We start from the raw sequence: 144179 nt of genomic DNA on the forward strand, positions 1-144179 counted from the left end.
TTGGTATTGAAGTAGTTAACGGGTAAGTTCGCCAAATAAAAAAAATAAAAAGAGTTCTTTGTGTTTAAGGTATAAGTAGCTTGAGAAGCCCTGGATAAACGGCGACGTCCGAGCTAAACTTAAAGCACGGGCCAGCGCGTACAGCGGCGGTGATTTGGATGAGTAAAGGAATTCCAGGTATGCACTCCGGAGAGCTATTAGCAGTGCGAAAAGACAATACAGGGACAAGGTGGAGTCTAACTACAAGGGCTCCAACGCCAGAAGCATGTGGTCTGGACTAAAAACAATAACAGACTACAAAAGGACAACGAGTGGTGCTGAGGAAGTGTCTGCATCTCTCCCAGATGAACTGAATACATTTTATGCACGCTTTGAGTGGCCCCCGGCTCTGGAGGCCCAGAAGGCCCAGGATCCATGCTCACTGGTTTTAACCAGAGCAGATGTGTGTAGATCTCTGAAAAGGATCAACACACACAGGGCTCCTGGACCTGATGGCATCCCTGGCCGCGCTCTCAAGGTGTGTGCAGTTCAGCTGGCAGATGTGTTCACAGACATTTTCAATAGGTCACTGCTCCAGTCTGTAGTCCCCACATGTTTTAAAGAGTCCATCATTGTCCCTGTCCCCAAAAAGACAAAACCCATCTGCCTCAATGACTACCGCCCAGTTGCACTCACTTCCATCATCATGAGGTGCTTAGAGCGGTTAGTCAAAACTTTTATCACCTCCTCCCTCCCTGACTCACTGGACCCCCTGCAGTTTGCCTACAGGGCAAACAGGTCCACGGATGATGCCATCTCCCTCACCCTCCACACTACCCTCTCCCACCTGGACCAGAGGAACACTTATGTGAGAATGCTGTTCATTGACTACAGTTCAGCATTCAACACCATTGTGCCCTCCAAGCTCATCATTAAGCTCAGGGACCTCGGGCTCAACAGCGCCCTCTGTGACTGGATCCTGAGCTTCCTGACGGGCAGATCCCAGGCAGTGAGGATGGGGAACATCACATCCTCCACCTTGATCCTCAACACCGGAGCCCCTCAGGGTTGTGTGCTCAGCCCTCTCCTCTACTCCCTGTTGCCACACACAGCTCCAACCATCATTAAGTTTGCTGACGACACGACCGTCGTCGGCCTGATCACAGACGGCGAAGAGACGGCGTACAGAGAGGAGGTCAGAGCCCTGACATCTTGGTGCCATGACAACAACCTCCATCTCAACGTCAGCAAAACAAAGGAGCTGATTGTGGACTACAGGAAGAGGCAGAGAGAGGCACACACACCCATCACCATCGACGGGACTCCTGTGGAGAGAGTCAGCAGCTTCAGGTTCCTCGGGGTAAACATCAGTGAGGACCTGACATGGACACATCACACCAGGGTCATATCCAAGACGGCTCGACAGCGGCTCTTCTTCCTCCGCAGGCTGCGGAAGTTCAACATGGACTCCAGGATACTCTGCAACTTCTACAGGTGCACCATCGAGAGTATCCTGACTGGCTGCATCACCGCCTGGTATGGCATCCTGCCATCCATGGAGGACCTCTACACCCAGCGGTGTAGGAAGAAGGCAGGTAGGATATTAAAGGACCCCCATCACCCCAGCAACAATCTGTTCTGTCTGCTGCCGTCTGGCAGACGGTACTGCAGCATCCGTACCAAGACAACCAGACTCAGGGACAGTTTTATACCACAGGCTATAAGACTGCTGAACTCCTGAGCTCTGTGAATGTCTACTCACATCTGTTTATAGTACATACATACATATATATATATATATATATATATATATATATATTATACACATCTGCCATACATATCTGTTTATAGTACACATATCTATATATTATACATATCTGCCATATACATCTGCTATACGTAATATATGCATCTGTCCATACCTCCTCATTCAACACTGTAAAGTATTTAAATACTTTCAATGTATTCCACATATGTATATATTTCACATCTTTACATTTTTATTGTTGTTATTGTAAATATTCTTCTCTCTTTTTGCACTATTTTATTTATCTTATTCGCACCATGTATGTTGAGTTGTTGGAGGAGCATGGGATATAAGATTTTCCTTGCCAACATATACGTTGTATATGCTGTGCATATGACCAATAAAACCTTGGAACCTTTGGATAGTTTTTAAAGTGAAAAAACACAGATCGTTTGTAGAAATATAATTGTTTTTGCAACCTTTATCTCCAAAGATAATGTCACATTTGATCTATATCATCTGCGGTCTACACTACAGTCAGCTTTTGTTTGAATCATTATTTATAGAAAAAAAGTTCAGTCACATGACTTAAACTGGGCCCTAGTCATGCATCTAATGACTAAATTATATGTACTATTTTAAGTATTTATGTATTTAATACATTTGAAAATGATTTGCTTTTCTCGAAATATACTGAAAAACGCTTACCCTGTAAAAAATAAAAAGGTTGTCATCAAATACAATATAATTATTGTGCAAGGAAACAAAATGATTTGTTAGCCCAACACCAAACACTATGTTGAGGGAAAACACTTGTCATGGGACTAGTTTGACTTGACTTGGACCCGATGTGCAACCTGTTGGACTTCACTATGAACACGTACGGTTGTGAGAAACTTGTTTGACGTGTATTGCACCCTACTGGAAGGACAAAATACCTGTTTCGTGACCACAACAGTGCAGAGTGTGTTGAGGGCCTTGCAAGAAAGCCAGTGGAGCAGGTTTCTACTCACTTCTTGTTTAAGTGTCCTCACTGATGTTAGAGTGCTGGTGACACTGTGTACTTAGTGGTGTCACTGAGAAACAGAGGAGCGGTTTGGGGTGGGTTTCTGGAGAAGCATATTCTCAGTTCAACAAACGTTTCTCCATTGGCAGTTATCCTGTATCACAGCCTAAATAACCATTAAAGGTCCTGTATTATGCAAAATGCACTTTTTGCTGTATTTTATACATAAATATGTGTGCCGTGTGTAAGGAGACTCACAAAGTGTCAGAAAATACAACCCTCTCTCTTTTCCTCTTACCCACATCTCTAAAAACGGGGGTACAAATGAGCCGATCCAGATTTGCTGTCCTTATGAAGCAATAAAAGGAATGTGGGCTGGCTTTACATTGAACTCCTGGTAACATCCCGCCCACACACGTGACACGCGAGCTGAATCCCCTCGGTTCTGGAAGTAATATGGTCTGTGTTTACATTAGCAAGAACCGCTAACAATCAGAGCTAACGCTGTTCTGGAGAGACTGTGTGTAATATAAAGGTCCTGTCCTTGTGGTAAACCGAGAGAGAAACGTTTGAGCTCCATACTGTTTCAGAAATAATGCTGGATGTGGTTTGGAACATAACATGCGGTTTAATCACGGCAGTGTTTAGCTGAGTTTCTCCCGGTAGAAAACTCTCTTCAGAGGAGAGATCATGACGCTCCAAAGGGGCGTGGCCAGCCGCAGCTGCAAAGGGGCGTGGCCAGCAGCAGCTAGTTCATTTAAAGCTACAGTCACAGAATCAGCACTTCAGGAACAGGGCTGAAATAGAGGGGGATGAGGCATGCTACAATGGGGGATCTGTTTGGTATTTTGAGCAAAACACTTCAGACATGTTTCATATAGATATGAGACCTACAATATATTGTTGAAATATAGTATAATAGGAGACCTTCAAAGAACCACTATGAGTATGGGATAAAACTAAACAGTCCAATATCATCAGCATACCCATTGTCCAATGTGTTGTATTTTGAGTGGACATATGTAGAAGGAAGAGGTATGGGGAGAACACGCCTCCTTTGGGGACCCCAGATGTAGCCTTTGCCATTACGCTTTCTGCGTCCTTCAACTCTTCTAGTTTTGTACGCAGGCTATTAAAGGCCTAGGGAACAGTTGGCCAGATGTTGCAGCAGCTGGACATGATCCTCTCTATCAAAGGTGTTGGACATGTCAGTCAGGGGCAGAGCCCTCCACCAGTTTGATGTTGTGCGTGTACATCTGTAACTATTAAACAGGAATTTGAGACTTTAACAACAGCAGTTATGGTGCTGGACCCAGGGAGTTAGGCATGCTGGTTCTCACATCCAGACATCAATGAACCCGCAGTTTAAATCAGTAAGGGACTTATGTTGGATTAAAAACTCACCATTGCTCATTTTGGAAGCATATTCCGTCTGTGTCCTGTGTGTTGCTATATCAAACATCTCATGATCCAGCACATAACTACGCCATATCAATGTCCTTTTAAACTATCCTGCACAGTAGATATTGTAATTAGTCAGGCCCTGTGGCAAGCTCGCCATCTGGCTATAGTGGGAGTTTTCCCAGAGGGCCGGTGGACCTGTGGGCGAGCAATGAGTCCAACAACACCAACGAGTTAAAAACAGTTCCACGACGTCAGCAGGGGGCTGGCCAGCTGGCTTTGTAGAGGCATGCCTGTGTGAGGGTCAGAATTGTTTGACATATCATGAGTCCATCTTTACTTTATATGCTGAGCCATCAACAGGCAGATCTTGCTGCGTTAATGCCAGCTGAACTGACATATCAAATGAATATGGAAATGGAGATGAACAAAAAACAGTGGCTAATTGACGACAAGCTACAGGGCAGAACAAAACCAAAGACACAGATTGATCAATTTATTCTGTCAGATCTCAACTGATGCTGCGCCACATGTTGGTTCTGATCTGCAGTGCGCTGCTGCGTCAGTTCGTCTGTTCATACAGTGGGATTTCATTTGATGCTGGAGTTACAGAGAGGGGACATTTGGCAGATCCCATGGAAACATTGAGTTCACTTGGAGTTCACTTGTGTATTTGAAATACTTGTGTCTCTTATGGGTGGACGTTGAGTTTTAAATGTTCTTTAATTCTTCCTTTTTTAAATGTATCATCTGGTAACTACATTTTTTAGTCACCTTCAGAAAATCATTGCTTCCCGATGTTGGGCCGTTCTATTTGATGTGCTTTTGAGGACATAATTGGGAGATAAGCAGACGTGTTTCTCTTTTCGTTATCCTATCTCTGTGCAGACAGTTGGATAATCTTTGGTGTTGTTTTTGCATCGACAGCAGACATCTAGAGAGATAGCTAGAAAAACAGACTGGACATTTAGAGCCCAACATCCTGGATTTTTGCAGTGCAGTTCTGCAGGAGCAGGCTGAGTGATATGAATAAATAATGGTCCTGCTGGTGCCAACAGCAGGCATTTCTTAATTTGAAGGGGTTTCTAAACTCCCTGTTTAATGTGGTTTGGTCGATTTTTTAAGATAACAGCATAAAAATATGAAAGTGACACACGAGAACATGCATTTTCCTGTGTTGAATTATACTGTATGTTGCACAGAAGCAGAAAGCAATGGATTCTATCGGTGTGCTCCTATCCCATCTCTTCCCTTTTTTTCTCCCCTTGCTCCGTATCTGAATTACAATTTTTCCCTTGGAACATTCCTCTGGTACAGAAATGAAGACATCTTGAGCTGAACTTCAAACACGCTGCTCAGTAAACAGCCACTGTGGAGAAAGTGTTTCATCTGTGCCTCTGGGATATTATTAAGCCTCTCTGGTAGAGCAGACTGCAGAGGAGTGCAGGATAAGAGCCGGCTCCTGTCTTTACCTCCCGCTCCAATGACAACCCCGCACCCGGCTTTTGGATGACCACATCATCTAAGTGGTTGTCGTAGCGAATGAAGTTAAATTAAACTTTACAAAATGTAAAAACAGGGAAACTTTTAGATTTTAGTCCGTGTACCTTCATTTAAATTATTTTTCTTTCTTGAAAAAGTAAACAGAAAAGCGAAATTAAAATGTTTGATAAAACGCTTCTCTGTTTTATCGTTCAAGAAATAAAAACAATTGAAACGTAGGTACATAGACTCATTTTTTGCTCCATCTTACAATCATTAAAGTGTCTCTAGTGCACAGATGTTGGGCTCAACAGGGAAAGGGAATGCGTCTGACCTCTCCATGACCCCTGCTCTCAGAATGAGCTGCAGCATGGCGGCCATGAAATCCTCAGAATCACTCTATTCATGACTCACGCAGTTTAAGCCGTGGTTTCAGATTCCTGATGAAGTAATGTCCGAGGGATGTTAAATGGAAATGATGTGGACAACCTTAATAAGATAAAGTACATTTTCATCTGCATGTCGTTTTTTAGTACAGTGTATATAAGGACAGGAGAGGGACGTGTTTTTAAAAGATTCAGCATTTATCAACCTCTGCTGTTAGGAGAGCTGTAATCAAATACATTTTCTCTTAGAGTGTGTGTCACATTAATTGTCCGTTTTCTTATGAATTTGGGTAACACTTTTTTTTTTAGCTCTTTACAACCCATACAATAATAATACATTTTATCTCTATAGCACGCTTTAAAAACAACGTCATCTCAAGGTGTTTCACAATGCTGAGGAAAGAAATGAAATGAAACGTTATCTAAGAAACATATTTAATACAATAATCTTTGTTTAAATCTAAGGAGCTGAGCTTTAAAACAATAAAAAAAAAGGTTCAGAGCATAAAAACTTTAAATATAAATGACTTCATACACAAAATGAAATGCTTGTTAAACTGGGCTTTTCATTTATTTGTTATACATGTGTGTTTTATCAGCTTAAGCACATTGTGTTCTTCTATAATCATGCCTTACTGTACATGAAAATCAGATCGTATTTTAGGACCAATTGATATTATATTATTATGCTATATATATATATATATATATATATATATATACAGTGGGGCAAAAAAGTATTTAGTCAGCCACCAATTGTGAAAGTTCTCCCATTTAAAAAGATGAGAGAGGCCTGTAATTTTCATCATAGGTATACCTCAACTATGAGAGACAGAATGAGAAAAGAAAATCCAGGAAATCACATTGTAGGATTTTTAAAGAATTAATTGGTAAATTCCTCGGTAAAATAAGTATTTGGTCACCTACAAACAAGCAAGATTTCTGGCTCTCACAGACCTGTAACTTCTTCTTTAAGAGGCTCCTCTGTCCTCCACTCGTTACCTGTATTAATGGCACCTTTTTGAACTCGTTATCAGTATAAAAGACACCTGTCCACAACCTCAAACAGTCATACTCCAAACTCCACTATGGCCAAGACCAAAGAGCTGTCAAAGGAGACCAGAGACAAAATTGTAGACCTGCACCAGGCTGGGAAAACTGAATCTGCAATAGGTAAGCAGCTTGGTGTGAAGAAATCAACTGTGGGAGCAATTATTAGAAAATGGAAGACATACAAGACCACTGCTAATCTCCCTCGATCTGGGGCTCCACGCAAGATCTCACCCCGTGGGGTCAAAATGATCACAAGAACGGTGAGCAAAAATGCCAGAACCACACGGGGGGACCTAATGAATGACCTGCAGAGAGCTGGGACCAAAGTAACAGAGGCTACCATCAGTAACACACTACGCCGCCAGGGACTTAAATCCTGCAGTTCCAGACGTGTCCCCCTGCTTAAGCCAGTACATGTCCAGGCCCGTCTGAAGTTTGCTAGAGGGCATTTGGATGATCCAGAAGAGGATTGGGAGAATGTCATATGGTCAGATGAAACCAAAATAGAACTTTTTGGTAAAAACTCAACTCGTCGTGTTTGGAGGAGAAAGAATGCAGAGTTGCATCCAAAGAACACCGTACCTACTGTGAAGCATGGGGGTGGAAACATCATGCTTTGGGGCTGTTTTTCTGCAAAGGGACCAGGACGACTGATCCGTGTAAAGGAAAGAATGAATGGGGCCATGTATCGTGAGATTTTGAGTGAAAACCTCCTTCCATCAGCAAGGGCACTGAAGATGAAGCGTGGCTGGGTCTTTCAGCATGACAATGATCCCAAACACACCGCCAGGGCAACGAAGGAGTGGCTTCGTAAGAAGCATTTCAAGGTCCTGGAGTGGCCTAGCCAGTCTCCAGATCTCAACCCCATAGAAAATCTTTGGAGGGAGTTGAAAGTCCGTGTTGCCCAGCGACAGCCCCAAAACATCACTGCTTTAGAGGAGATCTGCATGGAGGAATGGGCCAAAATACCAGCAACAGTGTGTCAAAACCTTGTGAAGACTTACAGAAAACGTTTGACCTCTGTCATTGCCAACAAAGGGTATATAACAAAGTATTGAGATGAACTTTTGTTATTGACCAAATACTTATTTTCCACAATCATTTGAAAATAAATTCATTAAAAATCCTACAATGTGATTTCCTGGATTTTTTTTCTCATTCTGTCTCTCATAGTTGAAGTGTACCTATGATAAAAATTACAGGCCTCTCTCATCTTTTTAAATGGGAGAACTTGCACAATTGGTGGCTGACTAAATACTTTTTTGCCCCACTGTAGATCTGTGGAAAAAAATAAGAGACCATTCCAATTTGTTCTTAAATCTTTTTCTCTACATGTATGGCAGCCCTTCCCGTGTCTGTTGAATTACAACACGGAGAAATGTTGTCAGTAGTTTATAGAATACAATAACAAAAGAAAGAAAATCATTTAACTCAAACACATACAGTACCTATAAATAATAAAACAAGATGATAATGCTGAAGTGGTCTCTTAATATACAGTATATACAGGATAGGAAAGGTACGTGGATAAAGAACTAATGATTTGAGTGTTTTTCTACGACTTACAAAGCGTAGGTCAAATTTTTCTGATTTGATTTGTCAAATCATAAGTGATATTTTTGACCGCCGCCAGAGAAAAGGTCTTTTTCACTCTCCTTTTTTACTTTGAGGTGTTAAGATATTCCAACAGTGTAAAAGGGCCATTTTTTTCTTTTGCAGATATTTTTCTTTTTCTCCGCAGTTTCCTAGAATACTGTATCAGTATATTCCGTGTGCTGAGACAAACAGCTCATCTATAAATGATTCAAAGCGTGATGTGGCCTCCTAAGTAGGTTGATCTACCTTTCAGTACCTTGGTGTATTGTACTGAAACCACTATGGCAGCATCTCGCTGAGAGAAGGGGAAGAAAAACGAGAATGCTTAATATATTTATCGCTGCAGATATTTATTTTCACACTGTCTGCCTGTAAATCAGGACTAGAAAATTCAATTCAGAGGAACAGTTAATAATAGATGGTGAAAATGGAAAATGCACAGATCGTGACCAATGTGATTTTTAGACTCACCAACTCGTACAGTATGGGCATACATGACAAATTATTGATCAAGAAACAGAGATCATAAATCCTGCAGTTGTTTCAACATTAGTAACTCTGCGTGCAGAGACCGCTGCACTACATTTCACACACTCTACCTGCTGTGGACATCTTTATTAGGAGCTCATCATCATTATATGCCTGTGCTGCTGTCAATCAGGTCTAAGGGTTGAAAAAACTGAAACGTCGACTTCAATTAAATGTTTTTGTCAACAAATTTCGCATGACTGTATTAGGTTAGTTGAACCTATTTAAACAGTTATGTGAAATTTGTTGACCTAAAACATTTAATTAAAGTCAACGTATTTGCAGTGTCTCAGTGTGTCTCTTCTTTTCCCAAACAAACCACACCATCGATTGAAGTTGCTTTTCTATTCATTAGATTAATGAGTGGGAACAGGAGACAGAGACTGGTGATTTTCATGAGCTCCTAACCGACACACACGTTGCATAATGTATATCTTTTAACACCTCTGTGACTGTGGTCATGTTTGCCGTGCAGCAGATGTCACTCCTTCACTCCTCCTGTCAGTGGAAGATCTTCATTAAGAGCTTCAAAGGCGGGCCCTCTGGCAGAGCACAAACAGCCAGCAGCAGTAACAGAGGCACTTCAACAGTGTGGATAAAACAAGATAACCCCTCGTTTTCTAGCATCATATTACCATATCGTCTATTATTCATGCAGTCCTGGTTCAGAATTTGCACCTTTAAAATTGTTTTAGAGACTGGATGTATCCTGTGCAGCTACGTGAACTCGCTGAATAAAATATTTTTCTGGTTCCTAGGGAAACTTTGGATTGTTTGCTGTACAGACGTTTTATTTTATGGGGGAAATGCATTGGTAGAAAATAAGGAATATGCTTAAACAACCAAACCTGTTTATGATATGTAAAGTACCCATCTTCAAAAGCGCAACACTAAAATAATTCCTACCTTTACAGAGTTAATGTACTTTAGGATGTTGCATCTTGCTGTTCATGAGTCGATTAAGAAAAGGAGGGCAAGACTATTTTTAAGTGAGGGACAGTATTTGCAGAAGAATAACAAGACTAAATGGTTACAGCGGCACTACCAGCCCCTGGAGGCTGAAATGTTTATTTCTTACTGCCTATGATACATCAGTTAGATTGAACACCATATGAACCATATCACTTTTTTCCCCAACAGTACCACAATGAGCTGGCATTGGGAGAAAGCCAATGTTATCATTGTTCAAAAATAAATTCTTCGAAGTAAGGATGTGACCAAATATCTTGATGGCAAACTGAAAACATATCAGTGCAAAGGCAAAGATGTTCACAGGCAAGTGTCGAAAAGCTAAACGATTAAACAAGAAACACCAAATCGGTAGAAACACAAAGCAAGGTTATAAACTCTTTGCCATTACTAACAGACAAACTGCCACAGACAAAGGAGGCTGCACACTAAATATACAAGAGAGAAAGGGTGATTACTGATTTAGGAAACTGGTCAGGAGAAATAATAGTGAACTTATAAGACACAGTACCAGGATTTGACATTAGTCTATATTACAAAAGATATCATTAGACATTTAGCCTGTTGATATTGCAAACGGTAAGGTAATAGTGTTGAAATCCATATGGTACATCTTCTGGTGATCATGAATATACCTAATCATCACATTAGTCGTTGATGATGCAGTGAGCACTTTCTTTGCTTGTTTGATTTAAAGTTATAGGGCCAACAAAAAGATTCTGTTTAACAGTTCATCAACAACTGCCATCCCCTGTCCCAAGGCGTCCCCCAGGGTTCTGTGCTTGGTCCTGTTCTGTTGATGTAATACTCACTCCATCTAGGTAACACAATGCACTGCGGGGGCCTCCACCTAAATGCTATGCTTATGACATCCAAATCTACATTTCCCCAAAATTCATCACCAATACACCTCACTCTCCTTAGATAAACAATCCCAATGAAATTCAATCATGGACGCGAGACAACTTCTTTGAACTTAGCTTGGATGAATATGACCTCTCTTTTGCAACGTTGTCAATAAGATCACCAAAGATGATTTTTCCACCTCCAATATATACCTTGTCTCCATTTATCACTATCCTCCTCTGATCGCTTGCAGAATCAAATCCCCTACTGCAACAGCATCCTTTATGGCCCATCATTCAAAGTCCTACTGTACATACAGAACTGCTGCTTGTGAATCATTATTGTTACTAGCAATAGACATGTATAATTATTATAACTAGCAATATAAGCATAAGAGCTCATGATCTCTTCTTGAAAAATCCATTAACCCCACTGTGAGTATTTTAAGAAAATATATGTGTTGTAATAAATAGTGACTGTGACTGCAGGTTAATGGTCTGAAATGATAGAACGCTGCATGTAATCCACAGTTGACCGCCCACGAATTGTTAAACTGCCCCCCACACTCTTTTCCTCCCAAATAGACAGCACTGTTTCTTGACAATGCTGTCAGCTGAGTCCATAACTGTGTGCTTTATAAACCCATGACTGCACTCAAACCCAATCCACTAAAACCACCTTTAAGTTCATGGTTGACACAACTATGGTCAGCCTTGAGGTGAGTCCTAGAAAATGCCAGTGTGGTGTTGAGCAAACAACCTGACATTGAACACCACACAACTTCTGATGACATATAAAACTGCAAGGTCTGTTATAGAACTCTGAGTCGGTAGTACATTTGACTGTTGAGGTGTTGATGGGTGAGTAGAAATTGTGGAACATTTACAACCTGTGGAAACACACTGACTTGATTAGACATACTGCAAACAGACTGCCCTCTTTTAGAAAAGATTATTGCAAAATTTGACTATAATTTTTAATGCCTACTCATCCAGCATTGCTCTCCTCTTCACAGCTCACACCTGAAGCTGCTTGTAAAACCACGATCTGATCTGATTGGCACTTATGATTAGGTGTCTTGCTTGAGGCAGGTGCTGTTCTTTCACTTTTCCCACCTCAGCATTGAACTGGCACCTTTCTAGTCACCATTCTGATTCTCTAACCAGCGAGCCACTTTTGTCTCATTAAGACATCATATTTCCTTAGAAATGTGTCTTGCACATTGCAAATCATCCAGGCTGTTCTTGGGGCAAAATTAGGCTTAATAAGTTCTATAGAGTCTGCCAGCTGGGTTTCCCTGTACCACCTCTTTTCTTCTTTTGTAAAATGTTTTCGACAAGGTCTCTCTTACACAAGGTGCACCTTTTCTTTGTCTGACATTATTCAACAGTATAGTTCCAAATGTTCGAGATTTCATATTCATTCTAGCTTTTATCTGTCGCAAGCAGTGTGAAGGACAATTGTTGACTGCAGCCATTTTGGGTTTCTTTGAATATTTGGCTGGGAGGCATTCAACACTAAATGTATTATTTCAAAGCGTTCAGTCACTTATGGATAGCCGGAGTCTGTCATCATTGTCACGTTATTGGCCCTTTTACTGTATCTAAGGCTAATTGTTTAGTCATATAACAACATCAGATGGTTTATTGCTGATGAATGCCCCTGCTACCGTGTTTTAGATATACTGGAACATTTCCACTGCTAGCTTCTCTAAAATGTCAGACCTAAACCCAGGTGTAATCTACAGTCAAGTGCCAGTTTCTCTGAAGCTTCCAAGTTTAAGCTTTTCCGCTATGTTGAAAGTGAGGAATTGGAATTTCAGATGACCAAGCAAGTCCTTTCAGCTCTATGTTTAATGAAATGCTGTTACCAAACACTGATTAGGATAATGAGGACACACTGGAAGTTGTAGGGCTGCTTACTGGTGCTCCAGATGACCATGGTGTGCTGGGAACTTCCTGCATTGAAGAAGGCATAAACTTGATTCTACTGGCATGTTTGTGAAATCTTTGATGAAGTCATGGACCATGCACTTCTTTTCCAAATGCTGGGGAAATGTGGATCTTTGTCAAAGTTTGTTGGATACTTGAATCTAGATCATTTCTTCTATAGTTATCATTGTCCACAGTGACTCTGAACTTCCACTGCTTCGCCATTATTCCCTCTAATTGTTAATGCATACAACAAAAAACATGATTTAATCAATATTTACTGTACTGTCCTTAATGCCAGTACTTTCGGTTCAATCACTTTCTTTTCTTCAACCAGTAAACAGAAAAGCAACTGATGTTTAATTAACATAGCATCTTCCATAGCAAGTTACAAAGTGCTTTTAGTTAAAAACAGAAAAGATTTCATACACCGACAATATGATGAACTATAAAACAGCAAATTAACACTTTAAAAAACACAGGGAGTAACAAGACATAAACTCCTAAGATAGATCTTGATATCATCTGCCTACAAATATAAATTGATACTATGTATACAAGTGAGGTGGCCAAGAGGTAGCATGAATTTGGAGAAGCAAACTGAACCAAGCACCGATCATTGAAGCACTCCACAGTGAACACCTGATGCGGCTGATCTTGCATTGGCCATCCTAAAACAGAAATACTGTTTCCTAGATAGGACCGAAGTTGGTCTAAAGCTGTGCTAACAATATCCACCGAGTCCTCCAGGTATAATGATGTGCTTAAATCAAGTAAAACAAGAACGAGTAGCATCTGCTGGTAACAATAAGTCATTAAATACCCTAAAAAGAGCCATTTCTATGCTATGTCAAAAACAGAGCCTGACGATTTGCAGAAAAGAGTGATTCACTGTGTTTAAAACGTCCTTTAATCATTTTACAGGAATCAAATATTACAGACAAGTCTGGGGTTTCATTCACATTACCATATCATAAAGTATAGATGGAGTTATAGGATTAAATAGGCAGAGGGAAACTGTACAGTGCTTTTCAAACTCAATGGGCTAATCTGGGCGAGGTATGAGACTTCATTTATTAGACATCTTCTGTGTGAAGAAGGAATGGAGTTCTTCACATTTTTCACGGGTGGCTTTAATACCTGACTCGAGGAAGGATCAATGACAATGACATCTGAATTTATCCAGGGCATTCGGGAGGCGACCACATTTTCATGAACAGAGCAATGTTCAGCTAGAATAACTCTATTATTAAAATTATTTAACAGCCTACTTGCAGAAGTAGACAACCCCCAAAAACCTAGTCCTTGTGGTAAAGGCTTTAATTTTTTGAGATACAGGCACACTCCACTTCTACTATTTATACCATGTGTTGAAATGAGACCCAGAGTATGACCTTTTGAGAGGGTAGATACAGTCACAAAACATGTTAGCTTAAAAGACTCAATAAGATTCAAAAATTGGCATGAGATGTTAAAGTCTCCAAGGATCAGCAACTTATCAGATCCCAGCTGTTCTGCAACTTAATCTTTGACAGAGCGGTGGCGGAACCTGCCTGGAGAGAGTGGTACGTGTTGCCTGGCCTTCGACATGGTCTTGCTTGCATTGCAGGACAATCCATCCTTGAGGATGGACACATTTGCACAAGAGCCATGGCTAAGAAAGCTGTTCTACACATCTCTGCTGTTACATCTGATCCCCCCTCTGTCAGACAGGGTGTGGAAAGAGCACTCTTCTGTCATTCTCATAGCTGGGTTGGCTGAGGCCCCCTCCTTCGCCTTGGTTTTTAAGAAGTACGTTTTGAGTCAGACAGGTCAGTGTGGGTTGCATGCGTATAAGTGGAGAAGAGTACCAAAAGAGGCTGGCAGAGGGCTCCGCCTGTGCTTGTGCTTATGGAACAAGGGTAACAACATGTAATGTTATCTTTTCTTAGTTGAATGGGTGTTTTTTTTAACTTTTGCAGTTAGGACAGGCAAATATTTATATATGTTAGTCCAGGAAACCAAGGCCTAACCCAAGTTAACTGTTTATTTGTGTTTGTGAAGGAAGCACCATCTCATGATAAAATCTAGCAATCAACACAATGGGCGGGTCTACAGTGGAATCTAGCCACGCCCTCTCAGGAAACAGTGGGAGGGGTGTAGATCACCAGCCCCTCTGATTAGTTAGGTTTCTGGTTTGAATTTGGTAGGGGGTGAAACATTTAGTAGGCTACATACAGTATGTACATGCCAGTTGGTACATCTCTCTTTTCTTCTCTTTGCTACACTTGTAATCAGTCTGAAATGGCATGAACCGCACAGAATTACTTGTGATCTTACTAATCGGTAAGTGGAAGAAGTTTGTGTGAAGAGCTTCCTTACACCCACAACGTTTCAAATAAGTAACCTGTAAAAGGAAACAAGTAAGATATTACACTGGAAAATATCTCCTGGAACATGACACATTAATACTTGATGATGTATTATGTACAGTAATATGTGAAAATTGAGTTTTCCTTCAAAGATCTGTGCCAGGCAGCTGTCCTCCAACCAGTATTACTTCCTTCCTCTTGTAGTACTCTTAGGCCGTGTCAGACCACCGCTAATCTGTCTGCTCAATTAGTCAGCACCATCCTTCGCTTTGATGGCTGGGGCGCTGCCAAGCCTAATTATGTAAGCTTCATTTTTGAGGATTATGTCAAAGAGCTTGTTATTTTTTTTGCACTTTGCTCCGGGAACAATTTCATCATGTTTTCAGGGCCGACATCCTCTGAATATATAACTATTGGTGGACTTATATAAAGTTGAAATACTAAAACTAACCAATACATTGGTTTCCTTGTAGGGGACTGCGGCCATGTGACATGTAGTGTTGGTTTACTGGGTGCACTTTATTCGTGGTACAATGAATTAGACCTAATGGCAAATGCACACACTTTAAATTGAAATGAGCTCACCCTCCTACATACAGCTTACAGTATGTGTCACCATGCCTAAGGGGTCTATTCATTTACTTGTTGTACATTTAGAATCACACTTGTGAATTTGGCTCCAACACTTAATGCCATAGCTATTTATAATGCCTTTAAAATACAAATGTGCTGGCTTGGTTTGACTCAGCACCTCGGTCCAGCATATGAATATTTGCATCTCAATTAAAACAGGGCTGCCCACGTGCAGATGTCTTTAACTGATGACATTTTGTCTTGACTAGATGATGTTTAACATCTGAATTCATGGACGTGACTCACTAGTCAAAGGTCCTGCTCTAAGATAGTGGATAAACACATTTAATTTACCAATAGAATTGAAGTCCCCAATTATTCCAGTGTTTGAAGCTTTTAAATTGCAGCTGCAAAGACAAGAGATCTTGGGTTTACTCAACACCACTCCACTTTTTGATTGGCCAAAACAACACCGTGAACCCTGCTTTTCAAAAGGTATCCCTAACACTTCACACATTGTTAGGGTAGACAATATTTGTCAATCAACTGCTTTTGATTGGACTTAAACTTTTCAGCAACTTTTAGATAGAATGCCTTGCATATTTGCACAGACATGCATGGTCCCATGAGGGAGCATTTTAATGACTTTGGTTATCCCCAATCTTCCTGGAGGGACATGGGTTTGCATGAAATCTCTCTGTCAAGATGACAGGATGGTTTGCAATAATTGTAATTGTGTTATGACAATCAAGCAATGCTTTGCCAATGGACATGTCAGAGGACTTTCTGGAGTTTAATCGGGCACCAGAACAATGTTTTGACTGTACAGTAAAAATGTAGCCGTAGGTAGCAGCAGGTTGGTTTAGCTTTGCATAATGACTGAACAAGTGGAGGAAATCGTAGCTCTATTTAAAGGTAACATTATTTGCCTAGCAGCAGATCTAAAGTTAGTACATTTTAAGAAAATAATCCAGCAAACACCCACAGCTAAACAGTAAATGCTCATGCTTACTGTTTGGGCTCTTTTATATGCATTAAACAAACATAAGTGTTAATCTGTAAAGTTTTAGGGTTCATGTGATAGATTATGTTTATTATGGACAAAGCAAGCCCAGCTATTTCCCCGTTTATAGTCTGCATGCTATACTAACTAAATGGCTGCTAACTAAATGACTTGTATTCCCATACAGATGTCAGTAAAATGACTTTAAGGATATAATATATTGGACTAGCTAGACATTTTTTTTATGTTTTGGGTGCCTTTAGAGTGTGAATGCATGTGTGTGTGTGTGTGTGTGTGTGTGTGTGTGTGTTTGTGAGTGTGTGTGCGCGTGCATGCTTGTGAGTTAGGTGCATTTTTATTGATGGGAGTGCACACTCAGCGTATGACTGCTTACTTCTCTGTCAAAGTAACGCTGCATTTGTTTTGTTTTTTTCTCCCAGCTTGAAGCATTTGAAATCACTTTTGAGCAGAGTATTGGCCACACATTGCATCAGCACACAGCCTGCAGGTTAAACTGTAGAAACATATGGGGCTCTGGGTGTGCTTGTGATCACAATTAACAATTCAAGATATTAAAAGTGAGGGAAAGCTACATTTTGTATTGACATGTCTTTAACTAAACTTCTCTCTACAATAAATGCAGTAAAGTCAAGGGTACTCATGTTTCAGTGGGATATTTTGGTATTTTTTTCTACCAAAAAAAACGGTACAGCATGTTTCAAGGTTGTGCTAAGAAGTGATATTGATTTGACTTGGAGGGAAAAAGGGAGGTGGTAGTCTGAAAAAAGTGAACAAACGTAGGTGGAAAGGTGCTCAGCTGGTGATGTACCATTAGGAAGGGCATATGACCGACATCCCTTCAACACTTTGAAGTGCACCGCATCAAAGTTGTTAAAGTAAGTTGATCAAAATAACGTGGAAATATCTTATTTTGAACTTTGATGATGAATGTGTAGGGAATGGCAGAAACATATGCAGTAATCCATCTTCATACTTGAGATTTGAACATTCCTTTTGGTTCCTTTATCAGTTACCACAACTTTGATTTCCTGTAGAGAACTGCTGTTTTTTTAATAAAAAAATGTCCTATTTAGTTTGTAAGTCAGCCATGTTAATAAGCAAGTTATGCAGTGCACCTTTCTGTCAGTTTGACTATATTTCATTGGTTGACGTTTGTAGTGCATTGTGCCATTAAATGTAGCACAGTGTCAGGGTAGAAAGAGTCAAAGACTGCTAGCTCTTTCAGAATGATCAACAATTCAAACAATTTTTTCAGAGGGATAGTGTACAGCACACCGTACAAGGAGAAACTCCAAAATCAACCCATGATTGAAGGGGGAAAAATTGGAAGAAATCTCAGGGAGAGCATCAGGGTTATGTGAATGTATACACAGAAAAGGTGCATCCATGTGGAGGTCAACTCCCAGGTGCTGCAAAGGAATGATAACATGGGGGTTAGGCGGGACCACAGCAACAGGCGCAGCGACAAATAATGATCCAGCTCAACCTTTAATACCGTGTTTCTGAAATGACATCAAACAACTGGCTGCAGGATTTCAGTACCTTCTTTGGCTGGTGGGATTTCAACAAATGGTCTTGAGCATTGCATCGTGTAATAATTGACGTAATATTTGTGGAGAATTGCTCGACTGTTATAAAAAGCCTTCTTCGATATAGATAAATGTGTTTTGGCTGTTAAGGGCTCCTGATCTCCCTATGGCTGCTGCAGCAGTTTGGCCCAGTTCTCCTTCCATCCCGCCCATAGGCGTCATTTATACTGCGGCCATTGGGGACATGTTCCCAACACTTTTGGAAACGGACAATTTTGTCCCCACCACTTTGAATTAGGATAATTTGTTTAATATGTTCTGGAAATAGTGTGCAACAAAAACTATACACAGAACATGAACAATCTGGAGGACTGGTCACACTGTCTGGGTGTATTTCTGGTAACCTCAGTGGTGCAGTTTGGACCTGCAACACATTTAATATTAGTAATAATTGAATAGAGAATAGTAAAGCAATTGTTGTTCCTGCTCTGCAGTGGCGTAGCATACTGTAGTCTCCACCGCTTTTTCCAACAAAATGACGCTGATACCCGCCAATTTACAGAAGTGAATATGAATGTCAGGCAAGTTAAAAACTTCAGATGTATCGATATACAGAACAATAAGAACAAAACTAACAAATGGGAAATATTACTTACTCAAAAGTGGTACTTACATTTCATCTGATGATCTAAATGATATTGAGTAACCATTTTTAAATAATGAAAGTTTAGAACAAGTGTTATATTATACATATATACATCCAAATTTAAACTCGACAAATGAAATGCCTTGACAAACTGAAGGAATACAATCCTGTGTCTCTGGCTCTTAGGAATAGTAATTATTTGACCTGGCCACTCCAGAGTCCTTCAAAAGCCTTATCATTTAATTAGCAATAAGTTAGACTTAAAATAACTATTTAGAATTCAGTTTGTGTGGTTTATTAATTTTACAATTACTTCATTTTAACTCGAACACATGGTCAAATTCGTTTCTGCAACAAAATGATTGGTCCTGCTCCTGTTGCAAGAAGCCTGGGTCTGTTCTTCGAAATGTCAGCTCTTTTTCAGATACCTCAGGATTCCTCATCCTCCGAAAATCACGGGACATTGGTCTCTACTCTCCCGCACTCTCGCATTGTCAGAGCTTTCTGGTGATTAATGGTTTGGTTTGGATTTAATGGTTTTGCAGAAATTAATAATAAAACATAACAGATACCAAATGACAAACAAAAATCCCATAGGCCTAATTAAAAGCCTGTACCTAAAATTTCATATAAAAAAACAAGATCAATTTCCCCAAAACTGCTTGAAATAAATGAAAATGGCTAACTTTAAGAATGACATATACTATCCTTAAATTTAAAAAAAAATAATAACACTGAAAACCAAGCATCAGTCAAATGATTTGGGTGAATTGGGTATTTTTTAAAGCAATGGAATGATGTACAGTTGTTGTTATGGTTCGATATTCATCTTATTTCTACTCCAGTTTATATTTTCCAAATAAAAATCCAAATTACTTTATCAAGTCTAGATAGATCTTGCTCCTGATATGGTATCCTGCTTTTTAAACGATCCAGAAAACCTTGATCTGAGATCATTTTGACAAAGACTGTAGAGAAATCCTTTTCCATTGTAGGTGACCTTTAAAGCTGAGATGTTGCATGTATCTTTTTTCTGTGTAAATGTGCGTGGATGGAGTCCAATGCTCTTTAAACTCTCTGGGGCTTAGTTAAGCAATATATGTTCATGTTCACAAACTCCCAAATGCTCTGTACTGTTTGGAGTGCTGCTTTAACTGCGATGTCAGATAATAAGAAGATTAATCATCTGCTAGAAAGAGCAAGAGCCCAGTGCGACTGTCTCTGGAGGAAGTGGAGCTGCAGCAGTCTATAAAGAGAACGCCGGAGTCTACAGGGGCTCTGCGCTCTCTGTTCCTGCTGCTCATGTGGCTAGAGACTGGGAAGGAGATACTTCTCCATCCAGGCCAAGCAACAAAAGAGTCGTGAGACCCGGCCACCACTCAAAAGGCGCGTTGAGAGAAACCAATATCATTACTGGCGATGCAGGAGCATGTGTGCTGAAAAGGCCAGCAAGTGAATAGAGCCCGATGGGTTTCCACCGAGGTCAAGAGGCGAAACTCTTTAACTGGGCTGTCAGACTGCAGATGGTGGCGTCTCTTTGTTTCAGCCAGACTCTCATAACATTATGGGAATGAGGCTTCTGTTTTCTACAAAGCTGTTCACCTTCATGAATACCTGGCTGGGAAGAGCCTTAGTTGAAAGCAATCTATTTAAAGTGCTTTATTATTTCCACATAAAGTACATCACGACTCTCGATGCTTATTCACAATGTCAGGGAATTAATGTTGTATTATAAAATATGTCTGTCTCCAAAAGTATATACATCATAGTTTGATGACAAGCTGGTTTGATAAAGGTTGGGTTTATTGAGGCACAAACTTAAAGAAATATTCAGAAAATCATAACAGCATAAAGAAAATATAAATATTTTTAAATATATAATTGGATACATATTGAAGCCAACATCCCACATTGAACGACATAGCAACAACATTAACCCACCAAGCTATAGTTTGCAACTCGAGAAAACACTCAGCAAAATCAGCATGTATTAGAAAGAGTTTGCCTTAAGAAGATCTTTTTATACGTTTTTAATATTTAATCTGTTTGTTTGGCCTCTCTGGGCAGAACCTTACACTAGGGTTTATAAAATGGACATGACTAACTTTCTGATTTTAAGTTAAATATTTTCTTACCTTTTAGCTCTGTATTGGTCTCCACCACTTCCTGAGAACAATATGAGTCTTTAGCTGCTCAGTGTTCCATTATGTACATTTTATCTCAATTTCCAGAATCCAACTGTATGTTTCTTATATTAAAAGGACAGTTATTATACCTGAGTAGAATCCTAATTTTAAAAATGACCCCTTTAGAGCTCAAACCCTTTTTTTCCAAGTAACCCACCAGTCATATTCATTGGATCATAATAGCCAAGTAAGTCCTGACTCCTTATTCTGATTGAAGCAGGGGCCCTCACGCCTCATACTGTCAACTCCGCCGCTCGCAGAGTCACGGTTCTATTACCGCACTCAAACAAACAGGTTACAGCAGCGGATGCCCTGTAAGTCACAAAGTCTCTGGCAGTGGCACACACAACTTTCTTTTGAAATGAAGATCAAAGCTTCGTCTGCAGCATCGAGGCCTGGCGGTGCACAGAATATTCATGAATACGAGACATCTGTCAGCTACTAGACAGCGTTGAAGGCGGGGAGGGCGGGAGGTGACATTTGTCTCCCAACAATGAGGGATGGGCATCAAATAGGGAGGAAGGTAAACACCCCAAGAGCAAGTTGGCTCACAGTGTGTTTGGTCTTATCAGGAGTTAAAAACAAAAGAGTGAGTTCTAATTTGTCTATTAGTCTGGTTGCCAGCATAGTGAACTTGGAAATGTTGAGTACCCCAAAGTTTTAAGTTAGAAATGTATAGTACGGGTTCCCAGCACAGAGAAACTGCCAAATGCATATGTTGGGCAATTTGCACAATTAGCTTGAGTTGCGTTAATTCAAATGAATGGCATTATGGCCTACATAATAGTACATTTTGGAGTGGTTTTGGGGGTTGTCTAAATCTATTTCAACATAAAAAGAAATGGCCGTTTCACACCAAAAATGCCTCTAGGTGGGCTGATTTTGACTGCAATAGTGTTGCAACCATTGGATATAGAGAGCACAAGATGAAAATGATTATCTCTACTGTGGACAATTTATCTCAAATAAATAGGCAATTTGTCCAATCCAATCCAAATGAGTCGCCTAAATCTTCCAAATCCATCCAAAATGTATCCAAATCACCCCACAGAGAGTACAAGTGTCCACTTTCAGGTTAAAAAAGCTACTACTAAAGATACTTACAAATATTCCGAAATTGACATATGTGGGGCCCTCAAGAATGTTGGCCATATTGATGGACACTGGAATGTTGATGGACATGGAAACTGTATTATTTTGCTATGGGCACTGTAGTATTTTGTGTATTTGATCATTTGTAATGTTCTGATATATGTGTCAATCTGCAATAGCAAGCATAATATTTTAGTAGGTCAAGTTACAGTTACAATGAGTAAGGCTCATACAGGCACTTAGGGCATCTTAAGTGTCCTTTTAGGTGAAGACGTAGGAGGGGCACAGTCGTCATTCATTAGACCTAGCTGACAGTATGCAGCTGCGTTGCAGTGATGTGCTTGTATTTCTGTATTTCCACAGAACGAAAAGAAGTAAAGAACTATTTTAAACTCATGCACGCCTGGAAGTCCCTTTTTTTGTCCAAGTGTGCAACACTTAGCATCCTCAATAACCCCCAGAGCTACCCCAAGCCATTTTTTAACTATTGTCTGCATAGGCTATAATGGAAATGAAGGCTAATTAACACAGCATATGCTAATTGCGCAAATTGCCAAACATATGCAAGTTGGCATCGGCAGTTTCTATGTGTTGAGGACCCGTACTATACATTTCTATCAAAAAGCTTTGGGGTACTCAACATTGCAGGGTTCACAATAGGACTTTCCGAGCTGAAGACTAGACTATATGTTCTATGAATCATCACAGTTTAGCATATTATCTATTTCTCTGTGTGGCTCTATCATTATTTATATGACCTCTTTTTTGGAAAAGGCTCTTCTCCCTGAGTCTGCAGAATAATGTCCTTCCTCTGGGCTATGTGAGCTGGATTTAAAGTCACAAGCAATGTCATGACAGATTTAATTATCATATTAATAAAGAGCTATTGCAACACGTCCTCAGCTGAGCCTCACTTTGTAGCCTGGAATGGGGGTGAACATCGTGGGGGGGAAGGGGAAATAATAAGAAGGATCACACGCTCATGGTTACCATGGCACCTTGGTCTGAGGTTCCCAGGCTGTAATTTGTGGTAGAGGGTGGTCAGAGGCGGGGATGATGCTACAAAGTGAAACACACACCTGCTGGGAGGATGGGGGTCTGAGGACCAGAGGTGGGAGGTCAAATCTGTATGACACCCAGCAGTGACCCTCTTATTCCTAACACCTGTGATATCATAGAAAAAGAGATGCCAGCAAACCATAACTGTATTACCTACATTTTAGTCAAAATATAATTTAAAAAAATGGAAGCCAGAGCTATTTATTTACCTTCAGTTATAATCAATATGAGCCATTTGCACTCTCTCCCAGGGCTGAACTGTTAAATTCAGGAGAAATCATGGAGTTTACCAAATGAATTGGGAAAAAAAAAAAACATGAAGCTGATATAATCCAAACGTTATGTCGCCTTTAGTGGAGAACCCACAAAGATTTATCCCACAACCAGTCCCCTCAAGCTTCCCTGAGCTGTGAGCATGTTTTAGCTCATCTGAGTTTCTGTTTTGATTCTGCCTGAAGCATACGGATTTTTTGTGTGCTCTGATGAACACTACCTGCCCAGCACCAATCAGCAAAGTTAGCAAGCTGATGCGATGAATACAGCTAAAAGAGAACACAGATATACACTATCTTATATATGGCATATATAGTGCCCAGGGAGCAGTAGGGGTGTCCTGTGCCTTGCTGAAGGGGACCACAGCATTGGCCTGCAGATGAACTGGGACCTCTCCAGTCCATAGCCTTTCCTTTTGGTCTTTTCGGGGACTTAAACCAACAAACGTACAGTTTCCAAGCCAAGTCCCAGACTGAGCTTCAGACTGAGACAAAGTTACAATTATTAAGACTGAAGTAATGTGCTTTGTTCACACCTGTGTTAACTGATGATCCCAGCAAGTAAAATGTAATATAAATGTTTCATGGTGCTTTACAGAGAGAAGGGTGCACTGACATTGTGATTGCTGTTACAATGCCGGCCAATGGGTAAAATAAAAAAACCTGGTTTAATATGATGCATTAATTTAAAGGTCTCCTATTATACTATATTTGAACAATATATTGTAGGACAATATCTGTACAAAACATGTCTCTGAAGTGTTTTGCTCAAAATACCAAACAGACACCGATTGTAGCATGCTTCATACTATTAATTGGAAATGAGCTGCTGGAAGCGGTGAGCACTGTGAAGAAAAGGCTATCAGAATGTCTACCGGGAGAAACTCAGCTAAACGCTGCCGTGATTAAACGCCATATTATGTCCAAACCACATCCAGCATTATTTCTGAAACAGTATGGAGCTCAAACGTTTCTCTCTCTCAGTTTAGCACAAGGACAGGACCTTTATATTACACACAGTCTCTCCAGAACAGTGTTAGCAATGCTTGCTAATGTAAACACAGACCATAATACTTACAGAACACGTGGCGCATTGTTTCTGATACAGCACATAGCTTGTTCTTTCTCCAGTGTTTACCACTACAGTGACATTATGTATTATATATATATAACAACTTTACTCTATGTCCCTCCTGCAGAGCATCTGGTCCGAGTGTAAGCGGTGCATGCTAACTGAAACAAAAGCCACACATTGTTCCAAATCATATCCAGCGTTGATTCTAAAATAACATATAGCATGAACATCATATTTTTTCTTGTGGATGCCACAACATTAAATAACTGAACTGGAGCTGCCCCCAATGTATCTTGTGAAGGCAATCTGCTGGCTCTGTAACTGCTCACACAAAGCTGACTGTTACATTTCATTTTTGACTCACTACCCTGACTAATCATTACCAATCTTTGAGTGGTTCTCCTTGTCTGATTGTCTTCAGGTGTGCTGGAGTCAGAGCAGCCACCTGCCAGCTGAAACCCTATTTGCAATCAACACTCCTGTAAGAGTCAGCCCTGCCACATCCATGCTGACCGATTCTAGAACCTGCTCGTCAGTGTATACATCAAGCCAGTAGATATTAGTGATACCATTGCTCGTCTTTTCCCTTGCCTGATCCTGTCCTGTTTTTGTCTTCCCCTTGCAGTCCTGTCTGCTCTGCTCCAGCCCCTGCAGACCGCTCAGACCCGCACCCATGACCTCCGCCTCGGATTCCCTCCCATTCGCCTTCCCTTCACACCCCGGACTCCTGATCTCTGTTCTGATCCACCCAGTCTTTTGCCTAAAAGAAAGAAACCTTTTTGCAAGCAACTCCTTTTACTGCCTGTGTCTGCACCTGGGTCCACACCGACATGCAACAGAACATAACGTTTTATAAGAAGCTAAACGAAAACAACGTTATACATATCCAGCACACACATGGGATTTTTGCAGCCTAAAACAGCACAGTGTCTGGTCTTCTGAGACATCCTGCTGAATACAAGGACACATAGCTGGGGTTCAGGTAGGAGGGTTGGTGGGGGCTTACCGTGTTTAGTTTTTGCTAATGCCTTACAACCCACAAATGAGGTCAAAGATTAGGTTTACATTACGTATGAACCGAAACCTAACCCATCCATTTTTTGAGCGGCTTTCACATACTTGGATCAGGCATGTATGTATGCTGACACTTTCTGTCATCACAGAGGGGAGACATATATATGTAATCAAGATGTTAAAAATGCATTTTGCATAAAAATGGCATTTTAAGGGATTTATTAGCTACCTGTAATAAGCAAGTGATTATTTCTTATTTTTTTATTTGGTTAGCAAATGGCAGCTAGCTGCCAATGTTTCACCAATAATCCTTGACAAAGATCAATGATAAAGAAATGTATTGTTTTCATTTGTATAAATTATTGAATATTACATGTTTTATTTTTTAATATTTAGGACCCTTTTTTCCGTAATTGATTCAAAAACCCCATATTTTGCCACATGGCAGTATATTTCTGACGTTGTTTCCTGTCAGTAGTTGATGGTCACAGTGTTAAGAGACATGAGACCAATCAAAATCATATCACAGTGGCTCCCCTGTCATGCTATGAATATTTCATACACATATACAAACAGCATGACATGAGGGTATCCAATACTCCTGTTACTTCTTATAAGTTAATTAGTCTCACTAAGCAATTACAATTTCTGATTAGGTAAACAGTAAGCATGAAATGAGTTTTCCAAAGCCTTTGCCTCCAAACATAAGTGTCCCTGTTGAGAACTGTTTTTTTTTTTATTGTTTATGCTTTGCATCCATATAAATGTCTCAAGTGGGTCATGTTTAGATTCTTCTTCCAGTATAAGCAAACATTAATTCATACTAATGTAGTAAAAGAGGTGCAGTGGTGATGAGGAGATGAGATGCAATCAGTTCTCTGCTCCTAGCAGGATGGCTTCATTTAAAAACCATCTATCAAACACACAGAGGCTAATTACACCGCTGAGTCATCCTTCCATCTCCTTCACATCTCTGCTGCTAAGTCCTCATTATTATAGTGTTTCTGCATTGCACTGAGACTGTGACATTTACTTTTTTCTATTTTTAATAAGTTGGTATAGAGTGCACCGAAAAAACTGAAACGTTGACTTTAATTAAATGTATTATGTCAACAGATTTCACATAACTCTGTTAGTTTAGATGAAAGCAATACTATTAAGTTTTAATAGAAAATATTAGGTTCAACTTAATATTATTGTTTTCAACTAACCTTATGTGACATTTGTAGACAAACTTTCCCGTTTTTTCAGTGAGGAACAACTTGGGAAACAAACTGGTAAGTTGTTGTCGCAAACTACTGTGGGCGGGAGTTAATATTGTTTTTCATTGTTTCTTCTTTCTTCTATCTCCAAGACACAGAGACATTTTTGCTTTGTTAGATATTTGCTCTCCTTGTAGCTCTATTTGGGTCTTCACCACCTCGAGAGAAAAAAACTGGGTCTTTAGCTGCTAAAGGTTCCACTATGTGAATTTTTGATTCTACAACCATACTATGGACCAGCTACTTTGCAGGGATTCTTTTCATTTGAAATATTGATTTAAAAATATTATTATAAAAAGGCCTTGATCGTCTGTCTCCAGAAATAGAAGATTGTTTATTATGGTACGGGAGGAGGAAGGGATATCTGTTACCCCTTTTCCACTGAAAATAGTTCAGTTCTAGTGCTCTGCTTGTGCAGGTTCTCTTCAATCAGCAAACCCCTGAAGTTGGTTAAGTGTTCTCTTTTGTCTGAAATTCAAAATGCAACAATCTCACCCTCTTTTCCAGATACAATGCTTCTCCAGTATTACTCCAGATGTTCTCAATAGGTTTTGTAATGCTTGACCCCAAGATGTAAGATAATAGAACATTGGGGAAATGTCATATTCATATATATAGAAAGAGAAATAGTAGCAAGATATTTTTTCCATACCCAGTCAGAGTCAAATCTTAATTAACAGTGACCTACAGAGACTGTGTCACCGTACATTCACCTTCTCTCAGCAGTCCTCCAACCTCCTAAACTCCTATTCAGACACTGGATATGGCTGTGTGAATTCTAACAAGAAGAATAAAAGCCCTTTACTCTGGTGTTCCCGCTCCTTATTTCCTTATTGAACCGATGTATATGCATGAGGAAACACTGCATCAACCTCTGTGGCAAATTTACCCATGGAGGACTAAAGCCTGAAATGACAGGTCAGTCATCACATTTGTATTCATGAGCAGTTAAATGAATGAATTGATGAATAAATGCATAACAATAATCCGCTAAATTGTTGCGTAAATGTCAAAAGATGTGTGATCCGCTGAAGCTTTGTGATTTCAATTCGCAAGAGAGGGAGCCGGCTGATTGGCTGGTGTAAATAGGACACAAGTATCTTCAATAGGAAAAAAAGCTCTGAGCTTCTAAGCTACTACTGTGATGAAGATATTATGTGTTGGTTTAGAACGCGCATGTTGAATGTGAAGAGCAGAATGGGGAGGGATGCTAGCTGCAGCCGCCTGTCTGCAGAGCAGCGTGATTGTACACAGACTGCGGTTATTCAGTGTGTTATCTCACTATTTAGTCTTTTGTGTCTGCTCCGATGGAAACACAAGGGCTGTGGGGAACATCCAAAAGCAATCTGCTGTAACAAGATGTCTCAGTTTGTATACATGCTTATCACCGAGCCAGGCAGCAGGACCAGGTTTGACTGTTATTATTCATGATACAAGATGCCTTTGATCCAGGCTCTGGCGCGCTGCAGAACACAGCATCATCTGCTTGCAACATTTTCTCTCAGAAACACATCACTTGCACCATGTTGCTAAGAACATTTCTGCTCTGAAACAATGAAACAATGACTTCAATTAAATGTACTATGTCAACAGATTTCCCATAACTGTATTAGGATAGTAATACTAATAAGTTTAAATAGGTTCATCTTAATATTATTGCTTTCATCTAACCTAATAGGGGAGAGTGGGGTAAGATGAGCCAATATTTTTGTTGTTCTTTAGGCAAGGAAAAATTAGATAGAATTCAAATGGCATCAAGAACTTTTACTTCAGGATGCCTTCTGTCAATCAAAATGATACTATTGCATCTATCACAAAGGGCCATGAGAATACGACTTCTAAAAAAATAAGTGGTCTTGTGGCTTAAATTGCCTCATCTAAGGGGAAGTTGAATTGAGTCAAGGGGTAAATTCAGCCATTCTGTTGGAAATTGAGGAATTGGTTTTTTCAAGTTTAAACCTGAGCAAATGTTTAGAAAAAAATAGTACTGATTTGCTGATTATTCATGTTATCAGATGTGGTTATTCTCAGTCTCAGCTTTATCACAGTACTTCTATTGAAGGCTGTAGCCCTTCTTAAGATGTTGCTTTGGGTATACGGCAGGAAAGATGGTGGCGTGCCTTAAAATGGTTGAATCAATCTAAACCTGGAAGAATATAATTATCAAGATACTGTATTTAGCTACACAAGACCAGTTGTTGTCAGTAGCTGATCAACTGGATCATGTGATCTCTTGCTAAACCCTTCTCTTTCCAGTTTGGTACAGGAATTTTGTTGTTTCTACAATGTTGTGTAAAACTACACTGAAATACCATTTTATACTACAGAAACTTAGCTCACCTTCAGTGCCTCATGGGGGGTTAGGTTGAACCACTGGCTGAATTTACCCCAAAGCATGTGGCTCACTTACACAAAATACTCTATCTTAGTCCTTAATGCTAATCTTTAGCTGAATGATTCCCATGGTTTTACATCTATCTGAATAAGAAACATTAATGATACATATTTCAGAGCTGGATACATTTGCTTTGACAGAACAGTAATTATACCTGATGTGGAAAATGTACTTTGACGTGCAAAACATGGTTTACTGTGGAAAAAAACATTCACCACTTTACCATGCTTCTCTCCATCACAGACAGGTATAAATGATGGGTGCTTCCTGAATGTATGGTCACATGACAACACGTGTAGATAAAGGGAGTGGGTCAACTTAACCACTGGCTCATCTTGCCCCACTTTCCCCTAACGTGACATTTGTTGACTTAATACAGTTTACATTGTTTCTGTTTTTTGTGTGCTGTTACCAAATATTGTTTATATCTGTTTGTTGACCGTTTTTTCGTATTAGTATTTTGTAGTCGGTGGGTCGGGTTCATGTTTGATTGACAGCTGAGCTGACAAAGGCACAGAGAAACAAGCTCATTAAGGTCAGGCAGCGCTCTGCTGACAGTGGTGTTGAATAATATGCTGCATTCACTGTTGGATAGAACAATAACGTTATTCAGACTGCTGCTCCTCTCGATTCCTATGTTACGTGGTTGTAAAACAGGACAAATTGAAATGGAACTATGTTCTGCTATTTATGCGTCACATATTTGTAACTGTACAGAAATTCTGTGTATTTTCTTTTTTATAATTTTTTGTAATTAGCATTACATCGTGTTCATACCCTGTGCATCAGAAGGTATTTATGAGCTTTTGATATCTAAGAGTTTTCTGATAGGTACAATTACCTAATCAATATAACGGCATACACTTTGCAGATCATTTCAAATAACTATGAGCTTTCAATTCTCCTAAAAAAAAGGTTGCATAATAAGTACTGTAAAACAATAAAAGCAGGTAATTGAAGTTATTCAAATGATATGATCGGGTCCAACAAACAACATTGTTTGAAGGCAGCATATTTATTGGATATATCCGGTTTGATGACTTTGCGGACGGAGTTGACACTTCTGTATTTTTGTGTCGAGTGGAAGATATTCTAGCTGTCAGAAACGTCTCACTACTTGGATTCTGTGTTTCAACATGAATGATTCCTTGCTTGTGACTTTTTGTTTTGTTTTCTTGAAAGTTCAATGTCATTGAGAGTATTTTTTGAGTCAGTTATTATAGTTAGAATTGAGAAATTAGACACAATTAGATAGCTACGTTTAAGTAAAACAAATGTTCTAAAGCATTATTAAGTGGTGCATGGAAAGTAACAGTATTAAAGTTGTTATGACACATCACACCCCACCTGTTAAAATTAAAGTGTGCAAATATATCTTGTCTTGACTTGCTTTGATTGTCTAAGGACAAAATTAGAACCAGATAACTTTTAATGAAATTCTTAGGAAAGCACAGACCCTTATAACGAGGCACTCCTAGATTAGTTTTCTGTCTAAGTAGAACAGCATTTAACTATTAATCACCATGAAAACTATTAGAAAAATGATCAAATAAACATTTCTCCCTTGCTCATTAATCTTTCTTCTTTATTAGTCTTGCAAAGATTTGCTTATAATTTCAGTTTGACTGCAAGTATCAAGCAGTTTCTTTGGACGTGACATTCAACAAGCTGCCCCTCTAATCTTAAATTCACTTCCTTGGTTCAGTTTTTTAGTTGTTTGGATTTTGCCTGGAGGAAAATAAGTTTTGAGATGATTAATGCAGTTTAGTCACCAGTATAAGTCTTACACTGTTGAATTAAAAGGCAAACCTGCAAGTTTTCATCATATTTTCATTTTTTAAGTTGACCTCTGGATAATGGGCTGCACAACTAGTTAAAATTTAAATAGCAATCAAAATGTTGTCTTTCCTCATTTGCATGATTGCCTCAATATTGGCATATGAAGGCATGCTGCGCTCTTACAAACTCTGCAATAAATCAAATAGCAAATATAATCCAGCGATCAAGATGTTTTGCCATTTTTGAGTCACGCACCATACAACAGCAGCCTGAGAATGACTTTCCTGAATGTTGCAACTGCAGTCCTGAGTGGAAGACGTTCCAGTTAAAGCTGGATCTTTGCTCTGTCGTGAGCTTAATAGTACATTACATTACATGCTTAACAGCACAGTAAATGTAAAAGTCTCCCAGATTTAACTTTAAAATAATGCCTCAAAAATGTAGGGTATAAATTGCTTTTTTTTTTTGTTTAATGCTCCATCAAGTCGAACACAAAGAAGCTTGTAGTGCAAAATCAGCAGGTTTGATGGACAGGTGAGGACGGGCTGCTTTATAGAGATCTGTTAGCAGAGAACCTCCTATATCTGTGACAGACTGTAGAGTTGAGTAATGTGTTTATAGATTTGGATTAGAGGAATAATTCTAGACTTCATTGAAAAATCACCACCCTCAATTTCATGTCTGTGTGTAAATCACAGCACTGGAAGTAGGAGGTCAGCCTAGCTTAGCAACGTTTGAAAGCCGGCGAAACAACTAGCAGAAACACCCTGGATTCAGATAATGTAAAGAAATACGAAAAAAGGCATAACATTAAATACATCACATTGACATGAATTCCTCATCACAAGACATTCAGGTCATGTATTCCATCCATTACTTCATTGAGGTGGGCAGATACAAATATATTTTCTTATCTGCAGTATTTATCTATTATGGTGAGATCTATGGTTGAGCAATATTTATATTTTATTTACACTTATCAATCAGTTTAGCTGAAAAAGTACAATTGCAATGTCAGTTATTTTGTAATATGGTGCAGACCTAATTTGCACATTGACAGGATTGTTGCTTAACATCGAAGTGAAAGCAGTGCAAACACATAATTAAATAAATAAAGTATTTTGTCCCCAAAAACAAAACGAATAGCAGTGTTTTCAATATTAATTTAAAAGTTGTCATGAAATCCATAACCGTTCAGCCCTACTCTGGAGAAATGGATATAACAGCAAATGTAGAAGGCATTTCTAAACAGTAGCTGATATGAGAATAGTCCCATTAGAGGAGGAGCTGGAGACTGGAATGTTCACTGATAAAAGTGACTGCTGTACTAGCATCCTCCCATGCCTTGTAATTGGTCATGGCAGACAGGCCAGGCTATGTGTGTGTGTCTGTATAAATGTGGGTGTACACAGCTCTTCAATCAATAGCAATTACGAAGACACATGGCTGATTGCTGACCTCAGAGTGTGTGTCGATGTGTGTCATGTTCCTCCTGGAATCAACACACCAGCACAGTTGGTTCAGTGCAGGCTTGACTGGCGCTGGGATCAGTGATAAAGGTAAAGCTTGTCTCAGCACTTCAACAGAGCTGTACAGATAAGCATCGGATGGCCATGAAAAATTCATTTAAACAGCTCCTCAGCACGGTGTGTTTAATAAACAGTGCCTCGGTGGTGAGGCAGCGTGCAGATGATCATTTGATGAAATAAAGCACATTAGTCCATTACTGAGAGTGATAACATGCACACACACTGCCACGCTGGCAAATCAGCAGAGAATCTGAACTGCTGGATCAATCAGATGAAATACAGCAACCATCTGCAGAATCTTGACATTAACACTCATCCAGCGATAAACAATAGTTAACCAATAGTCACTTAATCTGCATGAGTTAGTTTCACTTGATTAGGGCGGGGCTACCTAGTGATGGGCAAATCTCTACCACGATGTTGTCCATAATTTTAATTAACAGCTTTAACCCTGTCAGAATGAGAATCAAGTTTATTGCCAGGTACATTTACACATACAGGGAATTAGCTTTGGTGTAAAAATAACCAACATAGATTAAATTGTAAGAGAAGGCCAAACATGATACTGTTATGAAAAGAAAATATATAAAAAAATACGATCATTTTTGAGTCAATAAATAATTTCAATTAATATTGGGAGTCGAGTCGTTAGTTTGTTTAGTATCTGGCCGTATATTAAGCAGGATAATGTGCAGCGAGGCGTCGTTATGGGGAAAAGAACACCCGACAGGCTGATAAGGGAGCCCGACGCGAAGCCCTTACATGACACCTGTATGGTGTTCTGGTTTCTGATGCATTTAAACACACAATAAACGATCACAGCAGGTTTCACTTGCTAAGCCTAGCGGTTTAAAAGCACACTTTCCTAGATAGTAAACTCAAAGGCAGTAATGTCCTTGTTAGGAACATGTACTTTTAGTTTCAACTGATAAATGCATAAACATGTGTGAAAATACAATTTTCCTGGCAGCTTTTAATGGTGATGTTATGTATCTGCGGACAGAAAGGAACCTCCCTCACTTTGGTGTCTGAATGACATTTACTGATCGATATCTTATCTGAATAAAAGTCCTGTATTGACAAACCTATTCATCAGCCTGGATCATATAATCTGCAGCATCTCACAGTTTCAGGAAGACCCCATGTAAACCCTGCACACGCATGGTAAATAATGCAGTGCAGACCTCACACAGCTGCCTCAGATGTGGTCAGTCAGTTTATGTGTGTGTGTGTGTGTGTGTGTGTGTGTGTGTGTGTGTGTGTGTGTGTGTGTGTGTGTGTGTGTGTATGTGTGTGTGTATGTGTGTGTGTGTGTGTGTGTGTGTGTGTGTGTGTGTGTGTGTGTGTGTGTGTGTGTGTGCGTGTGCGTGTGCGCGTGTGTGGGTGACCAGGGTTTTTCTTCAGTGTTGCAGTAGCACACTTTTAAGCCCTGGAGAGATTCACAACCTGCCTTGCATCAGTCCCCCAGCCCCCCTCCTCAGCTGTCTCTCCTCAGCCTTAGTGGACATGGCAGCCTGCTCACAAGCATTTTCCTCCACAGGGACATTTACCCCCTGCACACACACATTCCCCAACATCACTCTCCCTGCCCGGGCTCGATCAAAGCTATCCACAGAGTAAATAAACATATCAAAATGGTCAACAAAAGACTGTGGAAGAAAAGAAAAAAGACTTGAGGAAACAACAAAGTGAGGGCTCTTTGCTGTGCGATCAGAGGCGGGAGGAGTGGGATGGCGGCGCTGTGACCATGTGAAGGTAAACATGCGTGGAGAGGCTCCTGCACTGAAGGCCTCCAACAAAGATTTCCTGCAGATGAGTCGGCACACAACGGAGAATTAAATATATGGTGCGTATTATTGATGTATGGGAGCTGGCTTTGAAATGCTCCCTCAAGTCAACTACAAAGAAGCTTGTAGTGCAAAATCAGCAGGTTTGATGGACAGGTGAGGACGGGCTGCTTTATAGAGATCTGTCAGCATCCCATATATCTGTGACAGACTTCAGTGTTGAGTAATGTGTTCATAGATTTGGATTAGAGGAATAATTCAAGATTTCAATGAAAAAACACCAGCCTCAATTTCATGTATGTGTGTAAATCACAGCGCTGCAGGCAGGAAGTCAGACTAGCTTAGCAACGGATTAGTTACTGTAAAGAAATATCAAACAGGCCTAACATTAAATATATCACATTGACAAAGTTCTAATCACAAGACATTTAGGTCATGTATTCCATCCGGTATTCCAGTGAGGTAGGCAGATATAAATATATTTCTGAAGAGCAGTATTCATGTGTAATTTGTGATATACTATGGGGAGATCTTTGTTTTAGCATTACCTATAGAAAATCAATCTAAAACTGAAAGCAAGAAAACTGGATCCAACATCATATTACTTTCGAGTTATGGATATTTAATGCTTAAAAAAAAGGTTTCATATGGTGGAACTGTATGTTATTAATGTTAATATTAATCAACAAGTAGTCATATACAGCCTATAAACTGAACAATATTAAACGTTGACTTTAATTAAATGTATTGTGTTAACAAATGTCCAGAACTGTATCAGGTTAGTTGAAAGCAATAACATTAAGTTGAGCCTATTTAAACTTAATATTACTGCTTTCAACTAACCTAATGCAGTTATGTAAAACCTGTTGACATAATACATTTAATTAAAGTCAACGTTTCAGTTTTTCAGTGTAACATACATTAACTGAATCCCTAAAAATGGTCAATTAGGGTAAAGAACATTTATTTAATGGGAATCAACTCTCACACGAAATACACCTGAACTCTACATGTGTTCAGACGTTGTGAAAACCACTGAAGTACTATTAGAAACTGCTGGCCTCTAACCTCTGTATGGCACTAGAGCTGGGATTCCAGAAGTATTTACCTCATTTTTATATCTCATTTTAGTTTTCTTAGTTTTAATGAGCTGGTTCAAGAACAGGATCACAGCAACAACATCCTGAATTATCCCATAATACCAAAGTAAAAAGTATACAATTAAATCATTAAAGTGCTTAATCCATTTTCTTTCTAGCCTGTACATTAAAGCTTCATACTTTATTAATGTATTTACTCTACTCTATTGATTACAGTTCTACATGTTGCTTTTCAATTACTTGCACCTGTAATGCCAATAACCCTTTCATCATAACATGAATAAATGATTTTTTCAGGGAGGATTAATGACTTTCAAAAGAGGATCCAGAATTTCTGTGCTCAGCACTATGTTCCACTGTGACAGGAAATCAATTCATGACTAGAATGTATTAATTGGGAGTAATTGTACATGGTGTGTATGCCTGGTTCTCAGAGTAACTTGCAGATTTTCAAATACTGAAACAAATAGGTTCAACTAAGCAAGATGAAATACTTGTAGATGAATAATATTTATCAGGACGGGCGGATTCAGTGATGTTAAAGCCCAAAGCCCTGCATGTGGTTGTCCAAGCCTTCACTCTTCCATCAGTCTAATCCATTGTTCCCAGTATCCTGTTGGCTTTCTTTTTAATAGGCCAATGAAAAAATGATTGATTTTATTCAGACGCGGCGTCATGCCGAGCCCGTGGCAAAGACCAGGAGCCGCTTTAATCGTTTCTGACAGGGAAATCAAAGATCAAGATGGAGTGCTGTACTAAATGGTAGGTCTTTATAATTACAGGGCAGGTGGGCTTCAGCTGGGCAGAAATAGTGGCTTGACTCATAGCTGCGCAGAATTTGGCTTAATAATTAATGAAGCAGAACCCGCTCCCTGCAGAGGAGGGAGGCTAGCTGTTAGAAAATGCACTTCACTCATGATGAAATACCACCCTGCTTTAAAGACATATTTCCATCACTGAGGAATGATCAGGCCTTTTCCAAACCACTGAAAGGCTTCGTTAGTGTGAAATACACACAAAGGTCTCTTACCTGCAGTGATCCATTAAAGCTCACCTATGGTGCCATTAATAACCTGAGCTACAGCTCTCTTTTATTGCTCCTGCTAGGACACTTGCAACACAGGAAAGGAAAGTTCACAGGTTTAACTCGTCGTATATCACCATTAAGTTCCCGCACTGTGACAAATTAGAACAACTGCGACAGAAATATTGCTGATAAGATTTGCTTCATTTTGTTCTAAAATAGAGGAAAATCATTGGATTTGAGTAAATAACTGTGTCATTAAGAGCAGGAAATAACCAACTAATGTCAGAGCCGTTTCCTCTTGTGAGCTCTCTGTCGTGACGCAAGTCCAAATACCACAGCTGTCCTTTGTGGGAAGCAGGAATGGACCAATAAACTTGTGACAAATCATGCTTTTGCTACCCTGTGTTACGCTTAAGGAGAAAAGCAGGCTGTGTGTTTTCAATTTAAATGATGCAGATGAAGCTTGATATGTGCTGCGCATGTGTATCCGCTTCAGGTCAACTTTCCCAAACGGCTTTGCTTTCAATTGCATTATGGAATGAATCCATCAAGTGCACTTGGACAAATTATTGAGAGCAAAACTGTGCAGGACTTTTGAATTGTTTGTGAATTCAAAGTAAAAGTGGCCTGCGGTGGCTCATGTAAGGCCTTCTGTACGGCTAAGACAGGTACACAGAAAACTGGATTCTGGAGAAAGAGTTCTGTTCTTTAGTAATCCTTCACACATCGCTCACTGTGAACAGATTCATGTACAGAAGCACCAATAATAACATCAATAGAAATTGTTGTCCAGCTAAAATATGGAAAACCTAGATCTTATTTATGAAATCACATCAAAGATTAAGAAATATATGAACATATGCTAAGGGTCCAGAAACACATTTCAGTTTTTAACTTACTGGCTGTGAAAGCCTACATATTTTATGCTAATCATATGTAAGAAAGAAAACGTATTAGAGGAACGATGTTCTAATAATGTGTGAATATGAAATGTTGGTTGTATGTAATTTATTTATGAAATGATATACAAAGAGCATTTGTTTATCTTGTTATCTAGTCTTATATAATTAATAAATACAACATACCAGAACATATGAATGCAAATGTGCACAAAAAACAAATGTATGAATGCTGTCAATGCATATGCATGTACCAGTAAAAAGTGAAAAGAGGAATGCGTTTTGTAGTTTATGACTTAATGTCTCCATTCTTTATTATTAGAAACAGCTAGCTGTTGTTAGCATGTATAGCATTGTTATCTATTAATGAATATATTAGTAATTAATGGGAGACAGAAGGACTTAGGTGATTGCTGATCTATCAGCATCCTAACGCAGGCGAGAGCAAATAAAATGAGGAACAGGAGGAGAAAGAAAATTCTAGGAAAATATAAAAAATATAAAACAAAGAATCCAAAAAAATACACCCTTATATGTTTATTTGTATTGTATGTATTTTTCTCTATCTGTCTTTGGTTTGTTCTCGCTCTCCAGTTCTTATTTCTCTGTCATTTGTTGGAGTTCAGTCCTCTCGCTTGCCTTGTGCTCTCTCTTTTGTTTGTATTTGTTTGTCACTCTGAAAAAACTGAAACTTTAATTAAATATATTACGTCGACAAATTGCATGTAACTGTTTTAGGTTATTTAAAAACAATTTTAATACATTTTAAATAAAAAATATTAGGTTCAACTTAATATTATTGCTTTCAACTAACCTAATACAGTTACGTGCACTTTGTGGACATAATACTTTTAATTAAAGTCAAAGCTTCAGTTTTTTCAGTGCAGATGCTACTCAAAAAAAGCTAAGACAGAAAAAGAGAGAAACTAAATAGATTACTATACTGGTGATCTCTTGGTGATTTATAAAGTGTTAGTGTTATGTCCCCCCCTCGGCTGTGGAGCTCCATGTTCCGTCAGTGGAGTCTGACAAGGAGCAGGTTTTGTGTGTTTGAGTCAAAGGGGTTAATGTCTCGCCAGACAGCAGTTAGGGGGCCACACACAGGTTAGTTTGACCTCTGACCCCTGAGCATTATGTCCAGAGTGAGGGCAGTGAGTCAGCTTTTTTTGCTGATTTGCGGGAAGCGGAGAAAACATTGACCCAGCAGCTTTAGGATGGATTTTCTTCTTGGTGCTGAGCTGCAGTTCCGGACTGATTACTGTGACCTGAAGTAAAGCAGACCAACCTTTCTCTCAACGTAAACACACATGGTGTGGATTTGTATCATATAAAGGCTGGCATTCTTTGTTGCTTAACTGTTTTGGAGACAGCATTATCTCAAATTCTCCACCGATACAGTATTTATGTCTGGTGTGTCCCGGAGCCTCTGAGGAGCCAATGAAATGACAGGATACTTCAAACAGCTTCTGTCCTACAGGAACAGGCCGTCTGCAGCAGTGCTTGTTGCGTGCCATTTTAAGAAAGAGGTCATTGACTCTTCACCTGTGGGAGAGGGGAGGGTGACGCTCTGCCAGCAGACAGCTTCCTGTTTGTCTCACGCTCACCATCTACTGAGAACAGGTCCTTATTTACTTTCGCTCCGAGGCCAAGCTGTCCATTCATCTTAAGGAAAGATGTCAAAAAGCTAAGAAGATGCTGGAGCGTTTCCTGCAGCTGGTGCCATGATGTTGTGTTCACAGTATAGTTTATCTTTTTGCTGTGAGCTTCTGTATCCAAGTTTGTCAAATTTAGTTTTTGATCTCATACATTTTCGTTACTGCATAATTAAATGTCCACCAACTGGTTAAAAAATACAGCTTTTATTCAAACATATATCTAAATTAAGATAAATAAAAAGCAGTGGTGAACATAGTGAAACCTTCAGCAGCTGAAGAGTCAGATTGGTTGCTGTTGAGTTGGTGGAAATAAAACAAATATCAAAGGAGAGTTTTTTATTTCTACAGTTAACCTTACATTTATTGTGGAAAAAAATAAAAATGGTTTCTTAGGTATTTCATTGACTCGTCGGGTCAGTGCTGTTCTAAAGTAGGACTGTCCCTACAATCCCTACATTTATTTGGTCAACAAAATTGCACAATACATAACATAACATTACATTACATTGAACTGATGCTTTATCTCAAGAGACTTACAATAATTGTATAAAAAACGTATAACAGCAAGAAACATGCAGGTATATTTTCTTAAAATAATCCAACCCATTGCAAGTGCTGGTGCATTAGATTCAATTGACCTACAAGATGATAACAGTTGGGAGCTTGTTCCACTATTTTGAAATGACGATAACGTTAGCGTTTGTAAGTTATTGGGTACCTGGGTCTAACTCTTAGCATGTTGGTTGACCGCGGTGGAGCGAAGTGGAGGTTCTGGAGTGTATGGTTTAAACATGTCCTGCATGTAGGAAGGTATTGATCCACTCACAGCATGGTAGGCCAGTACCAGTGTCTTGAAGTGGATTGTACTTCCACTTGTAATCAGTGAATGGAGCGAAGTGGGGTGTGAGAATCTAGGTAGGTTGAAGAACAGTCGGGCTGCTGCATTCTGGGTGAGCTGCAGAGGTCTGATGGCATTTGCAGGTAGACCAGCCAGGAGGGAGTCTCAGTAGCTAACATGTGAAATGACAAGAGCCTGGACCAGGACCTGCGTCTCCTCCTGAGTCAGTGCAGGAGCGGTTTTCAGCAGCGATACATAACTTGTTGTGCATTATTAATAACTATTTATTTGCAGATGTGTTTCGTGATCAATGCACTGGCCCAAAGTTACAAAACACATACTGATGCTTTAATTAAATTTATTATGGAAACACATGTTACATAACTGTATCAGGTAAGTTGAAAGCAATAATATTAAGTTGAACCTATTTGAACTTAATGTTATTGTTTTCAACTAAGTGTAGAACTGTGGTGAAAGCATGCTTGTGCTCTTGGCGCCGTGCTAGGTGGCAGCCTGTTGCAGCAGCTCCCATTGTATTGTTTACTTTTTAAGGTTTTTTATACTACCTTTTTTCACTTTACTGTATTTTTTCTTTGGATATTTATTCTGTCTTGTTAGAACAATGGATACGTTTTGTTTTGGACGCTTTCTGGTCGTTCTTTTGTTATTTTTCTCACTTTTTACGACTGAGGGCCATTCTCAGAGGATCGATGGCAAGAAGACAACTTCTCCCGTGATCAGCTGATGGCGCTGTGCAGACCCGTGCTGCTGCCCGGAGCCAGGCATGACATCCCGGAGGAGCTCCGGAGGCGAAAAGCGGGGCTGCAGGGCTGGAAACAAGCGGAAGACTAAGAAGAAGAGGAGATACAAGCCTTCCGTACCGGCCTTTATAATGGGGAACATGAGGTCGTTGGGGAATAAGATGGATGAGCTCAGCGTGTTGGCTAAGACCCAGTGGGAATACCGTGAGTGCAGCATCATGTGTTTTACGGAGACGTGGCTGCACCCGCTCGTTCCCGACACCCACACGGCTCTCCCCGGCTTCACGAGTGTTCGGGTGGACAGGGACACTATTCTGAGCGGTAAGAAGAAAGGAGGAGGGATTGCACTGTATGTGAATGAACGATGGTGTAATCCTGGACATGTTACCGTGAAGGAGCGTTTCTGTAGCCCGGACATTGAACTGTTAATTGTGGGATTACGTCCATTGTACCTACCCCGTGAACTTCATTACGCCATTGTAGTGGCTGTCTACATCCCTCTATCAGCTGACGCGGAGGTTGCTGCTGAAGTCATCCACTCCTCTGTGGCCAAACTGCAAACTTCACACCCAAATGCCCTCATTACCATCACAGGGGACTTCAATCATGCATCTCTGGCCAAATCTCTTCCAACATTCAAACAGTATGTTAAATGCCCTACTCGAGGGAACAACACTCTGGACCTTTTCTATGCAAACACTAAGGATGCATACTGTGCCTCTGCCCTCCCCCCCTGGGCAGATCTGATCACAACCTCGTCCTTCTGGCACCAACATATGTCCCCCTTGTTCAGAGGCAGCCTGTATCCACAAGAACTGTCAGGAAGTGGACTCCAGAGGCCAATGAGGCTCTACAGGACTGTTTTGAGACCACTGACTGGGACGTGCTTTGTGTGCCACATGGAAAGGACATCAACACCATGACTGACTGCATCACAGAATACATCAACTTCTGTTATCCCAACAATAAACCGTGGATTACAAGTGACCTTAAAACACTTTTAAATAAGAAGAAGGAAGCTTTCAAGTCCGGGGACAAACATCTGCTGAGGAGTATCCAGCACGAGCTGAGGGACCAGCTTAGGCGGTGCAGGGATGCTTACAGGAAGAAGCTGGAGAACAAGCTCCAGCAAAACAATAGCAGGGATGTATGGGCTGGGATGAAGGCTATCACAGGCATGAAAGTGAGTGACGACGGGCAATCAGGAGAGAGCTAATGAGCTTAACACCTTTTTCAATAGGTTTAGCTCTCTGTTCAACCTCAGCCTGCACCTGGAGACCATCCCGGTGCTGTGGAAGATGTCCTGCATTAACCCCATCCCTAAAAAGACGGCTCCTTCTGGGCTCAATGACTTTCGCCCAGTGGCTCTCACATCACATGTGATGAAGGTGCTGGAGAGACTGGTCTTGGCCCATCTCAGACCGCAGGTGAGATCATTTCTTGACCCTTTGCAATTTGCCTACCAGCCTCACCTGGGGGTGGAAGATGCTATTATTTACCTGCTGCAGCGTGCTCACTCATACCTGGATGGATCGGGTTGCACTGTGAGAATCACCTTTTTTGATTTCTCCAGTGCTCTCAACACGATCCAGCCTCGGCTTCTGAGTGACAAGCTGCAGGCTATGAGGGTGAACTCGTCCACCATCTCCTGGATTACCAACTACCTCACAGACAGACCACAGTTCGTCCGGCTGGGCAGTGTGCTGTCTGATGTGGTGGTGGGTAGTACTGGAGCCCCTCAGGGGACTGTGCTGTCTCCTTTCCTGTTCACCTTATACACCTCTGACTTTAAATACAACTCAGAGTCATGCCATCTGCAGAAACTTTCTGATGACTCTTTAGTTGTAGGGTGTATAAGGGATGGACGGGAGGAGGAGTACAGAGGGACGGTTAGTGATTTTGTAGAGTGGACGGGAAGAAATCATCTGCTTCTGAATGTGGCCAAGACCAGAGAGATGGTCATTGACTTCAGGAGGAAGAGGACGTCTCCGCAGCCCCTTTGCATTCTGGGAGAGGATGTGGCTGCTGTGGAGGACTACAAGTACCTTGGAGTGCACCTTGACAACGGACTGAACTGGAGGATCCACACTGACGCTGTGTACAAAAAGGGGATGAGCAGACTCTATTTCCTGAGGAAGCTGAGATCCTTCAACGTGTGCAGCAAGATGCTGGAGATCTTCTACCAGTCTGTTGTGGCCAGTGCACTCTTCTTCGCTGCGGTCTGCTGGGGGAGCAGCATCAGAGCCGGTGACACCAGCAGGATCAATAAACTGATCAGGAAAGCTGGGTCTGTCATCGGCATCAAACTGGACAATTTTGAAGCTGTGGTGGAGAGGAGGACACTCAACAGGCTGCTGTCCATCCTGGATAACACCACCCATCCTCTCCACCTGCAGCTGGTCAGTCAACGGAGCTCCTTCTCTAACAGGCTAATACAGCTCCGCTGCAACAAGGACAGACACAGGAAAACATTCCTGCCCACGGCAATAACTCTTTTTAATAATCTCCTCTGGCTGGCAGAGAACTCTCTGCTTCATAGCTTCACTGGACTTACACCTCACTGGACATTCACATCCACATTCATTTAAAGTATTATTAATCCTGTTTAATCATTCTATGTATATATCATTCTTAATTCCTGTTCTTTTTCTTTAGATTTGTAAATAATTTTTTGTTTTTGTTTATTCTTATATTTGACTATTTCTTATTGTGTATATTTTGTATTGTCTCTATGTTTCTAATGCTGCTGGAACAAAATAATTTCCCAAATCAATAAAAACCTATCTATCTATGTTTGCGTCCTGAACAATGCAGAGTTAGAACTATATAATATGAATGAGACTTGAAGTTATAAAACCTCTCTGAGCCATGGTTCCTTCTGTCCAGCACATATCATAGTGATTGATTTGTTACCTGATGGATGAAGCAGACATTGTGGTTTCTGGCTCAGCTGTTGCCAAATTATTTTCAAATGTATCAGGATTTTGAGGTTCAAAGAGCAGCAAATGTGCTTGTTATTTTCAGTTTACTCTTCTCTAGTGCCAAAACAATTAAAGGGGCCATATTATGCTTTTTGTGGTTTTCTCTTTCCTGTAGTGTGTTATTTATGTTTGTGTGCATGTAATAGGTCTGCAAAAGCTAAAATCCCAAAGTTCAGGCCAGAGGGAGATTCTCTCCCATATCCCTCCCCCCTGCCTGAAACGCCTCGATGTGATTCCTTTCTTTACCTCCTGGTTCAGTTCCGTATCACACTGACCTCACCGTGATATGGAACTGAAATCAGCCAATAGCAGCACGAGCCGCTTCAACACCACTAAGGTAAAACTGACCCAAGCGGAGGAACCATGGCGAGAAGACGCTGTCACTTTCACTGCGCCAAACAGCAAGCTGATTCCCGGCCCGCTAGCTCCAGGCATGCTAGCCCTCTGGCCCTTCCCAACGAAGCCCCTCTTGTGGACCTCTTTTTGGGATCCCGCCTGGCCTTTGGAGGCCTGCGGAGCATTCAACAGGCTCAAAAGGGACACAACGCCAGGCTTGCAGCCAAGGCTTCAGCAGTCAAGCCCCCTGCAGCCAAGCCCCCTGCAACCAAGCACCCTGCAGCCAAGCCTCCTGCAGCCACGCTTCCGGCTCAAGTTTTGGTCCTAGCAGCCACCTTCCCGGCTGCAGTTTCGGCCCTAGCAGCCATATTTCCAGGCCAAGCCCTGGCCGCCATGCTCCCAGCTGCAGTCCGGCCCACTCCTGTCCTGTCGGCGGCCCGGCCGACTCCAGCCTCGCCTTTCCTGTCGACTCCGGCCCTGCCTGTCCTGTCATCTCCGGCCTCCCCTGTCCTGTCGACTCCAGCCTGGCCTGTCCTGTCGTCTCCGGCCTCCCCCGCCGTCACCTGTTCTGCCCGTCAAGTCGGTGGTCCCTCTGACACCTGTTCCTTTGGTGGTCCCACCAATACATGTCCCTTTCCAGTCGGGGGCCCCGCCGACTCAAGCTCATGTCCTGCTAACGCCAATACCACCCGGGTTCCCGCAGAAGCCATCTCCTGCCTCTTCAGGGGTTCCGCAGATGCCAGTACCAACTGGGGTCCCGCAGACAAGAGCTCATGTCCCGTTGGGAGTCCCGCCGACTGGTGTTCTTGTCTCCTCGGTGGCCCTGCCGTCACCTGTTCCGATGGGGGGTCCGCCAACACCTGATCCTGTTACGTTGGGGGTCCCGCCATCACCTGTTCCGATGGGGTTCCTGCCAACGTCTGCTCCTGTTCCATTGGGGGACCTGCCGTCACCTGTTCCGATGGGGGTCCCGCCAACACCTGTTCCTGCTCCAGGTCCTCCGGAGCGGTCCCGCAGCTGTCCAGAGGGGTCCCACCGCTGCCTATGCCGTCCTCGAGCATGGTCCTGTCGTCCTCCAGCCCATCGGCCTCCAGCCCATAGTCCAGAGGCGTCTCGCCGTCCCACAGCCCGTCGTCCAGAGGCATCTCGCCATCCTCCAGCCCATCGTCCAGAGGCGTCTCGTCGTCCTCCAGGCAGTCCTACAGCCTGTCCTCCGGAGCTGTCTCGCTGCCTTCCAGGCCGTCCTCCGGAATTGTCTTGCCGCCCTCCGGAGCTATTCCACTGTTCTCCAGGTCGTCCTCCAGAGTTCCCTCGCCGTGGTCTCCACCCCTGTCCGCACCCCTGTCTCCGTCCCTGTCTCAGGCCCTCAGAGTTCCCTCGCCGTGGTCTACGCCCATGTCTCCACCCCCCTCGGTTCCCCAGCTAAAAGTCCTGTCCATGCTCTGTCTCATCCTCTGCCTTGCCCACGGGGCGTCCGCCCGAGACACCCTTTTCGTCCTCTGCCTTGCCCCCGGGCCACCTGCTGATTTGATTTACACAAGATCCCATGTACTTGAGTGTAGAAAAAAGTGAAGTATAAGATTGTATGGGTCATTTTAGCACTGGATGATTCAGCAAAATATACAACCAGAACAGCTCACTTCTAAAAGCCAAGCCGTGAGAACCAAGGCTGTAATCTGTGGTCTCAGACAGAACTAATGCACAGCTTGGACCGGCTCCACTGACCTGAGCAGAACAATCCCTTCTTTAAACATGCACAGTGTGTTCGCTATCCTTGTATGTATTTACAATTCTATGACATACTGCAAAACAATAAGACAAATCCTTCCTCTGTTTTTAGCAACAGAGAACAAAGACGAGAGCTACAACTGTCTCCTAGAAGGGTTAGAAAAGGAAAATCAAAAGTGAAATAACAGAAATTCTGATTTTTGGCGCCCTATACTGTATATGTGTATATATATATATGTGTATATATACAACAGCGCAGCAGCGGAAGCTACGGATGAAACGTTTTTCAATGGCTGCTTTGAGCAGAATCTGTACAATTTGAATTGTCCTAATTCCTAATGACTGCAGTTTTACCTTAAAACAAAATGTCACCTATCGATCGTGTTCTATGCATTTTTCAGTAGATTAGCTAAATGCAGGTGCAGATCAATATGAACTGAATTAAACAATAAAGATGCAGATGCAAAGGTTCATGTTTTCAGCTGCTAAAAGCTTTCAGCTCAGAGTGTCAGTTTTCCTGAACAGTGTACAACAGGTAAATATGAGCAGGGGGTTTGCTGAATGTTAGTAAAACAAAGTGAACAACACACAGTGCACTCGCTCCAGGGACTTGTGTATTCAGGAACCCTGCATCTGGCAGAGGTTGTTTTTTTCTCATTTGAAGCTGCTGATCAATACTGGTGACTCAGCATCTGCTCTGGTGCCAGAACTGTCAGGCGCTGAGGTTTCACTGTCCAGCTGGACTTCTGTTGCACTAAAAACTCACATTTCAAGCTTCTACCCTCTCCTCGCCCATCCGTACCAAACTGCCTGGTGAAGGATGACACATACGAGGTGTTGCTCTTCCTCAAACAACTGTCTGCAGAGGATTCCCTGCAGCCTCACAGCGTGTTGGATGGGTTTTGGAGCACTGATGCCAGCAGAGCCCTCCAAACTCAGGAAAAACACACATCCCTTAGCCACCTATAAGATGCCTCCTTAACTAGGATTTGGACCACGAACACAGCCTGCTGGATACCAGACTGAACCTGTACCCCCTCCCCTAGAGAAGGTCCTGCCTCACAGAGATCAGAACTGATGATGTGTTCAGGTACAGCAACTATCATCAGGAAGAGTATCTTCACACTGGGAACAACTGAGAAGTACAGGGAAGGCTGAAACTCGGCTCGAAGCGGGTTTGGTCATAAAATGTTTCCCCTGAACTTTTATGAACTTTTATTTTCATCAACAATGTTTGCTAGAGGGCGGACCAGAAACGATTTTTAAGCTCCTTCCTGCCCCTTTTGAACATGAATGAAACTACTTTAGTATTTATTTATATACCTTGTAGAGTATTTTCTAATTTGGCTTCTTATTATTATTATTTTTCAGTTTTTTTTAGTTTTTTAACATGTTCAATAAATGGAATAATAAAGAACAAAACATGTATAATTTATTTAATCCCAATAAAGAGTCCTTGACACTGGACAATGAACCCTAAAATACTCTCATAGGTTGAATACGCCAAATATAAATATATTTAAGCGAACAGCACTAATAACAAGGATGCTAACAAGAAAAGTATGTTCGATGAAAAGGCCTCTTTATTGACAACTTGTAGTGACTTCATGTCATTAATATACTTCCTGTGATACAGTATATTCAGAAAAAAAATAATGAAACGTTGACTTTAATTAAATGTTTTATGTCAAAATATTTTTACATACCTGTATTAGGTAGGCTAAAAGGAATAACATTAAGTTTAAATACCTATAACTTATTATTATTGCTTTCAACCTAATACAGTTATGTGAAATTTGTTAACATAATACCTTTAATTAAAGTCAATGTTTCAGTTTGTCCAGTGTATTAACCAGTGACGGATCATAAGCTGAAACAAATGCCTTTTCTGTACATGAATAATTAGAAAAACATGGTGAATATATTTTGGCTTAAGGAGTTGACAACATGAACAATAGATCATATAACTTTTTTTACGTAATTCATTCAGTCTGCATGTTCATGTCATACGATACATTTGCTAATCTAGATTATATTAAATACATATAAATGTCAGAAGTTAAGAACAGTCAAGAACAGCTCTAGTCACACCATATTTCTTCAGATATGCAACAGTAAATCTGTGTTTCCAATGGAATTCTGTTCTTGACTGAGTGCATCATTAGCCTACTCTTAGCCAATACAAAAGAAACCAAAACATATCAAGTTTATTGTGTTGGCCTGGCAAAGTCGGCTAATAACGTCATTCATTATCAAATCACTTGAGGGGGGTCTGTGTCGAGTCGCAGCTCTCCTGTATGTTGAACACCATTAATGTACCTGCTGCAACACACACTGATCATTTCATTATATCCACATTAAACAATATACTGCAATTATAGCAGGTGCTATGTAAACATCTTAACAAGGTTATGTGAGTAATAAAGGCTGAAATTGAGTGCACATATGCTGATTAACAAACTGAGATTACCTGTCAATATTTCAAATGACTGTGGTATGTACAGATGGTGGGTATAATGTGACCAATTCATTTTAATGCAAAAATATACAAAACTGTAAAACAAATCAGTGCTTAGGTCACTGCATGAAACATGACCTAAGACATGTGACACATGGGAGTTTTCTGGCTTTCATTTTTTGCAACATTCAATCTATAATATGGAGGAAAAAAAAACACCTTCAACAAACATAGACCTACAACTTTATCAGTATTTAAACTCACGCATGCAGGAAATTATCTGGTCAAGTTCCTTCCAAATCTTGGTGTTTGTACTTTTCATTTAAATAACCGTCTATGCAGAACACACACAATCATGGAAAATCTGTAGGGACCTTATCAGTGACACTATGCAGATTTAAAGCCTTTTATGTTGATGCGCAAACAAGGTAAACGTATTGAATTGAAGCTATACATTTCTCAGTACTTGTTATGTTAACAGAGAAGCTGAGTTTACAGCTACAGAATCTGTTCTCCTGTACATAACAGAGACCTAGTTCACAGATGTCAACAGCATTCCCACATAGGAATGCAGCAGGCAGATGCAGAGACTGAGGCGTTAACCATTCATTTAGCGGCCTGGGACAGTCTAAAGCGTGCACACAACGCAACCTGGTACATGTAGGCACTGATGGAACACTTCAACCCTTGAGAGAACTCCTCTTTCTCAGTCAATATAGCAAACACTGAGGAATTTAATGATTCAGTTGAGTAGCTTTCACAACTGATTGGACATCCACATAAAATTGAATGACAATATCAGATCTCATCCATACCTCAATCTACTGTGGCAACACAATTATTAGCTATGTCCCAATTCAGCAGTCGCAGCCTTCTGAGTTCCAGCTTTCAAGGTCGACAAAGGACCCGGCCTATAGCATTTTTCTGCAGAGACTCGGAAACGCCATTTTCTTTACAAATCCCGGAAAAGAAGGCCACATTCGCAGCTGCCGCATTTGGAGGAGTCTTTGAATTGACGTTAATGCTCTACGAATTCAGCTGCTGCTGAATTGGGACACAGCTATTGACAGGGTCAGAGAGATGTAAATCAAGCACAATGTGAACACACCCACACACTGCTCAGAAGGGATCTAATTAGGCAGCGTAAGTGAAAACACCTGGTAGTTATCCTATGAGACAGGACTTTTTACCTCTAGAGTTATCTCACTACTAATGTTGTTCCTGCTATGTCTTCAATACATTCAGAGTGAACTCCGGCAGAAATTGCTCAACTAAATGTGGTTAAATCTGTGCTGAAGCTCCCTATGGGAAGATGCAATGGTGCACTTTTCTTTTTTGACACAGAATAACTCTTTGTGGTCAAACAATCCCTTCACTCAATAATATCAGCACCTAGCAATGACTGCTTATCACCAAAAGGAGTCTAATAGAAAATCTAAAATCAAATATTCTCCCCTTTCAACAAAAAACACCAACCAAATCATGTTGAAAGGTTAACCAATGTTCCCTGCTCAACTATGCTTTTATAAACTGGAGACTGGATAAAATAATCTAAGTTGTGTTTCTTTGAATTTGGTTCTCAGCAGGAAACCGATGGACTGTCCACTGCAAGTAGGGAATGAGTCCTTACCCCAAGTGAAGGAGTTCAAGCATCTTGGGGTCTTGTTCTCGAGTGAGGGAACAATGGAGCGTGAGATGGGCCAGAGAATCGGAGCAGCAGTCGCTTTACCACACCGTTGTGACGAAAAGAGAGCTGAGCCAGAAGGCAAAGCTCTCTGTCTACCGGGCCATCTTCGTTCCTACCCTCACCTATGGTCATGAAGGATGGGTCATGACCAAAAGAACGACCTGCGGATACAAGCGGCCAAAATGGGATTTCTCCGCAGCGTGGCTGGCATCTCCCTTAGAGATAAGGTGAGAAGTTCAGTCATCCGGGAGGGACTCGGAGTAGAACCGCTGCTCCTTCGCGTTGAAAGGAGCCAGTTGAGGTGGTTCGGGCACCTAGTGAGGATGCCACCTGGGCGCCTGCCTAGGGAGGTGTTCCAGGCACGTCCAGCTGGGAAGAGACCGAGGGGTAGACCTAGGACCAGGTGGAGGGATTATATCTCTTCGCTGGCCTGGGAGCGTCTTGGAATCCCCCAGTCAGAGCTGGTTGATGTGGCCAGGGAAAGAGAAGTTTGGGGCTCTCTGCTGGAGCTGTTACCTCGGGGACCGTGACGGAAAAGCGGGAGATGATGGATGAATGGATGGTGTTTCTTTGAGTTTGTCTTGTACTTGACTTTTCTTATTTGTGTGCTGTTTTTTCAAAAGCTTTTAATGACACCCTGCATATAAATTGCTCTGTAAAGAAATGTTGATTTGATAGAACCCTAACTTGACTTTTCTTTTAAAGAACACACATTAGGCTAATTTTCAGGTTCATATTTGTATTTTATTCCTCTGATGTGACATGTCTCCATGCTTTAAGAGAGCCCAGTCTGCTCTGATTGGTTAGCTGGCCATTTCTGTTAGGATTTGTCAACTGCTTAGAGATGTGTGGGAAATGTCGCGCCCCTAAGCCTACCACATACAATGTCTTGGAACGCTAGCCAATAGAAAAGTGTTAGATAGTGATGTCAATATGTAATGGAAGTAACCAAAGGAGACCAATGGAAGCGTTTCAGGCGGATTTTAACCTTTGCAGACCAATTACATGCATTAAATAACACACGACAGGTAAGAGAAAACCCCAAATGGGCCTTTTTAAACCCTTGCTTTACAGTTGGATGCTTACATACTGAAGAATGCTTGTGTTCTCTCTCACTGAAAGAAATGGCTTTAAAAGTTTGTTTGCAAGTACACCTTGTACATGATTAACTATCTCAGCTGTATTAAAACACACTCCCGTAACCATCTGCCAAGTACGATTGTGTTCAACCACCAAAACCATTTCATGAGAAAACTCATTTTCAGCCTCTTAATTATTTTTCATTACAGTGGCGCTGAAGAGTAGATTGGAATAGGACAGTAATTGCCTGGCCTGAGCGGCGAAACAATCCTGATGCATCAGGCTAGATGAAGTGTGACAGCGAGACATCTCACCACTGTCCAGAACCTATTAGCCTGTTTCCTCATTTTCTGATCGCCTTAAACCCCCCTCAGATTGTGGTCAGTGCAAGGTCAGCGCAGCAACCTTTCAGTGAGGCTAAGTGCCGGCAGCGAGATGTTGATAACCTTGTCTCCAGCATTGCAACTGTCCCTACGTGTGTGTGATAGTGAGTGGCTGTCAGATTGTGGCGTTCTTCAGCCATCTCCCGGAGCTGCAACTGGAACTAAAGGGGGGGGGGCTCCTGCAGGTTTAAGAAGGATGTGTTCAGCACAGCTTGTGAGGGTGCTCTTAGGATTATCTTCTTTTTTTTTCTAACCCCCCATCTGCAGTGAGATAGAAAAGCTTCTCCAAATGTACCATCGTGAGCAGTCCTGCCAATCAATAATGCTCTTTCTGCCAGAGGTAGAAAAGGCTACAGTCCCCCCCTGCCCTTCCCAAATCTGGATTTATTCTCTCTGCGTCGGCCGATCAGGGGAAAGACATACAGAAGGCATTGTGTGTGCAGGATCTCAGAACATATGCAGTTTAATTTGGTTTGTCTAACTTTGCTGAACACTAACCTGTTTATGCAGAGGTGAAATTGACTAGATAATGGCCCATTGAAGGTTCTATTGAGTCAGCTGCTCCAAAGGCATCATCATGAGGGGACACCAGTAGGGGCGATGGGAAAGAAGCTACAATGAGGAATGACAGCGTCTGGTGAGGTATTCTGGTTTGATTTTTTGAGTTTTTTAAAAACACATCCACAAATGTACATGTTTAAACACAATGTAAGTAGAATATACCCTTACTGGTCCCATAAAGGGGTAATTTATATTTACATTTGCCATTTGGCTGCCATTATGTACGGCGACCGTAGAGCATTGTAGGGAACGCCTTGGTAGCACTTGGTCCTTATGGACTTCACCACCACCGGCCGAGAGCAGACATAAAGCCTGTTAACTAACTAAGTAAGGTCAGTTATCTGTATAACAACACCGTACCAAGAGGCCATAGCAACAAAATCCCAGGAATGTGCAATACTTTCATTACTGAGGAATACAGCTCTTTGTATGTAATAATATTTAACAAATGATGTCGATATTAATACATAGCTTAACTGTATTAAAGGCTTATCAACGCTGTGTAATAACAGTCTGCAGGGCAATGTAATCATGGTGGTTTTCAATGTGTTTACATTTATTTTACTGTAATTTTCAAACTAAAACATGGGGTTACGACAACCCTATAGCCAGAGAAAAACACTGATGACTCCGCAATATTCTCCTGCATAACAAACAAATGCAATCAACAATGGCTGTTAGTCGGGACGATGGCGGGTTGGAAATTAAAAACAAATGTAAATATAGAACAAATACCTTCTTCCATTTAACAAGTGTTTCTTCATAGCTCCCTCTACAATGAACAGCAAACAGGCTAGCCTATTGTTTTAATGAAAGTGACTGGAAAGCGCGCCAGACTTTGTCACAGTGTACAGTCAGTGATTGTTGTTTGGACCATTCTGCAGCTCCCTCCGGGTTTAACACGTGGAGACACTGACCATGAGAGTTAAACAAGTTGTTCTTCCACACATGAGAGCCCGGACTGTGAGGGATACCCTGCACGTCGCCTGTCTTCACCTTAACCCAGTTGAATGAAGGTGAGCTTTTTGAAACAAGGACACAGTTTTTCTCCTTGGGGCGATGCAGCAGCAGCAGCTCCACCACTTTCTCGCACCAGACAATTCAATAAAAGCTCAATAAAGACCGGGTGTCCTCTGATGCGCAGTCAGGGTCTTTTTTTATGAGAATGATGTGAGCGGAACAAGCACTGACCTGTGTTCAGCGGAGCAGTTTACATGAGGCCGACACAAACACAGCAAACTACTGAAAGTGATCCAGAGGCCCTCCAAGCGGGATCACAGGCCCTTTGCTGTGAGGACAGATTAAAGGTTTTTAATGGTGGTGAATGTAATATATCATGAAGCATCATTCTCTTTCATTTGATGAACTTACTGCCAAATGCATGAGCAAATATCTAAATAATAAAAATCTGAATTTGTTGCAACACGCTTATGTTTTCCAATCCAAAATATTTATTCAAAAAGACTGTTATTCAATATTTTGCTTTTCTAATTTGTATTGATTTAACAAACACATTAGATTCATTCCTGATATAAAATGTTGTATATTTTATAGAACAGTGACAGCCCTTTTTTAATGTATCCCTATAAAATTATTTTTAAGATCATTTTTTCATTGTGAAGATAAACTTCTTGTACAAATTGGTTCTATTACAATAAACATGACATTGTTGGTAGTGAATTCAGACAGATAAATGCATGTACAATGTAACATTCCTCAGGCGGCCACCACAGTGAAATGTGTTGCTTTATATTTTCAGCTGTGCAGTATTCAGGAAATTGAATGTATGATTTAAAGTATAAAGCAAAAAAAAGTCACGCATATCCACTCAGATACTCAGAAAAATACAGAAAGAAAATGAATTATTCTCCTGTTGTTTGAGAAGAACTCTCCTGTTAGAATGAACGGAGCTATTTTTAACAGCTTCTATCTAAAAAGGATAGTGCAACAAAAAAATCTTTTCAGCTCAAGAGCTGGGAGTATTGTCTAAGGGACACCTGATCTGTATGCTTTTGCTCCAGGAGAAGCCACTTACTCCATCACCGCAGAAATCCCTGCAGTACAGCCTTCCCTTGTACTCACGGGCCTGAGTTCAGTCCTGTATCCCACCTGTCAGCACAGAGAGCTAAACATGTCCATCTTACTCCATTTGGCAGAAAAAACACGAAGGGAAAAGCTAGAGAGGTGTGCCTCTCTATCACTTCTCCTTTTTTCTTTATTGTATTCAGAGGGGCGAGTGGGTTGCATATTTATAAAACATTCATAGGGAGCTAATGCATTGCACTTGGTCCTCCGAGTGTCCACTTTGGGTATAATTACTCTTGCAGGGGACAGTGTGTGCTTTCACATGGGAAGTCCCTCTCTGTCTTTTTGCTTGACTGTACTCTAGGATAAATACTGCTGTTTTAATAAATAGTAAAGAAGTGGATTTTTCTGTCAGGTTAAGTGCTGCAGATATCAAACTGGAATTTCAAATTCAATTTTTTGATTATATTTTTGCACTATAAAAACAGGTTACTCTCAGTTGTTACTTTCCTGATTTAGGGTTCTTTACCAGCTTGCAGATACACATTAAATGTTAGGGTGGGATCAACTATTTTGTCAGTCAAGAAGTTAAAAATACTTAGTTGTTAGCTCCATGAAACAGCTGTCTTTAGCTCTTCTTGCAATTCAATCCAAGGCCTATACTGTAAATTAATGTAAAAAGGCTTGGTCACTATATGCAGGGCTGGTTGGTTAACCACATTATGTATAGTAGCTAGCTAACTGCTAACAAATTAGCAAGCTGGAAAAATGCTTGGGCTTGTCAGTCACAACTAACTTGTCATTGTCTGTAGGCCTACTGGACTGTTCAGTCCTCCCTGCAATTTTGTTCTCTCATTATTGTTATTCAAAATAGTTGTACCTAGTCACTGAACTTTACACTTTTGTTTGCCATCTGCTGTGTCCCAAACTGTTAACTTCTTAGCATCATTGAATTGATGGTGCATTTTCCATTGGGTTGTCTTTAAAAAAAAAACGATACCATACGAAATTGAAATTGTCGCACAAGGCAATGTTAAAACTGGTGTACAGTTAGGGTGTAGAGGGGGCAGCCTATGTATAAAGGTTTGAGTCCCCACCCCTATCCGACAGTCTTTTTGACATGGCCAAGGATGTCAACGTCTATACCCAATCAGAAATCCCTGGAATGCATTTGTATATTGCATTTAAGGGCTTAACTTTTTCAAAGCAGCGTTACATTCCTAGGAGAAACCTGATTGTCATGATGCACAAACATGTATAAACAAATACATATAAGTTAAGAGCCCCGTCACTGATGGTAGATTACTTCTCTCTTCCCCTGGCTTCAGGGAGTTCCTGCAGGTTTTCACAGATGAGCTGTAACAGCAGTATGATGATTTGTGATGTTTTCTTGATAGAAACACTCCAACAGCCCAGTGACGCGCTGCTGTAAGGTTCACCAAGATGAGACGTATCAACACATCCTGATCATTGCCGTCACGATGACAGCTTCCCAGTGTGCAGTGCGAGGCCCAAAATCCTTAAACTACTCCAGTGGTTTTTATCTTCGGCTCTCCTCTGAATCATATCACCCAGCCAGTTCCTTCCTCCTCCACTCAATCCAATTCACTGTTATCTATATAAAAAAACATCCTTCCCTCACTACTCAAACTTCCTGTATCTCTTCCTCTAGCACTTCTTCTTCCTGAGTAACAGAAAAGTTGTTTAGGTCTTACAGCTCTGACCCTTATGTCAAACATGAACGACACAAATTTGATAAAAACTAGGAGGAAAAGATGTATTACTTGTATATTATGGAATTAACTATTTAATTTCAGAATGTCTACTTTAGTTACCCATCAGGGGGAGAAATCTTGATTCTTATTACCTAGAAACATCTCTCATGCTAGATTTCGCACAGGAATAGACTTTACTCTTTTTTCGGTGGGAACCAAAATAGCAGGACAGAGAGAATTGGAAATCCCCTTTTTCCATGCTGTCATTCCTAATTTAATCATTTTCCAAACACATGAAATGCTGTTACAGTAAACATTAGCTAGCATGAGACGCTATTAGCCACCTAATTGTACATGCTTGTAGTGCACTTTTGTGTTTATTTCATCTAACAAAATGATCCTACAAAAACTTTAAACTTTATTTTATTTACAGCACTACTGGTGTCTTCTTCTACACCGGCCATGTCGTTTATGTTTGTGACCAATCGTTGTATTATTGTCTTGTGCTCACAAAGGGTCTTATATACACTGATACAAATTATAAAGACAATTTAAAAAAAAGAAGAAAAAACCAAGAAAAAAGATAGGGAGTCCCTATCCCACACCGCCCCGTCCCTCCCCCTTTCCACCCCTCTTGCCATTTCACAAAAATTATACCTGATGTTTGTTTGCAATCTTTGGAGTTCATCCATCTATTACACTATTTATATTATAGCATAACCATTTATACATATCACATATATTCAAATATTTTGTACATAACATTTCATCTGTTTAAGCTGAATAGAGATTGACCCCCCCCCCTTGACTAATCATTTATAAATGCCCAAAGGTGTGCATATATGTACAGTCTTCACTTACAGTAATGATGGTAACTAGGGATGCACCAATACATCGGTGAGACGTCGGCATCGGCCGATGTTAACCCTATTTACCACCATCGGCACATCGGTAAAATAAGTTGACATCACAGATGGCAGTCCCCGATGTTTATGTTCTGCTACGTGACCGGGAGAAGTCGCGTTAGCGTCGTTGTTTTTAAATCTGACGGACCAAATCTGAAGTCAGGGCATCATTTTAAAGGATTAGAACAGTGACTGTAGGTCTGCCGTAACTCCAAAGACATTCGGGGGGGGCGTCTCCTCTCCTCTCCGCCCCGTGTACCGGGTGTCTGGAGGATCGGTAAATGAAATCCATCATTCAGTGTTCTTGGGAGGCCGTAGTTTATATTTGTGACTTTGTTATACTTGCTGCTACTGTTAACTTCCAGAAACTTACTATGGCTCACTCAAACTGTCTCTCGCTCTTACACATGCACACACGTATCCCCCAGAGCTATATAGATACAAAGAATTGCAATACTCCCATAGACCTCCGTTGTAAATAATGGCGGCGCCTACTTCCGGGGTATGGACCACGAGTCAGTTCCAAACATTGGCATTGCATTGGACCCCGTTCACTTACATTGCGGTGTGTCGATTAGTTCCAGAGGTAAGTTGCTGACATATTGACCTCTTTTGAATTAACAACTGTTTATATTGTATCACAGGCCCTTTATGATGCTTATACTGGTCTTCATTTGTATATGCACAGCGTTATTATCTATATTTTATCTTGGTTGTTACAACCAATTTGCAAGCATTGCATGCTAGTTAGCTAGCGACTTCGCCTGCTGTGAAGGTGAGAGTTCGGTAATGAATCGCTAGTGACTTTTATATTATTAAGTTGGGTAACTAACAAGCAGGATTTGGATTGATTATCGGGGGCGGGGTAATTTATTTTGGGTTTTGGCTTTTATCTGCTGAACCTGGCCGTGTCAGCCATCGTTAGTTATCTTTGTGTATGATATAAGATTATCTGCTAGCACTAGTAGGAATAAGGTGGCGTTTGTGATGAATATTTCATTGAATTTTGATAATATGTGTATAGCTTAATGTTAAAATTATATTCTTAGTCTTAACATGATCATGTTCGTGTTGTGGTCCTGGGGCGGGTCACTCTCATCAGAAGAACTGAGCTCGGCGGATGCTGAACGGACCATGGCAAACCTCTTAGCGCTACCACGATGGTAGGCTAATGGTTGAATCGGAATTTATAAGCAACATCACGAATCAATAAAACAGCCCAGTTACGTTAAAATGAAAATCATGAGACGTCTATCATCAGATGAATGATATGGAAAGGAAAAGTTAAGTTAGAACTACTAAAGCCTGTAGTGCGACCCATGCTTAACATGAACACTAAGATTTTCCCCCCAAAATGTAAAACTAATCTAATACACAGCTTTCCGTTGTCACCCTGCCTCTCTAAATGCAAAACTGACATTAACAAATATGCAATAATGCAATAACAGCTGAAAAACTGCTTAGGTGTGTGTGTTCTTTAATATGTACCATTATAATGCAATCGCTGCTGTCTGTCCCATAGAATAACATGACAGCGCAGCGTTTGTTTGGAACTATTGGGGCTTACATGAACCACGTGACTGCCCTGGCGGCACATCAGAGAGTGTCACAACTCTTAGTATCTATATAGCTCTGGTATCCCCACTCTCTCTCTCTTAAAGGGATAGGCTGACTTAGTGTGCATTATGCTAGTTTACATAGTAAAACATCGGCCATCGGCATCAGTATTGGCAAAAAAGAAAGAAAGTTATTCATAACATTGGTATCAGCATCGGCTGACATTTTTGCAATCGGTGCATCCGTTATATTAACAGATCAGCAGCTTTTTTTAATAGCCTCTAATGTTTCTTTATTATTTCATCCCCCAAAATGATGATGAAGAACCGTATATGTATTTACAGCACTGCTGGTTTCTTCTTCTACACTGGCCTGCTCTTACACTTCCCCTGGTGTTCCCCTGTGTTCCCCCTACGGTGGTGAAGTGTTACATTAACTCCAGCACGGTTGAGGATTTGCATCGTGTAAGCATGTCCCCAAAAATGATGCAGACAATGTGCACACCTGGCAGTCGGGTTCCCAAAGGCAGCGTGCTAAGTTCTTAATGGCTGGTGCTTCATTCACACCTGAAGCCTCTTTTTAGGCTTCAGCTCTTCAGACTAACACGTGTAACTACATTGATTGTGTAATGTTCTCTGCCACCGCTGTGTTGACAGAAGAGCTGTCAAGATGAATCGTAGCCTGGCTGCAGTATTTAACCACATAGCAGTAAGGTGAGTTGGCCTTTTGGAAACTCTGTCATGCCCCCGGTTGTTATTTTACATCATCACTTTAAGTTATCTTAAAAAAGTTAGTAAATTTACATTACATTTACATAGTCAAAGGGTCCTTTTGTTCAACCTCACCATGCTATTGGCTAGTAAATGTGTTTATAGGTCCCGCCCTCTGGCCATGAACTCAGACAACTTCCAAATCTCAAAACCAAGTAACATCTCTTTGTTTTATTGGATTGGATTTGTCAGATTGAAGTAAATAAAATGCCTCAAATATTTGTTTTTGTGATTATTACAATGTCTAGAACATATACTTATTTGGAACATATTTGGAATACATTCATGAAATTGTATTTAGATTTATTTTATTTTACATTGCAATATTACAACATTACCCTAAAAACATAAAAAAAATTAAACATAAAAAATGTGAAAACTCTTTCATTTCTGCACCAGAAGCTTCCTACAACAACATCTGAAAGGTAAAACAAATGTTGCTAATGTTTTTTCTATATTTGGGCTTTACGGGGATGTCTTAAATATATAAACAGAACAAGGTGTTGTGTGCTTGAATGCCTGTTACTGGATTGTAAAAAGAAAAGTTTTTTGGGGAGGTGAAACATTTAAAACAGCACCAATTTCAGTACTGATGCGATGAAGGGCAGTACGTGAGTAATGTGGATTCACCATTCTGCATGACAGGGAACAGAGAGCTGAATAATCCCACACAGAGCATTTCATGGATGACCTTTCCAGTCTTCAGTGTGAGCGGCAGTAAAATGGAATGCAGATGGAAAAGGAGAGTGATAGGAGTTTAGGCAGGCGTGAGCAGTGCCCTGTGGCCTGCTTCTGTTCGGCTGCTACGGAACTCCAGTGGATTCTGAATACATCACAAGAGGTGTACTTAATTTGAAAATGATCGCATCAATATGTGAAAGGGAGTCCCTGTCACTGAAATCCAGAGTGGCACAGAATCCTTCCGCTGAGCTTTGAAAAGCTCTATCGACTACAGCCGGCCCGGCTAGATGGAAATCAGAACTCAGGAGAAGTTAAGCTTCCCCACATGGATCTGCACAGAGCGGGAGTTAATCTGATAAATGCTGGATGTCAATATGAAAATGCCAAAAGTGTACTCAAGATAACAGACCACGCAACCTGCATTGTAGGCCTTTGTGGTGCAGATTATACATATATATATATATATATATATATATATATATATATATATATATATATATATATAAAATGTCTTGCTTGGCTTCTTTTTTCTGCTTGGAATGAAGTTTCTTCTTTCTGTCTTTTTCTCCACCTTAGACCTTGAAAATATTCCCCTTGAGTGAGTATGAAAAAACAACGAGATGTCCATACAGTGAAATAAGGTTGTCTGGCTTCAGAGACTTTGACAAGGTGACTCATAAAGGGGTGTTACAGAAGGAGAGCAAGACACGCTGAGAGAGTCTGGAAACTCAATCCCCCTTTGCTCCGGCGCTGATGGATGTGCCGTGGTGGACCATCCGTCTGTGATGCAACCACATAAAGATGTCATTTACCCAAATCAAAGACAAAAAGGACTCTGTTTTACTTACCGGTAGTCCAAAGGTGCTGGCGAGTGCACGTCTGTCACGATCACACGAACGGAGCCACAGATAGAGTGATCACAAGCGAGGTAAAAATCGCTCTCTCACCAGGAGTTGTTTTTGAACAGTCGTTAAGTGATGCCTTCCTGGGAGTTTTTTTCCCCCAACCCCGGACTCTCTCATTATGTCCTGTAGAGTCTTTTATGATCTCAGGCATGTTTCCCATGATGCCCCATCTGTCTGTCCTGCTGTGACAGAGGGCCCGGCCTCCTCTCATTCCTGTCGGACAGCTCCATCACTCACCTCTGCCTGCCGCTATCGCTACATCAAAACAATGCTGTGCCAGAGTGAATTAGTATGTCCTTCACCTTGGGAGGAACCCTGTCATTACTTTACCCAGACTCAAGACGAGAAGATGTGATTTAGCACATGTTACAGGAAGCGCAACATTGGTATGTCCTCAGAGCTGCAGCCACTGGGAGGTGTTGGGTTTATGGGCGTCTGGCTTTTTTCTTTGGTGGAGTATGTGTTACTTTGAGGAAAATTTAAATTGTATTTTTTGCACCAGATGATCATTTTAAGTGCGCTAAATCACCATGTCTCTGTACAATACTACACATTCTACCAAAAAAGCATCATGAGGTGAACCAGAGTGTATGGAATTTTCACCTGGATCAAAGTCATAGTTTTTTTTGTAAAACACAGCAGTCTTTTTGAATAAGTTCACACTCGGATTATGTCTAGAGCACACAATGTGAATTGCTCCACTTTGAGAGGATTAGAGGACAATACAAAATCTTTGACTACAGTTTATACAGAAGTGTATGCTATGTTAACTTGAAGCGGAAAGTTCTAAGCATGACTTTGGAATTAAACAGACCTGTCCACTGGGGTTTTCCTTTTGAAACATTGGATAATAAGACAGTGGCAGTAAAACAGACAGTATGTATCCTTCCTTTGCATTTAAGTCAAGAAATAGCCAATAGTGTATGTCATGTGGTTGACCTCCAGAGGGGTTGTGTTGTAGCTTCTTTAACCATCTATGTATTTGGTTATCCTGGATACCACATTTCTAGATTGTGCCCCGTTTATTGAAAAGATGGTCACCGGACACACACAAACATAAACTGGCTTCAGAGTGTTGAAGACCTTCTTCTTGTTAAGCTGGCTGATGTTATGCTACCTCCCTGCACACAGGAATGGCAGGACATATTCTAATGATACAGCTCTTCTATATCGGGGTGCACTCAGCACTTGGCCTTTACAGACTTATGACAGTAAACAGACTCATGTAGTAATGTATAATGTATAACCAAGGCTTCAGAGCTTTGGTTGGTTCAATGATCGTACAGTTCCAAATGCTATGACACTTTGCATTTGGAACTGTGGTACTTCAAATTGCAACAGAATTCAAGTATAACTTATTTCTATGATGTAGTCAGGATTGTGAGGGTTGGTTTGCAAATGTATTTTGTTAATCTTTAATGAAAAGTGTGACCTCTGCGTAGAGATTTTATTCATAAGAAAAAACCTCATATAAATGTCATGAAGCATATTCAGGCAGAATAGAATAAAACATAATCATCCCAAAGAGAGGAAATTTACATTCTGCATTTGACCCATCGTACAGTAGTGTTAGGAGAAGTGGGCTGCCATATGTACGGTTCCCTGGGAGCACGATGAGGAAAGCTGCCTTGCTCAGGGATACCTCGGTAGCACTTGGTTTTTCTGGGACTTGAACAGGTGACCTTCTGGTTCCCAAGCCACCCCTGCCCCCACCCCCGATGCTGTAGCCTATACACCCACAACGGAACAACACAAGCTTAAAAAAACAGATACAAAATCTGAGCTGTGTATTATAGTATGAGATAAATATAACATAATTATAAACCAAGCAAGCGGTGTACTAGCACAAATAGGTTAAAGCTGTATGCTTTGATTTGTGCTTTTATTTATCTCTTACTGTTTCGCCCACTTGAAGGCACATTATTTCAAAAGTATGGCTCTTAAATTCGGCTCCAATGTTCACAGTGGTTGACACTTGTTGGATCAAAATATATTTATTTTCTTTGGCTACTAAAACATGCACACACTTACTTAGCTGCATATAATAATTGAATACTCCATTACCTCCTTTACAGTTCTGCTTTGATGACCTTGCTGCCAAACACAAACCGTTTTTAAAAGCTTCTGCTGCTGAGCAAAGCGAGCGGCGTGTCCTGTGTGATACGGATCGATAGCAGACCCTGGTGAAGTGCGCATCTTTTATAGCCGCTGAACCTGAGCCAAAAGGGTTAAAGGAATGAAGGAGGGCAAGGGCAGGCGTGGATGCAGACAGAATGCTAGATTAGGAGGAGAAGTGGGGTATGGAACCAGGATAAAGGAAGCCCAAGGTTGGGCCTTAGAAGGCCGCAGAGAGTCTGGGAGGAGACAGAAACACAATGCATCGCAGTCCATGAGAAAGACAGAGACATTCAAGGATGGTTTAAAAAAGAGAGGAAAGTGCAGGCTGACAGAAGGTAAACAAAAAGAGAAATTGAACAGGAGCTGAATTACCATTTTTGCTGTTTTTTTGGAAAACAGGCAAGGCTTTTAATGCAGCGAGACTTCCTGGCTGCTGATTATACACACATCTGAACTAAACAAAACAAACAGAAGGAAAAATGAAAGTTAACTGGATGAAAAAGGTAGAATACATTTCTTTTATGAGACTGTGCAAAAAACAACTGTGAAACCACTGAATAAAGAGCAGCAGTGATCCATGGATAAAAATACCGCACCCAATGTAGCTTCCATGTGTTCTAAGAGCCCCGCTGAGGTCAGTTTACAAGTCTTAACTGTGTTTTCATATGGTCAACCATGATTGAAAGCCAAGCCGGTGACATTTCGGGTCACTTGTGGGTGTTTCGCCAGGAAGAGCCAAGAACCGTGTGGATGTGAACGGTGGATGGAAAGGCTGAATCAGTGCCTAGTGAAGCGAGTGGGGGTAATTGCCCTGCAGCTGATGTTCAAGTTATGCTGTTTGCGTGCTTCTCCAGAAAAGGACAATGGATATTACCAAAGGCAACGCATGCCTATAAATAAGGCAGGAAGCACGGAAGGTAATATTGACAAGGGAAGAGGCAGCGTAGTCCATTAGTCTTATAAAAAATGAAGGCAGGCATTAGTGGTCAGGCTCTGAAGACAAACCAGAAGTGGAACAATCAGAGAGGGTTATTCTGAAGACAATGCATGCAAAGTCAGTGACCTGGACTGCCCAAAAACTTCTGCTCTTCTTAGGAGTTGGTAATGGAAAGAAGCAGCGGATGCACCAAACGATGTTGCCGTACCTCACACTCTATCCATCCTCTTTATTTGAAAGGCTCCTGAGTTGGATACACAGCTCTCAAAGTGTTTTATTTTCCTATGCCGAACCTATATTTGGCACAAAGGTTACACGGTTACTCACTCATTGCACAAGGAGATTGCAAGGGAAAGGGGGCCAACTTTAGCTTTGCAATTTAGCTATCGTTATTATCAATCATCCGGAGGCTTCAAATTGCCAAATGAGACCTTTCGAGATGTGATCAGTGCTATTTGTCAAAGGACATGAAGGGTATGAATGCGGTGGTTGATGAGCATTTGGTCACATCTCGCTCAAAGGAAGGCTGAGTAGCGCTCTGAATGCTCAAAAGGCAATTTAACTCCACCAGCCACTTTAACCAAATAAACAGAACTCTACAAAATGTTGTTTTTTCGTTGCTTTTCTGGTAGCTGCAGATTCAAGGAGCAGCCTCTAAGCTCCAACGAGAAATGTGGTTCTTTAAATGAAATGTGTGGAAGTAGAAAGCACTATTAAAAAATAGGTCCTATGCGGGATGAAAAGAAGGCTGTCTACACTGTACGAACACACTGAAGCATTTAAAGGGTAGGTTGAGTGTGTATCTAGGTATTCCCACAATAATATTTTGGTTTCCCTTATATTTGCTCCCCTGTTGAGCTGTAGAGGAAGGATAATTATTACATTATTACACAAGACTAGCTGTAAACCAACATGTGATAGCCACGATACTTTCTTTTGTGAACTTCTTACATACTGTAGTGTGTAATCAACACATAATAATAATAATAATAATACATTTTATTTGTAAGCGCTTTTCAATCACTCAAAGACACTTTACAGATGAAAAATAAGTAATTAAAATACATTTAAAAACACAGAAACACAAGAAAACGCAGAGAAGTAGATACATTGTAAATAGAACAGCACAATACAACAGTCAGACAGAACAAAAACAGAATTTAGGAAAAGTGGTGGTTAAGAATTATAGGCAGAGTGGAACAGGTGTGTTTTGAGTAGTGATTTGAAAAGTGTGAGGTCATTGCAGTCACGGATGTGGTTGGGGAGGGAATTCCAGAGGGTAGGGGCAGCAACGGAGAAGGCTCTGTCTCCCCAGGTTCTGTGCTTGGTTTTAGGGACAGTGAGGAGGTTGGCATCAGAGGAGCGGAGGTGACGGGGAGGGGTGTAGTGGTGGAGCAGGTCAGTGAGGTAGGAGGGGGCCTGGTTGTGGAGGGCTTTGTGGGTGAGAAGGAGGAGTTTGAATTGAATACGCTGAGGGACGGGGAGCCAGTGGAGGTTCTGGAGGACAGGGGTGATATGATCGCGTGAACGGGTGTGGGTGAGAAGACGGGCGGCGGAGTTTTGAATGTATTGGAGTTTATGGAGGAGTTTGGAGGTTGTACCATAGAAAATGCTGTTGCAGTAGTCGAGGCGGGATGTAATGAAGGCGTGGATCAGGGTTTCGGCGGCAGTGAAAGATAGTGACGGGCGGAGGCGGGAGATGTTTTTGAGGTGAAAGAAGGCTGTTTTGGTGACTTGTTTGATGTGATGGTTGAAGCTGAGGTTATTGTCGAAGATGATACCAAGGTTGCGGCAGAGGGGGGAGGGGGACAGTGTGGAGTTGTTGACAGTGAGGTGGAAATCTTGAGCTGTTTGGGTGAGGGAATTTGGACCAATGAGGATCATATCAGATTTGTCGTAGTTTAGTTGTAAAAAGTTTTCTTGCATCCAGGTTTTAATTTCCGAAAGGCAGTTTGACAGGATGGAGTGGGTTACAGGGGTGATGGATTTTGTTGAAATGTATAGTTGGATGTCGTCAGCGTCGTCACATAGGATAAACAACTGAATTATATTGGCAACAATTAAAGATTCAAAAGTATTAACATGTACCAATGCTAACCTAGGATACATTGTCTTCCCCAGTCTTGAACGAGATTGATACCCCTGTAATATCTAGCTGTTAATGATGAGGCTACATTTAGCTGTCCTCTAGCTTCGCTTTGCCTAAAGATAGGATAACTAGGGGAACAGCTAGCCTGGCCCTGTCCAACAAAAAATATGTTTTTTTCCCAGTGCCCAGCATATTTAAAAAATATATACATATCAAATACCATAATATGTCATCATAACTTAAGGTAGCATGCTAAACTCTTACTTTAACAACAATGCTGCAGCCAGCTCTCCTTTGTGTTTTCCATTGTAGTGCGGAACATCTGCTTTGTCTCTTGGCCCATATAATACATTGTGTTGCCAGATATGAAAATAAATTGGCAAGCCAACTCAGTGTGCTGATGCCATAGAAGCCAGCAAATGAACTGGATCAACAGAGATATCGTCGGATTATACCCTTCCTCAAAAGCCTTGGCATCTTTTAGAAAGCTTAGTGACCAGAGGTGTCGGAAAAGTGTAGGCTAAATATTGGAGATGCTAAAGAGGTGGCTAATTTCAACCCTAAACACATCAAAATTGAGCTTCGACTGAGGTTTGCTACTAGCATAGATGTGCCTGTCGATCAATTTCAACATTTAATTAATCAATTATTAAAGAACTCATGTGTTTGACACGTGTACACAGACGCTTCATTGATCCCGGCTAAGTATGGCTTACACAATCATGCTACACAAGTAGATATCAATCAAACCAGGGTGGAAGGGGGACCATGCCACTTTTACTGCTTTAGCAACAAACAGCCTCACAGAAATATTTGACCAAACCTGCTGGTCAGTTTGTGATACACATTTCAATAAATCAATTCCTCGATTAGGTCAAATTATATGAACTTAAAAATCAATTACTCAGACACTTTACCCATGCCTGTCCTGGCTAGGATTTTATCGTATCTAATAGAAATCATACATCCATACAACTCGTATTCCTGGAATTGCTAGGAACTTGCGACACACACTGCAATGATACAGTTATGGTTTAATATTGGCAAATAATCCCATCGATGGAGCCTGAAAAGTAATAACAAACTCTAACTACAGTGTGTATTTTTGGAGAAAATGTCATAGTGAGATTGAAGCAACGGTGGACCCAAAAACAGGAAACAGGCAGGAAATAACGACAAACAGGGAACCGGTAATCCCAATGATGGGACACAGTTGGAGAGGGAATAGGTGGGAAAAGACAAAAAGTAAAAATAGACAATGGAAGAATATTTTCAAAATAAAACATTGATCTCTTGGTGTATAGATGACACATTAAGTTTTCAATTGTAATGTATGAAATGATAAAATGTTTGGATTCTCTCTTCCTAAGCAGCCATGTGTGTTAGAGGAGGGGTTAGTAGCTAACTAGTACACACGCTTAAATCAAAATAAAGACCAAAACAATACAAACAAACAGTAACAGTACTTATACATTTTCCCAAATGATTTGCTGATTAAAAGCAAAATGTAAAGGTAAGTTTTGTTTTGCAATGCAATAATTACTTGAAATTAATTGCACCCTCATTTGCAATGTACATAATCATATGTGCCAACAACACTTTCATGCCCACTGTTATAAATTGAAGAGTTGTAGTGGTGATGTCATATGATAGACATTTCTTCCAAACTTTGTAATTTTATGGACAATTCTAAAGCAGTTTGCTGAACTCCTACGATTCACATAGAAATAGCAGATAGATTGCCAGTTTTTCACATTTCCATTTTATGGATATTCAGTTAAAATACTGACTTTCTCCTGTAACAACAAGACAGCAAACCTTTTACAAATAATGTGCTCACTTTTAGCCCTAACATATTCTAAATCTGCTGCCCTGTGTTCCTTTTATTGCGCTGACCCCCACCCATTACCCACAGTGTTTGCTCTTATTCTCTGTGCCCAATGTGCAAAATATCATTATGTTAAACACATATCTGCCATAATTATATTACACAGCTGTAGAAACGTGAGGTTGTGGTTTGAGAGAAACCTGCTAGACCACAGGCAGAGAGCTGTGCTAAATATAACCCCCGCTGTATGCTCACATACCTGCTGCACATGCGCTGAAGATACTGGACAACAGCTGACGGCTTGTATTCAAATGTTGTTATAATCAGTACAGAGCTTGATTCATAATCATAGTATCAGGGTTGGGAGGGTTACTTTAAAAATGTAATCCGCTACAATAACTAGTTATATGTCCAAAAATGTAACCTAATGTGAGTATCAAAATATAAAAGTAGTGTACCTGGATTACTTTATGTTACTTTTGAATTACCTCAATATCAAATGCAATGCAAATAAAAACAAGAGAAAATAAATAACATTTTATTTATGTGAGTGCCTTCAAAGGCTCTCAAGGTCGCCAAAGTGTACTGTATGAAAGTAACCTTAGAAACGAAGGAACCGGGGTATGTCATATCAACAATGTAGTAAAAGTAATAGCTTACAAATGCTGTTTAAGCTTAATACATACATTAAAAGCAAACTGTATTTTGGTTAAAATACACCCTTAAGCATTAAAACATAAATGTATTTGAAATAAAGAACAATTAAAGTAGCCTAAATATAAACCATAAAGAACATCGGTGTACCTGTTATATGTCAAATTGTATTTACAAGTGTATACAGTATATAGTGTTACACAAACACTGTAATTCTGCTAGTATACACCATTCTTTTTAAATGTAAAAGTAATTTCATTAATTATATTTTTTATGAAATCGAATAAAGTTACCTTTCTTTTGTATCCTAATTACTCCTTAAATGTAATCCATTACTCCTCAAGCCTGCATAGTATATGATCACATGTATTATGAATGTATTCTGTGCAGGTAAGAACACCCAGCAGGGGGTCCATTCTTCAGCCGCCTCTTTATTTAGATTTATGACAGTGATGGAAAACCACAGGACTCAGTTGTAGAGGCAGATCCAAGCAGCCTGGCAGTGTTTGCTAATGGAGACAAGAGATTTAGAAAGAAATGTGGACTTGTACTACAAATGATTACATGTCCAGTTATCACGGGACAAATTGAATGCAGGCTTCCCAGGCTCAATCTGCTTACTTAGTGTTTGCTTTTGTGTTCCTTGGCAGAATTGGAGACGGCTGCGTAATTGTGTGGCTGGACTGAAAGCGAGCAGGCTGCTTGTCCATACAGGCACCAAATGGACTAACTGGATTCAGGCAGCCCTGCCATCATGTGAACAATCATTTCTGTACAACTCCTTAAAATTCTATTTTTCTTTATTTCTATATTGAGCCTGCATATGTACTTCCAGATGCAAACATGAGTAATGATTGTTTATTTGTGCAGCTGAAGGAAGTGGTTAATTATGCTGTCGGCTTCTTCCTACAGGAAATTGATGAACTGTGTCAGTGTCTTGATGCAGTGCTGAGAAATAAAACCCCACTTCATCATACACCAAGTGGTGTGTTCACAAGCTGTCTGCCCACAGACGCACATTTTTTTGCTGATGAAGACTAATAAACACATTTAGTGACTGTGTTACATTTAACACCCTTACCAACAAATGTAGCTTTTAATTGCAAGTTTTTTTCTGAAATTTGAATTCATGACTAAATAACAATCAAAGTTAAAAAGAAACATCTTCCAGAACACTGCCAAACTCAGCCAAGGTGCTTCATCAGGATTTTCATCAACAACTGAAGACAACAAACCGGGTTTCCAGGGAGAAATCTTGATAAGGATTTTGTAACAGAGTGTTGAAATAAAAAACACAAGAGAACATTCATTTAAAGTTAGATCATTATAAATAATGAGTAAATATCTGCCAACATTTTCATACATTCTGGAACATTTCCAACAAATTTAAACACTGAAGGTTATGCAATAAAGCCAATCACAGTTAGTTTTTATTTGAATCCTTTTTCTTGATTTTCTCTTCTCAAAGGTTTGAGAAGAAACTGATGTGCAAAGAGACTTTTTTGAGCAGATTCGGAAAACCTTTCGATGAAAATGATTGATAATACTGCATACATATTGCAAAATCCTATATATATATATATATATATATATATATATATATACATTTTTAGGATTTTTCCGGACAAGCAATGTCTTTTAGGGGGGCAGTCCCGAAATTGGGGGTCAGAGGGTAAGTCCTCCACTGGGGGCTATGCTGCAGCTGATCCAAGATACATTTTGAGAAATTATAGGACCCTAAATACATTATCTTGACAAAGAAAATATAGAAGTTACATGAGCGTGAATGGATCATAGTCAATCCTGTGAGACAGTGATTTGTACGTAGTTTACTTCCTTGAGATAAATGGATTAATGTGAATGAACGTGTACACCTTTTAACCTGGTAAAAATGTACCACATAATTTAACCTCCTCATCAAAGTGATTTAGCTTGTTATACTTCTAATACATGTTTCAAACTTGGCTCACAGATTAATGTCACATGGTTATTAAAGTTATTCAATATAACAATGGAAAACAGCAACAGAAGGTCTGAGAATCTTTAATGTAACTACACAAAATGTAACGTCAGGGGAGCGCTGGTTCGTGTCCCACTGCAGTCAGCATGTCCTTGTGTCCCTTGGTATGACACCTCATATTGGGGATTGCCAACAGTGTTGAATGTATGTTGCTGTGAGGATAAAAAGCGTAATAAGTGACATGTAATGTAAATATTATCCCCTAAAGGTGAGTGAATGAATGAAGCTCTGCTACAGTACTATACTTTTGAGACTGTCCAGGTCTACATAAGGGCTAATTTGATGTTCTGCTGTTCATATTGTCGGGTACATATGATGCAATGTGTGTTATATCCGAGACTGTATCAATATACAGCAGTAACATTTGAGAAGGCAATACAATTCATAATCAATTCAATCATAAGAATGCTAACATTGGCATGAGCCAGACTTTCTCTCAGCAGATAAACAATTGGAGATGCATTACATTAGTTTTACAGACATTTTTATGTGACTGTTCTCAAGGCCCCCATGTTACATCAGAGGAGGAAAACACAACTGGTGGAAATGAGATATTTAATCATACACAGGTCCAATAAATCTGATTCTGATCCTGTTATCACTTCATCTCTTCAGCATTCTCCATCGTTTTCCTTTCAGTAAATGAATGTAATGCTCCTGAACCGTGCAGCGCCTTCCCTCATACAGAAAGACCAATGAAGCGACATCAAAAGCACACATCACTCATCGGCACATAAATCCACACATGCAGTTTCAGCTAAACAGTTTCTTATCTCCAAAGTAACACCTGATTCTTCTTTTGTTTAGATTATTCCATTTCTCTCACCTAGTGGTTTGTACTAAACTATAATATTTTAGCTGATGGAATACATACCATGGTGACCTTTTGTGGACCTTGAAATTTGGGCCCAATATCAAGTCCTGCTGTGTGTGGGCACAACAATGCCAGAGCACGGAAAAAACTGAAACGGTGACTTTAATAAATGTATTATGTCAGCAGATTTCACATAATTGTATCAGGTTAGTTGAAAGCAATGGTATTTAGTTGAACCTAATATTATTGTAATTTGTTCACATAATATATTTAAGTCAACATTTCAAAAATGTTTCAGCGCATGTCAACAGATTGCACATAACTGTATTAGTGTAAATGAAACATATTAGGTTCAACTTAATACTATTGCTTTCAGCTAACCTTATACAGTTATGTGAAATCTGCTGACACGATACATTTATTAAAGTCACCTTTTCAGTTTTTTCAGTGAATACTGTGACCAACAGCTAATATCTGCCTGTATTTAATATCAGAGCATTTGAAGATGAGCTTTTACACTGTTTTCTCTTTCCCTCTCAGCAGTGAGCCTTTCCTATGCAGTGCTCCATGCAGCTTCATCTTTCTCATCTCGTCTGACAGTGTTTGTGATGTGCATTATAAGGCTTTGGCGTGGGTTGCTGTTTAGTATACAGGAGCTGGTGAGGACCTGATACTCCTTAATACCTCTGCTATTAAGAACCAAATCACATTGCAAACACTTCATTAAACAGCCTGAGGTGCTGTCATTGTTTAATGACATATCGATGAGTGTGTTCAGTGGACAACAGCCGCAACAGCACTCTCTCTTTTTCCCCGCGCTCCCCCGGGGTGTCATCTGTCACTCCATATCCTGCTAATCGATGTCTCTAGAGAATGCTGCAGTAGCCCCACTAGTGACAAGGTCCATTAAAAATGTAGCGTTGTTATCTCTGCTGGGCTATTCATTAATTTTGCATGGTTTAGAAAACGAGAGCGTGTGATCCGCAGCACTTATTTTCCTCTTTAAACAGGAATTGTGGGCCGGTCATCAGATATTTTAAGACAAACAACTTAAAGTTCCATAATTTATACAAACGATGAAATAAATAACTACAAGGAAAGTGAAAGGTGTGGGCAAATCAACAATACAACTCAGTTTCCCTCACCTCTGTGAAGATTTGTAGCTAATTATTCTGTTTTGTCCTTCACCCTTGTTTTCAGCAGCAGCAGTAAACTCTGACAATCCAGACAATCAAATTAAAAAACAAGTTAGTTAAAACTGGGGAACAGTAAAATACATTCCTTCATCCAAACTGGGGCTTGAAAGAAAGTAAATATTCAACTATATAGATATTATATTTGTCAGAAGGACTCAAACACAACTCAACAAATCCAAATGTTCCTTTATTATTGGCGGAATGCTGCTAGTGTTTGCTACATGTAAGCCTAAAATCTATAAAGTGGGAAAATGAGCTTAAAAAATGTCTCTGCCGATTTGGTCTATTTTGAAGGTGATTAGGATGTTGAATCTAATCCTGACATTTTAAAATTCACAAATGGCAATTTTGAGTCCTCAACCCAAAATTCATATTCATAGTAAAACTTCCATATTTTTCTCTGACAAATGGATTCAGTGTCCTCAATAACCTCCAGAAACCACCTGCTATTTTCTGCATATGCTAATTAATACAACTTACACTCAGTGTGCAAATTGCACAAGATATGCAAGTTAGCACCTGGCAGTTTCTATTTGCTGGGGACTAGGACCCTATGAGCTGGCAACAAGACTGATAGTAGATAATGTGTTTATGTGTACTTTATATTTGTTAACACGTTTGTTCTGTGACGCGAAATAGCTTCATTGTGTTCAACTTGGGCTGTCCCTGGACAAAAGTGTGGTGTTGCTCAGCTACTCTAAGGAAGTCTAGCGTGTAGCTTCATTAGCTAGTAGCCTCCCAAGCCTGGATATCATACTCCTAAATCCTAAACCTAACATCCTTATATCAGTCATATAGAGTATGTGAAAGAAGGATTACTGTGGGGTAAATGGTCACAAAATGGGAAGCTTTGGGGAATTTCACAGATTCACAAACCAGTATCAGCCCCAGGCAGACAGGCTTAGGTGTTCCAGTTCATCACTAACTGTGTTGTTCCTTTCACCCTCTGTCAAGACTGTGCCAGCACAGACATGCAGGACAGCCCATCCGGGGGAAAGGATGTCCTGTCACTACCTTCACTGTAGCTGCCTGTCTCTCTAAAAGCCTGCATCATTTAACATGTTTGGGCTAAGAGTTCAAAACAACACTAATGGCCTCTCTGAGGTCTGGAGAATCTTCCAAGGGGGGTATCTGTTTCACCCATCAGCAGCACTGCCCAGCCTCAGCCCTCAGAGACATCACCTTATTTTGATGCTGCATAAATCACCATGGCTGGCTCAGGTGATCTCATGGGGGTCAAGAGGGTCACCCACTGGCTTTCCAAGACAAGCCTGAGCAAGATGGCATATTCTGATTCTCCTCCTTTCACTCTGGAAGAAATTCCTCTAAGGGGTCATGTTTTTGCTTTTTTTCTCCTTAGGTATAAATAATTGCAATAAATACCCGAAAATCAACAAATTACATTAAAAAAACTCAAGGTTGACTTTAATAAATGTACTATGTCAACAAATGTCCCATCACTTTATTGGATTAGTTGAAAGCAAAAATATTAGGTAGAACCTGTATGTTGTATTTAAATAGGATATTATTGCTTCAAACTAACTTAATATAGTTATGTAAAATCAATTCTATATGGAGGTACTGGTTTGAATGATGACTTGTCCACCTGTCTTTCAATGGTAAGGTGTGTGAAAGGGCTGGTAACTTGGACTGTCTGTTGTGTTTGCAGGCGGGACCCATCACGTGTGCTTGGCGAGACCACAGAACAAAACAGCCTCAGAACCCCTTTCAGCCTCCCACCTGTGCCCCACTCAAACACAACGTGGGGAACATAATTAAAACCCACAACATCCATCAGCCCTCCGTCTGAATGGCTGTTCCAGTCCCCCATGCTGTCTCCAGTGAAGACAGAAAGCAACAACGCTGTCCTCACTGAATGTAACACAGGTCTCACTGTGAATAGAAGCTAAATGTAAAGAATGGGGGGTTAATATATTAACAAGGCCCCATATCTTGACAAGTTGAAAATGATAGTCATTGCTAGGGTTGGGTATCATTTGGACTTATTCTGCTTATCATATCCGGTTCTAATTCATTCTTAAACCTCCCTGAATGCAGGCTTCAACATAATGGTCAGTAAATATAAAATGTGCCAATCGCACAAAATGGCCTGCGCTCTCAAGAAGTAAGAAAAAAATTTGGCTTGATTTCAAATTGCTTTAATTACTTTTAATATAATTTTCTATGTGTGAGGGTTTGTTATTTTTACAGATGAATGCATTAATTGTAGGCTTATTAACAAATATGAAACAAAGATTAAAAAACAGTTTTAATGTCTTTCATGCTATTTTTTAATTAATCACATACAATCCATTAATATACTGTATTATTACATTAGGGGGGCTGGGGATGAAATATAGATAGTTATCCGTGTATCTTTGCAGATTTCTAAGTAATAATTTCACAATAATTGCAACCAGTTTTCTCAGTGGTTTCACTGTGGCCCAACACAAAGAAAGACATGTAATGAAATTCTCAAGAGCAATGCCAAGAAGAAGAGCACACAATCTCCCTCACTGCGAGGGGTTGCTGGATGGAAAGCACATTGCTGACCCGGCCCTCCCAGCTTCGGGAGATAGTGTCACAGGCTCTTTGGTCACTTGCTGACTCTGATGTATTTTGGCCAAAACAGTGATATGATTCCCACTTCAGCCTTGGAAGGTCCTTCAGTCAGATTACCTTCATGTCCTGTAGGGCTCACCTCTTCTATCTGCACCTGACCTGGGATCAGTACCTTGTGTTGTCTCTGTTAGCGAGGCTTCACCAATAAATACATTCCTCCTTTGATTCTATTCACTCTGCTCCCTTCATCATACTTGTACTTTACTTGAGTATTTCCATTTATGTACCGTGTAATTCGGAGGAAAACCATATACTTTTTCTCCCAAAAATGTATGTAATCCCTTCAGTTACTTTACAGATCTGGATTAATGATGGTAAATATAATCAGCCCTTAAATCAGACTTTAGTTCACCTGCAGTAAATTCAGCAGCTACCCTGCAGTATACAAAGCCATTCAAACTAGCTGCACCTTTACCAGCTCTGAGAACACTTTAATGATCAATAATTATAAAACATATCAGAGATATTATTCTGAAATGGACCAATCAGACAATGACTACTTTTACTGTCGCTACTTTAAGTACATTTAGATGAGAGTACTTTCTACTTTCACTGGAGGAACATTTTGAATGCAGGACTTTTACTGTAACAGGAAAAACAGAACAGAGTAAGACCTGAGTACTTCTACTTTTACTCAAGTACAAGACCTGAGTACTTCTACTCAAGTACAGGATCTGAGTACTTATACTTTTACTGAAGTACAAGACCTGAGTACTTCTACTCAAGTACAGGATCTGAGTACTTCTACTTTTACTCAAGTACAAGATCTGAGTACTTTTACTTTTACTCAAGTACAAGATCTGAGTACTTCTACTTTTACTCAAGTACAAGATCTGAGTACTTCTACTTTTACTCAAGTACAAGATCTGAGTACTTCTATTTTTAATAATGCACTTTCAAGACAAATTCTGCCAGTATTTCAATTACTGAAAGACATCACAAATGTTACTTTACTACAGTTTAACACACTGGACAGAACACAACAGAGAATATAGCTCTCTGTTGTTGATAGGTGAACATGAAATTCCCCACGGGGATAAATAAAGGTCCATCTTATCTTATCTATGCTGTCATGATTCCCATTAACAGGCCAATAAAGAAATGCATGTTCACTTCATATGTCAATGAATACTTTGTTGAACACATAGCTGTACCCTGCCTTTACATCCTACCCAAGCAAAGAGCAGAGCCTTGGCAGCTTAGGCCGGCCTTTTATCTGCTTTTATCCACAATGGCTGGCCCTGCTGGCTTGAATGAGTGTTTCATCTGAATGCAACGGCCCACTCAGTAGCCCAGTCATCATTACTGTTTATTTAGTTCCATTATTCTTGCCAATTAGGTTTAGGAAACAAAACGTGCTTGGTTAAAAATTGGAAGGATTGCGGTTACAGACAGCGCTAAATGTTGGAACAAGACAGAATGCAAATGACAGTGTTTGCAGTCTTTAGTTTGCACTCCCAGCCTTCCAACATGACCTCCTCTCTGAGCAACTCTACAGCAGCTATTTGTAACTTGGACACAAAATCCTGACATTTGCCAGACTCATGGAGCATTTATTGCCTCTCATGCTTCAAAAGCATTCACATATCAGTCAGGAAGTCATCTATCATAGAGCAGAAAGATAGTTCCGTTTATACACTCACAGAGACCTCAAAAGATAGACATGTTTTGCCAATATTATGACGCAATGACAAAAAAGCTTCTTTCCATATTTTTCAGACTGAAAAATGTTCACGTCGCTGGATTGTTTTTGCAGGTCATGTTTATTTAGCCCCGACTGTTGATGCTAGCCCCAGCAGCTAGTGTGTGTGTGTGTGTGTGTGTGTGTGTGTGTGTGTGTGTGTGTGTGTGTGTGTGTGTGTCTGTGTGTGTGTGTGTGTGTGTCTGTGTGTGTGTGTGTGTGTGTCTGTCTGTCTGTCTGTCTGTCTGTCTGTGTTTTCCCTTGGGTTTGCATTCAGCTCCGACTGATCTTAGAATTCAGTCAGATCCCTAGTTTTACTGTTGTTGTCCTGCAGTTTCTCTTTTTGGTTTTTCTAGCTTGAAGTGAAATCACACCGCCTCAGATAGGCTAACAGTTCTAGGCTGAAGCTGAAGCATTTCAAATTCACTTGGATGGATATTCTGTCCAAAATAAAAGTTCATGTATTAATTTAGGCTTTTTTGTTTTACTCCCTTGAAATATAGGAAATCCATAAATGTAAGTGAAAAGGGATTCAACAGAGAAATAAAAAGAGGAAAGCAAATAACAAACAAATAACCTTTTGCTAAGGTGAACTTAGTAAAGGTGCACTTGAGCACGGACATCAGTCTCACCCTGCTTTGGTGGACGTGTTTTGCCGTCACTAGCAGCAACTGGAGCAGCAGCTTGACCCCCACCCCCCAGTGTGAATTTGTGCAAGTGTTTTATTGTGAAGTACACTCCTGCGAAAAAAGGTGGACATCTTCCTCCTCCATCTTTATTTTCATTATATGTCAAATCCTAGATAATATATTCATATTATCTAGGATTTTACATATTATTTTCTGTGCAGATGTTAAAATGAGTCCTATGACCTGTGCATGAAAAATGTATGATTTTCGATTGACTCATTGATGACTGAAATGTTTTGTGTTTCACATGGATTGTTTGAGACAAAGCATTTGCTAGGCTTGTATATACAGTGGCAGATTTCTGATTAATGTTTTCCTCTGTTTTGCATCCATAAATTATTCGGGATGACACCAGCTTTGGGAAGCAGGGCTCCCAACAGATGAGGCGCACAGTATGGATTTATCCTACACCAATAAAAGTCTCACAGCAGTGTTCAGGGCCTCCCTATGCATTATTATTCATGAAGCCTTCTTCCTCAGTGTGTGGCCCATCCACTCCCCTGCTCAGGAAACACACAGACCATAATATGTACAAGCCTGATAGAACATGGATTAATGCAGGGCTCAGCAACAAACGTGGCCTGTTTGCTAAAAAATGGATTTTCCACAAATCTGAAAAAACAAAAAAAACATTCATTTTGGGTTATCTATTATGATTAGTTAATTCTGATTAACTGGACGGTTCTCAAAAAATAACATTAATCAGCACAAGACCTTAATTATATGTTTTTACTGAAGGTAATTTAGAAATAATTTGGCAATAGCTTCCTTTTAAATTAAAGCTACTTCAATCGCATTTCCGTTTTAAACTGTGGGAGTCCGTTAAGAACCCATTATAAGGTGTTATATTAAAATACTGGAGTCATATCATAAAATCGCTTGACCACCAGCTACCTGATTGGCCACGGAAGTGTGATGCAGGATTGTTCCTCACAAGTTAGTTTCAACTTTTAGCCCTGGTACGGCTTTGTTTTTTCTGGCGTCCCCATGTGTTCCAAATGCACTCTGAATATTCATTGTTATATTTGGAGAGCAGGAAACTATGGATTAATGATGGCTAAACTGACTCCAGTCAAGAACAGAAACACAGTGCAGTAGAAGGAAAGAGCTTAAAAGACAGAGATGGACGTCAGAGAAATCAAGGCTCAATTCCAAACCGCCCCCTACACATTACCCCTCCGCTTGCACGTTCCCGCAGAGTCTGCCACATTAATGACGTTCCAAACCAACGAGTGTGGAGGGGGAGTGGGTTATGAAGCCCTCCAACAGCGAGTCTGCCTCGCACCTGACTTCACCTGCTGCACTACCTGACCGGATTCACCGCTGTGTGTGTCCGTCAGGAAACATGCTGTGTAGCCTACAAACAGTTCCTGCAAACAGTTATAGGCCTACTGGTGAACTGTGCCAATCAAGATACACATTAAATATTGTCATAGGCCTACAGATGTTACCTCGAATGTTTTGTTTACTCTAGACCAGTGATGTCAGCATAGGCGCCGATTTATGTTTCTGCCGGTGGGTGCTCAAAACAGCGGGAAACCCTGAAACATAGTGTGGAAATTGCGTGAAGAACGAAGCGGGGACACCGCTGCTATAGCACATGAATAATGCAAAATAACAGTATAGGCTACAAGGGGGGGCAAGCTCTATTCCGATATGTCCCTATTACGACACAATTGTAGTACCGTCATTCCGACAGTCTACCCAGGCGCGTCGGGGCATCGTCTTTCTTTCATTTTTGTTTGTGTGTCTTTTTAACATATACTTTTTTAACATATTCAGTTTATTTTGTATAATATAATATAGCCTATTGTTGTAATGGATACACTGACTGGTTGGCACTCAATTTCGTTGTTGTCCGATCGCCCTGCATCCGATCTGCAAGGGAGTCGCTCAAAGAAAGTTAAAGCTATGCAAGCCATCGAGGCTGCTCCCAATTCTGCGGAGCTGTAGACCGGAGCTGATGGGATGACGATGGAGAGACTTGGAGGAGCAGTGGTGGTGGATTCGGGAGGGCTATTAGAAGCGTCCATGAGGGAGGAGGGGGGCCCTGCATGTCTGACAGTCAACTACCGCTCCGAATGCTTCCGCCTAAGTGGAGCTATGCAGACCCAACGCACCATGTCGGAATGTTTGAAAAACAAAGTAAAGTGCCGCTACTCCGACAATGTAAAAAACCTTTTCGGAGTAGTGGCAGGTTTTAAAAAATTGGAAATGCCGCTACTCCAACAATTAGACGTCAATGTCGGAGTAGAGGTATGTCGGAATAGCAGCATGTAACCGCTACAAGTGGCCCCCTTATTAATAAGCCAAACAAGTTATAATAGGCTAAATAATGTTGTTACAACGCAAAGAAAGCATACAAGCGTTGTGGAATTCTTCGCCCAGCTGCGTTCATGGCATGACATGCACGCCACGTGGGTGCTCGGCCTTCTCCGTGGGGGCTTGGGCCGGGAAGCACCCACGGAATCGGCGCCTATGGATGTCAGTAACGCGTTACTTAGTAATGCGTATCTGACCGCTTTTTTCAGTAACGAGTAATCTAACGCGTTACTATTTCCAAACCAGTAATCAGATTAAAGTTAATTATCCAAGTCACTGTGCGCTACTATTGTTGTCATTCTCCTTAGTGAAAAGATATATTTTGCTTTCTTCTTGCGTGTCGGGGAGTGACGTCTATGCGACAATTAAGTCACGTTTTCAGCACGAGGACAACTCACGTGTAATACCACGCAGCGACACAAACGTAAACAACAATGGAGGGAGGAGAGGGATGCGTGTTTTGTAGCTGGAAATACAGTCACTATTTGAGTTTGAGTCAGCTAAAGATGACAATATTAAGGTTCGTTGTTCTGTCTGTGCTGGAGACAAAGTGCTATCTAGCTTCAACAACACTACGTCAAATCTGAAGAAACATTTGGAGTCGCAGCAAGGCACAGTCCAATTTAGAGAGCAGGTCCCACCAGGTGGTGCGAAGCAGAGAGCTGTGACTAAAGCAGGAGGTCCCCCACCACCCAAACAACAAAAGCTGGACTTCGGTGCAAAACTAGTAAGTGGGGGAGAGTTGAAGAAGTTGGTTGGGCAGTATGTTGCAGAGGAAATGCTACCCTTAAACACGTTTTGTCGGCAGCTGCTGAAAGTAACTAATAAAGTAACTTGCAATCTAACTTAGATACTTTTAAAATCAAGTAATCGGTAAAGTAACTAAGTTACTTTTTAAAGAAGTAATCAGTAATCCGATTACTTTTTTCAAGGTAACTGTGGCAACACTGCTCTAGACAGGTATATACAGCTCCTTTAAACAAATAAGAGACCACTCCAAATGTTTCTTAAATCTTTATCTCTACATATATAGCAACAATTCCAGTGTCTGTTGAATTCCAACACAGATATACATCGTCAGTAGTTTATAGAATACAATAAACAATACAAATAATAATTTAACTCAAATACATGTCTATAGAGCTCCTGCGGTCACGTGACTTTTGGTTGGGAGCCACCATTTTGGCAGTCAACATGACCACCGGTGCCAGTGTTTTCTTACCGAGCGAGTATACTTCTCATTTTAATTCAAGTGAAATTCGGCTTTATAGTACAAAATTAGAGAGATTAAATATAAGCGACCCATATAATTCACCCGGTGTGCTTTTCAAGAGCATAACCTCCTGCTCTGAAGACGATGTACCCGACTTGCGCTACGCAGACATCCACAGCTATCTTGTAAGCTTTCCATCAGTGTACTCAGGAGACTCCCTCAGAGCGTACAAACTACTACTTTGTGCAGTTTAGCCTTCTGCCTTCTGTTAAAAACCTCCAGTCTCGTTTTATGTCTCCTCTTCTCTGGAGATGGAAGGTAATCGAAAATTGAGGGGATAAAATCCGGACTCAACGGATTATCACTCTTTCTCCCTACAAAATAAGAAGGAATATTTCAACACGGGTTTGTTTACCACTAGCTTGCTACAAGCTAACTTGCTAACTGGCTAGGCTGCGCCAGAGCCACACTTGTTGAGTTAAAAAGGGACATCACAGTGTCCGTTAGCTATAATAACTGGGTGCTACTTCTTAAATTAAACTAATTAAATTTAATTAAACTGACCAGAAACTTTTTGTAGCATTGTACTGTATTCCTTCACCCACCTGATATGAAGTGATCACTGCATAAGCGAAAGCCAACGGCCGGGGGGTCCCATCTTTCAGTCTTTTTCTGAAGGCTCCTGGCTCTTTTAATCGCTCCAATCCACTTCTCCCTCCTCTCAGCGTCTTTAGGAATGCGATAATACGATACACCTTTCTTTTTCCCACGCCTATTTGTGCAACCTGGTGCACAGCAGTTATCCACCATCCTTGACAGTCTGCCAGTGCCTGTCAATTTACTGCCGCGATGACTGCCAAAATGGCTGCCCCTGTCGTATCTCGTCACGTGACCAGCATATATGACATCATCTGCAGGAGCTCTATAAGTAATAAAACAAGAGAAAATGATAATGCTGACGGGTCTCTTCCTTTTTTCTGCGGCTGTCTAGCAAACGGTGTGAATTTAATTATAAAGTTGTGTATGTAAAAACCAAGCAGCTTATAAACATCATATTTAAAAAATATTATTAAAGATTTTTTGAGTTTTATTTAAGTTATTATTTTATTTTTTGAACAAGAGATGCTGATTTGAAACCGTTGTTACGAAAAGTTACAGTATTTCCTGTTTCGGCCCGAGAACAGGGAGTTTGTCTGAATGCTTGCCGCTGTATCTATTCTACACCCTTCACCGGAAAGAAGGGAGGCTCGTTCAGCTGCCTGTGAGACTACAGACTGAGTTCTCTCCATCACGGAGTGGGAGTGTAAACACCAACAGGAACACGGTACAGGCTCTGCAGTGTTTAAAGGCTGGTTCATGGAAAACAAAATGTCAACAGACTTGGACAGTTACAGAAAACCTCGATCATTAATGACTTTCAATCTTCAAATTATCCCTTACTGAATCATGGACAAAAAGGTTGTTAAAGACATATTTTGTTAACGTTTTGTAATGCAGATTCCAATTTAGTCATTGGAATCAGCATTGCAAGCCTGAGCCAAAAACTAGTTGCAGTGAAAGTGACACTAGAATTATTTATTGTCTTTTAATGTATTTCCAAGTCACACGTCACATAAAATATTTAGACATAACATGACAGATTCTTTGACGTTAACCAATAAAGCGTCTTATTTATTATTCCACATGTGAGAAAGACACCTTTTTCTGCTGACAGTGCACTTTTTTTATCCTGCAAAGTCAGGACATTCTGATACAGATACTTGAATCAGTGTCATGTTGATGTCAAAAATGTAAAAGATGCCTCGTGGCAGTTCCCTTCTGTCAGTCTGGCAGCCCTCCTGTTTGGACTGTAGGTTGGCCAATAAAACCATTCTTTATTTATGAACAAATAAATAAATATGTAGAGTGTGTAGCTAATAAAAACACTCAATGTACTAAAACAATGGTTTGTCTTGTTGAAGCTAATGTAGAATTCTCGTTTGTACTGTATCCTCATGGTTGATGGCACTTATTGTAAGTCATTTGGGATCAAGCTTTGGTGTCAGCTAAAGGAAATGTGAAATATTGTGTGCTATGATAATAATCCAAACCCTGTGGTATTATATTCCAGAATGCATCTGTTTGCATCACGTATCTTCACTTTGTGAGAATTAGCTTTGCCTAATTTTTTTTTGCACACGAGAATGGGTCCATTCATCCAACACTTGGGTCCAGAGCATGAACGATACGGCACAGATTGCACTGAAATGTGATATACACATTTGCGTTCCCCAGAGGAAGATATCTCAGGATTGGTCTGACCCCTTGACATTTTACATTTGTCAGTAACAGATAAGAATATTCTTTTTCACAAACCTTTTAACCACTTAACATATTCATTTCACTTTTTGCTTCTTGTTGAATGGCGTTTGAAGAGTGCCAAAAGACTTCTATAGCATCATGAGACTCAAGATGGATTTCATTTTCAAAAGAACGGAGATCACAACGTGCTGTGACCCTAAAATTAAGTATGGCTGTTATATTGTGTACGTTGGCTGATGCTTAAACTACTTTAGAGTTATGGTCCTCTCTTTTTTTTGAATAAAGAATTTGTATCATATTTGTTAGTCCGCACTTTCATTTTTTTCCCAAAAAAGTTGTTAATGTTAACTACGTTTTTTTTTAATTATTATTCTCGAGACAATCAGTTTTACCTGGAATTGAACCTTTAAGAAGAATGAATTACAACTGACTTTTGATTTAATATTCTTGATTGCGTTGCCAGAATAGAGTTAATTTAAATTGCAAAAAACATATTGTAAAATATAAACATTCAAATGACTCTGAGCGCAATATGCTCAGAACACAATTACTAACATTAAATTACTTGTATATATAATTTACCACATATGTCCACATAGCTTAGCCTTTTGCACTGACTGAATAGAAGACACAATACAGTTTTTAGCACATAAACATTTTTGCAGGAGAGTATTTTATTTATTTAAACAATCACCTGTTTATTGTGTGTGCTATGGAAATTGCAAGCTCTTGGAGGCTTTAGCTGGTGGTTTATTCTGGTCCAGCTGCTGCATATAAACCACACACAAACACGCAGAGCCCTTTACAGAGGTCACAGGGGTTAAGGTCTGGTCAAAATGGGGTTGAGTTATTATTGCAGTGTTTTATAGGAATGCCTTATTTATGTGCCGAGGATCGCACTGAATATGAAGCAGCTTTAGTCAGATAAGTGTGGGTTATAGGAGGCTGGCAGGATGTAGTAATAGCTGAACCTAGGGTCACACCTCCACACCTCCCTGATGAAAAACAGCTGAAATGAAGAGGGCAAAGAGAACCTGAACGATCCATCACATGACTGGGCGAACTCTTTTATAGGGCATCAGAGAGACAGAGTGTTACGCTCAATATGGCCGTGCTGCTGCTCCCTTTATGAGATTCAGCAGTGTGTTGTGCTATAATTTTAATAAGATTTTTAATTAAATTTGGCCTCACTGAAAATCTCTCCGGGTAATAGATAAGTATCTTCTTGAACCATAGAGAAACAAAGCTCATTGCAGTTGCGTTGCAATGTTTCCAGCGAGCACACAGGCTGAATCAGTGGATGTGCAGATATTTTGTGGATCAATATCGGCTGCTCCCTTGTGCCGTCCACAGGCAGAAAAGTGTAGCTGAAGGCTGTATTTTATTCAGGGGCCCTCAGGGCTGTGCTTAACTGATGATTACCATATTAACTAGTCCTCACAGGACACAGTGCAATCAATAGAAAGAGACATTCCTTTCACAGAGAGTATGGATTGAGTTAGATAATAAGGTCAAGATATATCACTTCACTAACATGTAGGATTCTATATCAGACTGTACCGTGACATATAAATGAGCATAATATCACAGGCTCATCGTTGAAGTTCAGTTTACAACGAAACGCGTTCCAGTAATCAGATTACATTTGTCTGCAGGTGCAGTTTGTGTATTAGGGCGATTTCGGCGACGGACTACCAAAGGGTAAAAGAGGGATTTTTGTTTCTAACGCAGCAGCAGTCATAATCAATGTTCTAGACGTTAGGTATGTCAAAAACGTCATTGTCCAATCAGACTAAAGTCGTGCTTCACATGGTCCCGCTCCTTTAGGTGCGATTTCAGTCAGGTTGAAAATTGCCCCAGGGTTCTCTCATAGACTCTCATGTAAAATGCATTTTTTTCAAATATCAGAGCTTTCAATGCAGGCTGTATGGGTTCCGGGAGGGTTTGCACTTAAGCGCTTTCGTCATACGTAACTGAGAAAAAAGCGGGCAGCTTCTTCGATCAAGTCACTTACTACTCTCACTGTGTGTTGCGATCTAGTGGACACAAGAGAATAATGCTGGATGTGGTTTGGAACATAATATGGCGTTTAATCACGGCAGCGTTTAGCTGAGTTTCTCCCAGTAGAAAACTCTCTTCAGAGGAGGGGTCATGACGCTCCAAAGGGGCGCGGCCCAGCAGCTCCAAAGGGGCGTGGCCAGCAGCAGCTAGTTCATTTAAAGCTACAGTCACAGAATCAGCACTTCAGGAACAGGGCTGAAATAGAGGGGGATGAGGCATGCTACAATGGGGGATCTGTTTGGTATTTTGAGCAAAACACTTCACTGACATGTTTTATATAGATATGGCCCGTACAATATATTGTTCAAATATAGTATATTAGGATATTTTTAAGGTCTTCAACTGTCTACATAACGGGAGGACAGAAACACGGTTCAAACTTCCCTTTTTGTATTACTATCAAAGTTCATGGATGAGGAAACTGAGCAGAGATGGCAGAGTCTCATTGCAGAGGTAAACCTACGGTGGCTGGTAAATGCAAAACACTTTTACAAACTTTGAAACAAATTTACAAACTCTGAAACACTTTTACAAATTCTGAAACTAATTTACTAATTCTGAAACACTTTTACAACCACTGAAACACTTTTACAAACTCTGAAACACTTTTACAAAGACAATATCCTAACGGAAAGGGAATGTACCAAAAGCCGCTGCATTATTGCACACAAATTTTAATGAGGGACACTCGTACGATGTAATCGTGGACATGATGTCAAGTTTACATGGTATAAACATCAGCTTGCGGACTATAAAAAGTATAGGCAGTCAAGCATGGGTGTACTGCAGAAAAGATGATTCCTCTCCAAATGCCGTTATTAATGCCATCAGGTGCGAACTTCGTGGACCTGGACAACTGTTTGGCTACCGAACAATGTGGCAGGTAGGCCTACTCAAACAAAAGTACAACATTCGAGTGAGGAGAGATGATGTGATGAATTTGCTCCGGGAGCTTAACCCTCGAGTGTGTGAGAGGAGAGCAAGCAGAAGGTTTATAAGAAGAACGTATCATTCAATGGGACCGAACTATACGTGGCATACTGATGGTTATGATACACTTAAACCATTCGGTCTGGCCATTTCAGGATGCATAGATGGATTTTCACGTTAAGTACTGTGGCTTGAATGTGGACCAACCAATAATAACCCAAGGGTGATCCCTCACAATTTCCTGTCATGTGGGCAAAACCTTGGTGTCATCCCCATGAGACTGAGAACTGATTGCGGCACGGAGAACGGCATTATGACTGCGATTGACTGTACCCTACGTCACCATCACCATGACTACTACTCTGGAGCGTCCAGCCACGTGTATGGTTCATCCATTAATAACCAGCGCATTGAGTCCTGGTGGTCCATATTCAGAAAGGGAAGGTAAGTGACCTTCATAAAATTATATTATATTTAAATTTGGGCTGTCGGTCGATTAAAAATATTTAATTGCGATTAATCTATATCGCACTTCCAGAACAGAGCCATGTCCAGGAGGAGTGCCCAATGAACTGTAGGCCTACTACTTACCACACAGGTAACACTTTGATGAAAGATTGAGACTTCCTTATTTCTGTCTTATTTTTAACTTAAATGTAAATACATACTGTTATGTCTTCTATAGATTTGGCTCCAGAGACTGAGGATTTGAAATTGAACACGCTGAATTGGATGGCTTTCCTGATGCAAGCCTATCAATAGCTATATGTAGGTACCCAAACATGCAGGAGTACTTGGACTTTGTTATGGAGTGCAATCAACTACAGAAGTAGTCTGCAACAGGACTGTACATGAAGCTAAAATAAATTGCTCAGCTATAAAATAATCAAACAGTTAGCAGACAAGTGCTTGCTCATTGAGGCTTTTCTTTTCTTCCTGCTATTTTTTTCAGAGTGATTAAGATGTTTTTTCATATGCCCTGAAATCTGATTTGTAGTGGTGGAACACTGCCGTCTATGTCTGAATGTCACCCACAGTTTTTTGGTGAAATAAATGAAGCAAATACCAGCAAAGTAATGCATATTTATTACATTTTTGTAGTACAAAAACCAAAACTTCTTGGCCTTTTTTGTTTATTTTGTCTAAAATAGAATGGCCAAAATGTTAACTGTGAGAAAAAACATGCTCATACATGTTAAATTATAAAGATTCTTAGCAACCTTTAATAACAAAGAACAACCTTTTCAGAGTCCCTAAGGGTCATCTCGTGGCTTAAAAACATCCAAATCCTGGGGAATTTTGAAGTCCAAAGCCCATTTGTGTCTTAAACACAGTGTAAGTGTCTAGGAGTGGTAATTTCAATGTGTTTGAACATGTATTTGCCATTGGGAATGGAGAGTCTAACAGGAACTCTATTCTTGGTGATGGTTCCAATCCAGATGGGGGAAGTGAAGTCAGTCCAGTTGTAAACATCAAAACACCTTCCACAGACACAGCAGCCTGGCCTTCTGCAAAGAAAAAATAGTCAGCACCTTGGCAATGTTTTTTCAGAACTAGTTATGAAAAATACGAGTGATTTACAAACTTTCACAGTCAAGGAGATAGTCTGCCCAGTAGCCCAAAGTTTCACTTTCTTTAAGTCTCCTGTTACTCCCTGGTGGACTGATGTCAGGTTTGAAGAGTCTCTCAAGTTCAAGAGTAGATAGCCCCTTTTCAGAGTGGGTCAGGACAGGGGACAGCAAAGCAGGGTGTTGCTGTAGTGCAGTCAAAAACTGAAGGGCTGAAAGACCATCTTTGAATCTAAAGACTGAACACAAACATTGTTTCATTTTTGTGTAGTGACAATCACATTTAAATTACTCAAAAAAACTATTAAATATTCTCAAAAATTACTATCCACCTAAACAAATATACATTTCAAAATGGGTTTTGTGTTGATCATAACTGATCTAAACAATCCCATGTCTTGCTTTGCACATGGCAAGACTGGAATGACAGAGGGGCAGGGTGGCTTGAGCACTTTTAGACTGGCACAAGACAGGGAAAGGAGAGACAGACATCAAATATCAGGTATACTACAGATATACATGCTTGTATAAACCAAAGAGGGAGACCATGACGCATTCTTACATAAATCCCCCCAAAAATCCCATCATTACAAATATGATCTTACCTGTCAATGACAGATGAGTTGCGATCAATAATATACCAGTGGAGGTAGTCTGACACCATTTCTTTCTTTTCTTCAACAGTAGCCACATGTCTCAGACAACCTGCTGTCTGTAACAATGTGCTGTGTCTCATGGTACATTCTCGTAGAGCATCAACTGAAGCAGCATTCTCAATCTGAAAAACATCAAAAGAAATATAAACACTCAAGTCAATAACTGTATGTACTATATCTCCTTGCCTGTTTTTATTATTTCAATTACAGTCAAAGGTTTGGACAGACTTTCTCATTTAAGTATATGGTAAAGTGTGTCTAAGTTTTTGATACTGTACATAGCATAGTGTAATCTTGCACTATCACAAAACAATAAATGAAGATACCTCTGTGTATTTGATTAAGGAAGGAAAAATTGTTTCAAAACACTGCCGAGACTTTGAAAACTCTGCTATACCACACTGCAGCCTTATGCTATTCTCACTTCCTGCAAAGCTTTCCCTATTTCTTCATCAGTTATTGAATTAACAGCTTTAAATGAAGGCTGGCCAGCAAGATAATGTACAAGATCTTCTGACAAGAAATGGGGTCCTGGACCTCCATGCACAATTGACACCGCAATCATCTTTCCTGCCAGGTAGTTCTCATCCTCCCTAACAGCTGTGAATGAAGTCATATAGGACCACCTGTGTCAATTCCTTCTTCTAAAACACCAGCATCATCAGTAAATTTGACCAGCATGTCACAGGTTTCAGAGTATGTTGTACGCTTGAAACCTCTGACTGCTCCATTCCAAACATTAGCCCTTGATATGTTGAACCTGCTGACTCTTTCATGATCAATGGGATGTGATAGGTTGGCAATAATGTAATGTAGTGTAATGTTCATCTCCTTGCCGTAATGACAAAAAAAGTGACCTAATTAATGGATTTGTTACTTTTTAAAATTATTCAAACACTAGAAATATTGTACAGAGAAAAAACTGGAATGCCACAATAATGGCAATACATCAGTTTACATTGGTGTGTGTTGTGAACTCTTCATATTGACTGCAACCAACTCCTCATCCTCTTCCTTAACACATGGTGCATAAAGGTCTGTGTATTTACAGTTGGAAAATTAACATTCGCATGTTAAAACATCTTAACATATCCAAACATTTTTCTTTTCTGTGTAATCAATGAATTAAAATGAACTGAGTCACCATCCTGTTTTATTTACCTGTAGCAGGTAGTCCTGACTGGATTTGTTTCATGTGGCTCCAGATCCTCACTATCAGATATTACTATCTGAAAAACAAATGAAAATAAAAATAAAACAACACAACACTGAGAGCCAGAAACAGGCTGGAAACAGGCTGCCACAGTCTGCTTTAATACCTGTCCAGGTTGAACTGTGCTTGAATTCCCAGGAGCATCCCTGAAACACAGTACAATTGATAAAATGATTACCTTTATGTATATATGGAGTTTTGAGAAACATATAGAGGTAGGGGTAAGATTTATAAATAACAGATTATTTTGTTATAAATCACATTACATATGACATTTATCTACTTCATGTTCACCAGAGCAAATGCTCTCAGCTAATCACATCACACACAACATAAAGATAAATGACTTATTTTGTAAAAATGTGTACTCACCCTTCATCTTCAGGTTTGCGTTTGGGTGTACTTTGGTTTTGTGGTTCAAACACCTGAGAGGGAAAGCATACAATTATCAACAGTTTTAAACAGTTTCCATTATTGTTCCCTTACCACATACAGTATATATCAATGGTGAAAGATTGAAGAGTGTTTCTGTAATGCTAACTTACAAATAATCAAAACAAAACTTATTGTCATTGTTGTCATTTTCTGCACAGCTTGTTTCAGCAGATCAGGTGCTGCCACTTCTGGGACTGTAAATAATGGGATTGTTTTCCCTCTTAAAGGTTTTAAATCAGTTCCATGTGGCACCATCAATCCTATGTTTATCTAGTAAGACAACAGAAAGACATAATTAATCTCACATACATACATATATATATGTATATATATATATATATATATATATATATATATACATATATATATGTATATATATATATATATATATATATATATATATATATATATATATATATATATATATATATATATATATATATGTATATATATACACACTGTATATATATAATATTTATTCGTATAAAACGGCCAAGGCAACGTAATTGGATGTTTTTCTGTTCTTGTTTATGTTAAAAGACTGTCGTTCTTTGGACTTGGTGAAAACGTCATAAAACTCCATATAAACCACACAACAGTACTCGCTGAACAAACCGCTAACTCAATCACTTCCGGGTCAGATCCGGCTTTTGGTACATTCCCTTTCCGTTAGGATTTTGTCTTTGTAAAAGTGTTTCAGAGTTGGTAAAAGTGTTTCAGAGTTTGTAAAAGTGTTTCAGCGTTTGTAAAAGTGTTTCAGAGTTTGTAAAAGTGTTTCAGCGTTTGTAAAAGTGTTTCAGAGTTTGTAAAAGTGTTTCAGAGTTTGTAAAAGTGTTTCGAAGTTTGTAAAAGTGTTTCAGCGTTTGTAAAAGTGTTTCAGAGTTTGTAAAAGTGTTTCAGAGTTTGTAAAAGTGTTTCAGAGTTTGTAAAAGTGTTTCAGCGTTTGTAAAAGTGTTTCAGAGTTTGTAAAAGTGTTTCAGCGTTTGTAAAAGTGTTTCAGCGTTTGTAAAAGTGTTTCAGCGTTTGTAAAAGTGTTTCAGTTTGTAAAAGTGTTTCAGCGTTTGTAAAAGTGTTTCGAAGTTTGTAAAAGTGTTTCAGCGTTTGTAAAAGTGTTTCAGAGTTTGTAAAAGTGTTTCAGCGTTTGTAAAAGTGTTTCAGAGTTTGTAAAAGTGTTTCAGAGTTTGTAAAAGTGTTTCGAAGTTTGTAAAAGTGTTTCAGCGTTTGTAAAAGTGTTTCAGAGTTTGTAAAAGTGTTTCAGAGTTTGTAAAAGTGTTTCAGAGTTTGTAAAAGTGTTTCAGCGTTTGTAAAAGTGTTTCAGAGTTTGTAAAAGTGTTTCAGCGTTTGTAAAAGTGTTTCAGCGTTTGTAAAAGTGTTTCAGCGTTTGTAAAAGTGTTTCAGTTTGTAAAAGTGTTTCAGCGTTTGTAAAAGTGTTTCGAAGTTTGTAAAAGTGTTTCAGCGTTTGTAAAAGTGTTTCAGCGTTTGTAAAAGTGTTTCAGCGTTTGTAAAAGTGTTTCAGAGTTTGTAAAAGTGTTTCAGAGTTTGTAAAAGTGTTTCAGCGTTTGTAAAAGTGTTTTGAAGTTTGTAAAAGTGTTTCAGCGTTTGTAAAAGTGTTTCAGAGTTTGTAAAAGTGTTTCAGAGTTTGTAAAAGTGTTTCGAAGTTTGTAAAAGTGTTTCAGCGTTTGTAAAAGCGTTTCGGAGTTTGTAAAAGTGTTTTGATTTTGTAAAAGTGTTTCAGTGTTTGTAAAAGTGTTTCGGAGTTTGTAAATTTGTTTCGGAGTTTGTAAAAGTGTTTTGCACTTACCAGCCACCGTAGGAAACAGGCTCGTTGCAGCACTGTTTCCAAGATGGAATCATCGCCATCTTTCAGACACATATCGAGCCGGATACAGGTAACAGGGGGTGCCATCGGACAGGAAGACTTTTGAAGCTACCCTGACCAGAGTTCTGATGGAAACTGAGCTAAAGACAACATGATGTTCAAACAAAGAGCAGATCAGTACTGTCCTTATCAAATTAAGAATGTGCGCTGATCTGATCATAAATTAGGTTTTCCTTTACATTGTTATTTATCATTTGATTTATGCTGCATCTTTCAGCAGTGAGTAACTAAGTAAAGTAATGCATTACTTTGTTGGAACATCCACCCCAACACTGTTGAAGTGACTCATGCAGCACATGTACAATGCAAAGACAAATGTCCTAATACATCTTGTATGTGTCTGTGTCTGTCTGCCCGGGCAAATGATGAGCTGGTATCGATCCCGCTTTCTCCATCAACAACAGCTCAGTGACCGGCAGGAATCTCTGTGTGACTCCATGTAAACAATAAAAACATAAACTGCAGGACCAGTTGTTACAGGTGTTCATTCTATTTAAACTGTGAAACTGTTTCTCGCAAGGGTCAAACACAAAGCTACTTCATGTATTTGTTTTTTCCACAATAACCATCCTCCATTGGAAAATGTGTCCAGACTGATGCAATTTTTCTTAAATAGTTGTTGTTTTACCCCCCATTTACACTTTTTTGAGATTAGCTGCGCAGGAAATACACAACATAACATTTATAACATATTCCTACTAAGCATTAGACTTAACTTAACTCAGCAGTAGCTCTGTAACTGTTGATTTATTCTGCTTTGATATGAAAATAGAACTGGGAGTGAAATAACCATGGTATTTTCTTCATAACCAACAAGTTCAAACTAAGTGCTGTTGTTGGTCTAATTGGGCACTTAATGGCCGCTTAACTCTCATAAGCACACTATAAAAAGACATGAAGAAACTTGTTAGACTACCAACATTAAGCCAACAAACAACCCATAATGCAACACTGTCTTAGGAAGGACACTCCAGAAATATAGTGTTTTAATTCCATAAAGCTGAGCGACTTCCAACAAACTGAATGACTTTGTGAAAGTTTTCTCATATATTATTCATCCCTGAAAAGTAAATATAAGGCTTTGTTTTTTTATTTGTGTCGTCCATCAAAGCAAATGCAGTATCTATGCTGAATATTAAGATTAGTGTCATGAAAATTATTTCAAATAGTTTTGTTTTCCAACTAAATGGAAATCCTTTGTCAATGATGGTTTCATCTTGCTGAGCATGTTTGTTCCTATTTAGGAATTCATTTTCAAATACGAGGGAACAATGATGTTCAATTGCTTCCAAGCTGGCATCAACTCAGATAAAATAAATAAATACAATCAAAAATAAATGGGGTAATGAAAATAATATGCTTTTACAAATCAGAAAAAACACCACAATATTGAAAACCTGTCCATTCTCGGAGACAGTCAAATTAAAAGTACGGATGTAATATTAAAAACTAAGTCTGTGTGATTATTTGCAAATAATAATAATGAGTGGCTTTACTTTCTTCCTGTTCAGACTTTAATTAAATAACACTGATAATAATTATATCCCTCCCCCTGGTTGAATCACATTATTGGCTCTATGTGTGCGTGTCCTGGAAATATAACGCTCCTCAGACTGCAGGCCAGATCAAACCCCCACCTGATTCATTTGAGTGTGTTTCCTCTCCAAAGGCCACACACACATTTGTTTTGAAATCTCACTCACACGAAAAGGCAACAAAAGTCATCAGAGGTACAAATATCCTGCCACAGTGTGAGTTGTTCTGTAAGTTGATTTAAATAAAGGAACGCCAGCCTCAGTCCTGTCTACACGTTCCTCTGTCAGATGTATGAACAAGTACAGTGCTTACATTGGTGGAAGAAGTACTCATATTTCTAACTTAAGTAAATGTAGAAATACTGAAATGTTAATGAAATGTATTCAGTTAGAAAACCAAGAGTCCTGAATTCACAAACATACTTTATAAAGTTAAACAAATATTGGCATCAAAATAATATAATATATTACATTAAATTACTGCATTATGTTCAGTTGAGGAAGAAGTACTCAGATTCTTTACTGAAGTTTAAGTAGAAATATGATATTACCAATTACTCCAAAGTATTTGTAAGTAAATATAAAGAGACATTTTTGACATTAATATTGTTGCATCAAGCTGCATTTCACTGTTTCACTTTTTATGATAAATTGTATCATTTGTACCTGTTTGTACTTACAGTAAAAATAGTGCACAAGTTGCATTTTGTTCAAAGTTCATCATGTTTCACTATTTCTAGTAGAATTAAATGAAAATACTCAAGTAAAGTACAAGTACTTCAAAATTATACTCAAGCACAGTACTTGAGTTAATGTACTTTGATACTGGCCACCTCTGGATGCTGATTGAAACCATTGAAAACTGAAGGAGTCTGGCCTCTGATTAGGATTCAGGACAGAAAGTGGTGTTATGTGTTCAAATAAGTTGTAAACACATCTATAAAAGCAAGCAGGGTGACAAGGAAGCATAAATAAAAAAATTACAGAAATGGGAGAGAAAAACTATTAACAATAAATACAATTGCAGTTGATTATGGATAGAGAAGTAAGAAAAATAATTTATTTACTAAATGGAAGAAAGCCGGAGACCTTGGTGTCATTAATTGGTCTAAACCCAACATAGTTTTCTGTAAAAGCACTGTGTCTTAACAACATATAATAAATACCTAATATAACAGGCTCGATTGTAATGTTCTGTAACTGACCACACTGCAGTCCATCCTCCAGGAATGAGGTGTGCAGAGGTCTGCTGTTCTGAAACATGACACCTCTGGACTCTGAAGCTGACCGGAGCTGATTGGACTGATTGGAAAAACGTATGAATTACTTTTCCCCCCCTTTCTTCTTCAAGTTTTCTTTTCCTACTCCGCACTGCCACAAAAGAGGGTGCTCATCTCGAGTTGTGGTGGAGTGGTGTTACTTTGAGGATGATTAATGAAGGCTCCTGCCCACAGAAAGCACAAGTGTTCTTCCTCATCAGACAAGCCATGCTGATTAAGCTGCTGAAGAGTTCTCTGATTACTGGCTTGCCTCCTTTTCCTGCTTCCTGCTTCTTAATGTATGTGTGTGTGTGTGTGTGTGTGTGTGTGTGTGTGTGTGTGTGTGTGTGTGTGTGTGTGTGTGTGTGTGTGTGTGTGTGTGTGTGTGTATCTATGTGTGTGTAGAGTGAGCTGACAATAAAGTTCTTTATAAATTCTACACAATGAGTCTGTTTCAGTTTTTATCCCTGTGATGTCCACACAGAGACAGGCCTGGAAACTGGACTGCAATCCTCTCATCAGATTCTGTCCTTATTGACCAGGCTGATGCAGACACACACTGCCTAGGATGATTCACTGCCATTTTATCAAACACTGTATAATGCACCCTTGGCATGATGGTGATTACTCCCTAAACAGACTTGGCGATAAAATAGTTGGCTTTATTATTTCTGTGTGACCTGCAAATGTTTAGGATTCAAATTGTTCTGTTTGCAGCCATAACTTATTTTCTTTCTTCTAGTGTCAGGACACCATAGACCCTGAACCTGTCCAGAGACAAACAGCCCTGTACCAACAAAGAAGAGTGCCAACATAATCAACCATTCAAGATATTCAGCTAAATGAATGAGGATATAATGATAAGTTCGTAATCCCATCCATCCATCCATCTTCTCCTGCTTATCTGTCAGGGGATCTCGGAGGTAACAGCTCCAGCAGAAATCCCCAAACTTCTCTTTCCCTGGCCACATCAACCAGCTCTGACTGGGGGATTCCAAGGCGCTCCCAGGCCAGCGAAGAGATATAATCCCTCCACCTGGTCCTAGGTCTACCCCTCGCTCTCTTTCCAGCTGGATGTGCCTGGAACACCTCCCTAGGGAGACACAGCTCTCGCTTTGGGAGTACAGAGATTGGATGTCCCTGAGTAGAAAACCCCTCACCCCATACTCCCGCAGCACCTCCCACAGTATCTCCCTGGGAACCCGGTCATACGCCAAATCCACAAAGCACATGTAGACCGGATGAGCATACTCCCAGGCCCCCTCCAGGATCCTTGCGAGAGTGAAAAGCTGGTCTGTCGTTCCACGACCAGGACGAAAACCGCATTGTTCCTCTTCAATCTGAGGTTCGACAATCGACCGGACCCTCCTTTCCAGCACCTTAGAGTAAACTTTCCCGGGGAGGCTGAGTAATGTGATGCCTCTGTAATTGGCACACACCCTCTGATCCCCCTTTTTAAAAAGAGGAACAACCACCCCGGTCTGCCACTCCTTCGGTACTGTTTCCGACTTCCACGCAATGTTGATGAGACGTGTCAACCATGACAGTCCCTCAACACCAAGAGCCTTCAGCATTTCTGCGCGGATCTCATCCACCCCCGGGGCTTTGCCACTGTGGAGCTGTTTAACTACCTCAGTGACTTCCCCCCGTGAGATCGGAATTGATCCCCCTTCATACTCCAGCTCCGCCTCTAACATAGAGGGCGGAGTTGTCGGGTTCAGGAGTTCCTCAACGTGTTCCTTCCACCGCCCTAACACACTATCAGTTGAGGTCAACAGCGTCCCATCCTTACTGTACACAGCTTGGATGGTTCCCTGCTTCCCCCTCCTGAGGTCCTTCTCCATTGCTTCTCCGAACTTCTCTCACACCCGCTGCTTTGCCTCGGCCACGGCCGAGGCTGCTGCCCTTCGGGCCTGTCGATACCTTGCAACTACGTCAGGAGTACCCAGGGATAACATATCCCGAAAGGCCTCATTCAGTCGGATGGCTTCCCTGACCACTTGTGTCCACCAGGAGGTTCAAGGGTTACCACCCCTTGAGGCCCCTAAGACCTTGAGACCACAGCTCCCCGCCGCAGCTTCACCAATAGAGGCTTTGAACAACGCCCATTCTGGTTCAATGTCCCCAGCCTCCACAGGGATGCCTGAAAAGCTCCGCCGGAGGTATGAGTTGAAGGCCTCCTGGAATTGGGATTCCTCCAGACGTTCCCAGTTCACCCGCACTACACGTTTGGGCTTACCAGGTCTGTCCAGAGGCTTACCCTGCCACTCGACCCAACTCACCACCAGATGGTGATCAGTTGACAACTCCGCCCCTCTCTTCACCCGAGTCTCCAAAACATGCAGCCTCAGGTCCGATGATACGATAACAAAATCGATCATGGACCTTCTGCCTAGGGTGCTCTGGTACCACGTACACTTATGAGCATCCTCATACAGGACTTCTTTCATGAAATGAGTCCTTTATGAGGCTCCTGAAAGGCCGAATACTGCCGTCACACACAACAGTCAGAGTTTTCCCCCCCATAACCCGCAGGCGTAGGGAGGCGACCCTCTCGTCCACTGGGGTAAACTCCAACAAAGCGGCACTCAACCGGGGGCTTGTGAGTATCCCCACACCCGCTCGGCACCTCACACCTTGGGCAACTCTGGAGAAAAATAGAGTCTAACCCCTATCAAGAAGTCCGATTCTGTGCGTCGGCTCTGGAACCCCACCAGCACCACCAGATCCAACTGGTAACGCTCCACCTCCTGCACGAGCTCCGGCTCCTTCCCCCCCCCAGAGAGGCGACGTTCCATGTCCCCAAAGCCAGCTTCTGCCGCCTGAGTCTGGTCCGTCGAGACCCTCTGCTTTCACTGCCACCCTTCTGGCAGCGCAACCGACCCCGTCGCTGTTTCCCGTAGGTGGTGGGCCCGCGAGACGGGGAAGTGGAGGTGTTGCCCACGGGCACCGTGGCAAGCCGGGCCACCAGACGCTTGCCGACGAGTCCTCCTTCTGAGCCTGGCTCCAGAAGGGGACCCCGGGCTTCCTCCGGGCCGGGTATCCTTGCTTTCAAGTGTATTTTTCACGAGGTCTTCTGAACCAGTTCATAATCCCACTTATCTTTAATCAAGCTCCTCAACATGGCTTGGTAACACACCACTTTGATGCTTTAGAACAATTATTTTTCAACAAATTATCACAAAAAAAATGTAGTTAGAATTCCTGACAGCTATACTTGTGTTTTATATAAAGAATTTGAAGCTGTAATTAAAAGTGATTTTATCACAGTTTGGGTCTTTTAGGCCACACTGAAAAAACTTAAAAGTTGACTTTAATTAAATGCATTATGTCAACAGACTACACATAACTGTTAGGTTAGTTGAAAGCAATAACATTAAGTTTGAATAAAACAGATAAGCTTCAATTTTTAGTTTTGCTTTCGCCTAACCTAATATAGTAATATGACTTTTGTCTGACTTCAGCAGAGAAAAAACAAACTGCATTATTTTTTTTAAATGTAGCTAGCACCAAATATGATGGGCCTGTCAAAAGCATACCAATGAATAAAAAGCAAAAAAAAACATACAAAATTGTTCATTGGTATGGATAAAAAAAAAATAATGCAACAAAATGAATGTAATAATATCATGCCAGTCATCATTTAAGGTGCTTAGTATTCACATTCCCATGATGGTGGGTCAAAAATGAGACAGAAGAGACGGAGGCTGAGCTGGAGCATGCACATGCATTAAGCGTCACTGGAGACTCCTGATGGCTCTCCACAGTGTTTATACTGCACACATCATTCATATTTGTTTACCCACTTATATGATCCTAGTGGGAGCTGATGATCACTCAAAACAGTATTAGCACATCAAATATTGTACCAAAGTTTACAGCAGCTCCAGGCCCTCAGTTTGCAGAGCCAAACAAAGAGTCCCTATTGATTGTTCTCATATTTGACCAAACAGCAGCACGCAGCGGTGTCAATCACTTTATTATTGTAAACACCGTTAGACACGTTTAGGTAAATAGCAAACTTCTCCTGAGTGCTTCACATGTAGCCTTATTTGAACAGGCTGTCCCCCCGGATCGTTCTGTTCAGCTTGAAGATGACAGCTAATGTTTGAACTTGTGTTTTTTGTATGTTAATTTATTCTTTGTGTGATCTGTACACACACCACCTCAACTGGAGTAAAGTCATCTGAATTCAAGCTTAAGGCTGCATTAACTCTGTTTAGTTGGTTTTTGGCCACCTGGGGCCAGGGTTCAGTGGCAGTTCTCGACCAATTTTACTCGGGGGACCAGGCTGGGCCCATTTATTTCACGAGAGAGGCACAATAAACGCTGGTTAAAAAACACAAAGACACTATATAGTAATTGCGTAAAATAAACATAAAATACAGTAATTGGTATTTGTTTGTCTTTAAGTTACCGTATTCTCCGCACTATAGGGCGCACTGGATTATAAGGCGCACTGTCAATGAATGGTCTATTTTCGAAATGTTTTCATATATAAGGCGCACCGGACTATAAGGCGCATTAAGCGAAATGTTGTTACCTCCAGCGTTGTTATGCTCTATACCGTAGTGAAGAGCAGCTGGGTATGTGACACTCTCTGAGGAAAGAGGAGGGGGAAACAGCAGAGCTGGAGTAATCCTTTTTTATTGTCTTCGAACACCCGACAACGCAGCCAACCTGGCAACAACTTCACTTTCCCAAAACTACTTCTTCCGCACACACACGCCCACCCCGCATGTCGCTCCCGTTCTGGTCCCTGTTTTCTCCACAGTGCGGTTCACGGGGATATCAAAGGTGAGGGGAACCTCGTCCATGTTAGTGATGTGCTCTGGCCGGATCTTCTTTTCAGTGATCTTCTTTTCGCAGTATGCGCGGAAAGCGGCCAGCTTTTCTTCGTAATCTTTTGGCAGTTGCTGCGAGACGGTAGTTCGTGTGCGGATGGAGAGATGACGTCTTTTCATAAAACGAAAGCACCAAGAAGGACCGCCTCGAAAGTCATTGATATTCATGTCCGTGCTAACGCTGTTGCCTTCATTCGAATAGAGACTGTAGAGACGCTTCTACCTGCTGCTCTCTCTTCAATAATCCACTGTTCAATGTTGTCCTCCTTGGCGCAGGTCATCTTGCTTCCTCCACTTACGTATCATTGATTCATTAATGTTGAATTCTCTCCCAGCTGCTCTATTCCCATGTTCTACTGCGTGACTGATAGCCTTGAGTTTGAAGTCCGCGTCGTAAGCGTGTCTCTTGACCAGTGCCATTTGGTGCAACTCCGCGACGCTCCTGACTACGGTAGCCGTAATGCTGCAAGCGGTGCGGCTTTGTAGTTTACCAAAGTGGTACTAAAACATTTTGACAGAGCGCCGTGAGCGCTGTGTACCACACAAAATCACTTCGAGGTCAGTAAGCACAACCAGAATTACCGTAATCCATATATAAGGCTCACTGGATTATAAGACGCACTGTTGTTTTTGAGAAAATGTAAGGCTTTTAAGTGCGCCTTATAGTCCGGAAAATACGGTACACTTCTTTGTTTTAGTATTTATTTATTTTCATTTACAGTACTTGTTTTAGTAACTGAGTTACAATTTTATTTAATCACATATACAGTATTTTTACAATACTGAATATAAGTTTCAGATCAGTCTCTGCTGCACATCAGGGTCTTTGCATCCCAGGCTGATGTTTCCTCTTCTTTCACATTCCAGAGCAGAGTGATTTTTATTCTCTCAATGTCTAGTCTTGAATCTTACTTGAAGTAAAAAGGGAACAGGCTCTGGTCGGAAATGACATGTGTTGTTGTTTGCTGAGAGCGCCAGCACTATAGCCAACAAATCATATTATTATAAACCAGGGGCACCCTGGTCAGCGTTACGGGGACTGGCCCCTGTTGGTCCCCCTTAGAACCGCCCCGGTCAGGGTTACACACTTAATTGTACATTCATATGGTTAAGGTGCATTTTAATCAATAACTATTGCCTGGATAACACACAAATAATTATTAGTATACTTTTAGTGCATGCAGAGGCTAAAATCCCTGTGTTCCCTCCAGAGGGAGTTTCTTTCGGCTGAAACGCCTCCATTGAACTTCTTTGTTTTCTTTCGCAACATAGTGACATCAGTATGAGTAACACTCATGATTCTATTGGCTGGCGCTCCAACACATTGTACATGATAGGCTAAGGGGAGGGACATCTCTAGGTGGGTGACCAGTCACAACAGAGCCGGCCTGCTGACCAACCAGAGCAGACTGGACTCCGGTTTCAGACAGAGGGTGAAAAGAGGTGCTGCAGCACAGACAGTATGAGAACAATAAAGAGCTTTCTGAACATTAAAGCATGGAGACATGTCTTAGTAGAGACACTACATACTGATATGATCCTGTAAATGAGCAGGATAACATTAGATCATGAAAAAACTGATAAATTATATGAAAGATATTAAACATTTTAAAGAATATTATGTTACTTTGAAAAAAGGGTAAAATATGATTTATTACTCAACAATGACTATCTTCTATCATGCCCAGTAACTAATTACTTGAAAATTATGCATTTAATCTGGTAAACAACTAAAATAATGTTGGGTTTAATGGGATTAAGAAAAAAACACTTTAAAATTGTGGTGGGGATGGCCTTAATCTGACAACAACACAACATGCCCACCCATCCAGACTTACTTATAATATTGATGTTAATTATGAATGATTAACAAGAATGGAAAATGGTCAAAGATAAATATGTCAACTTTAAAGGAATTTGAGATGAAGATTACTGTCTGACATCCAGAGTCCCAGACTGTGTTTCTTTGCCGAAGTCACTGTGCAGATAATGTGTCTGAGCCCCCTGGATTTGCAGTTGAAGTGTGAAAACAGGAAGGACGGAAAAAGCTGTGCATCTACCAGTCAACAGGACTCACAGTATAGAGGCTGTCAGGCAGAAAGGCTGGCCACGCTTCAATTGTTTCCTCACAATCTGCATTTGGCAGTCACAAACGCAGAGGCATGACCAGACAACCTGAGACAGGACAGCAGACTGAGCCTCAACTTCCACAACAAGACTGAGTGGTGGTCAAACATTCATCATTATTACTGTCAAGACTGCTCCAGTTGAAATGCTGCTCAAAGATTGTAGGTCAACCTTTTAAGACTCTATGAATCAGGCCGGCCAACAACATTATCTCTGACCCTAAACCAGGTCCTGAACAGAGAATATGAATTCTTACCATCAAATCGGAGATACAGGGTCCCCGAGATTTAATGAGGTCATACTGAAGCACTCCTTTGTGCACCAGTCAATCCTCAAATTAAATACAGAGTCAAGCATCAGGTCAAATGTACATTAGAGGGTCTTGAGCACGTTTGATGTTATGTTAAATGTCAGTTTCCTTGTATCGTCTTAATTATTTTTGTCCTTGTTGATGTTTCAAATTGAGCTGCTGTTACGCAAGTAAAATGTCTGACTCGATCAGGCCATGGATGTATAATAAGAACTGATACAACGTTGGAGGCGGGGCCTCGTTCATTCCTATGAGAGCTGCTCATTGGCGCATGAAGTCAAAATGGCCTGAGATTCTTGAGGGCAAAACGTCACAAATTACCCATCATGCCTGGCTGTTGAGAGCATTGAGAATGCACAGTTGAGTTTCCCCTTAAGCACTGCCCCTGATCTCCCGCTCTTAGCTCAGTAGAATGAATGGAGAGAGAAAATAAATCTGGACTCAGCTTTTAGCACATTTTACAACTTTAAAACCTAATGATTTATTAACGGCTATAAAAGGGTTCATACTGTTTATTTGGTTTAAAAAATGATCCGCTGATTTCCAGACGTCTGTTTCCCAATGTAATTCAATGGGAAAAAAGTATTTCGGGGCCGAGTGACTCCACGGACTGATATCGAAGTTAAAGTATCCGGAGATTTGCCACTACGAATATTTTCCTCTGAGTCAGGAGCGCTTCCTGAGGGCTCGGATCTGACAATTAAGGGTTATCATATTACCCTACCATGCTTATAAATATGTTGGATAAAGGAGTTTAAGTTAAGATATTTCCCCATGATTGCTTCTGGCCTTTCTTTCGTCAAGTGCACCCTACAGGGACAAACAGCAGAAAACAGCAGGACGACTTTTGGAACAAGCCCCAGCTCTGTAGAGCGTTTCGGATGAGTGCCTTCATCCACACCTCAGCTGAACGAGCAGTCTGCAGGAGATGAGCTCGAGTGGGTCAGCAGTACATCCCACTGAAGCCCGTTTTTGACGTTAGACATTTACTGTCTCCAGAAAACCTGTCAACGCTTCCTCAGGCAAACCTGTGCTACAGCTGCTGATGGAAGACCTCATGGCCCCATCTAAGGATTACACTGACAAGCAGCTTTACATGAAAAGTGCAGTATAGGATGAGCCACAGAAGGTTTCAAGGAAGTAAATCTATCAGTGAAGGCCTCTGCCCTTGAGCCCAGATACACACACTGCCCCTGCACTGAATGCATGTACCCTTCACGTTCCTATCATCTCCTCACTGCCGCCCTGATGAAGGTGCTGGATGCTAACAGCAGGGTTACTAGGAGCACTAAAAAGCCTTGATTTCAAGGACTTGATCTACTGCTCTCTCAGTGTTGATGCAGATCCACGTTTCCATGTGTATTCTTGACGATTATTCATGATACATACATTGATTTTGTGATTATTTGACTTTCAGGTTAAAACATTAACATATACAGAACATTTTCCTTAAACTGTCAAATTATAAATTGTGTTTTGTTTTTCTGACATGAATATTTCATCTGCATAATTTGCACATTGGTCTCGCAACATAATCTTGCACTTTTTAATTCTACTCTATTCTACTCTGTTTATCTTGCACTATTTACATTTTTTTATTCATCTTTATTTATGTTGCATTGTTGGAGGACGGTGGGACTGTGCCATATCTACATTTTAGCTACTGTGCATATGACTATACAGTCTTTGAATCTTCAATTTGAATTTGTATCCAATTGCCTTGAGAAGCAGTAATACTTATGATGATTGGCAGACTAATTAATGGTCACATCCGTAATGTATAATCTTAAAATTAGTTGAGCAGAATATTATGAATTACTTGTTAAATACATATGTCGTTAGAACATACTAGATGGACAGATGGTTTGGGCAGAGATGTGGTTATTTTACCTGAATGCATTCATACCAATGATTTCTTCAAGGCCGGTCAAACAGTTTCAGGATAAATAAATAATATAATTTTACAGTAAAGCATGTTCTTTGAACTAGAATAGCAAGTTTGGGGCTTTAAAGGGTTATAGTTTGTTTTCAACCCTTATGCCCTCCTCAAATTGTGCACCCTCTGGACACATTGGTGGCAAAAATGTACACGCACAAAGAAACTGTTATTAAATCATCATATTATTTTCTACTTTTATTTCAGTCACTTAAACAACTTCAAACGTGCTCAACATTAACACACATTTAACAATTTTCAGGATTTTAACCCTTCAAATGCCTATTTAATTATTTCAATTATTTAAAAAAAACATAAAAAAAATTATTATTTTCTATATAATAAACAGAAGGGGGATGGGGCTTTGGTGGGTATAAGAGTATTGGATATGTCAAAGATTAGCGACAAAATTGATTTGATTGCACGGGTATTTTTGTATGAAGTGTCAGATACTCCCTCTGGACACCTAATAGGCCAAAAATGCCTCATTGACTTCTATTCAAACCACCCTTTTTAATCTCACTGTCATTGAAGTATAAAACCATGCATTCTGTAATGTCAGCATTTAATTTAGAAGAAAAGTAGGGATATTTGACATTTTTACTGGAAGAGGCACAACATGACCATCAGTCGCCCTCTATCTGGGGCTCCATGACCTAAGATCTCGCCTCTTGGGGTACCAATGATCATGAGTGATCAGTCCACATACTCACATTATTCGAAAAAACTATATTTTGTGTTACTACACAGTATTTTATTGTAGTTTCTGTTCATCTTATTCTGTTTTACCCGCATTTTACCTATTTAGTTATTCCTGCAGTTTACTTCATCATTGTGTTTATTGCAATATTTTAAGATCTAAAGTATAGTGTATGTTGTATCGTTGACGAGCCCGGGCCTCCAGATGTTCATTGCTAACAATTACGCTGTAGCTATTGTGAATATGACAATAAAACCTTTCAAACTTCAATATTTTAACTTCATGAAATGTAGTTGTAACAGTTTTCCTCCCAGCATTTCTTTCCTTGTATCATTTTGCCCTGACAGTACTATCCTATCCAGTTAATCTGATATTTCTCAGTTGTACTTACTGTTGGTGTGGCTTGTCCTCCTCCTCCTCCTCCTCCTCCTCCTCCTCCTCCTCCTCCTCCTCATCATCATCATCATCATCATTAATGAGATGTGAACTGGGTACAGCACAACACCCTGACCCCTGCACAGGAGACACAAAGAAACAAGTGACAAGCTTCTTTAACTTTCTCAAAACAAAACCGTTCCGTGCTTTTTCCTCACTTTGTATAAAGTGTGCATCGATTGTGTCTTCTTTTATTCAATACACCAATTCAAATAAGCACACTGGCAAACAATGCTCAGTGAGCTTCCGATTCTCAGTTAGCTCTACTGTTAGTTAGTTGTATTAGATTTAGTGTACTGCTCAACAGTTTTATCAGAATAAGAATCAGAAATCCTTTAGTATTCCCACAGCGGGGAAATGTTACAGCAGAATGGCATTGCAGGTAAGAAAAACGCAATATTATTGATAATACATCAACTAGTTCATAGCAGTGCAGCCAGCAGAGTCTACTCCCACTAAAAGTGAAATAACTTTTAAATAAGTAATTTTCAACCACTGTCAGGTATGCCAGGGGGAATATGTCCAATTTCACTTAATCGGTAAAAGAAAAAACAAGAAGACAGACTATTTTGTCCGCTTGCGTAAACAAAGTGAGATACGGGTAACCTTTATGAGAAAAATAACACCAAGAGAGAGCTCTCAAAGCCAGCCTCTTCAGAGCTGAACCTGCAGCCAAATTGAGAGACTCCCCAATTATGAAAAATGCACTTTTTGATGTCTTTTATACATACAGTATATGTGTCCCCGTTGTGTAAGGAGACTCACAAAGTGTCAGAAAATACAACCCTCTCTCTTTTCCTCCTTACCCACATCTCTAAAAATGTGTCGAAAATGTGGGCTAGCTTTACATTGAACTCCTGGCAATGTCCCGCCCACATGACACGTCCCAACCTATCGTCCCCAATAAACAGGCGTGAGCTGAATCCCCTCCGCAGCACCTCTGTGTGTGTGTGTGTTCAGCAGGATGTCTGCAGGAGGGACTTAGAGTTGTTGTTTATATAATACATAATGTCTCTGTTCTAGTGGTAAACACTGAGAAGTGTTTCAGAAATAATGCTGGATGTGGTTTGGAACATCATATGGCGTTTAATCATGGCAGCTTTTAGTTGAGTTTCTCCCGGTAGAAAACTCTCTTCCGAGGAGAGATCATGACCATTTGGGTTGTTGCTGTGCCGCAGGATTTGTTTAATTTCAACGTTTTACTTTGGCACAGAAAGGTTTAAAAACACTGCAACAAAATGAGATGCAGATGAAAGTTTCCGTTGAAAGAACTTCTGGACCTGCAACAAACCTAAGTGTATTTGATGGAGAACGTCAGGATAACCTCTTTATATCACTTTGTTCTGACAGGCCACATGGTTTCTAAATTGAGTATTTAAGAGGGAACAGGAGATTCTTCATTTGGAGAAAAAAAATAACAGCTTTAGAAAAAGTTACTAACATATCAGATTATCATGGGTAAATTAGGCTAGGTTATTTATTTTGCATCATGGGCTATGAAGCTTTGGAGTATCCTAGGAGTTGTGACAAGAACACTCTTTTGGTTATTAAACTTTTGTCATGTGTTATTAACACTGTTTATTGTTCTAATTATGTCTTATATGTTTTCCTACATTTTTTTTTACCCTGTTATCTCGAAATAAAACCCCCCCACAAAATAGAGTTTTTAACTTCAAATAGGAGAGGGACAGGAATTGTTGGTACAGTATGAAGAGAAGGAAAGGCATCTGGAAATCAATTATAAGATGTTGTTAATACACGGTAAGTGAACTAACCAGCTGAATGGTTATTAATATCCATATTATTATATCTTGTGAGAAGGTAGAAACTGTGCATTTTTGAGAGGTGTTGCTATTGGTAACACATGGATTGGAATGTCATGAATCCATTGTGTAGTTCTAGAAGTTTTACAACAGAGAGAGTTCTATCTCAGGTCTATCAAAGACACCCAGTAGATTGAGACCAATTCAGTTCAGACTCACTCTGCACACTGAACACTTCACAGAGATTATCTGCACAGAACTACAGACACTGTATTACAACTTCTCACTGAGAAACCCCAGAGACAGGAAGCTCAGAATAAGACAACAGACAGACTAAGTCAACCAAACTGAAAATGCCTGAAAACAGGCAGGTAAGTAAGGCACCTTAGAGAGGAAAAAACTGGTTAGAGATTAATTGGCACGGTTAAAAGTCTATAAAGAGTGATGATGATCAGTGAGGGGAATTGTGCAAATAGCATTTAGTGAGTTTTAGTGTGAGATAAAGGACATGTGGGAAAAGATGAACAAACAATGTGACAGCAAATATGTGGTGATATAGCCTAAGCTAGTTTAATATAAAATAGGGTGAAGCTACAACATTTTCATCACAAAGTAATTTAAACATCTTACAGCCTAATTAACTGTATTTATAAAGCAGATTTAATAACATGTAAATGTAATGCATTTAGTCTAAATATAAGCAAGAAGAAATTAAATGCATGCAGCCACGAGTACAGGTGAAGTGTTTTTGTACTTATAAGTAAATGAAAAAAAGCAAAAACACTGATTTACATCTCCACAGATTCCTCATTCAGACCACATGGGCAATGAAGAGGAGAACATGGAATACCTCTCCATCTCTCCTGCGTTCTCAGACCCATCAGATCACGTCCCTGTCTCAGAAATCCTTGACCAGACCCTTCCATATATTGATGATCTGATGAATTGTGATGATCTAATGAAAGATAAAGAGGTCACCAGCCCATGGTCCCTTTCAACCATGAGCGAGGAGAGAACGGGAGGGACTTGGTGTTTTGACACTGATTCAGACATCTCAGATATGATCACGCAATCTGATCAGAATCAGAATCTCAACAAGGTGATTTCTGAAATATGCCGCAGCTACTTGTTTCCAGAAGATCCGGAGACAGAGGAGGAGGATTTTGAGCTGAGTTACAAGCCACTGCAGTACACTGAAACTGCTAAGACACTGGAGGTCACTGAGACTCCCAACGCCCCTGAACCTGTCTCCACACTGGAGGTCACGGAGCCTCCAAAGATACTGGAGCTTGCTGAGCTTCCCAAGGAAGTTGAGATCCCTGAGCCTACAAAGGTAATGGAGGTCCCAGAGCCTACCAATAAACTGGAGGTCCCTGATTCCCTGGAACTTGCTGAGCTTCCCAAGCAATTTGAGGTCCCTGAACCTACCAAGATCCTGGAGGTACCTGAACTGACCAAGGTACTGGAGGTCCCTGAGTCTCCCAAGACGCTGGAGGTCTCTCAGCCTACCAACTGCCTGGAGGTCCCTGAGCCTGAAATCAGGCAGGTAAGTAAGGCACCTTAGAGAGGAAAAAACTGGTTAGAGATTAATTGGCACGGTTAAAATTCTATAAAGAGTGATGATGATCAGTGAGGGAAATTGTGCAAATAGCATTTAGTGAGTTTTAGTGTGAGATAAAGGACATGTGGGAAAAGATGAACAAACAATGTGACAGTAAATATGTGGTGATTTAGCCTAAGCTAGTTTAATATAAAATAGGGTGAAGCTACAACATTTTTTTCACAAAGTAATTTAAACATCTTACAGCCTAATTAACTGTATTCATAAAGCAGATTTAATAACATGTAAATGTAATGCATTTAGTCTAAATATAAGCAAGAAGAAATTAAATGCATGCAGCCACGAGTACAGGTGAAGTGTTTTTGTACTTATAAGTAAATGAAAAAAAGCAAAAACACTGATTTACATCTCCACAGATTCCTCATTCAGACCACATGGGCAATGAAGAGGAGAACATGGAATACCTCTCCATCTCTCCTGCGTTCTCAGACCCATCAGATCACGTCCCTGTCTCAGAAATCCTTGACCAGACCCTTCCATATATTGATGATCTGATGAAGTGTGATGATCTAATGAAAGATAAAGAGGTCACCAGCCCATGGTCCCTTTCAACCATGAGCGAGGAGAGAACGGGAGGGACTTGGTGTTTTGACACTGATTCAGACATCTCAGATATGATCACGCAATCTGATCAGAATCAGAATCTCAACAAGGTGATTTCTGAAATATGCCGCAGCTACTTGTTTCCAGAAGATCTGGAGACAGAGGAGGAGGATTTTGAGCTGAGTTACAAGCCACTGCAGTACACTGAAACTGCTAAGACACTGGAGGTCACTGACACTCCCAACGCCCCTGAACCTGCCTCCACACTGGAGGTCACGGAGCCTCCAAAGATACTGGAGCTTGCTGAGCTTCCCAAGGAAGTTGAGATCCCTGAGCCTACAAAGGTAATGGAGGTCCCAGAGCCTACCAATAAACTGGAGGTCCCTGATTCCCTGGAACTTGCTGAGCTTCCCAAGCAATTTGAGGTCCCTGAACCTACCAAGATCCTGGAGGTACCTGAACTGACCAAGGTACTGGAGGTCCCTGAGTCTCCCAAGACGCTGGAGGTCTCTCAGCCTACCAACTGCCTGGAGGTCCCTGAGCCTGAAATCAGGCAGGTAAGTAAGGCACCTTAGAGAGGAAAAAACTGGTTAGAGATTAATTGGCACGGTTAAAATTCTATAAAGAGTGATGATGATCAGTGAGGGAAATTGTGCAAATAGCATTTAGTGAGTTTTAGTGTGAGATAAAGGACATGTGGGAAAAGATGAACAAACAATGTGACAGCAAATATGTGGTGATTTAGCCTAAGCTAGTTTAATATAAAATAGGGTGAAGCTACAACATTTTCATCACAAAGTAATTTAAACATCTTACAGCCTAATTAACTGTATTCATAAAGCAGATTTAATAACATGTAAATGTAATGCATTTAGTCTAAATATAAGCAAGAAGAAATTAAATGCATGCAGCCACGAGTACAGGTGAAGTGTTTTTGTACTTATAAGTAAATGAAAAAAAGCAAAAACACTGATTTACATCTCCACAGATTCCTCATTCAGACCACATGGGCAATGAAGAGGAGAACATGGAATACCTCTCCATCTCTCCTGCGTTCTCAGACCCATCAGATCACGTCCCTGTCTCAGAAATCCTTGACCAGACCCTTCCATATATTGATGATCTGATGAATTGTGATGATCTAATGAAAGATAAAGAGGTCACCAGCCCATGGTCCCTTTCAACCATGAGCGAGGAGAGAACGGGAGGGACTTGGTGTTTTGACACTGATTCAGACATCTCAGATATGATCACGCAATCTGATCAGAATCAGAATCTCAACAAGGTGATTTCTGAAATATGCCGCAGCTACTTGTTTCCAGAAGATCTGGAGACAGAGGAGGAGGATTTTGAGCTGAGTTACAAGCCACTGCAGTACACTGAAACTGCTAAGACACTGGAGGTCACTGAGACTCCCAACGCCCCTGAACCTGCCTCCACACTGGAGGTCACGGAGCCTCCAAAGATACTGGAGCTTGCTGAGCTTCCCAAGGAAGTTGAGATCCCTGAGCCTACAAAGGTAATGGAGGTCCCAGAGCCTACCAATAAACTGGAGGTCCCTGATTCCCTGGAACTTGCTGAGCTTCCCGAGCAATTTGAGGTCCCTGAACCTACCAAGATCCTGGAGGTACCTGAACTGACCAAGGTACTGGAGGTCCCTGAGTCTCCCAAGACGCTGGAGGTCTCTCAGCCTACCAACTGCCTGGAGGTCCCTGAGCCTACCAAGATCCTGGAGGTCCCTGAGTCTCCCAAGACACTGGAGGTCCCCAAGACGCTTGAGGTCCCTGAGCCTACCAAGACCCTGGAGGTCCCTAAGCTGACTAAGGTACTGGAAGTCCCTGAGCCAACCAAGGTACTGGAAGTCCCTGAGTCCACCAAGGTACTGGAGGTCCCTGAGTCGAAAAAGAACATTGAGTTCCCTGAGTCGACCAAGGTGCTCGAGGTCCCTGAACCAACCAAGGTACCAGAGGTCCCAGAGCCTACTAAGACCCTGGAGTACCCTGAGCTTACCAATGTAGTGGAGGTCTCTGAGCCTACCATGAGCGAAGAGAGCATGGGAGGGACTTGGTATTTCAGCAATGATTCAGACATCTCAGATATGATCACACAACCTGATCAGAATCAGAATCTTAACAAGGTATTTTCTGAAGTATGCCATAGCTACTTGTTTCCAGAAGATCCGGAGACAGAGGGGGATGATTTTGAAATGACTTACAAGCCACTGCAGTACACTGAAACTGCTAAAACATTGGAGGTCAATAAAACTCCCAAAGTCCCTGAGCCTGCCTCCACACTGAAGGTCACAGAGCCTCTAAAGATACTGGAGCTTGCAGAGCTTCCCAAAAAAGTTGAGATCCCTGGGTCTACAAAGGTAATGGAAGTCCCAGAGCCTACCAAGAACCTGGAGGTCATTGAGACTCCCAACCCACTAGAGGTCCCTGAGTCCCTGGAACTGGCTCAGCTTCACAAGCAAGTTAAGGTCCCTGAACCTACCCAGACCCTGGAAGTCCCTAAGCTGATCAAGTTACTGGAAGTCTGTCAGTCTCCCAATATGCTGGAGGTCCTTGAGCCTGCCAAGACCTTTGAGGTCCCTGATCCTCCAAAGATACTGGACCTTGCTGAGCTTCCAAAGCAAGTTGAGGTCCCTGAACCTACCAAGAAAACGGAGGTCACTGAGTCTATCAAGGCACTGGAGGACCCTGAGCCCACCAAGATAATGGTCATGCGGCTGCATATTGGTGGAGGAAATTTCAGTAGTTTGCGCAAGAGAAAGACTCAGCCACCGGAACATTTAGATGAGCCTGTCAGTTATGCTAGCGCTGACTTAACATCTAGAAGCAGTGCACAGCACAAACATGGCTCTCTTTGTTCTCAAGAAACAACCTCCACCACATCCTGCAATGCTGCTAGAAAGTCCATTCCACTAGAGTCATTGGACATAGAGGATGAGGAACAGACCCCAGGACCTATCAGAAAAGATTCATCACTGTCTTCTACAAGCTCTATGACATCGGTTCATCAGTTTACCAACTCTGATGATGAGGATGATGAAACCCTCAGTCAGATCTCTGTCGTCCAAGGTCAGCCTGACTCTGAGCGTCTCAGTCAAAACCCAGTCAAAGTTAAGGAGAACAAGGCAAAGAGGAGCAGCAATTGCTTCTCCCGCTTCTTCCGCAGTATCTTTTTAAAGGTAGGTAGTCACTTACATTCTAGTAATACAAGTTCAAAGCACAAAGAGTAGAGTGGACCAGACCGGACCAGATAGGATTTAAAATGTTAAGTCAAGTGGAACAGACCAGCAGAGAGGTGTTATCAATGTTGAACCTCTGTTCTGCTGATTTTTGACTCAAAGACATCTCCTGGATTATTAGGATTTTGTTGAATGATTGAAAATCATGTGTTTTTCTGTACTGATTCTCTTTTGTTGTATTACTTTCCTAGAAAGTCCGTAAACCTACCAAGACCCTGGAGGTCCCTGAGTTGACCAATGTACTGCAGGTCCCTGAGTCTCCCATGACACTGGAGATCACCGAGACCCTGGAGGTCCCTGAGCTTACCAAGAACTTGGAGGTCTGTGAGCCAACCAAGGTACTTGAGGTCCCTGAATCGACCAAGCCCCTGAAGGTACCAGAAACAACAAAAGTACTAGAGGTCCTTGACCCTATCATGACCCTTGCGGTACTTGAGCCAACCAAGAGCCTTGAGTTCCCTGAGTCGACCAAGACCCTGGAGATCCCTGAGCCTACCAAGGTACTGGAGGACCCTGAACCGACCAAGCCCCTGGAGGTCCCTGAACGGACCAAGGTACTGGAGGTCCCTGAGCCTACCAAGACCCTGGAGATCCCTGAGCCAACCAAGACCCTGGAGGTCCCTGAGCTGAACAAGTTAATGGAAGTCCCTAAGCCTACCAAGAACTTGGAGGTCCTTGAGCCTACGAAGTGCCCGAAGGTCCCTGAGCCGACCAAGTTACTGGAGGTCCTTGAGCCTACCAGGAACCTGGAGCCTCCAAAGCAAGTTGAGGTTCCTCTGCCTAGCAATACATTGAAGGTCCCTGGGTCTCCAAAGAAACTGGATGTCCCTGAGTCTAACACGGTACTGGAGGTCCCTGAACCCACCAAGAACGTGGAGGTCCCTGAGTCTACCAAGAATCTGGAAGTCCCTGAGTCTACCAAGAATCTGGAAGTCCCTGAGACTCCCAACACACTGGAGGTCCCTGAGCCTCCAAAGATACTGGAGCTTTCTGAGATTCCAAAGCAATTTGAAGTGCTTAAACCTTCCAACACCCTGGAGGTCCCTGAGCTGACCAACGTAATTGAGGTCCCTGAGCCTAACAAGACACTGGAGGACCCTGAGTCTAGCGAGGCACTGGAAGTCCCTGAGTTTAACAAGGTACTGGAGGTCCCTGACCCGACCAAGAAACTTGAGTTCCCTGAGCCTACCAAGAATCTGGAAGTCCCTGAGAATCCCAACACACTGGAGGTCCCTGAGCCTCCAAAGATACTGGAGCTTTCTGAGATTCCAAAGCAAGTTGAGGTCCTTAAACCTTCCAAGACCCTGGAGGCTCCTGAGCTGACCAAGGTAATTGAGGTCCCTAAGCCCACCAAGACAATGGTCATGAGGCTGCATATTGGTGAAGGAAATAAGAAAAGATCTCAGTGGAGCAGAAGTTTCAGTAGATGGCGCAGGAGAAAGACTCAGCCACTGGAACGTTTAGATGAGCTTGTCAGTTATGCTAGCACTGACTTGACATCTAGAAGCAGTGGACAGTGCAAACATGGCTCTGTTTGTTCTCAAGAAACAACCTCCACCACATCCTGCAACACTGCTAGAAAGTCCATTCCACTAGAGTTAGTGGACATAGAGGATGAGGACCAGACACCAGGCGCTATCAGAAATGATTCATCTCTGTCTTCTACAAGCTCTATGACATCGGTTCATCAGTTTACCAACTCTGATGATGAGGATGATGAAACCCTCAGTCAGATCTCTGTCTTCCAAGGTCAGCCTGACTCTGAGCGTCTCAGTCAAAACACAGTCAAAGTTGAGGAGAACAAGGCAAAGAGGAGCAGCAATTGCTTCTCCCGCTTCTTCCGCAGTATCTTTTCAAAGGTAGGTAGTCACTTACATTCTGATTAGTAAAAATGTTAAGTCAAGTGGAACAGACCAGCAGAGAGGTGTTATCAATGTTGAACCTCTGTTCTGCTTACTTTGTTTCCTTTCCTTGATTCTCCCTCTGATATTAAAACATCAGAAATCTTGTAGTTAAACGTCTGTCTTCTTGCTCCAGAGCTTTCATGAGTTTTAAAAGTGATAACGCTTTTTCCTAAAAAAACAGTTCAGTTGTTTTTTGACTCAAAGACATCTCCTGATTATAAGGTTTATATTGACAGTTGAAAATGACATTTCTTTCTGTACTGATTTTTTTATTACTTTCTTAGAATGAGAAAGAGAACGCCAGGCAGCCTGCTTTTTGGAAGAGACTGGTGTGCGGGACTTGCCTTGACAAGTGAAGAAATGGATCAGGACCAGCTTCAGCCTCTGGTCTGACAACAACTTGTCTCTTGTTTTAACTGTAATTGCAATAAATGCAACAAAAATATACATTGCACTGTGTTTTAAAGTCATTCAGGGACAGTTCCCCTTGAGTGTGTGTGTGTGTTTGAGGACCGTGTAAAAAGGATACCCAGGGTCACTGGCTGCTGATGTAAGACAAGACAAGAATTTTCCATATTTACTTACAAACCAGACTTATTTACAACACCATGTGGTGTTAGTAAAGAACTCAACCATGCAATTGCATTTTATGAGCTTCATTTATGAGTGAATCCATTTTGAATACCAACCACATGCAGCTTGAAGCAGGCATCATTTAAATCACATCTATGTGTGATATCATTACTTTCATGAAGAAGTACTCTTGATCTCGTACTAGAGTAAAAGTAAAAGTACTCAGATCTTGTACTAGAGTAAAAGTAAAAGTACTCAGATCTTGTACTTGAGTAAAAGTAGAAGTAGTCAGATCTTGTACTTGAGTAAAAGTAAAAGTACTCATAACTTGTACTTGAGTAAAAGTATAAGTACTCATATCTTGTACTTGAGTAAAAGTAGAAGTACTCAGATCTTGTACTTGAGTAAAAGTAGAAGTACTCAGATCTTGTACTTGAGTAAAAGTAGAAGTACCAGAGTGTAGGAATACCATGTCACAGTAAAAGTCCTGCATTCAAAATGTTCCACATCTCTAAAAACGGAGGTACAAACGAGCTGATCAAAGATTTGCTGCCGATATGATGTTATATCGAAAATGTTGGCTGGCTTTACATTGAACTCCTGGCAATGTCCCGCCCACATGACACGTCCCAACCTATCGTCCCCAATATACAGGCGTGAGCTGAATCCCCTCCGCAGCACCTCTGTGTGTGTGTGTGTTCAGCAGGATGTCTGCAGGAGGGACTTAGAGTTGTTGTTTATATAATACATATAATGTCTCTGTTCTAGTGGTAAACACTGAGAAGTGTTTCAGAAATAATGCTGGATGTGGTTTGAACATCATATGGCGTTTAATCATGGCAGCTTTTAGTTGAGTTTCTCCCGGTAGAAAACTCTCTTCCGAGGAGAGATAGAAAGGGGCGTGGCCAGCAGCAGCTCCAAAGGGGCGCGGCCAGCTGCAGCTAGTTCATTTAAAGCTACAGTCACAGAATCAGCACTTCAGGAACAGGGCTGAAATAGAGGGGGAAGAGGCATGCTACAATGGGGGATCTGTTTGGTATTTTGAGCAAAACACGTCAGAGATGTTTTGTATAGATATGGCCGTACAAAATATTGTTGAAATATAGCATAATAGGAGACCTTTAAATCATCATTACACCTTGTATATGCTTTTTTGGCTACAATGTGTCATTTTGTAAGTTTTTTGGGTTGTTGCTGTGCCGCAGGATTTGTTTAATTTAAACGTTTTACTTTGGCACAGAAAGGTTTAAAAACACTGCAACAAAATGAGATGCAGATGAAAGTTTCCGTTGAAAGAACTTCTGGACCTGCAACAAACCTAAGTGTATTTGATGGAGAACGTCAGGATAACCTCTTTATATCACTTTGTTCTGACAGGCCACATGGTTTCTAAATTGAGTATTTAAGAGGGAACAGGAGATTCTTCATTTGGAGAAAAAAAATAACAGCTTTAGAAAAAGTTACTAACATATCAGATTATCATGGGTAAATTAGGCTAGGTTATTTATTTTGCATCATGGGCTATGAAGCTTTGGAGTATCCTAGGAGTTGTGACAAGAACACTCTTTTGGTTATTAAACTTTTGTCATGTGTTATTAACACTGTTTATTGTTCTAATTATGTCTTATATTTTACCCTGTTATCTCGAAATAAAACCCCCCCACAAAATAGAGTTTTTAACTTCAAATAGGAGAGGGACAGGAATTGTTGGTACAGTATGAAGAGAAGGAAAGGCATCTGGAAATCAATTATAAGATGTTGTTAATACACGGTAAGTGAACTAACCAGCTGAATGGTTATTAATATCCATATTATTATATCTTGTGAGAAGGTAGAAACTGTGCATTTTTGAGAGGTGTTGCTATTGGTAACACATGGATTGGAATGTCATGAATCCATTGTGTAGTTCTAGAAGTTTTACAACAGAGAGAGTTCTATCTCAGGTCTATCAAAGACACCCAGTAGATTGAGACCAATTCAGTTCAGACTCACTCTGCACACTGAACACTTCACAGAGATTATCTGCACAGAACTACAGACACTGTATTACAACTTTCTCACTGAGAAACCCCAGAGACAGGAAGCTCAGAATAAGACAACAGACAGACTAAGTCAACCAAACTGAAAATGCCTAAAACAGGCAGGTAAGTAAGGCACCTTAGAGAGGAAAAAACTGGTTAGAGATTAATTGGCACGGTTAAAAGTCTATAAAGAGTGATGATGATCAGTGAGGGGAATTGTGCAAATAGCATTTAGTGAGTTTTAGTGTGAGATAAAGGACATGTGGGAAAAGATGAACAAACAATGTGACAGCAAATATGTGGTGAGATAGCCTAAGCTAGTTTAATATAAAATAGGGTGAAGCTACAACATTTTCATCACAAAGTAATTTAAACATCTTACAGCCTAATTAACTGTATTTATAAAGCAGATTTAATAACATGTAAATGTAATGCATTTAGTCTAAATATAAGCAAGAAGAAATTAAATGCATGCAGCCACGAGTACAGGTGAAGTGTTTTTGTACTTATAAGTAAATGAAAAAAAGCAAAAACACTGATTTACATCTCCACAGATTCCTCATTCAGACCACATGGGCAATGAAGAGGAGAACATGGAATACCTCTCCATCTCTCCTGCGTTCTCAGACCCATCAGATCACGTCCCTGTCTCAGAAATCCTTGACCAGACCCTTCCATATATTGATGATCTGATGAATTGTGATGATCTAATGAAAGATAAAGAGGTCACCAGCCCATGGTCCCTTTCAACCATGAGCGAGGAGAGAACGGGAGGGTCTTGGTGTTTTGACACTGATTCAGACATCTCAGATATGATCACGCAATCTGATCAGAATCAGAATCTCAACAAGGTGATTTCTGAAGTATGCCGCAGCTACTTGTTTCCAGAAGATCCGGAGACAGAGGAGGAGGATTTTGAGCTGAGTTACAAGCCACTGCAGTACACTGAAACTGCTAAGACACTGGAGGTCACTGAGACTCCCAACGCCCCTGAACCTGCCTCCACACTGGAGGTCAAGGAGCCTTCAAAGATACTGGAGCTTGCTGAGCTTCCCAAGGAAGTTGAGATCCCTGAGCCTACAAAGGTAATGGAGGTCCCAGAGCCTACCAATAAACTGGAGGTCCCTGATTCCCTGGAACTTGCTGAGCTTCCCAAGCAATTTGAGGTCCCTGAACCTACCAAGATCCTGGAGGTACCTGAACTGACCAAGGTACTGGAGGTCCCTGAGTCTCCCAAGACGGCTGGAGGTCTCTCAGCCTACCAACTGCCTGGAGGTCCCTGAGCCTGAAAATAGGCAGGTAAGTAAGGCACCTTAGAGAGGAAAAAACTGGTTAGAGATTAATTGGCAAAGGTTAAAAGTCTATAAAGAGTGATGATGATCAGTGAGGGGAATTGTGCAAATAGCATTTAGTGAGTTTTAGTGTGAGATAAAGGACATGTGGGAAAAGATGAACAAACAATGTGACAGCAAATATGTGGTGATTTAGTCTAAGCTAGTTTAATATAAAATAGGGTGAAAGCTACAACATTTTTATCACAAAGTAATTTAAACATCTTACAGCCTAATTAACTGTATTTATAAAGCAGATTTAATAACATGTAAATGTAATGCATTTAGTCTAAATATAAGCAAGAAGAAATTAAATGCATGCAGCCACGAGTACAGGTGAAGTGTTTTTGTACTTATAAGTAAATGAAAAAAAGCAAAAACACTGATTTACATCTCCACAGATTCCTCATTCAGACCACATGGGCAATGAAGAGGAGAACATGGAATACCTCTCCATCTCTCCTGCGTTCTCAGACCCATCAGATCACGTCCCTGTCTCAGAAATCCTTGACCAGACCCTTCCATATATTGATGATCTGATGAATTGTGATGATCTAATGAAAGATAAAGAGGTCACCAGCCCATGGTCCCTTTCAACCATGAGCGAGGAGAGAACGGGAGGGACTTGGTGTTTTGACACTGATTCAGACATCTCAGATATGATCACGCAATCTGATCAGAATCAGAATCTCAACAAGGTGATTTCTGAAATATGCCGCAGCTACTTGTTTCCAGAAGATCCGGAGACAGAGGAGGAGGATTTTGAGCTGAGTTACAAGCCACTGCAGTACACTGAAACTGCTAAGACACTGGAGGTCACTGAGACTCCCAACGCCCCTGAACCTGCCTCCACACTGGAGGTCACGGAGCCTCCAAAGATACTGGAGCTTGCTGAGCTTCCCAAGGAAGTTGAGATCCCTGAGCCTACAAAGGTAATGGAGGTCCCAGAGCCTACCAAGATCCTGGAGGTCCCTGAGCTGACCAAGGTACTGGAGCTTTCTGAGATTCCAAAGCAATTTGAAGTCCTTAAACCTTCCAAGAACCTGGAGGTCCCTGAGCTGACCAAGGTAATTGAGGTCCCTGAGCCTAACAAGACACTGGAGGGCCCTGAGCCTAGCAAGGCACTGGAAGTCCCTGAGTTTAACAAGGTACTGGAGGTCCTTGAGCCAACCAAGGTAGTTGAGGTCCCTGAGCCTACCAAGAACCTGGAGGTCATTGAGACTCCCAACCCACTAGAGGTCCCTGAGTCCCTGGAACTGGCTCAGCTTCACAAGCAAGTTAAGGTCCCTGAACCTACCCAGACCCTGGAAGTCCCTAAGCTGATCAAGTTACTGGAAGTCTGTCAGTCTCCCAATATGCTGGAGGTCCTTGAGCCTGCCAAGACCTTTGAGGTCCCTGATCCTCCAAAGATACTGGACCTTGCTGAGCTTCCAAAGCAAGTTGAGGTCCCTGAACCTACCAAGAAAACGGAGGTCACTGAGTCTATCAAGGCACTGGAGGACCCTGAGCCCACCAAGATAATGGTCATGCGGCTGCATATTGGTGGAGGAAATTTCAGTAGTTTGCGCAAGAGAAAGACTCAGCCACTGGAACGTTTATATGAGCTTGTCAGTTATGCTAGCGCTAACTTAACATCTAGAAGCAGTGCACAGCACAAACATGGCTCTCTTTGTTCTCAAGAAACAACCTCCACCACATCCTGCAATGCTGCTAGAAAGTCCATTCCACTAGAGTTAGTGGACATAGAGGATGAGGAACAGACACCAAGACCTATCAGAAAAGATTCATCACTGTCTTCTACAAGCTCTATGACATCGGTTCATCAGTTTACCAACTCTGATGATGAAGATGATGAAACCCTCAGTCAGATCTCTGTCGTCCAAGGTCAGCCTGACTCTGAGCATCTCAGTCAAAACCCAGTCAAAGTTAAGGAGAACAAGGCAAAGAGGAGCAGCAATTGCTTCTCCCGCTTCTTCCGCAGTATCTTTTTAAAGGTAGGTAGTCACTTACATTCTAGTAATACAAGTTCAAAGCACAAAGAGTAGAGTGGACCAGACCGGACCAGATAGGATTTAAAATGTTAAGTCAAGTGGAACAGACCAGCAGAGAGGTGTTATCAATGTTGAACCTCTGTTCTGCTGATTTTTGACTCAAAGACATCTCCTGGATTATTAGGATTTTGTTGAATGATTGAAAATCATGTGTTTTTCTGTACTGATTCTCTTTTGTTGTATTACTTTCCTAGAAAGTCCGTAAACCTACCAAGACCCTGGAGGTCCGTGAGTTGACCAATGTACTGCAGGTCCCTGAGTCTCCCATGACACTGGAGATCCCAGAGACCCTGGAGGTCCCTGAGCTTACCAAGAACTTGGAGGTCCGTGAGCCAGCCAAGGTACTTGAGGTCCCTGAATCGACCAAGCCCCTGGAGGTACCAGAACCAACCAAAGTACTAGAGGTCCTTGACCCTATCATGACCCTTGCGGTCCTTGAGCCAACCAAGAGCCTTGAGTTCCCTGAGTCGACCAAGACCCTGGAGATCCCCGAGCCTACCAAGGTACTGGAGGACCCTGAACCGACCAAGCCCCTGGAGGTCCCTGAACGGACCAAGGTACTGGAGGACCCTGAGCCTACCAAGACCCTGGAGATCCCTGAGCCAACCAAGACCCTGGAGGTCCCTGAGCTGAACAAGTTAATGGAAGTCCCCAAGCCTACCAAGAACTTGGAGGTCCTTGAGCCTACGAAGTGCCCGAAGGTCCCTGAGCCGACCAAGTTACTGGAGGTCCCTGAACCCACCAAGAACCTGGAGGTCCCTGAGTCTACCAAGAATCTGGAAGTCCCTGAGCCTACCAAGAATCTGGAGCTTTCTGAGATTCCAAAGCAAGTTGAGGTGCTTAAACCTTCCAAGACCCTGGAGGTCCCTGAGCTGACCAACGTAATTGAGGTTCCTGAGCCTAACAAGACACTGGAGGGCCCTGAGTCTAGCGAGGCACTGGAAGTCCCTGAGTTTAACAAGGTACTGGAGGTCCCTGACCCGACCAAGAAACTTGAGTTCCCTGAGCCTACCAAGAATCTGGAAGTCCCTGAGAATCCCAACACACTGGAGGTCCCTGAGCCTCCAAAGATACTGGAGCTTTCTGAGATTCCAAAGCAAGTTGAGGTCCTTAAACCTTCCAAGACCCTGGAGGCTCCTGAGCTGACCAAGGTAATTGAGGTCCCTAAGCCCACCAAGACAATGGTCATGAGGCTGCATATTGGTGAAGGAAATAAGAAAAGATCTCAGTGGAGCAGAAGTTTCAGTAGATGGCGCAGGAGAAAGACTCAGCCACTGGAACGTTTAGATGAGCTTGTCAGTTATGCTAGCACTGACTTGACATCTAGAAGCAGTGGACAGTGCAAACATGGCTCTGTTTGTTCTCAAGAAACAACCTCCACCACATCCTGCAACACTGCTAGAAAGTCCATTCCACTAGAGTTAGTGGACATAGAGGATGAGGACCAGACACCAGGCGCTATCAGAAATGATTCATCTCTGTCTTCTACAAGCTCTATGACATCGGTTCATCAGTTTACCAACTCTGATGATGAGGATGATGAAACCCTCAGTCAGATCTCTGTCTTCCAAGGTCAGCCTGACTCTGAGCGTCTCAGTCAAAACACAGTCAAAGTTGAGGAGAACAAGGCAAAGAGGAGCAGCAATTGCTTCTCCCGCTTCTTCCGCAGTATCTTTTCAAAGGTAGGTAGTCACTTACATTCTGATTAGTAAAAATGTTAAGTCAAGTGGAACAGACCAGCAGAGAGGTGTTATCAATGTTGAACCTCTGTTCTGCTTACTTTGTTTCCTTTCCTTGATTCTCCTCTGATATTAAAACATCAGAAATCTTGTAGTTAAACGTCTGTCTTCTTGCTCCAGAGCCTTCATGAGTTTTAAAAGTGATAACGCTTTTTCCTAAAAAAAACAGTTCAGTTGTTTTTTGACTCAAAGACATCTCCTGATTATAAGGTTTATATTCACAGTTGAAAATGACATTTCTTTCTGTACTGATTTTTTTATTACTTTCTTAGAATGAGAAAGAGAACGCCAGGCAGCCTGCTTTTTGGAAGAGACTGGTGTGCGGGACTTGCCTTGACAAGTGAAGAAATGGATCAGGACCAGCTTCAGCCTCTGATCTGACAACAACTTGTCTCTTGTTTTAACTGTAATGGCAATAAATGCAACAAAAATATACATTGCACTGTGTTTTAAAGTCATTCAGGGACAGTTCCCCTTGAGTGTGTGTGTGTGTGTGTTTGAGGACCGTGTAAAAAGGATACCCAGGGTCACTGGCTGCTGATGTAAGACAAGACAAGAATTGTCCATATTTACTTACAAACCAGACTTATTTACAACACCATGTGGTGTTAGTAAAGAACTCAACCCTGCAATTGCATTTTATGAGCTTCATTTATGAGTGAATCCATTTTGAATACCAACCACATGCAGCTTGAAGCAGGCATCATTTAAATCACATCCATGTGTGCTAGCATTACTTTCATGAAGAAGTACTCTTGATCTCGTACTAGAGTAAAAGTAAAAGTACTCAGATCTTGTACTTGAGTAAAAGTAAAAGTACTCAGATCTTGTACTTGAGTAAAAGTAAAAGTACTCAGATCTTGTACTTGAGTAAAAGTAGAAGTACTCATATCTTGTACTTGAGTAAAAGTAGAAGTACTCAGGTCTTGTACTTGAGTAAAAGTAGAAGTACTCAGATCTTGTACTTGAGTAAAAGTAGAAGTAGTCAGATCTTGTACTTGAGTAAAAGTAGAAGTACTCAGGTCTTGTACTTGAGTAAAGTAGAAGTACCAGAGTGTAGGAATACTCTGTCACAGTAAAAGTATTCTAAATGTTCCTCCAGTGAAAGTAGAAAGTACTCTCATCTAAATGTAATTAAAGTAGCGACAGTAAAAGTAGTCATTGTTTGATTGGTCTATTTCAGAATAATATCTCTGAGGTGTTTTGATTATTATTAGTTTTGCATTAAAGTGGTGTAGCTGGTTTTAATGACTTTATATACGGCAGGGTAGCATGTGAATTTACAAGATTTCAAAAGAGCTCCATAAAGCAAGCAACTACAGATCCAGTGCAAAAAGGATGTAAATAGCAAAGGTACAGTTGATATACACATGAGCTCATTGTCAATTGGAAAAACATCACATAATATGCAATGCAGGAAAAAATAAATATCTGGCCGTTTGATACCTGGTCTGAGCACATAAAGGATATGTACCTCTTTCAAGATGGAGAGAGCTGCATCTGCTTATGAAATCTGCAACCAGAGGCTGTCCTTGAATAATGTCTTGTCTTCTGTAATGGAAAGTCTTGTCCATTTTCAAGGCAACAGCATTGTTATTGTTTTTTCTTCTTGATCTGTGAAAGCAGAGCAACCCTGTTCCCGACTGTCAGCTGTTACTCCTATGCTCCGGACTGTTTTTTCACAGTCAGTGCTGCCAGGCTTTCGTCTTGGCCTTGTTCTTTGTTAAATCTATCATCACATCGTCACAACCTAAGCCCCTTAGTGTTGTCTGGAAGTTTGCCCTTTTATATTTAAGGCTAACCTGCCACCTGTAACAGCCATTGAAAGATCCCTGATGTTTTAGGACAAATGATTCAGCAATCATTCATTCATTCATTGAAATCATGTGAGGTTTTGAATGAATGTCTTCTGACAGTTGTTTCAGAATCAGGGATTTCAGTTTTGGTGAGGGGCTCAGATGCGTGCCAGTAGCACTTGACAAAAAGAACACACTATTTCAAAAGTTCTGAAATGCTCATCACACCAAGCTGAGAACTGTTTCACAATACAATGTATTTGCTATATTCTATTTGCTTGCAAAATAGAAAATCTGCAGAATTTCAACAACTCTAGCAAACCAAGTGATTTCCCATGAACAACAGTCGTTAGCTTGTTGTTGTCATGGATGTAATAATAAGAACTGGCGTTGGAGGCGGGGCCTCGTTCATTCCTATGAGAGCTGCTCATTGGCACATGAAGATAAAATGTCCTGAGATTCTAGAGAGCAAAACGTCAAAAATGACCCGTCATGAATGGCTGTCAGAGCAGAAGTACCCATATGTGGCCCCATAGAGCATGCGCAGTTGAGTTTCCCCATAAGTCCCGCCCCCTCTCTCGTTTCAGTAGAGAGAGAAAATAAGTCTGGATTTACTTTAAAGAGCATTTTACAACTTTAAGAACCTAATGATTTAAATAAGGACTTTTAAACGGTTCATACTGGGTTGTTTATTTTGTAAAAAAAAAAAAAAAGTGTCCGCTGATTCACAGATGTCTCTTTCCCAATGTAAGTCATCGGGAAAAAGTCTTTCTGAGCCCGGTGACGTCAAGGACTGATACAGAAGTTATAGAACCGCCATTTTGCTACTACGAATATTTTCCTCAGAGTCTGGAGCTCTTCCTGGGGGCTTGGTTGTAGTTCAAACCATTTAATAACACACATATTGTAACATGGACATCAGTCTCATCTGGCAGTCTTTGCTTAATAGCAATTGCATTGTCACTTTGCAAAACATCAGTCAGTATGGATGAGACACTAGTTAACATCAAAAGAAGAAGAAGAGTACAAGTCAGAGGCAATAATGAGCTGATGTTTTGTGACAAGTGTGAGAAATATGTTTTTAAAACCACCAGTTAAATAAACATAGTACATTTCCGTACATAATAATTTAATAATTACACTGCCTGGTCAAGAAAAAGGTCACACTCTAATATTCGTTGGACCGTCTTTAACTTTGATTATGGCACGTATTCGCTGTGGCATCGTTTCCACAAGCTTCTGCAACGTCACAACATTTATTTCTGTCTTGCATTCATCTTTCGCAAAGATCTTGTATTGATGACGGGAGATTCAGACCACTGCGCAAAGTCTTCTCCAGCACATCCCAAAGATTCTCAATCAGGTTCAGGTCTGGACTCTGTGGGGGCAATCCATGTGTGAAATGATGTCTCATGCTCCCTGAATCACTCTTTCACAATTTGAGCCCGATGGATCCTGGCATTGTCCTCTTGGAACATGCCCGTGCAATCAGGGAAGAACAAATCCATTGATGGAATAACCTGGTCATTCAGTATATTCAGGTAGTCAGCTGACCTCATTCTTTGGGCATATTGCTGAACCTAGACCAGACCAACTGCAGCAACCCCAGATCATAGCACTGCCCCCACAGGCTTGTACAGTAGGCACTAGGCATGATGGGTGCATCACTTCAGCCGCTTCTCTTCTTACCCTGATGCGCCCATCACTCTGGAACAGGGTGAATCTGGACTCATCAGACCACATGACCTTCTTCCATTGCTCCAGAGTCCAGTCTTTACGCTCCGTAGCAAATTGAAGCCATTTTTAGCCTCACTGACAAGTGGTTTTCTTACCGTTACACAGCTGTTTAGTCCCAATCCCTTGAGTTCCCTTCGCACTGTGCGTGTGGAAATGCTCTTACTTTCACTATTAAACATAGCCGTGAGTTCTACTGTTGTTTTTCTACCATTTGATTTCACCAAACTTTTAAGTGATCGTTGATCATTCAAGGTTTTTTTCCGACCACATTCCTTCCTGGGAAGTGATGTTTCCCCACTGTCCTTCCAGTTTTTAATAATGCGTTGGACAGTTCTTAACCCCTTAACCCTTAATCTTTTCCACGACCACAGGATATGTCTTTCCACATGACTGTTTAACAAATGAGAAGCGACTCACTGTATCAGTTAGGGTTCAATAACTTGTTGCCAGCTGAAACATAATCACCCATGCAGTAATTATTCAATGGGAGGCTCTTACCTATTGGCTTAGTTAAATCCAGGAGGTGACCTTTTTTTTGGCCGGGCCATCCTATATGTATACATCAGTTTTGAATTTCAAATACATAACTGAATGTGCAACATCAACTTGTTTTTATTGATACAACAACATACAAGATCACCTTGTAACCGTTATTTATTTTTCCTGTCATCCTAAACTCTTGTATCATATTCATTGTCTTCATGTATGTATGAGCTCTTGTATCATACATACATGCAAGGTCAAGAAACATTCAAATACAAAAAAACCCATTTCAACTTATTTTGCCAAGTGTCAACAGGTCAGAGCCATGAACTCCCATCAATTACATAGCCAGAAACAGACCATATACTATGCATGTGTGTGTGTGTGTGTGTGTGTGTGTGTGTGTGTGTGTGTGTGTGTGTGTGTGTGTGTGTGTGTGTGTGTGTGTGTGTGTGTGTGTGTGTGTGTGTGTGTGTGTGTGTGTGTGGGTGTGTGGATGTGTGTGTGTGTGGAGCCTTGCTGGGCCATGTGTAGTTTTACTTTGCTGGATGTACAGTAGAGTTCCTGGTGCAGTGAAATAGACACGTTCATAGAAAATCAAACTGACAAGTGGACTTCCTCTGCTGGATCCCAGAGACCCTTTTGATCTCTACATCTGCTAAAGTAATACAAGAGTAGTTCCATCTGATTCCCCAGAGTGCACTTCTCCATCAAGGTGCACCACAGGGAAGCTCCGCAATCTCCAGACATGATGTAAGCGTCGCATACGAGGCGAAATATGGGGGAAACGAGTCAAAAGTTCAGGGAGAAAAATATAAATTCCATAGAATTAATAAACTGATCATTTAAAAAAAAAAGAATGGTGGGGCATTGTTTGATTTTGGGTTGGTGTGATAAAAGATGATACTACTGTAAACCTTCAGTTACCTTTGTTACAGTATTTCTAAAGTCCTTTACCCTAAACATGTTTTTTAACCCCATCACTCCTGTATGGTTTTGTGATCAAGAGGAGCCGATATGTTCAGAAAATCAAGTTTTACAACAATGGTGTTTTATCCATAATCTATTTTACATTCTGTCAAATGTACAAGAAGTAAATGTATTTTCCTTTACACTTAAATACACTTTAATACGGGTCTTCTCGGAGTTGGTGTTGTGTTTGCAATTTGTCTTTTATAGTTGTATTTCACTATTGCCATCAAGTGCGCTCAGGCAGCTTTGACATGGCTACAAATATTTGTTTTAATTTAGGTATGCTAGTAAGATGCTGGAAGTTTAATAGTTTGGATCACAACAAGTTTTTGACTGTAACTGTGTTTCACTTAATCAACGCTGTGTTTTATGAATCACTCTCCTGAGACTCAGAGGGTTTTGTGGGAACAAATCTGCAAAGGCTTTAGAGCAACTGCAGGCATTTTTAATATGCTCTCAGCAGATTCCAAAAGTATAATGGAATATGGCCCACACCTGAAACGTGTGTGTAGTTCTCAAATAGAAATGTTGACATATATTACACAGTAGGATTCATGTGTTAAATTCAGTCAATTAAAGTTGAAAACATTTTCTAACAAATCTTAGTTGACTAAAATGCCCAATAACGTATTTGCATAACCAGCTTGAAATATACCCTTCATATTCCCCTTTATTACAAGCATTAAGAGGCTTCTTTTTTTAAAGGATGAGCTGAAAATGAAATAAATGAAACCCTACGGAGAGCTGTGTTTCTTCAAGTATCAAGAATAACTTACCTACATTTGATTGATTTTGCTACTTATAACTTAACTTATGAGGCAATATACCGCTCCTCTAGTGAGGGGCCCAGCGCTTTGTATATTTTCTGTATGTGGCCCTCAGTGAAGGAATGTAGGACACCGCTGCTTTTTAGTGTCCAAATTTCAGAGGGTAGTTTGGATTCAGCATTAGAGGACAGCGCTTGTGATCCCTGAGGTCACAATACATAACAGTGGGTGCTGCACCCGGCATCAAAAGCCTTCAAAGAAATGTACAGAAACATACAAAGGTCATCTGTACCTCACGCTGCTTGATGATGTTTCATAACATTAGAGATTGTATTCATCAGTATCACATTTTGAAAGTCTCCTTTATAAATTAGATTCATTAGTAAATCTAAAAGTCTGTCTGTTTTCTTTTTATTTGAAGCATTCCAGCATCACAGCGCTCAAATCCGAATGGCTTCTCTGGAAGAGGGCTAATATTAAATTGCATGCATTTCCGATGTGCTAAATATGTCTCATCTACATTTCCTGTGTGCTCCTCACATGGAGAATGTTATGATGATGTCATAATTATCCAAAGGATAAGCAGCATTTTTACAAAATACAATATTTGTTCACAACTTGACACAAGTACTAAAACTGAAGTGCACGATAAGTTTTGAAAACTCTAAAAAGTGTTTACTTAAGGAACAAAAGTGTGCAACAAAAAATCACTCTTCTTAGAGGCAATATGTTTCAAAAGGAAACTGCACAAACATGAAACATATAAAGTTGAGCATAGAATAAAACAACAAAGATTTGTGGTAACAGACTCGGGTTCTCTTGAAGGCACGAGACGAGGACTATACAAGAGGTAAGGGGACACAGCTGGCAAGAAGCGCTCTGAAACAAGAGGGAAAGGTTAGTACTAAATAAAAAAGGGAGGCCAGTGACAGGGATTGAACAATGAGACTAAACATGCACTTAAATCTAAACATGAACTATAAGTAAGCATGAAACATCACATAAACCTGATAAATAACTTCACTTAATTAGATTAACAAACATAACGGGATATCAGAATCAGAATTCAGACGGGAAATTTAACAGAGTAACAGAGAAGATAGAGAGAAAAAACTAAGTCAAATAAAACACTATTCAAATCAACAAGTTACATTTGAAGTAGATTATAATGTACACATAAGTATTATTACACAGTGGTGTCGTAGTCTGACGTTGTGTGAGTGTTACTGGGGGGGTCTACCAGGTGGTTGTATGGTCTGATTGCTGCAGGAAGGAAGGAGGGTATCTCTCCGTGAGACACTGCGGGTGCAGCAGCCTGTCACTGAAGGAGCTGCACAGTGCAGACAGGGTGTCCTGGAGGGGGTGGGACACATTGTCCAGCAGGGAGGATAGCTTGGCTGCCACTCTCCTGTCTCCCACCTCTTTCACAGTGTCCAGAGGACTCCCCAGGACAGAGCTGGCCTTCCTTATCAGTCTGCTCAGTGTCTTTCTGTCAGCAGCTGTGATGCTGCTGCCCCAGCAGGCCACACCATAGAAGATGGCTGATGCCACCACAGTCATAGAAGGTCTGTAGGAGGGCCCCCTGCACCCCAAAAGACCTCAGTCTCCTCATCAGTCTGCTCTGTCCCTTTGTGTACAGAGCAATTATCTGAGCAGTCCAGTTTATTATTTAACACCCAGGTATTGGTAAGATTCCACAATCTCGATGCCTGCTCCCTGGATGTTCACTGGTGTGGGAGGAGAGTGTCGGGGCCATCTGAAATCCACCCCCAGCTCCTGTATGTGACAATATAACGACCCATGCAGAAGCATATTAGCTACAATAGGTGTTTGTAGGAGAAACAATAGTCTGTGATCTGTGTGAATGTCTGTTGGTGAATCTTACCACAGGTTTGTGTTGATAAACCATACAAAAGTCAAACGTGTGGACAAATATGACATGAGTAGTAGCTGTGGCCTTCAGTCTGTATGATGGTGTTATTATTGAACTTCATTATTATAAAGCCAGCACACAATTGTGCTAATTTCAAAGGAAGTCCATGACTGATCCGAGCCAGAGCAGGTTGTGAGGATCAAAGTTGAACAGGGAAATCTTGACATGATAAATATGTTCCTTTGTTTTGGTTGTTAGTTGTTTTTCTTTCTCATAATAAATTGTTTGTAATACAACTGTTATCTGCATCAGTGGATTATGATTATTTCGTATTGTTTGACCTGTTTTTGGCATCGTCTCTCCTTCTGAGGTCTCAGAAACTACTTTGGTGACTACAACATTATGACAACCAATAGAACCAGTGACCCTGCTAACCAACCGAAAACCCAAATTGTAATAAATTGTAGTTTTCATTTAACAGCGTGGGCCTGACTAGAGAATAGGCAGTCCCTGAGCACCATGATTGTCATGTCTTACTGATGTAGTGGGCTATTAGGAGAGCAGTCAGCAGGGCGGAGTGCAGGGAGCATCATTTCATTAGAAGTAAGGTCTTAAAACACTTCATTGGTATGCAGGAGGAGCCCCGCTGCACCTTCCTTCACTCGACAGAGTCATTTTGCTTCATTTAAGCAAGTTTGATCCATTGATACTTTTTTCTGCCTCACATTGTGAAATTAATAATTATATGTTATACTCTTCTGATTCACTTATCAATTTTAAAGCACAAACACAGAATCTAGAATGGGCTCTCGCTGCCAGCTTTACCCCAGAGGACACAGCCAGACGAGATGAGAGTAATGAGAGAAAGTGAGCAGTAATGTCCCTGAAATGATTTCATACAAACAAAGTCTAGATGGCTCTCTCATGATCGGAGCCGAGAGAAGAACACTCCTCCAAAAACAAATGAAGGATGATCTGTTGTGAAATTATTTCCCAACAAATTGGCAGCTTATTACCCGGAGGAGTACGGAATATTAAAAAGATTCGTAGACAATGAATATGATGCTGTTCAATAACACAATTATTATGTTGCACCAATACACATGTGCACTGATAGTTACTGTGCCTACAACAGATTCATAAAAAAACAAAAAAAAGGGCCAAAAAATATGCAAATGAAGAAGCATCTTCACCAACTTGACAACTTATGGGCAGGGAAACCTAAAACATTTAGCAAAAACCAAACGTTGCAAGAAGCTCAGAAGACAACAGCAACCAGGGGACACTAAAAAGTGACTTGTTGGAGCATCATGTATTTGCAGCTCTTCGTTTATGCAGCGTTTTGTTTCATCAAGTTGGTCAAGGTGTTTCTTCATGTGTTTTGGCAGATTTGTGTTTTTTTAGTTGCATCGTTTCTGGAACTGCAGCACGCTACTCCTAATGAGACGTTGTAGCGTGTTAGCACCTGTCGGCATCCATAGTTCTAGCAATGGAATGTTGATATGCTTTGTATAAATACTCATCCCAGATAAGGGTGGGCAAAAAGGGGCTGCAAGAGTACAGTCTCAGTCACCTCAAGAAAAAAAACGTGTCTCATTAGCTACTAATGAGTCAACACATTTCAAATCACTGTATCAGGTTCTTTTAAAGCAATGCTGTGAAGTTGAACCTATTATAAATGTATATGATAGTTATGAGAGAACAAATACCTTATTACTGTGTGTCTCTGAAGTACCACATTTACTCTGGCCCTATGTGTTTGTTTGTTGGAGGGGGGGGGGTGACAGGTGATGGCAGTAAACAAGGATGGTTAATAATGGCTGAAGCACAAATTTGAACATGTAATTTCATTAGTCACATCAATAGAATCTTCATCTTTATCTTCATCTTTGCACACACACACACACACACACACACACACACACTGTCAGACTGCTGGAAAATCACACTGCTCCATTTATAAACATGCTTTCTGACAGCTTAATTAGACCGGGGCTGTAAAATTGTCCCTAATTGTCAGTGTGTGACGGATCAGGGAGGAGATCCAAACAGCATAATGAAGTCATGGAGGCAAATTCATAAAGAATGTATTGCAGCAATTATCTGGGTAAGTTTCAAAAATAGATATTGCATTTATGATATAATGACACAAACATGTCAATAAGGGTTTGCACTTTCCCTTCTTCACAGGTGACTGCAATTATCCACGCATCCAACAATGAAGGCACCAACGTGTGTTGTTTTGGGGGTTCAGCCTGAAGACTGAAGGCCATGTTCAGGTCAAGCTCAGATCATATATATTGTCTCCTTGTTATCATCTAGATCTGAGGGCGAGTGAATAATACATCTTAAAAAAATGTATATATTATTTTCAGATGTTTTGATTAATTGGTATGTGAATTTTCAGAGTTTATTAAATACTGCCACAAAGCCACAGCAGGAATATTAAGGCATGTTAGTTGATTGACGCACAGTTTGAGTGTTTTGTATTTTAAAATGTTTCTCAGTTTTTTAAAATAATGACTTTGAGGGTAGATTAATGAGCTGACACTGCTATTCTGTAAATTAAACTCCTCCACTAACTTTTTGGAGACGCTGCACACTGGCAGAGGGATGCGTAGCCAGGGCTGAATTTCAGTACTATGTTTAAAAAAGTGTTGGTTTTTGTAATGCTTCAACACTAGTAAATGATCTCTTTAATTATGTCTCAATGATATTGTAAATGATTTTAAATCATGAAAAGTAGCATGCGTGCCTGAGTGCCACTAAATTAGCAGATACCGTTATTATAAACGTTTTTTCACAATTACATTAAATAACATATTTATTTTAATATATTTCCAACATATCAAAGCAAGGAAATAAAATAGATTTGCTTTTAAATATTTATGTTATCTTGTCCTTTTTTGTACGGTGGCTGAGAGAGCTCAACCTGCTAAACCTTAAGGACACACAATCAAATGCAGAACCCGTCTTTGACAACACATACAGTATGTCCCCTTTAAGACCAAAATGCTGCAAATAAATAAAACACATACTCAAATATCCGGCCAAATCAAGCCGTTCAACTTAAGGTTATTCATTAAAACATAACCATCTTATGATATCTTTTGCTTACAGTTTTATGAGTACTATGATTTAAAATATCTACAACAAATAACTTGATTCTTTCTCAATCCCTCCCTGTCCCTGAACACATCTTCTTTCAATTAGTACTCAAAACACAATGTGTGACTGTACTAATGAGTTTCTGTGTGTTGTTGTAGTCCTGTAGCAACAATATCAACCTCTCACTGTAATCATGGGTGGAGGTCTAAAAGAAAAATCGAAATAAAAAAAAAGGTTGTCCAAAATATGAAATGAAATGAAGAGATTACTGAGTGCAAAACAACTGCAGCACACCAAGAGTGACCCGTACATAGAAGTACAATTTAATTAAGGAATTATGGTCACATACCCCCAACCGACCCTGAAATTCAACTGATCCAAAACCGGAAGCATTGTGCTAAATCCTGTATTAGGTGATTTGAAAGCAGTAATATTAAGTTTTGAATAGTTTCAACTTAATATTACTGCTTTGAACTAATACAGTTATGTGAAATATGTTGACATAATGCATTTAAGTAAGGTCAGCGTTTCAGTTTTTTCAGTGAAGCTTGTTTCAATGACATACAATAAAATGCTTAAATCATGTAATTATGTAAACTAGAGACCATTGCATCACAAAGACGGTTAACAGTCAAACGATTAATGAGCGATTCTCAACACCTCTGAAATCCACGTAATTATGTAGCCTGTAGGTAACTGTTCCATCTGTAATCACTAATTCGGGCGATGATGTGCACTGTCAATTCCACATGGCAGATGGTGAAGTTCTTTTGCAACAAGCTCCAGACTGTGTGCATCAGAGTATTCTGTTATGATTCATTATTCTACAGGGTTCCTATCACACACAGTTCCATTAACAATTACCGATCGATTCAATCATTAAATACATCAAATGTTGTTTTATACAGCCCAATATCACACATTAAAACACTTGCCTCATGGGCTTTATGACACAGCCTTTCCTTAGACTTTCACAGGATGGACAGATGGGCAAATTATGCTGTGTGTACACTTGGAGAATGTCATACAGCTAACTGTGCCCAAAAATAATAACATGCTGCACTGCAACAGGTAAAACCAAGACCCATGATCCAGCAGTCTAGGGCAGTCTAAACCTAAATAAGCTTGATTAGGCTCTGATGCAAGGTAAGCCTGAGCCAGCCCTAACTTAAGGCTTTCATAACGTATTATTATCGAGGGCTGTCTCCAGAAACAAACTACGATCTTGTTTCATAGAAGAGCCGTTTGAAAGCTAAAGGCTTTGGCAACCATTCTATCATTGAAGACTCTAGGAACCACAAGTAACCCTGCATTGGAATGCAATGCTATGGTTCATTTATAATGTGCTTTGAGCTCTTAAAGATAGGAAGGGGCGTAACCAATAAGGGCTTTGTAGGTGAGGAGAAATTCTGACTGGATTTTACTGGGAGCCAGTGCAGAGCAGCCAAAACAGGAGAATCTTGTTCCCTAGTTTATGTTAATGCATGATTTATGTGTGGGATTTAAAGGGCCTTGATACATTGACAAAGTACAGATGTTTTCTGTTTGATTGTTGATGAAAAGAGGCAGCAAGAGAACACTTTGTGTTTGTGTAGCGATGAAGATGATTGACTGAATGCAGTTTCCCATGGTGTCGCTTTGACAGTCAGCTAAGACTATTTCTACATTAAGGGGGTTGTGTCTGTAGTAGAAAAATAATTTGAAGATGGTGCTCGGCAACAAAAGGGAGTTGAGTGGAGTCAAGCCGTGCTGTCCCATCCAGAGGAAGTTCACCTTTTGACAACAGGCCTGTTGTTCCTCAACACTGAGGAAAGGTAGAACCTTCCATCCGAGTCTCACAGAGAACATGTAATAGCTGCGTTTTAGCACACGGTAATTGTGAGATGGTTATGTTTTATTTCCTGTTCATTCCTAATGGCCAGTGTCAGTGATCATCAACATTCCCTGCGTGAAAACAAAAACCATGGCGCACAAAATACTTGTTTTTTGTGGAAAATCTGAATTTGGGGGATTGTTTCGCCATTACATTGCTTTTGATAAAATTTCGAAGTGTTTATTTTACTTTCAGAAACGACATTCAGTGGATATGTAGGATCAATAGTTTGATAGATAATAGGAAGATTATTTCAGGTCTCGCCAGAAAAATGTGTAAATATACGTGTTGATAGTAACTACAGAGTTGTATATGTATGCAGGCCCTGACATTTCTAATGGCTAGCATCCATGTCAAGTTTTCATCAACTCTTCCGGCGTGAAAATTAAAAACATGGCGGACACCAAACTTATTTTTTATAGACAATCGAAATTGTAGGATAGTTTAATGCAAGAATTTGAGAGGCGTTTGTGAAAATACTACGTTTTGCCCTTTGTACCACCGTAGCTATTGCACTTTTTTGTGAGACTGGGCTAAAACTTCAAACCATGTTGGATGGTATGCCGTTGATCTTGTGAAGCATAATGATACCTTAAGTCTGACAAAGGTGCCCTGTGTAAAGTTCACATTAAACAATAGAACTACTACATTAGGGATGACACCCATTCTGGACTTTAGAGGGCTCTCAATGCCATTCCAGCGACATAAAGCTACATATTCATTTGTTCACTGGTTCCTCTGAGACATATGTACCTGCGCCCATTTCCCAGAGGAGTCAGATCGACCTTCTACTTACAGGACGGTCGGTACGCCCAGCACGGCGCCATGCTACCTGCTACCCTACATAATGGAAATATATGATTAGTCTGCACCATTTAGTGTCTTCTGTAAGGCATCAGAGGTGAGGGGACTGTGATGTTTATCTCTAGAGGCGGATGAATCCCTGTGCCAGGGAGCGAAGTGATAATTCACATCTGAAGCCATTTTAGCACATGCTACAATACTAGGCAGGCAAGATTGCTATGTCCGTCTTTGGGTCCAATGCACCAAGACAATTACAAAAGTAAGCCATGCATATCAGTCATACGCCGGCTTGAAATAAAGCCCAGCCATCACCTCTCTCATAATGCACCCATATAACCTTGTTTGGGAAATTGGACACTGTGGCAGTTATTTATTACTCATCACCTCTAACTCATTATAGACTGGTGTCACCTTTCATTTATAAAAATCTCCATATTCTCTTTCACTCCATGACACATTGATGAGAATGGGCTGGGTGGTCTGTGATGGCAGTCTTATTCCAATCTAAACAATCTTTGCTTGCTTTTCCTTTCTAACATGCTTCATGTTAACTGTATTATAGCAATAATAACCAGCAGGAAACATCGCCGAGCACGGTTGGCTCACACTGAATTTTCGTTCAGAAGAAATATACTCAAAAGCATGACCTTTTGCATTTGCTAAATTGACCCCTAATAGTTTCTGAAATAAAGTGTAATATTTTGGGTGGTATTTCTACTGGTTTCTTGAGTTGGTTCATGTAGTTTTCAGCAACACAATTAACTAAAAAGGCTGGTTGAAATGGAATCAAAAACTGAGGTTGTGTTTATTAATAAATACACTCTCAGGCAGTAACATCACTGGTCACTGGCACAAGGACACATGATGACACCAGCCAAACGAATGAAGAAAAAACAATCCTAAAAATATCATTGTTGTGTGGCTGGTACAAAATGCTACATGAGAAAACACAGTATCACAGAAACAAATGTGGGATTTGTCTTAAGTTGTATGTGTACATTTCAGTACAAAAAGAATATGAACTGCACATTTCAGTTTGAATTCTACTACGTCGCTCACCTCATACATTGTCACAACCTGTGAAACAACACTATTTGCTTTGCATGCAATCGAAGAATAGAATATGAAAGGTAACCATACAAATGTTGGACAGGAGGCAATAGCACTCAGGATCAATGAGCCCCGTAATCTGACATCTCCCTCACAAACAACAGAATAAAGAGTTATAACAAACCACTCTGTGTCATTCCTCCTGCTGTGCAATTGTTAGTATTTGCTAAGGTTAAAGTCCACCAAAATACCTACTTGCTTTGCGCTGCCTAAGATGAAAATGAAATGGAGTGAATCTCCTTTTGTCTGCAAGTTTTAAAGTCAACAACATCGATCTGTTGCAGCTGCTTGTACAGGCTGGATACAGCTCCCTCTCTTACAGTCAGGAAAGTGCCATCCGTAATTTAGATTCATGTTATGATGAGGATAAATTATTTTACCAAAGGGTGGGGTAAAGGCCACCGTAGGTAAGACGAGGTCTATTGCTGTGTCTCGAATCGTGTACTTCTGTATGTAGTACACTCAACCTCGAGCACAGGACGGTGCACTCCAAACTGTCAAGAAGTTAAATGTGGAACTCTAGACACTTTCCCACTCAAAGATCGGCATATTGGCTACGCAACAGAAGTTATGCAACCAGCCACAATTTTGGTTGCTCCTGTCAACACAGCTAAATACAAATAAAAAGTTAAACATACGGTTGTTGTTTTTTACAATTTAAGTATCGTACCACTATAGCCTATTGGTGTCAAAAAGAGGCCACTGTTAATTTCAGACGGTTATTTGAAAAGTCTGAAATGATTTGGTATGAATATGTTTGTTTTGCGAATATGTGACCTTGATAAAGAATAATAGACTTAATCTCCATTTAAACGAGATGAGCACAGGACAACAGATACCATTCTAACAGCAGACAGCAGGTTCTGGGCTCCTCAGGATGGGGGCTCTCCCTGGACAGAACTGGGCTGTATTTCACATCTCTGAAGGGAAACAGAAGGCAATCCCAAGGTTCACAGACCTTGGAGCAGTCAATGAGAGCCTCACTACAGAACTAATGAGGATTAATAACTTACACAGAGGAAACACATGGTAAAAATATCAGCCCTCGTGGGATATGGACTAAATATGACAAGCCCAAAGACATTTTGGCCCATACGGATCACGCAGAGGGATCTCAAAGGTTTGCCAGCTGAGGAAGAGCTGGGGGGGGTATTTGAAAATAACCTGCTGTTACCTATAGCAACTCATTCATACTAAATAGATATAGGTAAAAAAAATGTAGATAATTGACTTATTGTAAGTATACCATGTCAAAAGTATAACTCTGTATTGCTACACATTTAAACTATTATTTTGTATTCTCTAGTTTTTCAATGATAACGTAGCACATATTATTCATGAAAGATGAACAAATATATCTCCCACTACAGAGGTGCGACCAAGTCACTGTTTGGCAAGTCACAAGTCAGTCCCAAGTCTTAGCAGTCAAGTCCAATTCAAGTCCCAAGTAAAGACAGAGAAGGGCAAGTCGAGTCCAAGTCTGAGTCACATCAAAGCCAAGTCGAGTCCAAGACCAAGTCCCGATCTTTTTCAAGTCCTGAACAAGTCATCATGTACTCTTCACTTAATATTGCAATTATTAGACTATCGATCATCATTTGAACGTATCAATCTAATCTACAGTCTAACTTTATAAATACAGATTGAAATATGTTCAATGTTTCTGTATTGAAAACTTTTAGGATATACACATGCACCCTAAGACCTGCAAAGTATCTCAGAGAAGAAGTGAGAGTGAATATTGGGTTTGAATGGTTTTAGCACGGAAGGCACTGATGTGACCATAAAGTTAGTAAAGCGCCTTGACTAGTGAGGTGTATGAGCTGAGTGGATGTCTGAGAGAGAGAGAGAGAGAGAGAGAGAGAGAGAGAGAGAGAGAGAGGGAGAGAGAGAGAGAGAGAGAGAGAGAGAGAGAGAGAGAGAACTAACATGTGCCACAGTAATGTGGCAATGAGAAGGTTGTTTTTTTCTCAGGTGTTGCCTCTGTAAGTGTGTGTGTGTCTGTGTGTGTGTGTGTGTGTGTGTGTGTGTGTGTGTGTGTGTGTGTGTGTGTGTGTGTGTGTGTGTGTGTGTGTGTGTGAAAATAAGAAGATGTCTGATGAACTTAAGATGAATAGCATTTGTAAAGTCAACTTTGACAACAGTGTGTTCGACATCTGTGCACAACTAGAACATCTGTGCAACAGAAACCAGTACAGTTGAGAGAAAAATACGAGTACAGTCATCAGGAACATTTATTTTTCTCTGGTTGTGAATCCAAATGTAAGGTGTGTGTGTGTGAGAGAGAGAGAGAGAGAGAGAGAGAGAGAGAGAGAGAGAGAGAGAGAGAGAGCTCTCTACTAGGCTTCCCTTCCGCGACGCAGTTGCATCTTTTCTGTAGGTGAAATCCGGGAAAATTGTGAATATTAATGAGGGGAAAGCCTGGGATTATCCAATCACGTTGGTTAAATCCCTGATCTAATCCAAAAAGGCCAAAATCCGCCACATGATTGCATCGCTCGCGCTTGCCTGCCGGCTCTCGCACTTCACGGTCTTTGGGGCTTCGCAAGTTCGCATTGCAGGGAAGGATGTCCATGATCAGGAAATTTAGTTTTTGACTCGAAACATGTCAAGTCATTACAAGTAAAAGAGGCAAAGTCCGAGTCAAGTCTCAAGTTAATAGTATTCAGAAGTCGCAAGTCATGCCGAATTCGATCAAGTCAAGTCTGAAGTCATTAAAATCGAGTCCACATGTCTGTCCCACTATAAGATCTTCAAATTTTCAGGCAAAAAGGTGCGTTTTCCAAAGATTGCACAAATTGATATTAGCTCACGTTTGATCAAATGTTACTTATTGTGTACACATGCAGTTCAACCATTTTCTTTACTGCAATTCAGAAAGAGAAGTTACCTGTCAAAAATACGAAGTGGAAATTATACTTACCTAAACTAATGTCTTTTTTTCATGTATAACCTTTTATTTGCCTCCACAACCACATTGCAAAGTGCTTCACAAAAATAATACCAAAATACCAAAACACCATGTGGACCCCAAGAAGATGATTCAACTTCAGCTACAGTTAATGGGGATACTTAAAGAGGAAGAATGAGAACAAGACGGCACCACAAGGGACAAACATTCTTCTATTGGAGACTCTAGGAATGACAAGCAACCCTGCATTCTGGGAACGCAATGAAATGGTTCGTAATAATGTACTATGAGCTCTTCAAGGTAGGAAGGGGCATAACCAATGAGGGCTTTGTAGGTGAGGAGAGATTCTGACTGGAGACTGAAGAAAAGGCACAGGAATGCCACTTGAAAGAAACAGTTTTAGTAGATATTTTGGGAAGGTAAGGCTCTTCTGAGGTTCAGAGACCTGACATTAAACCAACATTAACTCTACTGTATTTTGAGTAATTACGTTGCAGGATATAAGGGAGAATGTGGGGAACGCATCTGCAAAAAACCTCACGAATATATGGTAGAGCCAGGCCATGAAATCCACTCGGAAGTTGGAAGTCAGGGGAGCCCCGGTTGCCCAGGCCAAGAACAGTTCACCCAGGGAGGTGGATTGCAAAACAAGATTATTCAGTCACATGGAAAACAGAACCTGCCTGTTACAAAGCCTGGGAATGAATGTACTGACCCCGATCAGGGGAAGGACATCGCCTTGGTTACATGTGTGACTTGGCCTGGCTGCTGGCAGTCACTCAGTTACGCAGCTGGACGACTCTAGAGGACACCAGGACCGGCGGCGTGGTCAGCCAAAGCTCCGACCTACGGCCCCTTGCTGTGGCCCCACGCAGCTCTCCCTGCAGACTAAGCTCACTGCGCCCACCCCTTGCACTGACACCATGCACGCTTCAGTCCAGGCAGCGATCCAAGAGATGTTGGTGTTGCAGTGGAGCGGAGCCTCTGAAACAATCCGGTAAATGACGGTGTAAACAATGACGGGGGCCAGATAAAGCCGTCTGACGCTGCTGTGATTTTTTAGACCTGTATTTACACAAGCTAGATCTCCTTTTTATCCATCACACACAGGATATATTTGACTTTTAACTCAAAGCGGCTGAGCACAATTACATAGTACACTATTTTCACATGTTTCTGTCCCTTAAGTTGATTCATATATAAATCATTTGTTTGTTACAATGCAAAAAACATTTTACAATTTAGCTTTTAGAAAGCTTGTCAGCCAAATCCCCGTTAACACACCAATGACAAGGTGAGCTAACGTTGAATAGAGACTCGTTCATGTACAGCAGGTCACAGGGCCGTGCAGAGGCTCCACTAACATGTTACTAATAACACACAGAGACGTCATGTTACCGGTATCACATATTATTCCAGCCCACTTAAACGGAGCATGAGTTTAATGTTCAGCATACTGCCATAGATAGCTTTAATTAATGAGCTGCAATAAACTACATTTTAGCATTTAAAGTCATACTTATGCGGTTATTTTGGTGAAAGTAACTCAAAGTAACTCAAAGTAACTCAAAAGTAGTGTAACGCATTACAGTTCAGAGACAGTAATAATGTAATGTAACGTATTACTTTAAAAAGACAGTAATAAGTTACATGTACTGTATTACATTTTGGAAGTGACTTTCCTAACACTGCAGAAAACACATTACTAAAGTCATAGTTTAAGTTTAATATTAATATTTTTTTAATTATATGTATTTTTTAAACAGATTTCCACTAACTGTATCACGTTGGTTGAAAGCAATAATATTATGTTTAAATTACAAAAATACACTTTTTTCAGTGTACTATCTATCTCCTGTAGCTACACTCACTTTCTGCTTCACAGTAGCACAGGAATTTCTTTACTTAGCAGTTTTCACCACAGCAGTTGGGGGCTTATTGTCTTGCTATAAGGGAGAACTCTGTCACGTCCCAGATTGTGATCCTGGGGAACCGAAGCAATCGTCTGATCAGATAATCTCCACACTTCTGTCGCTAAAGAAATCTAAATTGGTGCATTATAATGCAACTCTCCTATAAGCTCTTTCTGGCTGACAAATATTAATCTAGTGCATGTAAATACCACAGTCTGCCATTGGAGAATGCTGAAACGGTAAACTTTTCCAATCAGAGGCAGACAGGTGAGACAATGAGTCGTCCTGACTGAGGGGAGCGTGGCGCTGCGACGTTAGCTCAGCTGTCATAAACACTGCTGTGTATTAATTGTGTTTCTGTCACACACAAGTTAATTACAACCGCCCTGGATGAGGCTCCCCTTTCCTCTCATTGTGTCACATTTAATTTCATTTCACCAAACATTTAAATAGGTGCCGCGCTTGTTGTCTTTGTAGCTTTGGATCACTGTCATTCTGCCAAACGAGCGCAACAAATGCACTCTCCTCCCAGTCCTGTCCAGCCCAAGCTGTGTTTCACATCGACACAAACTCAATTATTGTCAGTAATTACAAGTATCTTGGGGTGTTTGAGTGGAGGCTGAATTACAAAAGCTGCAAAACATGGTTTAAATTGCTTGAGCTCGTGATGGGAGGAGAGGGAGACGTTAAACTGTCTCAGATTCAATTGGCCTAATGTCTTTGCAGCCGGTGGTCCGGCCAGAAGAGGCTGCTTCATTGGAAGTGTCTTTGTGGTCAGTTTGAATAAAAATCTCCTCGGCTTCCTACCCACGGGCCACAAGAGAAGTCAGTGTGGGGGTCATCCCCCTGCTTCAGGGACAGCGGCATTTGAGAATTCAAATGTCCAACCTTTGGTCTTACACAAAGTTAATGTCTGAAAGGTCAGCCAGCTTTTGCATGCTTATTTATTTATGTTGTACTGTTGTGTTTCTTAAGTATTATTGGAGTGAGATGCTTTTGTTTCGGTTTTATCTATGCTTCACCTGGCAGGCTATTTAGATTGTAATGATGCACCTGAGGACACACCTGAAGTGCACCACCTAATTAGGACAGGCCTAACAAAGGAGTCATGGCGAAGGAGAACGAGAGGAGATGAGAACCTGATGTGGTGCGGGTGTGTGGGACATCGGAGAGCAGACAGTGGACAGTGAAAAGCAGAGAGACGTTTAAGACGGCACACACGCTTGTGAACAATGGGCTGTCGGCAACTGGGTAAAGTCTTGATCCCATCTTGCAAATTTCAGTCTTTGGACTATTTTATTGTGGGTATTTAAGCTATAAGGGAAGGTGCACTTTGTGACATTTACATACAAAAAACGTGTAAATGTGTTGCACGTTAAAATTATTTTTACTCAAAACTATTTAATTGTCAAAGTCAACTTTATTGTCAATTCCTCTATCTGTATGATACAGATGTGTGTATATATATACATATATATATATATATATAGCTACTGTACAATTTTTTGTCAAACAAACATGACGTTTTTATGTTAATTTAAAGACTGTTTTTAATGTTAAGTTTATTCATTGCCATATAACCAACATGACTTCAATTTTAATTTAGAGCTGTTTACATGCTCAGTATATTCAGTTAGTACCCTACCTTCTAAAGCAAGATTTATTTTGTATAGAAGGTACACACACCTGTGGCAGACATGTTGTTTGTGGGGTTTTTTTTCTTTCTTTCTGACATACAGTCAGGTGACTGAGCCTCACAAAAGTCAATCATATGTTCTTTGAGTGATGGCGGTCATGATCGGTCTGCAGGGTGATAAAATGTATGAATGGACGGATCAGATGTGGCTTTAATAGCAACACTCCAACATGTTTTTGAGGGTTTACTGTGGTGTGCAGAGGTGGTAGAAGTCATTTTTACTTAAGTCAAGCAGCAATAGTGCAGTATACAATTCGTGTGCTACGTAAAAGTCCTGCATTCAAAATTGTACTGAATTGAACTAAGAAAGTACTATCTTTAAAGAATACTTACATAGATATGTAAAATGATTGTATTATAATAAGTGAGGCATTAATGTATACATCCCATCAATGTTGCACTTGGTAAAGGTGGGGCTCATTCAAATTACTTTAATTACTACTGGGTAGCTTAACCATTAATAATATATGATTCATACCTGCAAACTCAGAAGGGCTGAAAAAGGTGACAAACTAAACCGTTGTAGGGGGGTCTGGGGGCACCCCCCCGGGGGCACCCCCTTTGTACATGTTGCCTAGCAACGCCGCACATGCGCATTATATCCTGCTCCGCTCCGAGTTATAGTAGTAGGCTATTCATGGGAAACGCATGAACAGCACGTTAAGATCTCGGCCAAGTCGTAATTAAAAGCAGTTGTTCATTATTTAAGTTAAGCGGCGGTAACGCCAGTGTTAAACACGGTGTTAAACACTGGTGTTAAACACGCAAATGCCGGTTGGTGTGCGTACGGTAGCTACTGAGTGTTTATCAGTCCACGGCCGTAATGAACGTGTCGCATTGGTCCATATGTAATGCGCACGTTCTGTTGTTCCCATTGGCATAGAGCTATTGAACATTAATTTCAACAAAGGATACGGATAACATGTAGCCCACGGCAGTTCTGTCATTGTATGTATAGCCTATATTTGTATTACGCTATCATCATTCAACATGTAGAATGAACGTGTAATCTATAGAGCCGATTTACATAGATAATTCACAACCATGAACCTAATCTGGATCTTAAACCTGCCAATTGCCAACAATTGTTACTACATAATAAAACATGTTTTCGTTTTTAGATCGCGTGTTTCAAAGGCATCTGCGTCTTGTGTACATAACACAGCGCAATATGAATACTGTCATTTCCAACAGTGAAGCGTTATATGTGCTTACTGTAAACTAACTCTACACACGGTCGCCAGCGTTTGTAGATTTTGTTCGTAACTCCAAACTTTTCGTAGCTACTAAAAAATTGAAGAATGCGAAACCGAAATAATTGATCCGAACGATCACGGATCAATGATGATCCGTTGCACCACTACTAGCTACTCACTAAACCACACAGGGATGTGTATTTGTTCATTACGTGTTCGTTTT

This window comes from Eleginops maclovinus, chromosome 15 (genome assembly GCF_036324505.1).
Source record: "Eleginops maclovinus isolate JMC-PN-2008 ecotype Puerto Natales chromosome 15, JC_Emac_rtc_rv5, whole genome shotgun sequence".
Taxonomy (NCBI): domain Eukaryota; kingdom Metazoa; phylum Chordata; class Actinopteri; order Perciformes; family Eleginopidae; genus Eleginops; species Eleginops maclovinus.